Consider the following 144179-nt stretch of genomic DNA (forward strand, 5'->3'; position numbering starts at 1 on the left):
TTTCAGAGGTCAGTGGTGCGCGCAAAAATGGCCTCAGGATTGGTTACGATCAGATCTTTGTAAGAACTTAGCCTTTTTGGAACTCTTTCCAATTGTGGTAGCGGTTGAACTTTGGGGTCAGGAGTTATCCAATCGGCGAGTGTTGTTCAGGACTGACAACATGAGTGTTGTTCATGTCATTAATCGATCTACCTCTAGTTCTCGTTCGGTTTTATCGTTGTTGCGTCACTTGATTCTTCGTTGCTTACAATATAACATTTGGATTAAGGCTAGACATGTCCCGGGTGTTCAAAATATCATAGCTGATGCTTTGTCTCGTTTCCAGCTCGACCGCTTCCGGGATTCAACAGGTCTACCTTGCCCCTCGTTTTTGTGGAGCCTCGCTTTTCAGGACTCCTAGGATTACTTCGGGCGTCCTTATCACAGCAATCGGCGCGTTCATATTCCCGGATATGGAGGTATTGGCTGCAGGTGGCAGAAAGAGAATTAGGTGTGGATAGTGAGGAAGACAGGAGGTGGGCTCTTTGGGTTTATCTAGCTGAGCTTCAAAGGTCTGGTGTTTCAGGGTCCACAGTCGAACGTAATCTTGCTGCTATTTCTTTCCTTTTCAGGACACTAGGGTGGCAGGATGTTACATCAGATTTTGTGGTTCGTAGACTGGTTAAGGGCTGGAAAAGAAGTAAGACTGCTGACAAGCGTCGTCCGGTGTCTAGGGAATTGCTTACCAAGGTTCTGGTACAAGTGGGTGTAGTGTGTTCCTCCAGTTATGAAACTTTGCTGTTTAGAGTAGCCTTTTCATTGGCCTTTTTTGGTGCGCTTAGAATAGGAGAAGTGGTTGCGTCTAGCTCTTCTGGTTCAGGGGGTCTTATGGACTCTGACATTCAGATTAGGCGAGATGCGCTGTACATATGGATCAGACGTTCTAAGACTGACCAGATGTCCAGAGGTGCTCGGTTGAGTGTTAGGAGTATTGGTGGACCTTGGTGTCCAGTCAAGCTCTTCGCTGAGTATTTAGAGGTTAGACCAAAAACGGTTGGTTCGCTGTTGGTTCATTTGGATGGCCTTCCACTTACAAGATACCAGTTTTCCAGTGTCTTTCGCAAATGTTTGGTTCAGTGTGGGTTAGAGTCTAAGCAATTTTCAACACACTCATTCCGTATTGGTGCTGCAACGGAAGCGTTTAGGTGTGGTTTTTCTTCTGAGCGGATCAAGAGGATTGGTAGGTGGTCATCAGACCGCTTTAAGATTTATGTCCGTCCTCATCTATTGTAATTCTGTTCTGTTTTAGGTTCCCCTCCTCGACTTGTATGGATTTTGGGACATTCCTGTATTCATTGGGCAGCACTCCGGGCCGACGCCAGGGTATATGGAAGGAATCTGGGTTTTCCTCATGGAAAAGTGCATATTCGATGGAGGGGTCTGCGAGGTATGAGATGGGAGCAAGTTTATCCGGAGTGTTGTGCTCTGTCCAGGTTTGTCCCGTCTTCCATTGTACTGGTCATTCACGCCGGGAGCAATGACATTGGTAGACTTAGGACAGTGGATTTAATTCATCTTATTAAGTTAGATCTGGCTAGGTTATGTGCGGTTTTTAAACATGTCATCTTAGTTTGGTCATCTTGTCATCTTAGTATCCAGACCGGTTTGGAAGGAATGCAACAACCCTAAGGCTTTAGAACGTTGCAGAAGGAAACTTAATGTTGCTATTTCTAGGTTTGTCACGAGGATAGGCGGTGTTTCAATTCGGCACAGGGAGTTGGAGGGTGACAACTCTGATGTTATGCGCCAAGATGGAGTGCACCTCTCTGCGATTGGCTTGAATATTTTTAATATGGGGTTGCACGACGGCATTGAAAGGGCTCTGGCTTTGGGGGGGGGGCGCAGCCCGGTGGCCAGCTGAGTGGCCAGGGCTGCGGTGGCGGAAGATTCCCCCCCTTTTGGTCAGCATGGAAGTGGTGGCATCTGGAAGGTCCGTCCGAATGGGCTTGGGGAGGCGGGTCCAGCGGGTGGTTGATGGCACCCGCTGGGCCAGAACTCTGGGTATCTCGTGGTTTGTAACCGCCTGCTGGGCTTAGGCCTAGCAGCTGGTGGGTTGTTATTGGTTGGCAATGTTATGTGTTTATGGGGAACTGTTAATAAAGCTGTGGCCAATGCCCTTACCCACACCAGTGAGTTATGTTGTTATTTATCATGTCTTTATTTATGGCGGGTGGGTGAAGGTGTTGGAGTCAGTCCGTAGGAGCAGCTGGGCTTAAGCAGTCAAGGGCCCCCCTGGAATATAAGGAAAGGGGGAATATGACTGCTGGCCCAGGTCAGGTCACTGGGAGGTCAGGTTAGTTTTAGCCCTCATTGGTTAGTGGGGCGCAACATTGTTGCAGGCTAGGGTGTAAAAGTGCAGGACAAAGGCACTCCTACCTCTTTTCCTGCCTGGAGCCTAAGGTCAGGCATTGTCCCACCCTTCCTCCCTATTTTCTGTGTGGTACTTGTCATTGTGCATGTGTTTGTTTCTGTTTCTTTGTGGTTCTTTTGTAGTCACAGCGCGGAAGATTCCCCCCCTTTTGGTCAGCATGGAAGTGGTGGCATCTGGAAGCTGCACCCGAATGGGCTTGAGGAGGCGGGTCCAGCGGGTGGCTGATGGCACCCGCTGGGCCAGAACTCTTGGTATCTCGTGGTTTGTAACCGCCTGCTGGGTTTAGGCCTAGCAGCTGGCGGGTTGTTATTGGTTGGCAATGTTATGTGTTTATGGGGAACTGTTAATAAAGCTGTGGCCAATGCCCTTACCCACACCAGTGAGTCATGTCATTTATCATGTCTTTATTTATGGCGGGTGGATGAAGGTGTTGGAGTCGGTCCGTAGGAGCAGCTGGGCTTAAGTAGTCAAGTAAAAGTGAGGTTTTGGCTTTCTTAGGAGAATATCTGTGCATAATTATTGGACAACTATTAGTGTGCAGAATTATTCAAGTCTTAATGCGTGTTTGAGTTTGTTTTCTCAGAAGCAAAGTAACTGGAAAATCTAACCTTTAGATTTCTAGAGTTCTCTCATTTGTATGCTAAAGAAGTTGATTGCAGACATTTCATTTAACCTACACTGCCTCTCTGTTTTATTATTTTTCTGATTAAAGAGAATGCTTTAGAGAAACACTTTTTTTTCAGTCTCTCAAATTCTCATTTTAAATCCTTAGCTTGCTTCGTCTGAAATCAGTTTGTTTTTTTTTTCCTTTACCCTGCATGTACATGCAACCTGATTACTTTTCTCAATGTGAAATGAACCAAAAGTTATCTGCCGAAGAATGATCGATGGGAAATAGTAGTTGGATTTAGGATTGATTAAATATGATCATCTTTGGGATATTTTTCACAAGTGCTGTCAAACTTCATCATTGTGACAGTATAATAATCTACCTTGAGCTCCCATTGAACATGATTATATGTTCTCACTTGGATGTCATTTTTAAAATAAGACTATTTTAAAGGAAAATTTGTGGCTTGAATTTAAAATACACCCTGTGTGCATCCTTTTCTGCACTGTAAAAAAATCATATTACACATTTTACCTTATGTTAGGGCACTAATAGTATATAAAGTTTTCTTGTGTCATAAATTTAGCTTGCATATTATACACATTTTATGTGAGATTTTATGGCCCCCTTATTTGTGTGTGCTACCCTTTGACACTGGAAGGTCTAGAACAATGAATTGTTCATGTAACTAGTTGAGATCTTAAATGTATTTTCATTACCCCAATTGGTTTATTTAGCATTAACTCTAGAATAGTAACTGCTTCATATAAAACAGCTATGCAGAGGCCATACTACTAGATCTAAAGAATGTCTAAGTTACAGGCTTCTGTAATATAGGCTCAAAATCATATAGGCCAAAGTTCAGAATGTAGTGCTGTAGAATGTAGAGTGTGTTGGTTAACGTTACTAAAACAAGAACCCTGTTAAAGTGCTTTTTTTTTTTTTTGTCTTGTGTTGTGAGCATGTCTAAACATGCTCAGTTTTACATGAAGAGGAGTGACTTTATTCACTGACAACTTGACTGCCTTCCAAATTTAGTAGAGCTGTCGTCTAACAGGCACATACTTTGAACATATGAGCTGCCCAGTTGGAATGTAAAACCCTTTGTGTTTAGGAGTATTGAAAATATATACACACAGTATAGTATTCTAGAATAGGCCAGCCAGGGGGGTGACAACAGGGATACAATTGCCTTATTGGGTGATTAGGCCTCTGTGGTGCCACTACTCAATGGGCTGGGTAAAAGGAAAATCACCATAGCTGGGAACTCTGAGTCCGGCCCGGAGAACTCCAGGAGAAGGGCCAGTTCTCTGGGTCCAGGCCCGGACTGGGAATGAAAAGCAGCCCTGGAAACATTTGGAGACCAGCCCCATATATTGTATCTCGTGGTCGAGCTCTTGTACCCACACGCACCCCTTATACATACCCGAATCACACTATTTGCCATACGAATAACTATAAAACATCACATTATTTGTATTCAAATGCCAGAAAGCAAAAGTGTTAAAAGGCCCCAATAAATTAAATAGATTAGACATAACGAAATTAAAACATTTGCTACTGCAAACATTTTTAGATGAAAAAGTTCAATTTTATTCAGTGGAACAAAACAGTGATCACATTATTATTCACAATATTCTTGTAAAACTTTGGCTATTAATACAACTGTTCTAGCACTGCATCATCCAATGATTACCTCATCCCAGATACATTATTATTATTATTATTATTTAAATGCACACAGTTCATGGTGCAAAGTGGTCTGCCGCTATGTTTATGTAAAAGGTCCTCTCAAGGGGGGGGGAGAACTGTGAAACCAACGGTCCCACCCCTTTTACGACGTGGGACAAAGAGCTGAGCCACGGCCATTCGATAGCTGGGAAAACAATGGGACTGGGAAAAATGATAAGGAGCCAAGAGTGAGACTTCAGTGAGGAGAGATCAAGTGAAATAAGATCATGGGAAGGATAATGCCAGATGTGAGGGAAAGGTGCAGAGACTCAATGGAGATTAGTAAAGGGCAATATAAGGTATGCTTTAATGTCACTTTTAGGCTTGTAGTAAATTCAACTTATGTTGGAAAGGTAAACAGATTCCACACAGCACAAAAGGGAAAATTCACTATGGCTAGATGTATAGTGTAAACTGTATCAATATGTAATCAATTGCAACCTTTAAAGACTATCTAGGTTTCTTCTTCATGGTATGATATGCCTGAAGAAGAGACGTTGATAGACTCAGAAGCATGCAATCCATTATACGTCAGCCAACAACATTTTTACCAAATATGCTTTCTCTCTTTCTATGGCTAACACGGTTCAACTCTAAACCTTTTATACATACCATTGTGAGTTTTGGGGCTATTGCGACCTAAGAGGAGGAAAGAAGAACAGAGGGATTTTAAATACAGAAGGGGCACTTGGGATGTATATTTATTCACTAAACCTTGAGGTTAAATTTAAAATATCAAAAAGACTATACATAATTAGAAGATATTCAGAAACAAACTGTTCCAAGGTAGGGGAATTAGACAAGTGTTGAATTAACCAACAGGTAGCGCTCCAGATTGCCACAAACCAGTTTAGGTTAGAAGTCCTTGCTATTTTCCTGTGCTCCTGCGTACAGTTGCCAAAAGAGAACCTGGTGACGGCATCACCCACTAGTTTAGTTCTCTAGGCGTCTTTCTTCATCGCCCATATAGTAGGGCTGGCTCTATGCAGCAAGAAAACCTACCAAGCAATTGTTTATTTTATTCATCTGCATTTCAAACTACCTTACCCTCCTTCCTAAAATGTGATCCTCACAATGTTTTCAGTCACATGCATCTCACCCGGGCTGTAGCGGGGTAACACAGGCCACTGCAGACCCTGTGGTATAGACGTCCCCCAGGTCCTAGGTGTCCCAGTAGGTCATTTAATGCTTCTGCTTATTACATCTAATGCTAATTAAAATGTTTATAATGCCATCACTGGCTAATTCTATATTTGTCAACATATTCTGAGAAAATGGAATTCAAATCTGCAATTTGATACAATCACAGGGAGGGCCCAGCACAGCTTCCAGAGGCTACGTAAGATTGTAAGCAGGGCCCTCATTTTCCTTTTGTGCCAGTGTACTCTCTGAACATGTTTATAATCTGTATATTGTCAGTTTTGATACTTTTTATACCCTATTGCAGTAGCACTATGGAATTGGCTTGCACACTATAAATAAAATGTAACGTAGAGAAATGTGCGCACCATGGGAGGCTTGAGGGCTGATCCTTGTTGAAGATGCGGTATGTCTTCAAGTTTCTCTCAGATTAGAGGAGCTACATGTGTGCATATCCACCATCTTCATGATGAGCAGTACAAAGAAAATGAGGTATTTCCATATGTGGGAACTCTCTAGGTTTGAGTCTGTGTGAAGCCCTGTTTCCCTGCGTGTCCTGGTCAGTATCTTCTTTCTTTGGGCACGTGAGTGGGATTTGGCCATATCCAGACCATGCTCTGTACGCACTCAATAAGGACTGTCTGAGGCCAGTCCTCCCCTTTCATAAAGCATCGCCCTCTGAACATCCAATCTGGCCACTTCTTCATTTCTATGGCCCATCTGGCAGTATCACAAAAATATGTAATTTTCAGTTTCTTGTCACTTGGTGGGTGCTTAAGAAATAACATTTTAAAGTGAATTTAAATGGAATCCATATTTCTGCATACTGAAAACAATGTATATGATTATATAATAATTAGACTTGGGCACCAGGGGGCTCTTCGTGTTCGTCTTCGTGCTCGTCTTCGGGGGGGGAAAAACCTTCGTATTCCGCGAATATTCGCCCGTTCCTGTCTTCTCTTCGGGCGAATATTCGCGGACATTCTTCGTGCTCGTTTAATCTTCGTTTCCTTCCCGGTTGCCTTGCAGGGGTTAATACGGGGTTAACAACACATCGGAGCAGCAGCAGCTGCCGTGAAGGAACGTGTGTGCAACTCTATTGGTCGTTTCGGCAGGGGGCTGGTCTGGCATCAACTAGTGAATTGCAGAACGCACTTCATTCGTTGATGGCAGGCCAGCCCCCTGCCGAAACGACCAATAGAGTTGCACACACGTACTGAGGTGTACTGTACACAAAATGACCTAGAGACAAATGCTCCAAGGAACTTGGCCTCCGTTTATCATACACAATCACACATCCATAGATGTTTAATAAAAGAATAGGGATTATTTTACATTTTTAAATAGATTTTGGACCACTTGTAATACATGCCTAACATTTGCTACCTATTTACAATGGCATACTTTGCAACAACCCAACTTTTACTGGACAGGACTGGAAAAAAGCAGGACTGTCCACCAAAATCTTGGGTGTGTTGGCAGGTATGCGGATGGAAAAATGTTGGACAAGAACTAAAAAATAGCTTAGGGTTAATGTATGGTTATGTTTAAGATTAGTAGCAGTGCACTGCTTTGGTTAAAGATGTATTATGTCTAAATAATAATTTAATTTTAATGGGTTTTAAAAAAAAATTAGGGGTTTATTTAAATGTATTTTAAAGTTAGATTTATTATTTAGTACTTTATTATATTTAATGTTTATACTAGTGCTACCTACCGAGCTATAACTACCAACGTGTATTTGCATACCTAGTTTAGCTAAATTAGATGGGACAGGACTGGAAAAAAGCAGGACTGTCCCTGAAAAAGTTGGGTCTGTTGGCAGGTATGTGGATGGAAAAATGTTATAGTATGAAGTGTGAGTTATAGCGTTAATGCTAGTGAGTGTAGAAATGAAGGCCAGGACAAATAACAAGAGGAAAGGTCCTTGTGATTTTTGCATTGTACGTGTATGTGTTATGTGTGTTATGTGTGTTGTCACTTGTCACTGTGTTATATGTGTTATGTGTGTTATGTGTTATGTCACTGTGTTATTTGTGTTATTGTGTGTGTTATGTTTGGTTGGTTGTGTATCAGAAGGAAAATAATGAAATGGAAATGGAAAAGGAAATGGGAAAGGCGAATGAGTGGGCAATTGGCGACCCACTCACCTGTTTCACCCCAGAGCAAAGCATCCAAACACTGTCAGTCCTAGACGTTTGGCAGCGGACTTCCAGAGCTCAGACACAAGGCCCTAGCGTAAGCTGGCCACTCCAGCGGAGGTAGCAGGCGTTGCCACACCGCAAACAGACGCAGCCAGGGCAGGGCCGGACTGGCCCACCGGGATACCGGGAAATTTCCCGGTGGGCCGGAAGGTCCGTGGGCTGGGCGGCCGGCAGACTTACCATGAAGACAGCCGCTGAGCGGCTGCAAATGGCAATGAACGCCTCCCTCGGTGCCAGGGGCGGGCTGGGCAGGGGGGCAATTGCCCCCCAGGCTTCCCGAAATCTAACCAAAGCGGCCGCTGGGTGCTGATGCGGCCGGCCGGCATCAGCACCCAGCAGCCGTGTGCGATGGCCGTCTAGTGATGGGAGCAGTGTGAGGGGTGAAAGCTCCGCCCCCTCGCACTGACCTTTCACCCCTCACGCTGCTCCCATCACTATGCGGCCATCAGATTGCTGGGAATGTAATCTGAACGGCCGGTGCGTGCTGATGCCGCCGGCCGGCTCTGCTTTAATACTTTTTTTTTTTTACTTTATATGGCAAGCCGATCCAGCTTACCATATAAATAAAAAAAAAGTGTTAAAGTAGCTACGGCCGGCGGCATCAGCACGCACCGGCCGTTTAGATTACATTCCCAGCAGTCTGATGGCTGCATAGTGATGGGAGCAGCGTGAGGTGGAAGCTCCGCCCCCTCGCACTCAGACTGCTGCAGCACCGGATGCCAGGTCAGTGGCATCCTGTCAGCATAGAGGAGAACAGTGTGCAGCTACCAGGAAGTCAAGAGAAGTAGAAGGTGAGTAAAATAATGTATTTTTTGTACTGTATAATGTTTTTTGTATTTGTTAAAAACAAAAAAAATCGGCATGTGTGTGTATGTAAGTGTGTCCCCCTATATGCCACTCTGCCTCCAGAAATGCCTTATACCCCCCTATATGCCACTCTGTCCCATGATATGCCTTTTAACCCCCTATATGCCAGAGTTGCATATAGGGGTATAAGGCATTTCTGGATGCAGAGTGACATATAGGGGGTCAAAAGGTATATCTGGAGGCAGAGTGGGATAAAGGGGGTTAAAAGGTATATCATGGGGCAGAGGAGCATATAGGAGGGTATAAAGCATATCGGGGAGGCAGAGTGGCATATAGGGGGCATAAGGCTTTTCTGGAGGCAGAGTGCCCCATGATATGCCTTTTAACCCCCTTCATGCCACTCTGCCTCCAGAAAGGCCTTATACCCCCTATATGCCACTCTGTCCCATGATATGCCTTTTAACCCCCTATATGGCAGAGTGGCATATAGGGGGTTAGAAGGCATATCATGGGACAGAGTGGCATATAGGGGGTATAAGGCATTTCTGGAGGCAGAGTGGCATATAGGGGGTTAGAAGGCATATCAGGGGGGCAGAGTGGCAAGCCTGGGGGCAGAGGTGCATAACTCGGGGGTAGGTTGTCAAATGAAAGGAAATAAAAACCAAATATGTCTCAATCATAGCTTTTATTAAATATGGAAAAAAATAGTCTACATGAATTAATAAAGAAATAAAAGTTTCTTACCAGAATATCGTGAAGAATAATGTGATCAGTGTTTTGTTCCACTAAATAAAATGGAACTCTTTCATCTAACAATGTTCGCAGTAGTAAATGTTTTGATCCTATTATGTGTAATGTATTTAATTTATTAGGGCCTTTTAACACTTTTGCTTTCTGGCATTTTAATACAAATAATGAGATAAAAAGAATTGCACATAGTGTGACTCGGGTATGTATAAGGGGTGCGTGTGGGTATAAGAGCTTCACCGTGAGATAAACTATATGGGGCTGGTCTCCAAATTTTTCCAGGGCTGCTTTTCAGTCCCAGTCCGGCCCTGAGCCAGGGGGGAGAAACTGCCCTTACCATTAGGGACATTTGAGGCATGACACTAGCCAGGAAGCGAACTGGCATCGAAGAGACGCTGGCATCACCACCAGCAGCAGCAGCAGAATTGGGAAAGGCGAATGAGTGGGCAATTGGCGACCCACTCACCTGTTTCACCCCAGGGCAAAGCACCCAAACACTGTCAGTCCTAGACGTTTGGCAGCGGACTTCCAGAGCTCAGACACAAGGCCCTAGCGTAAGCTGGCCACTCCGGCGGAGGTAGCAGGCGTTGCCACACCGCAAACAGACGCAGCCAGAGGGGAGAAACTGCCCTTACCACTAGGGACATTTTGGGCATGACTCTAGCCAGGAAGCGAACTGGCAGAGAAGAGATGCTGGCACCACCACCACCAGCAGCAGCATTGAAAAATGGGAAAGGCGAATGAGTGGGCAATTGGCGACCCACTCACCTGTTTCACCCCAGGGCAAAGCACCCAAACACTGTCAGTCCTAGACGTTTGGCAGCGGACTTCCAGAGCTCAGACACAAGGCCCTAGCGTAAGCTGGCTACATTGGCGGAGGTAGCAGGCGTTGCCACACCGCAAACAGACGCAGCCAGGGGGGAGAAACTGCCCTTACCATTAGGGACATTTAAGGCATGACACTAGCCAGGAAGCGAACTGGCAGAGAAGAGACGCTGGCACCACCACCACCAGCAGCAGCAGCAGAATTGGGTAAGGCGAATGAGTGGGCAATTGGCGACCCGCTCACCTGTTCCACCCCAGAGCAAAGCATCCAAACACTGTCAGTCCTAGACGTTTGGCAGCAGACTTCCAGAGCTCAGACACTAGGCCCTAGCGTAAGCTGGCTACATTGGCGGAGGTAGCAGGCGTTGCCACACCGCAGCAAGTGCAACCGGGGGGGAGAAACTACCCTCTCCATTAGGGACATTTAAGGCATGACACTAGCCAGGAAGCGAACTGGCAGAGAAGAGACGCTGGCACCACCAGCAGCAGCAGCGGAAAAGGCGAATGAGTGGGCAATTGACGACCCGCTCACCTGTTTCACCCCAGGGCAAAGCATCCAAAGACTGTCAGTCCTTGGCGTTTGGGAGCAGACTTCCAGAACTCAGACACTAGGCCCTAGCGTAAATTGGCTACACCGGCGGAGGTAGCAGGCATTGCCACACCGCAGCAAGTGCAACCAGGGGGAGAAACTACCCTCTCCATTAGGGACATTTGAGGCATGATTTCAGCCAGGAAGCGAACTGGCAAAAGATGCTGGCACCACCACCAGCAGCACCGTTGGAAAAGGAAAAAGGTGAATGAGTGGGCAATTGACGACCCGCTCACCTGTTTCACCCCAGGGCAAAGCATGAAAGTCTGTCAGTCCATGGCGTTTGGGAGCGGACTTCCAGAACTCAGACACTAGGCCCTAGCGTAAATTGGCTACACCGGCGGAGGTAGCAGACGTTGCCACACCGCAAACACGTGCAACCAGGGGGAGAAACTACCTTAAACATTACAGATAAAAAAAATTAACTTTCCAAGCTAAGAGCTGGGTAACCCAATTTGGGCAGATTGAATTTAAGGAAGGCAATCTGCTCCATCAGATGAGGTGCCATGCGTGAGCGCTGTGGACTCAGTATGTTTCCAGTCATAGAAAACACGCGCTCACTTTGAACAGTGGTTGGCGGACATGATAGTAGCTGCTGCGCAACCCATGAGAGTGCAGGCCACACACTCTTCTTTTCATCCCAGTAGCTAAGAGGATCAACATTAGGCGCAGAAGGAACTTCACAGAGGTAAAGTTTGACCATTTCAGCAGCACTACTCTCCTTTCTGCTGCTAGCTCTGTCAGATGGTCCAACTATACTCCCAAGTGCCTCTTCCCAAAACGCAGCTGCTCCACTCAGCTGTGTTGTGCTGCTTGTGGCACTGCTGCTGATGCTGCTGCTAGGAGTAGCAGACCACATCATCTCTTCCTCCTCCTGCACCTCTCCCTCCTCGGACAGCATTCCCATTTTACGCTGCCAGTCACGCACCTTGTTGACCAATTGCTCCCGGTAGCTACTGAGAACATTAAATTTCAAAGCTAGCTTTCCCTTAATTCTTGGATCGCAAAGGCACGCTAGCATCATTTCGGGACTCTCTTCCATTCGTTTGCGAAGGTGTACTTTTAGCAGATCCTTCAGCTTCCTGACTATGGCTGCTATGTCAGGATGTAGAGTGCCACCTTGAACAGCCTCACGGTTTCCAAGGAACACATCCATCTTGCTGCCTAGATGGGAGAACACTGGGATTACCTGGGCCAGACTGGCAGTGTTTGAGCTTAAATTTTCTGTGGCATCCCTGAATGGTTTAAGGACTGCCACTAGCTGGGCGATCACTGTCCAATCCTCCCTATTCAATGGAGAGGTAATCCCAATATTGTGCTCTGAGGCAAGATTATGGATTGCCCTCTGCTGCTCCAAAATCCTCTCGAGCATGTCTAACGTGGAGTTCCACCGTGTACTGACATCCTGACGTAGGCAGTGTACGGGAAGACCTGACCTCTCTTGCTCTTCCCTCAAAAGTTGGCTAGCCTTAACACTATGGTGAAAGTGCCCAGCGATCTTTCTGCAGCGGGACAGAACTACTGCTGCCACATTAGTTCCTTCTGACATTGCTGCCTTCACTACAAGATGGATGATGTGGGCTGCACAGCGCACACCAACAATATGACCATCTCGCAGCGCTTTCACCATATTGGCACCTCCGTCAGTTACCACAAAACCAACTTCAACATTGGTGCCCGCCTCTGCTCCCACCCAAAGGCTAAACATTTTCCTCATCGCATGCAGAATGTTTTGGGAAGTGTGCTTTTCATCCATCACTTCTGCATGGAGAAGGAAAGATCGGTAGCCTGCTGCAGAAGCTTCCTTAGACACACCGGGCTGCCACCAGTGTGCTGTCAAAGAAAGAAAGGCATGCTGGCCGCTAGGTGCACTCCACAAATCTGTAGTGAAATGAACAGACTGACCAGCAGCCTTGGAAAGCTCCTCTTTCACTGCTGCAACACAGGACCGATACAACTGTATATTGTGGAGCCACAGCCGCCATCAATTGTTTGAAAGGCTCCCCTTCGATCATAGAGAAGGATGCCCCTCCAACAGCAATGAACTGACCAATCAGTCGCGTTACTTTATTGGCCTGCTGTTTGGGCATTGACCTTTTGGATTGGAATGCCACAAATTGTTCCAGGGTGGGCTGGACATGCAGTGCTCCAACCTGCCTTGGTCTCTGGCTGCCAGCACTAGTTGCTGCTGCTGCTGCTATTGGCTCAGAAGAAGAAGCTGTTGGGGTTTTTCCACGGCCACCAGCTATGCTGCCTGCACTAAGTTTTCCCTCTGCATCTTTCCCCAATAGCACAGCGTTGTGTTGAGTGCTGAGGTGATGCTTCATGCTAGCACTGGTAAAATGGCCAGACACTTTCCCTCTGCTTATTAGCTTCCCACAATGTTTGCACTTTCCATAGCGCCCTTCTTCAACATTTTCAAAGTGCTCCCAAATTGGGGCGCGCATAGCCTTGGAGTGTGCCTTGGGTGCTGCTCCTACTGCTCGGGGTGGATGAACAGAGGCAGAACTAGTGGTGGTGGGACTGGTGGTAACAGTACTGGCCATAGTGGGACTGCTAATTGCTTTAGATTTGCTAGGTTTTGCTGCTGCTGCTGGTGGTGGTGGTGATGATCGTAGCGGAGAAGGTGGAGGCTCAGGGGAAAATTGTGCACTAGTCATTTGGACACTGCTCCCTGAGGAATCTGATTCCTGACCACTCATCTCCTCTACTTCCTCTGGCTCATAGTCTAGCTCTTCATTAGCCAGATCGAATGGAATTCCTGCTAGGCTGGAGCTAAGACTGATATCGTCGTGAGACTCGTGACTAGTAGTAGTGCGAGCAGGAAGAATAGACTCTGCACTTGGCCTCTCAGTCTCAGGCTCCTCTGCTACCTCGCTAGGTGGAGTTCCACTATGTGTAGCCCTCTCTCTAACTGTCTTTACAAAAATTTTGTAAGGACTTGGTGGCTTGCTAGAGGTACTAGGAGGACATGGCGTGGCGGTACCAGTGGGAACAGTAGGCGCAGCACTAGTGGTGGTAGAGGCGGTAGAGGTGGGGGTGGTGGTGGTGGTGGTGGTTTTCCCTACAAAGGAATGAGATCGCTTTGGTTTGGGACCCCTCTGAGTCTTGCTGCTAATTTGGCTCTGCTTGGTACCTTGCATGCTGCTGGTGGATGGGGAAGATGCTGCTTGGGGCAAAAGGCACTTCTTTTTAGTCACTGGGCTGGTACTACTTGTGCTACCCTTTAACTTTGAACGTGCTTCTGGTGCTTTAGGCTTTCCGTAAAAAACCATAGAGCTTGTGGGCCTAGCCGCACTACTACTGCCTGCTTTTGGTGCCTTTCCTTTACTTGATGATCCTTCAAGCAATGCTTCCCCAAATGATAAGCGAGAGCTTGGCCTACTTGGCCGACTAGACTGACGCAAAGGCTGCATCTTAGAACTGGTGGTGGTGGCGGTGGTAGATGGAGCTTGTCCCTCCTTAGTCCCAAAAGGAGGATCCATTTCAAATTTTGTGTTGTGTGTGTGTAGTGTAGTGTAGTGTTTAAAAAACTATAAAAAAAAATAAAAAAAAATAAAAATAAACAAAAAGGAAAAACGAATTAAAGACAAAAAATTAGAGGAAGTTCTCTTCAGTGCTACTGCTTAAAAAGTAAAACTATGCACTACTGCACTGTGCTGTGTGCAATCTGCCAAAGTGCTAAAGTTATTTAAATTATTAACTCAAGATTAACTATTTAATAACTAGCAGTATTTTATTTTTAATTTGAATTTACACGGGCCTAAGAGCTTAGCCTACTACTATGCTAGCCTAAAGCTATATTTCCTTACTATAAGTCTACCTCTAGGCAGACGCTCTCAAACCCACTAAGCTAAAGTGAGGTTAAATCAGATTCAGTATATGATTTATTAATTAATATTAAGTTATATAATATTAATAGATTAGAAATAATTTACTTATATATTATGTATTATCGATAGAAGAATATAGATTATGAATTAGAATTTAGAATTAGAATTACTTATATTATAGATTATGAATTAGAATTTATATTGTTATATATTATTTATAATATATTATAGATTAAGATTAAAGAAGATTAGAATTATTTTAGTACTACAGCTAGTAGCTTGAAGCTTTGCTTAGTACAGCTCGTCACAGTCAATTTTTCTTGAAAAGAATTAGAAATAAAATAAAATGTCACAGCAAAACAGTTAGCTTCACTGCTGGCTGCACTCACTAGCCCAACAAGTTCACTTCACTGATGGACTGAGGTGAGCAAAACACTAAGGGTACTTTTAATAAAATTGAAATAAAATGTAAAATAAATGAGAAAATCTTTGCAAAACAGTTAACGTCACTGCTTGCTGATCAAAAAAAAACACAGCACTTATGCGGCTGCACTCACTAGCCCAACAAGTTCACTTCACTGATGGACTGAGGTGAGCAAAACAAATGAAATAAAATGAAAGATTAATTAAGAAAAATTGACTTGGTCTCTTGCTGTTGCTAAAACAAAGCACAAACTATAGAGCTGCAGCACCAGTACTAATAAGATTAGCTGAACTATACGCTAGTAGTAATTATTTAATATTATTACTTTTATTTATAGCTAATTTAATTAACTAAGACAAGAAAGAATTATAGAATTATTGATATTACTGATTTTAGATTAGACACTAGTAGATGTCTTGAATGTCTACAGTACACTCTACACTAGTATACTATTACTAACTATAACTGACAAATATATATATAATTTTATAATGAATTCAATTATTAATTATATTAATTAATATTACTGATTTTAAATTAGACACTAGTAGATGAATGTCTACAGTACACTCTACACTAGTATACTATAGAATATATATATATATATATATATATATATATATATATATATATATATATATATATATATGACTGACAAATATATATATAATAATGAACTATTAAATTATAGATTCTATTAAATTATTATTTATAAATTCTATTTAATTTATTTAAGCAGGACAGGCAATAGGCACTAGTGCCAGCCCAGGGCAAGGGCACCCCAGTGCCACTGAGGCACTGGGTGCACTGTCAACTCAACAGCACTTACACTACAGTTGATGACAAATTAAATAAAAAAAAATAAATTAATCAAATTATTATTATTAATTATATTAAGTAGCACTGAAGTGAGGATGAAGTACACTGTGAGAAATGGCAGGCTAAGGCTTACCAGTCTCACACAGAACAGAACAATCTCTCTCTGTAACGCTCGGATGCAGCACAGCAGTGTTGCCAAAGCAGTCACAGCGAAAAATGAATGGATCTCTCAGGCAAGCTCTGGTCTTATAAAGGCGCCTTCAGAATTCAAAAAACAGCAGCACAGGCATTGGACGAGACCCTTAGCGTGACGTCACAAGAGTGAGCTGATTGGACAGACGAGATCAGCTCACTCCTGTTTGAAATTTTGGCGGCTGCGCGGCAAAAACGAAGACGATCACGAAGAATCTTCGATTCTTCGTGGTTGTGAGTCTTCGTCTTCTCCTACGTTTTGCCGGCACTGTATTCTCTTCGGCGTGTCTTCGGAACGAACAAAAAAACGGCCTCTTCGTGCTCGTTTTCATGTTCGCCCGAAGACGAATGCGCAAGTCTAATAATAATCATCATCGTATGGGAACCATAATTTTTTTTTAAAAAGTCAATATTACAAATTGGTGAAAATGACAAGTAAAGTTTGAAGTGTGGTATCAAAATGATGTTTAGAACTGTCAAAATGAGTTAAAAACAGATGTTTACTCTTCATCTGCACAAGCTACTCTTAAGAACATTTTGTTTGTCTGGATATCCTAAATTCCCAAGTCTCCAGCAAACTGCAGAAAACATCTTAGCTGCTTTTAAAAGCAACCAATGGCTCATGTACAGCCATATCTCATTACGTAATCCACTAAGAGAATTGAGCAAGGTAGAAAGATGCAGGAAGATAATAATCAGTTGTTCAGAGATAATTAGTTTTCAGGCACGTCTTATGAGAGATCTGTGTGATTACTGAGAAACCCATCTGTGTACTGCTTAAAGTTTTCTTGTCTAAAGAATTATAATGCAGGGAGATTATAAACATGATTTGGCTTTCATAACTGACCAGGTCCAAGCAAGATTCTTCTATATACCGTATTTGCTTGATTATAAGACGACCCCCCCAACATTTGAATTTTAATTTAGGGGGAAAAAGCCTGAATATAAGAATATTAAGTATAATATAATTATAGGAAAAATGTTTTACTAGTAAATATTAATTCACATGTAAACTATTTTTCAGATTCAATAAAAACTTGAGAATTTTTTTTTTGTTTTTTTCCCTTTTGTTTTCCAACCTGCCACCCAGTTATGCACATCTGCCCCCAGGCCTGCCACCTACCTCACTGATATGCCATTCTGTCCTCAGATATGCCTTATACCCCTGTATGCCACTCTGCCTCCCTGATATGCCTTTTAACCCCCCATATGCAATGTTGCCCCCCCCCCCAATTTACCAATGCTTTCCCAGGCACGTCCCCCGTACGTCAGACTCCATGTGTATAGGGAGGGCAGCCGGTAGACATCTGCGCGATGCGCGTAGACAACCTCTGCTGCCCGTTGGTGGTTGTTGTTGTTGTTGTTGTTGTTGTTGTTGTTGTTTTGTTTTATATAGCGCCATCAAATTCCGTAGCGCTGTACAATGGGTAGACGGGACATAACAAGTAGTATGTTACATTACAAATTGACTAACAGAGACAACAGGTGAGGAGGGCCCTGCTCAAAAGAGCTTACAGTCTAGAGGGAGTTGGGTGTATTACACAATAGGCAAAAGTGCCGTTGTTAGGGATAGACCAGCCATACTAGTAAAAGTATTGCAGGAGAGGGACTAGGAAATGTGAGCTAAAGGATTATGGGAGTATGGGGGGCGTTAGTGTGCTATGTTGTAAGCATCCTTAAAGAAGTGGGTCTTGAGGGATTTTTTGAAGGAATAAAGACGGATAGACCGGGGAAGGGCATTCCAGAGGATATGCCGGGGTTTCTATGACTGAGCACTGGAAGGTCACGTAATGCTGGTGCTCAGTCATAAAAGCCCCGGCAGAGTAGCGGAGGCTGGCTGTACGCAACGTACAGACATTCACTGGTCGCCAGGGAGGAGGATCCACATAGCCTGCAGCGCTGCGAGGGATCCTCCTCTCTGGCCGCTGGTGAATGTCTGTGCTATGTGCCCGACAACCTCTGCTGCTGCCGGCATTTCCGTCTGGGCTTCTATGATGGAGCACCGGAAGGTCATGTGACGCCAGCACTCAGACGCCCCCAGAGGAAGTGCCGGCAGCAGCGGAGGTTACCAGAGAGGAGAATCCATGTTCCCTGCTGCGCTGTGGGGATCTGGATCTTAGTCTTATAATCAGACCTCTGTTTGAGGTCTGATTATAAGATGGCCTTTAATATAAGAGCATTTGCGGTATAAATAGATAAATGTAGATATATAGGTAGATAGATGTACAGGATAACTGCATCTAGGTGTTAAGAGTAATAACATTGGTTTAAATTATGAGAATTTGTTTGCACGTGTCCACCCCTTAGACATAAGATCTCAGGACAAGGGAGCAAATATGAGGATTTATTCACTAAAGGGAGAGTTGGTAGGAAAGTTGTGCTTTTAACTCTCATTTCGCTATACATTATGAAAGATAACCGTAGCATGCTTCTCCAGCATCAAACTGAGACATGCATAGAATTAGGTTATTGCAGTCCATGCAACATGGACTCCAGCTTGAAATAAAACTTTGGGGACTAGACTGTTTCTGTAATGTTTTTTGTGTGAATTTAATTCTCTGTATTTTTACATAATGACAGGCTGAACATATGCTATTCATATAATGCAAAACTGTTAATTAATCCACCTGTTTCTCAGCCAGTTAGCTTCACAGTATGAACTCCCATTTCCAGCTGTTTTCATAGCTTTTAAAAACATGTTTTATAACAGGAAATATTGCCCCTAAAGTAATAAGTTCATGCACAGCTTGGTGATTTCTTTTCTTAAAATCCATTAACCCCTTAAGGGGTTACTGGTCACCCATAATGTCCCTCTTACTCAATAAATGTACCTACAGAAATTATATAGATTTGGTTTTTGGGCTTTCTTTTGAAACCATGATCATAAATTTGACATTTTTATATGAAAAAAAAATGCAGTTTTTTTTATATATATATATATATATATATATATATATATATATATATATTGCATGCATGTATGTATTTACTGGACTTGGCATCCAGAACAGCCTGAATTTCAACGACTTTACAATGAAATATATTCTTTATTGATGTTTCGTTGCCTGTGAAACAGTTATGGCTTGTAAACTGTCTTTTGTGTTTTAATTATCACACAAAATACATATAATTATAGAGGAGTATTGAACTAGCTTCAAATGTTAGATACTAGCATTTAATACATTTGCTAAATGTACACTTTTTTCTGTTTGTTTTAATGATTATGTAAAGTATATAATGCTGAACGTTTTCCCCTAGTGATTTTTGTAATAAAAAGACTAAGCTTTTAGTAGGAATTGACAGTATCAAATATAGAAAATAAGGCAGAATTATAGAGAACAACACTTTCTAACACTCCCACTAAAGAAGAATGCATATCAAAGTACAAGGTGCATTTTAATGTAAATTCTTTAAAAATAAACAAACAAACACCTGATGTAGACATTGCACCCCTGCTACATCAGCTGCTCAGGGCCAGGGCTGGGAAATTTCCTGGTAGGTTGCCTGCCCTGAGGCCAGTCTTGAGGCTGTACATCCAGGGGAGGGCCAGCCCAGGGGAACAACTGGCCCTTGATCTGCTACCAAATTGTATTCAACTTGGACTGGCACCACTGGCGGGAGCGCACCAGGGTCATGTAGCACGATGTTACATGATCCAGGAGTGAAAGCATGCAGCTGAAAGAAACTGTGTGTGTGTTAATGTGTCTTGGCGTTTGTGTGCAAGTCTTAATGTTTTTAGTATGTGTTTTATGTATGAGTGTGAACATGAGGGAGTGTGTTTGTGTTTTTAGAGGCTGTGTGTGTGTGTGGATGTGTACCATGTGGGGTGATAATGTTAGGGGATGGAAGTGATGTTGGGGAGGAATAATGGTGGGGGTATGAAAATGGTGTTTGGGGGATAATGATTGTGGTGGGGGATGCGAGTGGATTATAATTGTGGGTATGATGGTCAGGGACAGCTCTACACACACATATATACACACACAAACTTTTATTAAAAATATTGTATATGCTGGGCTTACAAGGTTATTTTTCATGTAATGAAGAGAGTTGGATGAAATTTTCAGTATGAAAAATAAATATATCATCTGTATTGTGTCTTGTTTTGGTAGGTGCTCTTCTACCTCCTAGTATAGGAAAAAAAGAGAAAAAAAAAGACACATCTGTTCGAAACTTAGAAGCCAGCCTGCTAGTTTATCTTCATCTGTCTGCCCGTCCCCAAAGGCCTTGTTTTGTGAGGGTGTTTATGGATGAAACAGATCTAGGGACAGCTACCACGCTTATAAATGTCGCGGAAAGCCACAGTAATTAGTGGAGAATGGAATGCGTGGTGACACTATTGGCGGCTCTGGGGAATTTTTTTTTATTTTTTTTACGTTTTTAATATTTTTTCTTCTAACATTGTAGACTGTAAAGAATATAAAACTTTTATTATTAGAAGCTCTTTAATGTACTGGAAAATTTAAAATGCCTGTTGGGAAATGTGTCAAGGAAGATAACCCATGTGTATGTAAGAGAAACATAAATTAGACATTTTGGGGATCAAATATATAATTAGTATCTGCTTTCTTTATGATTTAGCTACTGCAATGAACAGATAATACCCAGAATTCGAGTTAAAAGCTATATTAAGGCAAAGCAAGATTTATTTCTATTGGTGTTCTCTCTCTTAATCAGATTTATGTTCATGAACTGCAGAATGTGCTATAAAGTGCTTTACTCTTGACAACTTTCTAGTTTACTGATTAACAGTATACTAAGTGATTTCTTTTTTAATAGTAAGTTCTCTATGTATATATAAGTGTGTATTCCTCCGTTAATTTGTCTGTTTTCCTTTGGAAAGACACTGACTTTGCTGTTCTGGGTTTATTGGTGCTATAACTACCCCAATTAACAGACAATTGCACTTTTTATTTCTGTTGTAAAAATATATATATATAAAATATATATGCAAGGATTGATAAAGTGGTATTTGAAACTGTATAGAAACTAGTAAGGGGGAGACCCTTATCAGGCTCAAGGCTACAACATGTGATTCAAGGCTTAGTTGGAATTGTTATCCCACAACTGTTGATAGGCTATAGGTGGACCCCACTAAGGTTTTTAGCTTGTTTGTTCTGATTATCTGTTAAGGATGTTTTTTTAAATTAAACCCCATTAGTTTTGATGCCTCAATGAAGTGGTCTACTTATACTAAATTAATTTCATATTAGCATGCCTGGTATATTACATTGTTATGACCTTTGCGCTCTGTATCGTGTATAACATGACCTATTAGGAGCTGGTGCCCCTGATATACTGAACCTCCACAATCTAACCGCTTCAAACAATGGGCACCCTTCTCACTTACAACATACTGTCAGTAGCAGGGAAAATAGACGGGCAGGATAGAATTTGCTATAAAAGAGGTCGGTAGGCCTGCTACTCGGTATTCCCTTCTCTCCTTCCAGCCCCTTTCTGCACAGGGACTCATAGCTCCCCCTAAATCTGCATCTCCATCCTGGAGGTGGATCTGCTTCCAATATCGTGCAAGCAGCTCCAGCGGTTTACTGTATAAAAAGTAAACCAATTGTCATCCATTTTTGGCAACTTCCACAAAGTTTCACAGTGTCTGGGAGGCCCCATCTGCCACTGAACGTTCGCCCAGTTTGCCTGATGGGCAGTCTATGGCTGGATTTGAACATGGATCTCTAGGCTTGTATTCCAGTCTTGGCGGGGTGGGGGAAAATAGCTGACTAATTTGGGTGATGCTTTTTTAATGTTTAGTTTTTCATCACTACCTATAACATCTGAATACGGTCTCTAAGGGATTTATAAAGTTAACAGGTATGCGTATGACCCTTCGACCACAAGTGTAAACTGCAAATGTTAGAAAGGGAGGGTTGGACAGCTGGAGGTGTAGCTAGTGTACCTACAGTCATATATATGAGAGGGCTGGCACATTCTGGCCTGGGAACAATTAAATCCCCCTCGACTGAGGGCCTGGTTTGAAGAATTTTGACCATCCCTGATCATATAGTTCCCCCAGATACTGATGCAGGATATAATGGAGCAATGTAGTATAAGTAACATTTTGTAAAGATATTTCTAATACCAATTAATACTGCCATGCCTGTATAGAGACAAAGTCCATTGAAATGAATCATATAGAGGTAATCATTTCCTGTCCTCTCTCTCTTTTGTAAGCTCCGTGATGACTAATTCTTTGAGTATCCTTATTACCAGTTCCACCAGCATTCCAACACGGTTTGGTACCTCGGATCCCATAAAATTCACGTGGAAAGCCTCATGCAGCTGGTTACTATTCTATGTTGTTCCTTATTTCAACAAGGAAGTAGAATGCTCCAGTATTACAAAGTGTGGTATACAATATGCACACAATACACAATTATATGTCACTGGTAGCCAGACAAAAACCCAAGGTCAGTTACATCCAGATTACAGTGAAACTATATTTTCACAGAAGGTATGAGTAATATATGTAATGTTCCTAGATGGATAATGTCTTGGAGACCAGACAATTTATTGAACTGCAGTTTTCCATTCATATATACTTATGAACATCATATTTTACAGAGGGTAAGAACTGTAAGAAATTCATCTTTTTTTGTACCCTATTCCCGTTGGGTATGGCTGAAACATGAGTGTTGGAAACACAGAGGTTCCAAGTCTCCCGAAATTGCAGTTTCTCCCACCTCCCTGACGCAAGCAAGAATATCCCTCTCTTTCTCTCTGTCACTCTGTCTGTCTGCCTTCTCCGCTGGCCGTGTCCTGGTCTCATTTTCCACAGCCTTTTCTCTTGCCTCTTTTTGTTCTCTCTTTTCGTCTGCTTCTCCCGGGTATTGGTTCTGTTAACCAGACCTCCAGGAGCTCTTCCTCATAAGGGCAGAGCCTCTGCGCAAACTCTCACCCCGACTGGAGGAATACGGGACAGGCTGTCCTCATGTGGCACACGATTCATAGTATTTGGATTTGCTCCCTTTGACACTTTAATGTTTATCTCCATGACAAAAGTATTTTATTGTTCATGCTTTAATGCATGTATCTGTGTATACTTAACAACTCTAACTGGTCTGTGCATATTGTTTGTTGGCCAAATATACTTACAAATAGATGATATATGTTGGTGGGAGCTTGTTGAACATCTCATTCCAAAACCATGGGCATTAATACAAAGTTGGCCTCTCCTTTGTGGCTATAATGCCATCCACCCTGCTGGGGAGGCTTTCCACAGCATTTTGGAGTGCAAATTTTGTCCCATTTAGCCTAAAAGAGCATTGGCGAAGTGGGCCTGTTCTGTGAGCAGGGCCGGCCTTAGGGGTGTGCGACCGCACAGGGCGCCATGGTAGCAGGGGCGCCTGCCCGGGACTTAACTTGAAACATCGTTTTTTTTTGTTTTGTTTTTTTAAACTTTATTTAACATCATTCATGTTAAATAAAGTTTTTAAAAAAACCCGATGCTTTAATCTAAGTCCTGGGCGCCGGAAGTTCTCAGCGGCCGCTCGGCGCCCCTTACTCTCCGTGACTCCGGCGCAATTTCCAGGAGTTCTGATTTAAAATCAATTACTGTAGTGCTACGATAAAAAGTTAAGCACAATAAATCACCATCGGGCATGATTATATTTTTCTATATGATTCTGTTTAAAATATATTTTCTTACCGGCTTCAGATTCACTACGCCACCAGTAAATAAAAATATTAACTGGCACAATGAGTCACATGATTTTGTGTCCTGTATTGCCTCTAAAAACACTGAAGCCCTTCAGAAAAAAAAGTTGAATGAGCCAACATATTTAACCTGAGTGCCAGAGAAGAGAACAGTGCATTAATTAACCACTTCTTATACTTATAGCTACTTGATTTTAAATGTATAGCTTTAAATTTCTCTTATACATGCAATTAACATTTTGTATAGTATGTAGCAAATGTATTATAATATTTAATGTATGTTTGCCATTGTGGTCCCCTCTTAAACAGACCTACCTACCTGTTTCTAGTAATATTGTTCCAAACTTTCTAAATCACTTTATATATCTTTGTGTTGGATATAAGATATATCTTAAATTATATTAAGAGCTCATGGCGAGAAGTAAAATCATAGAAAAGGAGTTGTGTTTGGAATATAAATTCTCTCTTATTTTTGTACCAGAAACAGCCCACTGGTGAAATCCTTTGGCAGCTGAACTGTTCTGATAAGGAGATTCTCAGAGCAGAACGATAATAGGTTCTAATGATTGTTTTAAAAAAGAACACAATGTTTCTGCACCTGGTGGAAAATCAAGTTTTTAAACCTTTGTGTGCTATTTTTAATATATATATATTTTTTTTCAAAGTGATGTCATGGTGTTCATAAGTGTCTGCTAATGACCTCTGTACCCTAAAAGAGTTATACCCTTCTTAGAAAACCTTATTGGCTCAGTGAATTAACAATTATAATGTATTTTACAAAACTATTTATGATATTTTGAATATTTACTGATCATTTTATACCTGAAACTGGACATGACCTTCCGGTGCTCTGTCATAGAAGCCCTGGCGGAAGCGCCGGGCGGTAGCAGAGGTTGTTTATGAACATCGCGCATACATTCATCGGCAAGTCTCGGGATGCAGCGTAGCATATAGGGGGTATAAGGCATTTCTGGGGGGCAGAGTGGCATATAAGGGGTATAAGGCATATATGGAAGCAGGGCCGGCCCAAGGCATAATGCCACCTGGGGCGAAGTTTAAAATGCCGCCCCCCCCCCCATTATCTACCCTATCCCCTATTGTACTTACCTTTCAGCAGTCCTGCGGTGAGTCTTCCTGCTCGGTCTCGGTGCCGGCTTGTAATGCTGAGCGCCGGAAATGACGTCATCTTCCGGCACTCAGCATTACAAGCTGGCACCGAGACCGAGCTAGAGGGCTCTCAGAGGAGAGAGAGGGGTGCCGAGCGGGTTCTGACAACTTGGTAAGCAAAAACCACTCGGAGCCCCTCTCTCTCTCCTCCGCTGTTTTTTTTTTAAAAAAAAAAAGGCTTTGGACGGAAAAGTGCCGCCTGGAGCAATTGCCCCACTCCATGGTAGGGCCGGCCCTGTATGGGGACAGAGTGGCAAGCCTGGGGGCAGATGTGCATAACTGGGGGCAGGTTAAAAGGGAATAAAAGGAAATAAAAACAAGAAATGCATTTTTATCAATCATAGTTTTTATTAAATATGAAAAAATACATGTTTACATGTGTATTAATGTTTACTAGTAAAACTTTTTTTCCTGTAGGCTTCAAGCTTTTTCCCCTCTAAATATTCAAACTTTCGGGGGTTGAGCTTTCTATCAGTACATCATTTTAAAAACTATCCAATATTCCCATGTTCACACCACAATGATACCAAACACTGCTTCATTGGATGCTCCATCTCTTATAACAGGCACTGAAAAGGATGAAGGCTACTGACAAGTTGGACACATTTCTGACATAGTCTTTGCTTAGCATGGATGGAGTTGATTAGAGCAAGATGGTAGGGGTCCAGGAGCTAGCATATCATTAGATGTCCATAATGGCATTGCAATGTCATTATAGCTGTCCCTCATGAAGTAGCTTCAACAAGGGTATGAGGACCACCTTCTCCACCCTATACCTTTTGCTCTAGTTAGAGAACCAGCCGCTCTCTTCTGCTGCTTTCTCCCCTCTCTATACAATTCTTCCAAATGGGGCGCACATCCACATAGGGGAAAAAAGATTTTTGAAAAAAATAGTGTGACTCTGTATGCAAATGAGGCTTAGCAGTATTGCAAGTGAGTAGTGCACTCACATTTCCAAGGACATACATGCGCTCATCATAAAATATTCTTTAATTCTTTGTAGCTAAAAAATATAAAAACACAGCAGCAATGGCACAGTATCACTCGGTCATGTGGATAAGGTAAAATATTGCACTTACACCAGACGAAATGTACAAAAGCGTGTACAAGGCAATCAGCTTTTAAACCAGGCACAGGAAAGTCCACCGTCCAGCAGCATGAACTTCCCAATATATCCCTCTCTCTCTCAACGCGTTTCACCAGACAACCGGCTTCCTCAGGAGATGAATCAGGATTTTCTTTTGCAGCTTGCCCGAAGATCTAACATAGACCACCTTCTTTATGACTCAACAAATCCAGAGTGGTTCCTTCTCAACAAATCCAAATCTTTTTTCCCCTATGTGGATGTGCGCCCCATTTGGAAGAATAGTATAGATTATTAAGTGTTGGAGGAACGCTTATTTGGGTGCTGCTGCCTAATTAGGGAAAGTATTATTTATTCATTTACACTAGTGGTGTGTGTTTTCTTTTCTTGTGTTTTTGGTTTATATTCCCCTCTCTATAACCTGAATCATTTTGCTACTGTTTAATCGTAAATCACATGGAAATACATTTTCTCCATGTCAATGTCATCTTAACCAATATGTTTAATTATACACATCAATCATATCGCATACAGAAAATGACAGGTTTAGCTTGTAACATGGAACCAAATGTTTACATTGTAGCTATTGATCTGCTCCTCACACAACTAACTCCCCCACTAACTAATCTATAAATGTTATGTTTCAAAATTAATTACTTGGCAACTCTATAATTTATTATTAATTGTTAATGGTAGACTGTTAAATATTATCCAAGGCTCATAAAACTATAAAGCAAACAAATATAATTCTAACAGCAACAATGTTAGAAAATAAGTTTAAAAAAAAACAAGTGATGGATAATTGCAGATATTCACCTGCTTATTACACAGAGGTAAAAGTTCTTAATTGATTTGTATAGGGCTATGAAGCTTTAATTGCTTCTGAAAGACTGCATAATCGAACACTTGCAAAAAGAAATGTGTATAGCCATATGTATGTAATAAGGTCGTTGTGATATCAGGTGGTTTAATAAACAATGAATCACAGAACAAAAGACAGCTCTCCAAAACAACATAATGCTACAATTAGCCTGGTAATGTGCTAGACAGAAATTACATGAAATTATTAGAACACAAAGCTATGTTCATGGGTGACTGGAGGGAAATTCAGGATAAACAGAGGCCCACTGGTGCAGCAATAGGAGAGGGAGAAACGGTGTGCTATTTAGAGTAGGTTAACTAGACATAGAGAGCAGAAAAGAGTCAGAGGAGTGTAAATTTTTTATTTTGTACACCCCCCTGCTACCAATGGTTGGGTCTGCTCTCTTCTTCTCCCTCTAGCTGGTCTCCTCCCCTTGACTCTGGCAGCTGCTCCTTCACAGGCACAGACTTCCTGCCTGGGCAGAGACACAGTTTGCAGGCTGCAGACTCAAGGTAGTTTATTTCAAACATGTATTGCCACTAGTGTTAATACTTCAGCTCCCATACTCTCAGCCAGTCTGGTATGTTAAGGTTTACAGGAAAGTGAGTACACCTGAAGCGTCAATACTTTTTACATTATTATGAATTGTCACTGCATCTGCTGTGGAACGCACGTCGCATGATTCTCAGCCATCCATTTGGTTGGCTGAAAATCATGAGAAATGTAATAACAGCACTTTGAGTGTTGAATGTTATCACAACCTCTTGGAAAACTACCAAGTGTCCTATTTTGGTTTCAAGTCATACCCTAGTTAATTATGGGAAAGTGTAGATGGTAACTGTAAATTGGCTTTGAGGGGATAGTACACTAAGTCTACAGTACAAACACTTACTTTTGTTGACTGCATCTACAATAATTAGCAGCCATATTACTAGCTGAACTTCATGGGCATGTAATTATAGTATGGGTTGTGGTGGCCTACACTACACGCTATCTGCAGCTCCCATGATATGTACTCATCTATTACTGGCTAAACACCATAGGGATTGTAGACTGGGGTAGTTGTGGCTTATCTTTACCACCGCAGCTGTTGTAAACTAAAGTTTTCATGTTGCGCAGGTACATGCTAGTCTGTTAGCTACTACTACCATGGTCATATCATTTTCTTATTAATGGGTTAGTAACATTTACCTCTCACCTGGAAACCTCTCTTCTGAGCCACCAAAGGTAGGCAATGGGGAGGCGGTAAGGAGGTATTAGGGTGGGAGCGGGAAAAGGGGCAACACATACATAATTCTAATTGATGGATGTGTACTTGCGTCTCCCCTTAAATAACCTCATTGTTCTTATAGCCCTTGCTCATGCAAGTGCTATCTATAGTCTCTGTGATATTGCCTTGTAGTGCCGCACTGGTTTCCAGTTTTTTTGCCTAGCCTTGACCATGAGTTTGCCTTATCCTATTGTACCGTTGCCTTTGGATCTTGAACTATGTACCAGACCACTGCTTGACACTGACCTTTGTCCTTGCCTTATCTCTGTATACTGACACCTCTGCCTGCCTTGACTACGATCCTGTTATTTCTGTGCTGTGTAGCAGGTTATACCAACTCTGCATTGTGGATCATTATCCTGACACCTATACTTGGTGTGACAATTGCTGTGCATACACATAACACACACACGGTAGTGAAGTATTTGTTTGAGATCAATAATATTCTGGCAGCAAAAGCAGACAACTACTAGGACTCGGATGAAGCCAATGCCATGTGTAATGGCAGACATCCAAAGAAAAGTTGTGTGTTCTTCTAATGTGTTACTCATGCATAGGAACGTGTACTGCTTGTTCAGTAGTGTCGTTTATATTTGTATTCTCTTTATTAGGTTAATTTTTGTTATGTAGATAGATTATGTACACCACGGCTGACATTTATATTGCATCATATCCAAATGGATGAATAGCTGTAGCTGCTACTTGTATAATGAAAAGAAAATACCTTATAGTGTTAGTCAATCCCACCAATGAAGGATGTATTATATGCAAACTGTGTGCTTTCATTTTCATTCTTTAATATGTTAAAAAAAAATCACATTGCTTTAAGAGAAGCTACAGTTCCAGAGCTGCAGTGCAATACCCCATCCATGGTCCTGTTTTCGCACCTCTGATTGGTTGCTTCTTACCATCAAGCTATTAGGCAGCCAAACACATCTCCTTGCAAACCTACCAACTTAGAAGCACAAAAAGAGGCTAATGTGTATGGGGGATTCTATAGTATCCCTCCATGAATTTGCAAAGGGGAGCACACAAAAATGTAAAGGGGCATCTTTATGATGGTTTACTAAATGTTCCAGTCTATTTTATGAGCAGTAGATGGTTCTCTCAAAATCCTCCTACTTTAAACTCCACTCAGAATTAATTATTATTTTCTAGATGTCTCCAAAAGCGATAGCAGCATCCAATCACCTTTCTCCCATTTGCGGGCAGTTATACAGGGATGGGCAGAATAACATAAAGAATGGTTCTGGTTTGAATGATGCCTGGCTAGTTATATATATATATATATATATATATATATATATATATATATATATATATATATATATATATATAATTATTAAATTAACATGAACACATGGTCAGAGCTGCATATTCTTCTGCAATAAAACTGATTGTTCGTTGTAAAATTGTTTCAATTGCTTCACATTATGTTTACCACTCAGGTCACAGCAATCAATGGATTCGAGTTTCTACCGCTGGAAAAGGGCTTTACAAAGAGATTCCTCAAAATGCCCCTCTGAAACAACGCCTCTTCTGCCATCCAAAAGAAAAAGTCAAACGTACAACTTGAACAAACAACGAGTCGTCTTTGCAAATAACAAGAAATGGGAGGCAGACTTCAAGAAGGTTTCAAAATTTTATATAGGAAACAAGATCCGAACAACAAAATATACCGTTTTAAGCTTCCTTCCAAAAAACCTCTTTGGCCAGTTTTACAGGTAGGACCATGATTGCGTAACACCCCTGGGACTTTACAGTTATTTCCTGCTTGTGTATTTCCTGCTTGTATGCAAATTTTTCACTATGTGCTATATTGCTATGGAAATCATGCCAAATATTCCTTTTACTTGCTGTTGGCTGTTTTTTTATTATTATCATGTATTATGTACTTTTCTTTTGAGCTACACTCTTTGGTGTATTTACCTTGGGCACTATCCTAGACCTGACCTGGGGCAGCATCCCCACTCAACCCCTCTGTGGTCTCTATCGCCAAAGCTCAGCTCCTTGATGAGATTTAATATCCTGGCCCTCTGCCTCTTACTGGCACATGGTGTCATGTACAGACTGCTATGGAGGCTGTGCCGGTTAGGCATAGTCCTCCATAATGTAACCAGCCCACTGAGCAGCAACATCACCCTGCTGGGGCCACGTTTTTTCCCCAGATCGACTAAAACTCCGCCAGGATCTCCTGCCCGAGTCCTAACATGAATAAGTCAGAATACAGAGCTGGATACGCTGGGTCGATTACTTGTATGCATTACTGTTTACATACTGTTTACAAACAGGATACAATTATGATATTATACATACCTTTTGTTGGTAACCATATGGAAAATATCCATATTTTCCTGACTATTGCAGTTTTTAAACATCTACTATATGTTTTACTTGAACCACAAACGTTAGTAGTCCATTTAGTAGTCCGTGCACTCATACAAACCCTAGGTTGAGAGGGATATTGACTAGATTATACTTGTACTCAATTTTCTGGTTTTTACTTTGCTATATGACTTTGTGGTGTGGTCCATGATATTTTCAGTGTTAATTCTACAGAAAGCTCGACAACACTGAATGGAACTGTTGTCGCTGTTTAACTTAAAAACGTCACTGGAGAACCCAGGTCCACATTTCTGTAACTTAAGCATCTTAAAATATCTCCCAGGTGGATCTAGATATTCTAGAAAATGGCCGACATCTCCCCTATGTGACACAAATGCCACAGTAAATACCCTGACATTTGTTTCAAACACATTACATTGAACATCATATGCAAAGGTATACACGCGGATGAAAGGTCTTCTCTACAGAGCCTATCGTGCACAGGGTGGAAGTTTGTAGCAACACTTTTTTTTCTTTTTTTTTCCTAATGAACCATAAGTTTCCTAGGTTTTTGGCTAGCTAATATATATATAATTTAGCTCAAATCTATGTAAGGTGGTGCCATTCTTTTAATACATGCACAAATCTGTGCCTGGCTGAAACCAGAAGTCCCTGGAGAGCTCATGGAGCCAATAATCTGAACCAGGTTATTCTGTAGGTAAAATGAATGCCCCATGATTACAGAGTACGTCAATAAAAGAAAAATGTAGACTTTTATAAGAGTCATAATTTACAGTAAAATATTGCTAAAGCACTATAGGATTTGAACACCAGATGCTGCCAATAAAACATTGATTGTTTTTTGTGCTATATTGATCGCTTGTTCTGTCTGCCAGTCCTTAGGGGCTTTGGTGCTGTTGCAAATTTGCAGACCTCATAATGGACAGTGTTATCTGAAACTTTCTTTTTAAGATACGATATGTGTTTATAAACCACTGTTTCATAGAAATGTTACTTTAAAACCTGGTAAGTCTAGTATGGATTGCAGAACGGTAAATGGGACACAGTTTTCCTTGTAAGAGGCCAGGTTAAATATTGTAGCTTTGTTAAAAATAAAATATAGGTGACAATCATATCAGTTGTCACACATATAGTTACATAGTTATATAGGCTAAAAAAAAAAGACATGCGTCCATCAAGTTCAGCTTTTCCCATATCTGTTAATTGCTGTTGATCCAAAAGAAGGATAAAAACCCAGTTTGTTGCTTTTTCCAATTTTGCAACAAACTAGGGAAAACAATTCCTCCTTGACCCCAGAATAGCAGTCAGATCTCTCCTTGGATCAAGAAGATGTTTCCCCATAATTTAACAATGATATCCTTGAATATTCTGTTTTTGCGAGTATTTATCCAGTTGCTGTTTAAACGTCTGTACAGACTCTGATAAAACTACCTCTGCAGGCAGAGAATTCCACATCCTTATTGTCCTTACTGTAAAAATCCCTTTCCTCTGCCTTAGACTAAATCTCCTTTCTTCCAATCTGAACGCATGACCACGTGTCCTATGCATAGTCCTGTTTTTTAATATATTTCTACACAATGGTTTGTATTGGCCCCGAATATATTTATATAATGCTATCATATCCTCTCTGAGGCACAGATTTTCTAAACTAAACAGATTTACATTTGTTAACCTTTCTTCATAACAAAAATGTTCCATTCCTTTTATTAATTTTGTAGCCCGCCTCTGCACCCTTTCTAGTGCTATGATATCCTTCTTTAGAATTGGTGCCCAAAATTGCACAGCATATTCAAGGTGTGGTCTTACCATTGATTTATAAAGGGGCAAAACTATATTTTTATCCCGCAAATTGATTCCCCTTTTTATACATGACAATACTTTACTGGCCTTAGCAACTGCTGACTGACATTGCACATTGTTTCCTAGTTTGTTGTCGATAACAATTCCCAAATCCTTCTCATTTGTTGCTACCATTTAGGGTGTAAGTTGCTTTTGCATTCCTTACCCCAAAGTGCATAACTTTGCATTTGTCTACATTAAATTTAACCTGCCGTTTGTGTGCCCAGTCCCCCAGTCTATCTAAATCCCTCTGCAGCAAAGTATTATCCTGCTCACATTGTATTACTTTACAGAGTTTGGTGTCATCTGCAAACATGACTTTCGACGACTATTGCAAGATCATTTATAAATATGTTGAATAAAATTGGTCCCAGAACAGAACCCTGAGGGACACCACTTTTGAACCACCTTGAAAAATTGCCGTTTATGGCAACTCTCTGTACTCTATCACTAATGATTCAACCCAAGAACAAGAATTTGCATCTAGACCAATTTCTTTCAGTTTGACTACTAACCTATTGTGTGGAACTGTGTCGAACGCCTTGGCTACTAACTTCTTCGTAGAATGTTAAGTTAGTATATAATAGCTCTATATATATATATATATCTATATATATATATATATATGTGTGTGTATATATGTATGTATATATTCGTGTATTTTTTCATGCATTGTTACTTTACATCATTCTTTTCACCTAAGACTTCTGCACAGTACTAATGTGTGTGAGAGAAAGATCACACCAAATATTGATTTGATTTAGACCACCCTTTTCTTTCAAAATAGCATAAATTATTCTAGGTACACTTGCACACAGTTTTTTATTTATTTTATTTATTTATTTATTTTACAACTCTGCAGGTAGGTTGTTCCAAACCACAATTATAAAACTATAAAAAATTTAGGTAGCCTCTGTTGCTTCTCTCTCTCCTCTTCATGTAATCTCAAACAGATTCGATGAGATCCGGGCTCTGTGGGAACGTACCATCACTTCCAGGACTCCTTGTCTACTCTGAAGATAGTTCTTAATGACTTTGGCTGTATGTATGGGTCCAATCAGATGCCTCCCTGATAGTACTGCATGAGGCATAAGTATCTGCCAGTACTTCTCATCATTGAGGAGACCATTAATTCTGACCAAATCCTCAACTCCATTTGCAGAAATGCAACACCAAACTTGCAAGGGAACTCCACTATGCTTCACTGGTTGATGGCAGACTAGCCCCCTGCTGGTGACTAATAGTCGTTCATACAGACTTTTAAAATCCTGGTGCCGCAACTTGGCCGGGAGAGACCACTGGTCTCCCCGCTCCAAGAGTTAAAGGTCCGTACCAACGACCAACGGACCTTTAACTCTTGGAGCAGGGAGACCATGGTCCGTGTTAATGGAGGTATGGTAGGCACAGTTTTTCCCACCCCATTGATTTTTCCAAGTGGTAAAAAACTGACAAATACTTCAATCAACCCTAACTTCCTTGCAGAGAATTATGCTTTGTGTACTTTCCCACACGTAAGCATTTCAGAGGTTTGCTTTCTCCAGAATAATTAAAAAGTTACAATAATTATCAAAATTTGACTTATATCAGCTCTCTGCAATTTGTTTCCCATCATAGTACCTACATGACAGGGGGGTTTTCCAACTCTTGCGATCAACACTTTAGCGTAATTTTTACCATATGCTTAATCACTTTTTTTTTTTTTTTTTTTTTTTTTTACTTTTACTGTATCCATGCAATTTTATATGTTCAAGAAAACATAGGACATACTTTCGTATGTATAACCCATCGTTTAGTGTGGATGCAGTATCAAAATATAGAATAATTTTTTTTTTTAATTTTACATATGCCAGGTATACTATTTTTACATAATTATGTTACAGTTTAAGTGCTTTGTGATTTTGGGATGAATGTTCTATTCTACATTCTTTTAAATATAACCTTAAAATTGCTTTCATCTTATATATCTTGTAGGTCGGCAAACCTTTATTTTCTTTTCCTTGCTATACTGAATTGGATGCCACAAATTGAGGTGTTTCATAAGGAAATAACCATGGTGCCACTGGTGATTGTACTGCTTGTTATAGCAGTTAAAGATGGCGTGGAGGACTATAGAAGATATTGCTTTGATAAGAAAATCAACTTAACCAAGACACAAGTATATGAAAAGTAAGTTTTATGTATTTAAACAATTGTTTTTTGTTCAGCTGTAATGCCCAGACAAATCTTTCAAAAACAGTTATATTTATTTTACCAGCGACTAAAAAGGGATGTAATTTTTTTTTTTCTTTAGCCCTTAGAAAACTTTACTTTTTAGTTGATGCAAAATTAACTCAATGGCAAATGTTTAAAGTAATTAGACACTTACTTTCTAAGTAAATCCCATACCTCTAATTCCAGTATGCTGAGACACACAATCTGTGCCAAAGGCCAAATCAGATTGCAGCCTGGGAAATACAGCTCAGTATGTTTATTAGTTGTAAAATACTTAGAGATCATTTTGAATGCAATGCTGGACTTTACTGCAGAAATCAAAATCAGGGGTGCACTAAGGCAGGTGCATGTTATTGCATAGTGTTGGTATTTGGTATTAGCATGTGCAACTGGGTGTTTCTGTGCATGTCAATTTATGGTGGCATGAGTTTTATTGGTGTAAGGTGTTAGAGTGACAGGGGTGAACTTATGGTTAATGGGCAGGGAGGAGAAGGGAGAATAGTGTGTATAAATGCAACGTCTCCTTAAGAAAAATGTAAGACTTGTAGTGAACTCCAGAGAGACAGGACAAGAAGTGACATAATTAATAACTGCATAGCGTGGAGTAAACCCCATTAAGCATATTTTCTTCATTGTTGTATACTTGGAAATAATATGTAAGTTTACTTGGGTAATATGGACAGATAGAGATATATAATATACAGTAAAGTTGATTCACCATGCTAGATTTTTTCCCCTGGGTGAAAGTTATAGTACATTTAATTTCCCGTTAAGTGATTTCCATGATAGAAAATGTTAAAGTGAATATGTCAAAAGCAATAATAATTCTACATTGCAAGGGCCAAGTAGAAGCTAGAAGCCCAATAGTATAATGTTTCAAAATATCTGGCTAATGGTGACAAGAGCAGCAGTGCTAAATTCTGCCCTCTTAAATGCAGATTTACCAAAATCCGCTGCATAAGAGCACAAAAATGACAATCTGTGTGTAAGTGCTGCCTAAACTCATGTTACTTTAGACCAGGGGTGGGGAACATCTGGGCCATATAAGGCCCACAAAATCATTTGATCTGGCCCATGGGGTAAAAGTGGCAGATGTAGGATAACTTTATGCCTATCTCATGCATGTTTAAATTCCCTCACTGTATTAGTGTCTGCCACTTCTGATGGGAGGCTGTTTCGCTAATCCATCGCCCCTTCAGTGCATTACTTTTCAGCCCATTACTTTTCAGCCCCCAAATCTCTAGTTTTAGGTTATGACCAAAAACATCTGGTGGAAAGATGCTGGTAAGCATAGGACTATCCCAGACATTGAATAAGGCTAAAGACCAAAAAAGCTAGACTAGATTGTCAGATTCCATGTTTTTATGTCTGTATTTTAAATGTTTTATGTTGTCCTTAAGGCATTCCAATAATCACAAGTTCAGTATGTGTGGTATGGGAACAATTTTAAATATGATCATGGGCTAGCATGGCTAAACACTAAACATTCTAGGGACCACTCAAGACTTTGGATTTTGGCATGTTCCTTGAAGTTCCTTCAGTGAATATTTATGAAGGATCCTTATCACCAACTTGAGTCTCCTGAGTCAAGTGCCTACTAACTTAACAGCAAATGTTTCCAGAATGAAGAAAACTCTCAAGGATTTGCCAATGCATTATACAGGGCCACCTAAGCTCTTCTGCAGTAGAAACTCACTAGGATTGGCCCTTCATAATGTGGATACCTGGGAGCTATCTGGTTTTGTCCCAGAGTCTTCTGTTGCAGCACTGCTTTCCCAGGCCTCTGGGTCAGTTTTCTTCTTCTCTGGGTAATGTAGTCACCACCCCAATTCCCCCTAGTCTCCTCTTACTCCCTGCTCACATGGCAAGTAATTTCCCTTTGCAAAGCCACTAATCTAGAAGGGAGTCATCTTGGTAAACTATCCTGGCAAGTGTGGTTATGTATATTGAAGTGGGGGAGCTGTAACATAACTAACAAACTATCCTGTCAGTACTCCCTATAGTCAGTACCCAGAAACCACAATGTCTGGTGGGTATGAGTATAGTAGGCGATATTTTGCCTATAATACAGTATATGTAAACTATATATATATGTATGCGCCACTCCTGTAAATGGTTTTCTGAGTTACTTACAGACAAATGTACACACAAACTGCAGAGCAGGGTGAAGTCGTAGGGTTAATGAAAATATAGAAATATAGAAAATGAATGCTGGCACAGTATAGAGAATTAGAAGAAAACAATGATTCTTAATACATAAAATACATTAATCATTTACTATATAAAGCTTTTTTTATTCTCCATAGTGAAGGGACCTTTCCACCAACCTCCTTGTTAACAGGTGCAGTTTAAGATTAAAGTAAACATCTACTTTAGTCTTACCATTTGCACGTAACTTGATATGGTTAGACAGGATATCGACTTCAGCTTTAAACACAAGCAAACCCAACTGTTCTTTGCCCCCCTCCGAAGACATTGTTCTAAATGAGGTAACAGTACATTATAGTTTATTTAATCGATTTCACAATACTCATTATAGAGATCTCTTCTGTGGGGGGGGGGAGTTTGGTTACTAAATAAAACAATGATACAGTGTATGTGTATATATGTAATATGGGACCCTGTTCTGCCTCTCTCCTGAAAAAGAGGAGCTCTGCTCTGCACCTCTCTCTTTGCACGAATGCATCTGCAGTATTCTGGCCTCTTGAAGTACTTTTGCAAATGGGCGGAGCCTCCCCTGTTCCTCCAATCAGGGGAGGGGGTGTTTGCGGAAACCCATCCCTTTTACAGACGTATGTGGATAACAGAGCTGATAACAGGGAAAAGTGCATGAAGACAAAAAAGTCTAGTGAATAGTCTACTCAAATAGTTATCCATAAATAAATAGGTATATTAACAAAGGCCTAAGTTTAGCCTGGGCTTCACCCGCAGCAACCCTCTGCAAATTCCGTCCCCCAGTGGAAAAATTGCAGCTTCCATGTTCCTGCATGTTACACAACTTGATGGTAAGTTTCCCTGTGAGAAGTACCAAACAAGCCCTTGAAACATTTCAATGATTATCCAGATATGAAAATTCCCATCTGGCTTAATTCTCAGGACAACTCTGCCCTTCGTGAGTTTTCCACTAAGTGGTTGGATAAAGGAAGGTCTATGAAGTAAACAGGAAGTGTGAGTTTGCTAATGGAAACTTACATGCAAGTAGGGGCAGTAGCGTACCTAGCGGGGGGGGGGCGGTCCGCACCGGGTGCCGCTCATCAGTGGGGTCTTTAACAGACCTCCGATGCCACGCGGATCGCGAGGGAACGGTAACTGCTGCTGTGCGCCGGGGTTTGTTGTCAGATCCCGGCGCACAACAGTGAAGCCGCGCCCACCGCCGTCCGTGCCCTCTGACTCAGAAGAAGACAGAAGAAGAGGAGCGAAGAGGAAGAAAAGGAGCTGACTGCTGTAAGAAGAAAAGAGGAAAGGTAGGAAATCATTCAGAGAGAGTAACAGTGAGAGTGGATTGATATGTGTGGAATGTGTGGATTGGTATGTGTGTGGATTGGTAAGTGTGTGAGAGTGATGGGTGTTATGCTGTACCATTTCCAATGTCTTTTTCATTATATAATGATGGCACAGGCAGGGTGTTTATGGGACAAAGATGGCACAGGTAGCGTGTTTATGGGACAAAGATGGCGTACACTCGGCTACACACGTCCTATGTGTGTGTAATTTGGGTGCTGGTCAGGTTCTATGTGGGCAATGTGGACGCTGTTTTTTTTTTTGGAGGGTTATTAAAGAAAGCACTATTATATGTTCAGTAAATGTTATTTAAACGTGTTTATTTTACTTATAAGTTATTAATTTATTTTTTCAGATTTCTTGTTGTTTACAGTTGACATACAGTTTACAAATTGGTGCAATTTATTTACAATAAATATTCTTGCCAACATAATTTTGTAGATGTCTTTACATTTGGGGGGGGGTCCCACTTACAGGATTTGCCCCGGGTGCCAAATACTCTAGGTACGCCCCTGAGTAGGGGACTAAAGTCCAAAGTGCAAATTCACTATTGCCAATGTCCTGCAGGAGATTAATGCACTTTGCGAATTCATTAGCCTAGCAACTGAGCTGTTTTCAAGTTGCCAACACAGCCACCACTCTCTTACCCTACCCTGTGTGCTGTGAGACATGGAGTGATAAAATAGTTGGGATGTGGTGTTACTCTGAATGATGAGCTGCACCAGGTACAGTGTGAGTACAGGCCCAATGTACATCTTCAATAAGAATACAAAAAAAAAGTTCTTATTGCTACCTTTAAACAGTAATCAGTCAGTAGACCATGATAGTAGATGCAGTTAGAGAAGAATTAAAGTTCCAGCTGGCTGGTCAATTGTGAGATCAGTTGGTTGGCATGCAGGTAAAGGAAAAAGCCTGATCCCTGCTGCATAGGGATCACCACCCCTTCAACTCTGAAACACTCTGCCCCACCCTTCAATTTAATTAAAAATTATAAATACATTTTTTAAATATATATATATATATATATATATATATATATATATATATATATATATATATATATATATATATATATATATATATATAAAAAAATGGACAGATGAGTACATCTAATAACCATACCTGGGAACTCTCGGGGTTTGACCTGGGAACTCCTGGTGAAGCTTCAGTTCTCCGGGTTGGGGATTTAGGTGTGGATTTGGGAAACACCCCCCATTTAAGGGGGAAATGGGCTGAGAGCAGGGCCTGTCAAGATGCCCCTTTAAATGGGGGTGTTTCCCGCTGACGTCAGTGGGCAGTTATGGCCATGTCCCGCAAGGAAACGCTCCAGGTAGCTGGAGCTCAGAAGTTTCCAGGTATGCTAATAAATTCCAGGCTATCGCTACACGGAGCCCTCCCTTTCTGGTAGGCTGATGATGGTGGGTGGGGCCAATGATGTTGTGGGTGGAGCTAGCCCAACAGCTTTACATTTGGTTGGGGGGGATTTTGCACTATGGCCCAGAGACCTGGGGAAGTTACTCTTCCCGCGCAGTCTACCGGTTGAAATCTGGAATGTTCCCAGGTATGCAGTAAGCAATTTTTACTACAGCTCCCATTACACTTTACCAGAATGTTGATGAGGGGGGTGGGAGTTGTAGCCCTCAAATTCAGATGCACCAGAAGAGAGTTGTGGACATGTATGTTTTTCTACTTGTTTTTGAATGTAGTTGCTTCTAGTATGTGCCTAAGCTGCATTATATTGGACATCGTGACCTACATGGACTCTGTGTGCAATCTATATTTTTGTACAACCACGTGTATTGGATAACTTTATGAAGGAGGGTGCTTAAGACAATTATTTTGCTTCTGTTACTTTTACCTTTTGAATTCGAATTTATTTAGAAGCAGGAGAAAACTACAAAGCAACCGCTGTAAGTGAAGCACATATTAAGTCCAGGCTGAACTTGGGTATTTGTGAATATACCTCTTTATTCAATTGAGAATAAGTTAGAGTAGTCTATTCACTAGACTTGCACAAATGGACCAAAACTAACCTCTAACCAATTGTAAGATTGTGAGTGGGCCCTCTTGAGGTTTTTCTTAGTCTGTCAATCTTAGTTTTGCCATTCCCCTTGAACCTATGTATTGGTTGAAGCTCTGCATAAATTGTTGGCGCTATATAAATAAAATATAATAATAATAAATCACGTATTTGACAAGACTTGAGTTAACAAGTTGCATTTACAGTTAAATCAATTTAAACAAATTTTTCCTGCATTTTTTTAGGACAACAAACTTTTTTTCCTGACCTTTTTGTTTTGGACAAAATTAATTTTTCTATACACAAGCATACTAAACAAACCCCTACCTTTTTCACATACTTTCTATCCTATACGCAGTCACATATATAAACTACATAATGCAGTCACGCTACCCTGGATACAAGCATACTAAACAAACCCTACCTTTTTCACATACTTTCTATCCTATACGCAGCCACACATATAAACTACATAATACTGTCACGCTACCCTAGACCCAAGTATACACATTGCACATACGCTATACACATGCATTCTAGACTTGTACATTTGGATTCATACAAACTTTAATTTTAATGAATCTTGACAATTTTGTTAATTTGTAACAAAGAAGCATAGAGCTCGGAATTTGTTGTCTCTCTCACACTCTCTCTCAATGTCTCCTTACCGTCTTCACATTTCCATGTCCCTGTCTCTTTTCTGCAGGAGAAGGTAGGGAGACACAGAGAGTGAATGAGAGTGTGAGAGAGCATGAGTGTGAGGGAGGTTTGGTGAGGTTTCCGGAACGAAAAAATAATTGTGTGAAACTGAACAGGCCAAGAATGAAAAGGAAAATTTGTCTGAACTTTTTTTGGTCCATTTGCACAAGACTTATCCATATTAAACAATGCACAGCTACACCTGCCAGGTCGAAATGTATTTAAATGTCTTTTTCAAGCTCTGCATATTATTTCTTACATTACCTTTTCTTGGTTCGGATGATTATTATTATTATGCTTTATTTATAAAGCGCCGACAGATTCTGCTGTACAAAGAAGAAAATGATACAAATAACGACAAGTACAATACAGCAATTGACATACAGATACAAGAGGAATGGAGGGCCCTGTTCCCGCAGGAACTTACAATCTAGGTGGATAAGGGGTGAGAAACAGGAGGTGAGGACTGCGTGGTAGTGAATGATGTTAATGTAGGGCGAGATAAGGGCTGTAAGTGGGTGAGAGAGAAGTTTTGATGTTTATTTCAGCGGTAGGCTTCTCTGAAGAGGTTTTTAGGGAGCGTTTGAAGGAGGGTAGAGTTGGCGACAGTCGGACACCACGGGGAAGAGAGTTCCAGAGGGTTGGTGCTGCGCGAGAGAAGTCCTGTAGGCGGGCATTGGAGGAGGTGATGAGTGAAGATGCAAGGAGCAGGTCATTGTTGGATCTTAGAGGGCAGCTGGAGTATATTTTCTGATGAGGGAGGATAGGTAGAGGGGAGTGGCATTAGTGAGAGCTTTGTAGGATAGAGTGAAAATCTGACTGCCATTTTGGGGTCAAGAAGGAATTTTTTTCCCTGGTTAGTGCAAAATTGGAATGAGCGAAACCGGGATTTTTTTTTTTGCCTTCTTTTGGAGGAACAACAACAAATTAACAGATATAGGAAAGGCTGAACTTGATGGACGCATGTCTTTTTTCAGCCTATGTAACTATGAGTGAGTATTTTGAATTTAATTCCGCTATGGATGGGGAGCCAGTGGAGGGACTCGCAGAGAGGTATGGCAGATGCAGAGCGTTGGGTGAGATAGATTGCGATAGATAGATTGGCATTGAGGACAGAGTGGAGGGGGGATAGTTGGGAGAGAGAGGGAGGCCGGTAAGTAGGTTGTTGCAGTAGTCAAGACGGGAGATTACAAGATTGTTGCTGAATGTTTGTTGATTGGATCATGTTGCTTTTGTAAGAGATGGATGAGGTGAACTAAATATCTTCAAAACAATAACATTGATAGCTGAACAAAAAAAACATTAGCTTTAGGTAGTTTTCATTAATGAACATACTTTAAAAGGCTAAAGGAATCAAAATGCATTTACCCTTTTCCCCGCTCCCCATGCTATTTTCCGTTCTGGGGATGTGTTGACCGAGGATATCCCCTGAAGCGTGGTTTATCTCTAGTCCGCTTCAGTGGTGGCTTAGTAAATCTCTCGGAGTTTAACAAGTCCCTGTGCGCATGCACAGAATGCTTTCTCATTGATTTTAAAGGAAGTGCTCTCCTTCTAGATTGTCAGACCACGGAGAAGGTGTTCTGCTGCAAAAGGTGTACTAGAAATGGTATGGATGCCTTTTAGACACTATGAGTGGGAAGGCATACTTAACAATCAGTAGCTATTGATACCATTTTTCCTTAAAGTGGGCTTCTTTATGCCATATCTTTTCCTGGTGTACATTTATAGTTGATCTGTATAAACATTGAAAGATGTCATGTAAGTGCTATTAATGACTGCTTTGTGTTAATATTTAACAAAGTATCCATACTTAGCAAATATCAGTAATTACAGTGGCGGCAGATAAGAACCATTTGGCCCATCCAGTTTGCCCAACCCCTGAATACTTTCCTTAGTCCCTGACCTTATCTTATATCTAACTTTATTCTTATGCCTATCCCATGCTTGCTTAAATGCCTTCAGTGTATTAACATCTACCACTTCTGCTAGCAGACTATTCCATGCATCCACTACCCTTTCAGTAAAGTAATATTTCCAGATATTACTTTTAAACCTTGGCCTCTCTAGCTTGACTTTAAACTAACCAGGCTATATGTCTTCCAGGCTATATATGTTAAGATCCTTTAACCTTTCTTGGTAATTTTTTTTTTTTTTTGTTTTGTTATACCCTGTAATCCATGATCCACTTTAGTTGCCTTTCTCTGAACTTTCTCCAAAGTATCTATATACTTCTGGAGATACGGTCTCCAGTAATGTACACAATACAAGTATGATCTCACCGGTGCTCTCTACAAAGCATGAGCACTTCCCTCTTTCTACTGCTGGCATTGCCAGAAAATAGAGACTGCCTTGAGAAAACAAGGTCTGTAGGGAGGTATGGTTTATACTTAGTTGCCTGGTAAGTAGATTGGACATCACAACAGGACGCATCTACTGCACTACAAATACTTAACTATGTTAACGATGGACCATCAGCCCCTCCTTCTAACCATTTTACTAGAGGGATTCCTCCCCAAGAGGTTTTTCCTCTCATGAGTGCTGAAGAATGACTTGGTAAATTCAGAGGTAGCTCCATGTTAGATGTATTTTGCGGTCAATGGCTCTTTGTTTCCATCTCTACAGTTTATAGAATTATAAAATAAAGCTTCAATACATTGCTAATCATAGTTGTCTGCATTTATTTATTTCCTGTAGAGCAACCAAATAAAAGTAAATTATAATAATAATGTAGGGACCTTTGATTTAGTAACACCCCCAGGAATTGGTGTATGGCCGGTGTTTTGCCTAAATCCTGCCCACTATCCCTGCTCTCCAGTTCCCTCCTACTAAAGGCTGCCCTGTCCTCTTGCGTGACTAGCCCCACTTTTCATGAAGCCAGTTGCCCAAAAGTAGGAGAGCTCCAGGTAGCCTATCCTGGGAGTGTACCAGGTATGCTCAATGGCTTCATAAGTTGTTAAAATATAGTAAGGAGGAGGTGTTCACCCGATATAAAGCCAGAGCAACTGCAGACCTCGAAGGCTGGAAAAAAGAATATTTAATTGATACTTATGATCCAGTTGGTATATCCAGTAGCTGCTGTTTGCTGCCATCAAGGCCTAAGCCTTATAGTAACATAGATGGTTTGTTTTATTCTTTTTATGATGTTTGTGTGTGTATGTAAGTACGATACTTGACCAACGGGGACTTATGACATCACATTCTAAATACATAGACATTATGAAGTTGGTCCTCCCACGTTGATGTAGGTACACTCTTCTGGAAAGACTTTCCACTAGATTTTGGAATGTTTCTGTGGGAATTTTTGCCCATTCATCCAGTACAGCATTATGAGGTCAGGCACTGATGCTGGACAAGAAGACCTGGCTCCTATTCTCCATTCCAGTTTATCCCAAAGGTGTTTGATGTAGTTAAAGTCGCGACTTGACTGCGGGCCAGTCAAGTTCTTCCACGACATACTCATCCAACCATGTCTTTATGGACCTTGCTTTGTGCACTGGGCACAGTGATGCTGGAATAGAAAAGGGCCTTCCCCAAATTGTTCCCACAATGCTGGAAGCATAGCATTATCCAAAGTGTCTTGGTATACTGAAGCATTAAGATTTCCCTTTGCTGGGCGTAAAGTGCTAAACCCAACCACTGACAAACACCCACATACCATTATCCTTCCAAACTTTACAGTTGACACAATGCAGTCAGGCAGGTAACATTCTCCTGGTATCCGCCAACACCAGACTCGCTTATCAGAGTCTTGATCAGCTTGATTTGCCACAACACAGAACATGTTTCCACTGCTCCGGCGTGCTTTACACTACTCAATCCCATGTTTGGCATTCATAGGTGTCGCTACAGGGGGGCAAGGGAGGCTATTGCCCCCTAGATTATTCCTTGCCCCACCCCACCCCACCAAATTTGGAACCCTCATCTAAACATATTGGCACACTGGGCAGTTGCCCAAGTGCCCTGCGTTCTGGGGGCCCCGTGGTGAATCACATTGCTGCCAGCTTGTACTTGTTGATGTAAGGCATGCATACAGCTGCTCGGGCATGGAAACCCATCTCATGAAGCTCTGGGCTGCACCGTTTTTGTGCTGATATTAATGCCAGCGGAAGTTTGGAATGCTTTAGCTATGGAATCAGCAGAGTGTTGGCAACTTTTACGCATCATGCTCCTCAGCATGGTCTTCTACTTTGTGGTTGAGTTGCTGCTGCTCCTAAATGCTTCCACTTTCCAGTAATACCACTTGTGGAATATCTAGCAAGGATTTCGCAAACTGACTTATTGCAAAGGTGGCATCCTATCACAGTATCCCGCTTGAATTCACTAAGCTCCTCAGGCCATTTTTTTCACAAATGTTTGTAAATACAGACTGCATGGCCAGGTGCTTGATTTTATACACCTGTAATGGGTCTGATCGAAACACCTGAATTCAATAATGAAGAGGACAATACTTTTGTCCATATAGTGTGTGTGTGTGTGTGTATATATGTGTGTGTGTAAAATGTATTATGTTATTACATGTGAGAAAAAGGACCAGAGGTGTACAAAAACTATAAGCTCTAGTTACAACAATAAAAGTCATGGCCAGTTATTCCCTTGGGCCTACTAGGCGTTCAGTGTTCTTAAGGATGCAACGTGGTAATTGTAGGCCTTCACACTTCCACCCAAACTCTATGAATGTTAACATCTCCACAGGTTTCCTGCCCATTTTACCTTAGAATGCCTTTTTTTTTTTTAAATCTCACTGAGCTGAGGTAGTCTCTTCATCCATGTGCACCATGAGTGTAAAACCAGCTCTGTAGATATGATCAAGAGTTGCTCCCCTGTGCACCTATGGATCAGTAAAACATGTGTGATGTGTCTGCTCATTATACACTGCTGCATATTGTAAATTGACCCCCATGTAGACCCACTGTATCTACCACCTATAATCCAGTGCTGCATAATAACTAAAGTATTTATTTAAACAAATCTTAATATTTATTTAAATGCTAATTTCTCGAAATGGTATATTGTGCCGTAGAATGCCTGCACCTTTGCTTTGAGATATATATATATATATATATATATATATATATATATATCAAAGTCTCTATATACTTATCTATAATGGTTACAGTAATTTCAGTAGTGCAAACCTTTTGCACAGTAGTTTGAACGCTGTAAAAGGCATTTTAGTAGTGTTATCCCACTATGACTCTGGAGGTGTTTTCCACACACACACCCCCCACACACACATTCTAAGGCAAAACTGGTTATTCATTCTACACCTTTCCTTTTAAATCCTTTAAATCTCTGCCCAAGGCATACATGACAAAAGGTGCTCTTGGCTCCCACCAGGAATTGGGCCCACCTTAAACTAACCCTTCAAAAAGCAAGTTTATTTTATAAAAGGTTACTTTTGTTGTTTTCATTATTCAAAAACTAAGTTTTGTATTTACTATTCCCTCAAATCTTCATTAATAAAGTAGCCACTTATATACTCATTTGTTACTCTTTAAAAATGTTAACGCACCAGCAATACCCTTGCACAATGTTGAGTAGTAAATCTATGTACAACATAAACCACCAATAACGTATAACAGGAATATATTAAATGTAAATATCTAAAATACAAATTGTGAGTTGTCACACTTCGTGGTTTTTTTTTCTAAACAATTTACATATATAATAATACTGTTGAGAAAACAAGTAAAGGAGGAATAACCCACCGACAATACAAAAAGTAGTTGGGTTAAATATAAGTTATACTTATGCACAGCCATCCAAAGCGTCATCTATACAATAGTGTATTGTATGCTGCGGCCCAACATATTTATAGCATGAGTTCTTACTGTCTTAGTAAAACATTTGGCAGACTGCCATCCCAGTAAAGTACATGTGAGTTAGCAGCGGCTATACATAAACGTGCCGTTCAGGTGACTAGTTGATCCCAGAGCTGAGTTGATTATTAAACAGGGAGCTTTAGGACCCAGAGGCAGCAGTGCAATCTCAGGACTAACTGGTTTATACAGTGACACAGGTAACAGGCATGACGTCTGCACTCAACAGGTGTACTTTGAAAGAAGTGTAAAAGGAAATAGTCTGCCGGCAAACAAATCACATGAAGGAGCTATCTTAACGTTTGGGATTTCGTTTCAATTTGATTTCACGGACTTAGCAGGGCCCAGGAATTGAGAACCTGTGTTGAAGGTAACATAATGCCAAGCCAAAGATCTGTCTGTCGTGGTGTTCTGCGAAGTCTTTGAGTAAGTTTCACTTTGCAGCCTGGCTGCATGCGAAACAATGTCTTTAATAACTCCGGAGAAATGGGAAAGGGCTATCAGAGGCAGACGAAAAAAGGAGGATTCCCCTCGAACAATCAAATCCAATCTCTGGTATGAAGGCTCCAAATGGAAGGAAAACCCCAACAGCCGCTACCAAACCAACAAAATCAAGACCACCAAGTACACCGTACTTTCTTTCATCCCCAAGAACCTCTTTGAGCAGTTCCATCGATTCGCAAACATGTACTTTGTGGCTTTAGCCGCATTGAATTTTGTCCCTGTGGTCAATGCCTTTCAGCCTGCAGTATCCATCATACCTATATGCATTATTCTTGCAATAACCGCAATCAAGGATGTATGGGAGGACTTCAGGAGGTTTAAGTCGGACAAGGAGATTAATAACATGATATGTCTGGTGTACAGCGGGTAAATACTTTCTTTCTTTCTTTTAAAGTGATTATTTCAGTCCTTTGATTTTTAATTTCTGTATTAAGTGCTGTACCGCAGTCTTCTGAATATAGGATTTTACTTCCAGTGCCATAGTTAATAGGGAGGCAAGAGCTTGTCAGATATTTTATGATAGAAAACATGTATTCCATATATTCTGTACTTTACATGAACACAAAATGGAGTCAGAGCCATTTTATTTTATTTAATCATGTAGTGATTATTTCTTTTTGTCCTTGTTCCCTCTATAATTGAGAACAAAGAAGTATTCATGTATAGAGATGTTTCAGTATGTATGATACTCCCTAACAAGCTATACCCCTCTTACTCCTACTAGTTTGAAGGCAACGTTAAGCTACAAGGAATTTAATGTAAGGGATTGGTTAATCCAGGATACATTAAAAAGGATGGAAGTTTAAGAAATTCCGAAATGAAACAAGTAAACAATGAGATTTAAATTATAGGCAACATGGGGGAAATTAACGTTAGGGAAAGAGTGTCTGAAAGCTATTATTCGATAACTTTATCCTCTCATCTGAAGGATAAAAAACATTTGAACGTTGACAGCAGATTAAAAAATACTATATAGGTGAATCACTGATTAACCCATTTACTTCCAGAGAGATAAACAATCGTACTGGATTTTTCTAACCTCTCTTCTGGCAGTATGTTCCATAATGACATGTAATATATATATACATGGACTTGTTGTCAGTAAAGCATACTAACAAGTACAAGTGCGTACTAAACCTTTAATTGTGTTTCAAAGTTCAGCGAAAGAAACAAAGCTTAAAATCTGTAATTTTTTTAAGAATATTATCATATCTTAAGACATTAAGTAATATTACCTGCTTACCCAGTCATAAAGGCCAGAATTATATAGTCTCTAGATTTTCTTTTGTCACAAGAATGCTCGGTAAACAATTGGCTTTGTTCACTTTGACATCTAGTTCTACGTAGAGTTGTAGAATTTCAGATTATAACATTACCTCAGCATTGTGAGAATAATATCATAGCCATTCTATCCAGAGAAGCTCACTGCTGTTGGTGCTTAACACATTTAAGTAACGCCTATGATGTGGATGTACAGACATATGTAGGCTTAGTACAGGCTTAATGCCTGGGCCCCCACGGCCATCCGATCTTACCATAAGCAGGCCTTATGAAAGCAGGGCTGACCCTAGCGTTAGTAGTGCCTGGATGCAGTACTTCTTCAGGGCCCCCATAACCAACATGCAAACTCACTATATACCTACATAAACACATTCTTTCTCCTGCACCTTCTCACCCTCTGCCAGGCTTCAATAACCCTAGGCCATGCACTCGCCCCCACACTTGATAACACCATACACTTATACCCATAAGTACATGCTAATACTATACACAAACACATTCTAACATCATACGGTAACAGACACACACATGTGCTCACAAACCACCTTACAGCAACACACATACACTAAAGCCATACACTCTTGCACAGGGATGCTAAAACTATATACCAAAACATACACACTGTAACACAACATGGTATACACACTCTGGTTAATGCCATATGGTAAACCACACAACACCACATGATCTCACATGCTAACACCACACTCTTATATACATATATATTATCCAACAACATACACTGACTGTTATATATATATCTATATATATATATATATATCTATATATATATATATATATATATATATATCAATTTACACAGTGTTAGTCTGGTACCACCACTTCTGCTCCCCCAAGGTCCTCACACTCGGCGTGTAAGGCCTGATATAGCGTGACATGGAGCTCTGGCCTAGCAAAATACCAGGGAAGGGGGTATATGAGTACTGGTTGTACCCCCCTGATAATAGCCCTGGAAACCAATGTCTATAATTCACCCTTGATAAACAAGCAATTATTGTTTATCCGTTATTTCAAACTATCCAGAGTTCCTGCAAACTATGCAAGTCTTAGTGTCAAAGTACCCCATAGACATTATCTGAGAAGCTTCTTCCTGAATATGTAATAATGTTTACATATTGAAATATTGGTGGTGGTGATGGTAGCGCTTGGTACAATGCGCATTGTTCTGAATTGTTGAACTTTGACCATTTATGCAGTGATAAATTTCTATTTTTAATTATTGACAAATCCAGTTTTTTGTTTTGTTTTTTTTTTACAAATTACTCAGATATCTTGTAAACGTTCATGCCATTACTAGCAATTATTTTTTTCACATTGAGTAATGTTAAAACAATGTTGCAGTAATTGGAGCAGTGTAGAGATGTGTTGATGTATAGTTTATAATTCGGATATTACTAATGTAATATATATTTTCTGAAATTACAATAGGAAGTGACACAAGTCAGTCCAGTAGTGGTTTCACCAGTTTGTAATTTCCTGTCCATTTGCTTCCCTATAGTTCTTAAAATAAAATTCTTCCACATGCATAGATTAACCTTCAGATAAACTGGTTTGACCTAAAAGGCTTTCCTTGGTGCTGTTACTGATGGGCACCACCACCATAATATTTGGAAACAAAGGGATTCCACTGGTAAATTACAAGAAACCTGAGAGTGCGGTGTGTTGGTGTGCTTGGCATGTTGTGTTCATTGAGTATCTCTAAGCCTTCTCTGTCTTGTTCCCTGTTGAGTTTCGATTGCTTTTAAACATGCTACTCTTATGTTGTATTGATCCACTGATAATTTAAATAACTCGAAGCTCTGAACTTATTTGTGATAGAAGTCACTGGTGTCCTAAGTAGTGGGGGATTTCAGAGAGGTGGGCCAAATTTAACCTTTTTATATACCTTATTTAGAGCAGTGTTTATCAATTTGTGTCTAGCCTTCTACTACTAATACTAATAACTAAATTATCAATAAGAAATATAAAAATGGTAGCAGTGCTCAAATGAAGTACCTTACAGAGCGCAAAAAGAAAACATTACATACACAGTACCAACCCAAAGCACTGTTAACTCTTAATTGGCTAACTTAAAAATTCAAATATCCCCAAAAAAATGAAATAAAATACCAAATATGCCAAATTTGTGAATCGTATAGAAAAATAGAACTTGATGGCAGATGAGAACCATTCGACCCATCCAGTCTGCTCTTTTCTTGATGTCAAGACTCAGACCTTAATCACACCTGCATCTAGTCCTACGTTGAGGATAGCTATATGCCTATCCAACGCGTATTTAAATTCCCTCTACAACTTCGGATGTGAGGCTGTTCCACTTATCTTGCACCCTCTCAGTAAAGTAAAACGTCCATAAATTATATCAAAACCTTCTAAGTAGGGTATTATTGCCCTACCCAATTTTGTTACAAAATTAGCACATCACCATTTTCATTTATGACACAGTCTGCATTAGTGGTAGTGTTTTTCCCCCTCTGACAAGTTTAGGTTTCTTTTGAACTTTTGTCCAAGCTCAAAACAAAAACAGTTGTGTTCCAATAAAAAGAAGTGCAAATTCTAATTTATCAGGGTGTGACATTTCCTGTCCGCATCATGAAAAAAATGAACCTGGAACCAGCTCTGCTACTTCAACCTTGGTCTTTCCATGACTTGTAATCCGCATCACACATTAAGATGCTCTGCCATAGGAAGAATTAACAATTAACAATGCCGTTGTCAGGCACTTCCGCTTGTAGACGAATTGCTTGTTCTGAGTTTTCCATCAAAGCCCACAAATCACTCCAAAATTCCAACAATTAGCCCTGTCAAATATTTGTCTTATTAGTAACATTAAAGAAATTATGATGCTAGGTTTTACTACTTTATCATAAGCGACATTTATATACTGTTTTAGCGACAAATATATTAGTAAGGAAAATTTACGTACCTCCTATTTTATTTCAAGTTCAAATGGAAGGTTGTGCATTACTTGTCTGTTTTCTTTTTTGTATATTTACTCACAATGTCTTATAAGAGCAAATTAATTTGATTAAATTTTTAACAAGGTACGTTCAATCAATAAAAATAAATCTATAAATAAAGCCAACTACATTATTTATTATCTCTGCAAACTAGGACAAGGTACACATTTTATAACCTAATAATAAGGAAATACAATATTATCTGAGCTGTAAATTTTACATAATGATACTTAAAAGTACAATGCTCGGCGTTGTAATTGACCCTTTCTATTTAACATATTAAAATAAATTGCACAGTTTTTAAAATATGACCATAGGAACATTTTCAGATAGATTTGTGTTCTCGGGGTTTCAGGTTACTATAGTTTCTGATTACTAAGGGGAAATTGTTCTCCAACTATCTGAAACGGTACAAAGCTACAAAAGGGACTTCAGAAGAATTTTCAGACATTCTTCAACAACTAGCACAATCTATTTGCTATGTCTGATTTAATGCCCAATAGACTTAGAGGAAAATGAAATTGTACATTTTAATTGATTTGGAAGCTGGCTGTCCTTTTTAAAATGTTCTCTAAAAGTCTCAGAATTTTAGTACATGAACTATGAAAACATGGTATTTTATTATATTTACATTAAAGAAACCGAGTAAAATAAACAGTTTCAAAATGCTGTCTATTGTTGGACATGTGGCATGAAGTGTTTTAAATCAATTTAGGCAGCAGCTATTAAATATGCAAAATACAGTTTTCTCTAAAATATTTGTTTCCAAAATGTTTTTTTAATTACTCTGTATGTCGTTTGTCTAATTTGTAGCCCCAAAAAATTATATTCAGGATAAAAACACATTTGATATAAAGCAAAAATACCATACATATGACATTGTTTGTCTTTAGACACGGGGTTCCTATTTCCTTGAAACGGAACACTGTCTCTGTGCGGTATAAAGTCTTGAACAAACCTGTTAAGTGGTTAGAACATGTTAATCCGTCTATGTGATGACATGAATATCCATGTTAAAGTCTCTTAATAAAAAGCCAGGATTAGCCTACAAATGGTTCCTTAGATTCCCAGCAGTGTACAAGGCAATACATGATTACAAAGATATAATGCACAGTAGCGAACCTATAGCACACAATCAAAGCTTTGTAGTTCAGGGGCTGCCCAGCTTGGACTGGATTTTGAGAGATAATTCAAACTTGTGAATTATTTACACAAAGCTCTTGATTGTAAATAGTGAGCTTAAAGTGGATCTATCTCCAAATCCTGATATGTATAGTTTAGTAAATGATAATGGTATTTACGGATAAGCATTAGCTGTATGTGCCAAAACAGAAAAACTGGTTGGGATCTTAAATTCTAGTTCATCAGTTTGTATAGTTAGACCTTTTTGATTTTTGATTTGATTTGATTAGAAGAAATGAAGTCTTGAGTTTGATGGCATCAAGAACCGTTTGCCCCATCTAGTCTGCCAAGACTCTTTGGTCTTTGGTCTTGTCTTAGATTCACAACAGCTTTATGCCTATCCCATGTAAGTTTAAATTACCTTACTCTTTTAGCCTCTACCACATGTGCTGGTAGACTGTTCCATTTATCTACCACCCTCTACCTAGTTTTTAAATTATGACCTCTTGTTCTAACATGTGACCTCCATTGAAATGAACTTCCCTTCTGTATTTCGTTCCTTCCTTTATGTATTTTAATGTTTTTTTCCCTTTAATCTGTACATGTTGAGATCCTTTAATGAGTTATGAAAGCCCTGTCTGCAGATACCACTAAACTTTAAAATAGTCATCTATTTGTGGAGCAAAAATCTCCAAGACAGTTGCGCCGATTGAAAAACAAAAACTAAAACTAACAGCTTTGTTAAAAATAAGGATGATTAAAGCTACATCGGGGATAGATCCACTGTTAAAACTAATTATTTCAACCACAATAGTAATAACTTCTGCAGCTTTTTGCACAGGCACCTGCATCTTTGATCAATAAGAAGCATTGATTTCTAAAGGTATTATTACAGACTGGAATTACTCTGAACCTCTGGGCATTCTATTCGTGAAAATATATGGGAAGATTGAAGACCAATGCGCTTTTTATCATAATCAGTATGAAAACGTTTGAATTTGTAGTAGCTTCGTAAGTTTACGAAGCTTGCAGGACGCACACATCGGCTTACTACTGATAATCTCATGGAAGCTTTGTGTTCCTGGCATTTGGAAATATGCCTTTACATGCAGATCTTATTTGTGGTTTATCTCTAAATGTTATGTACAACACATCTATTTAACCTTACATGAGATTGCAATTGTTGCCTGTATTTAGCAAAAGCTGTAAGGAAACATTTAGTATATAATTTATATATAATATATATATATATATATATATATATATATATATATATATATACACACATATAAATCTTATCAGCTATAGCTTAGATAACCCAAGAGGACAGAGGTAGGACTTTGGGAATTGCTCATATAACGTCACACACGTATAGGTTGTCTTATTAGCCAGGAACAATATGTCTGCTCTTACACATGAAGTAATGCATCATAACCACGCATGGTGGCTCTTCTTCCCAGAGCATATAAATCAAACTTGATAGCTGTTCCAGATCTGAAAAAGTCTTGAGTGGAATATATGTTAAGTATATATGTGAATAATGTGAATAATTATAACTGTGCGTCTGGAAATATAGGCCATGCCAGATTGCCAGCGTTTGGCCTCTTAAATTCATGATATGGTGAGGTTAAACAGGGCTGAGCTGGGGATGAAAAGTGACCCTGGCAACTAAAGGTCAGTGGCTGCTAAATGATGTACATGTGGCTGTTGGCGGCATACGCGTGGCAGCATCTTATGCTTTTACACTTTTGCAGCTCATGGCCTTGCTTATCCAACCTGTAGCAACACACTCCCTGGCCCAATCAGCTGCTGGAGCACAGGAAGGTTAATTTAGTGGAGCTTTTAGCCATTGGCCCACCAGACTGTGTCAGATGGCCAATCCAGGCCTGCTTCATAGAGCTGTTTCTGTCACTTAACCCTTAGAGTACGCACCTAGAGTACGCATATTATACACTTGGCTGAAGTAGCAACTGCCTACTGTATATCATACATGGTGGTCACTTCCAGTTTCTTGCATCCTCATGACAATCAAAACAGCTGTCCATGAGTGGTGATCTGGCTACTGCACCTCTTACCCGAGTTTTGTCTAAAGGCTGTCTTGTACAGCAGGAAATTACTTTCAAGCGATCCATGTATAAAGTGCATATAGAGGCAAACGGTGATTATTGTTGACCTTATTTGCAGGCGCCTACCGAGAATCCCTTGTGGTTGTGGCAGCGCCATGAGATTGTCTGGTGTCTGTAGATGAGTGTTTAATAATGCTTCTACTACTATATAATCACATATATACATACACATACCACTCTAACAAAACTTACACATACTAATGTGATTTTCAAAGTTTTTAAGATGCATGGTGTTCTCCCTATTTAAAAAATAGGGCCTCGCATGTGCAGTGTGCCCAAACATTACACCATGAAAATGTGACCCTGCTTAAAAGATACCAATTCAGGTTTTCCCCAAACATTTTTATTAATATTTTTAAAAAGACTAATGCAATCTTTTTTTTTAATATGCATAAAACAAACCACACCAGAACCTGTCCAATCAAGCACATAGTTTAGCTGTAGGCATACCCTACTACCTTGAGGCCCTCACAGATGCATGGGTACAACAGTGACAATCTGGCACACATATCTATACACATGCTGTCACACACAACCTTTCAAGCTCATGCAAACATACACCCATATTAACAGACACTCCATACTAACACACACTCTCCCTCTAACATTTAAACATACGCACTGTTGCTAACACACACCCCCTCTTATACTTTAACATAGAAAGTCAAACATACATACTTACGCATACGCTCCCTATGTCCTCAATTCACGCTTACTCATTCTCTCCCTCACTTTCTTATCTTGTCTGGCATTGAGTTTTTGCCTTTACCACTGGGGTCACATAACATTGACTCCCTCCACATTTTCATCCCTGCGTGTGCACGAGTCCAAGTTAAACCAGATTTTTGGAAGAATTTTGGACCGGTCTAAAAAGCAATTGTCCCCCTGTCCCACAGGCCAACCTGCCTATGTGCTTAAGCACTACAGAAGAGATCTAGTCTGCCCATTTTATCTGCTATAAGAATGTATTTGGTACATGGTCTTGTCTTATATCCAGGCTAGTATGCTCAAATTCCCTCACTGAATTAACCTCTACAACTTCTGCTGGAAGACTTACTCTACTTTATCTACCACCCTCTCTGTAAAGTAAAACTTTCTTGCATTACGTTTGAGTGACACTGCCTTTAATTTGTTAGAAGGCTTCAGTATCCCTTTAATGAACTCTATATGTTTATCTACCTATTAGAAATCTATAATTAGAAATCTATAATTAGAAACATCTTGCCGGGTGCGGAAGGTAATATGAATAGAAGGATAGTTCCTTGGCAGCTATTGAAACGCTTAAGGTAAAATTCTGAAGTTGGTCATGTGAGTGTCTTTGCCAAATGTGTCGCTGAGGAATTTTTAACTGTGATATGTCTGATGTCACAAATGTTGCAAAGCATCTCATTAAATCTGTCATGGCATTCGCAGGTGATTTTTAACAGTTGGACTAGTGTCATTAAATGTTGACAAATCAACAGCAATGTGAGCTGAAAAGTAGATGCACATTTCTCATTGCTACAGAAACCATTTGCTACTAACAGGAGTTATGGGTTTACATCACTACAGGCTATATTGGCTTGCAGAATTCCATAGATCGCCAACATTAATGCCAGTTGGGATAATTGGGTGACCAGCTGTGTTTCTTTATGCTGGAATTAATTTTTTTTTTTGATAAAAGCTGAAACACTGTATGATATCCCAACCCTGCATTTGCTGTGCTACTCATCAGGAAGAGGTTCTGCTGGCTTGGAGTGAAAGAAACATTTATAAATTAAAAACCTGGGTAGTTTGCAGCCATGTACAATAATTATTATATTAATTTTTAGAAGATAGTTTTACTTCATATATACCGTATTTGCTCGATTATAAGACGAGGTTTTTTTCAGAGCAAATGCTCTGAAAAATACCCCTCGTCTTCTAATCGGGGTCGTCTTCTAATCAGACCTCAAATAGAGTCTGATTAGGAGACTAAGATCCAGATCCCCCGCACCGCTGCAGGGGACCTGGATCCTCCTGTCTCACCCCCCCCCCCATCATACCCACTTACCGGTGCTTCCTGCTGTATTGCCGGGGCAGCGGGTTGACGTCTACGCGATCCGCGTAGACAACGTCCGCTGCAGCCGGAAGGAGGTGTGGCTAGCAGCGGGGGTTGTCTGCGTCCGTCGCGTAGACCTTCCCCGACTGTCAGAGATCTCTGATCTCTGACAGCCGGGGAAAGTATACGCGACGGACGCATACAAACCCCCGCTGCCAACTCCACCTCCTTCCGGCTGCAGCAGAAGGCGACGTCAACCCGCTGCCCCGGCTGGAAGCACCGGTAAGAGAGGGCTGAGAGGGGAGAGAGGGGGGAGGGGAGGGGAGGGGGGGGAGAGAGTGTGTGTGTGTTAGTTAAATGGGGGCATAGGGCATTTCTGGAGTGGCGTTAAGGGGGCATTTAATAGAGCACTCTGCCTCCTGAAATGCCTTATACCTCCCTATATGCCACTCTGCCCCATAATATGCCTTTTAACCCCCTAAATGCCAGAGTGGCATATAGGGGTATAAGGCATTTCTGGAGGCAGAGTGCTCTATACAATGCCTTTTAACTCCCTTAATGCCACTCTGCCTCCTGAAATGCCTTATACCTCCCTATATGCCACTCTGCCCCATAATATGCATTTTAACCCCCTAAATGCCAGAATGGGATATAGGGGTATAAGGCATTTCTGGAGGCAGAGTGGCATATAGGGGGTCAAAAGGCATACCATGGGGCACAGTGGCATATAGAGGGTTAAAAGGCATATCATGGGCCACAGTGCCATATTGGTGTGGCAAGCCTGGGGGCAGATGTGCGTAACTGGGGGACAGGCTGGAAAATACAAGAAATAAAAACAAAAAAAATATTTTTCTCAATCATAGCTTTTATTAAAAAAAATAGTTTACATGAATTAACATTTACTGGTAAAACTTTTTTCCTTTAGGGTCGTCTTATATTCAGGCTTTTTCTTTTTTCCTAAGTTAATATTCAGATTTTGGGGGGTCGTCTTATAATCAGGGTCGTCTTATAATCGAGCAAATACGGTATATTACATAACCCCTTCTACCAAAATTGGACCAGAGCTGCCTGAATTAATATTCTAATAAATACTATTTCTAATAAAAAATAAGTTTTTTTACATATGACTGAGAGAGAGAATTTTGATTGTCCCAAGAGCAGGGGAAAGTGTTTTTTACAGAGTTTTTTACAAAGTTTCTGAAAGTTTCTGAAAGTTTTTTTTAATATTTCTGATTAAACCCTCATTATTCGCATCAGAAAAACTGTATCTGTACCTGATTTGTGTGGAGCTCATATAGATTTGTTGAGGGTTTCTATATTGTCAGGATCCAGAGCTAACGTCATCCTAGCTATCACATATTTATAATCTGGATCAGAACTAGAACTACAAAATTTGAGAATGGATTAAGAATGGACCATGATGTGGTAGATCCACCATGGTATTGCGTCTACTGGATGGTAGAAACTTTTTACCTTCCTTGCACCTATCAATGTGTGTCAGCCTATGAACGTGATGCCTATATTGTTACTGCTGCATTTCAATACAAATTGCAGTTGTACTATCCAATCTAAGGTTCCTTAGCAGTAGACCAGACTTGCTAGTAATTAATAATCTTATGGATCTTTATCCTGATGCTTCCATCCGCATTCTACAATTGTGCTAGAAATCTTAACAGACAAATACTTTAGGCAGATTATTAGCTGTGCATAACGGTAAAAAAAAAGAAAACAATGTATATTTTTTTTTTTTTAGTAATTCTTTTTCACACTGTTTTTCATTTGTCTCTGTAGCAATAACTTTTGAGCTATAGTTCCACTCCACCGTTGGATATAACTGTTACGATAGTAATGGAACCATGCAGCTATGACATGAAGTGTATATGATGACTGGATTGTCCCTTTAATACCATTTTAATTAACATCAAAGAAAAGTATACTCAATGCATGTATTAATTTTTACTTTGAAAAATGTAAGCTTGTCTCATTTGCTGAAACAGATATTTAGCAATTAAGCAAAACTTTCCCCTTTGCCAGGGGCTGTCATGTGGAACCGGCTTCTGTGCCAGTGGTGTGTACAGGGTATCTCTGTTGTTAACCAAAGCTTAAAACGTGTCCCTACCTTACCAGGTTTATTCACTGAACCAGTGATTTCGGATGCAGCCACTGGAAAAAATGGGCACGGTTGTCTTTTTAGTACACGTAGACATTTTCATTTTTTACGGATCTATAAATTTTTTATTATCATTTGTCTGTTTGTATTGTTCGTTTTTCAGCCTACCTGCATTTTAGTGTCTGGCTTGCTTTAATCTGAAATTTTATACGGTTCAAAGTTTGCTTCTTTGAGGATAATCACTGACGTGTATATAGCGTCACCTCCTTAATTATTCTGTTATCTTTTATGATTGCAAGTAGCACTCTGACCCACAAGTTTTGTTTCCTGAAACTTGATTTTTCCATTCAAAATATTGCTCTGAATTAACCACTTAATGTTCCATTATGCAACACTAATAAATGGTTTGTTGTGTATGATCGACTGAGGAATCGTCTATTTTGTGGGCCCGGATTTCCAATACCATAACCCCCACAACCAAATAAACGCACGTACACAAACTGTTTGGATAAAAATTGGCCACAGATTTTATTATGTATGGGAAACAAAACCACAATGAATCATTAACACAATAAAGCCATTGCCAGAATTGCCACCAAAAGTAATACAGAGCATGTATTCCCCTGTTGTTTTCTAATCACCCCCCCTGAAAATGACACCCCCCTTCTCATACATATAACACCATTAACACCAACAACAAAACCAAACAAAATGCACCTTTCCCACACCAGGTTCTGAGCCACAGACCAGCTTGAAACTACCAACACCAACCAAACCAGCAACACACTACTCCTATTAACCAACCATTTTTCCACCCCCACCTTACACTGACCAGCCCCACCACTGTGACACTGACGTGAAGAACCTTGGTCACACTACTAACAGGGAGGGAGGGTGTTTAAATTCAGGTAAGAAAAATGGAATCGAAGAGACAGTTACAAAATGGAGAGACTTCTTTATACAATGTCCATACACGCCATTATTCTAAGCCCACCTCCTCACCCAGTCAAGGCCCTTTCACTTAACTGCACTGTTACATGGGCTACGTTCTATAACTGCATGTTATGATTAGCATACCTAATGGTACCTGATTTGCAGATAATATATTGATTTTTATTTTAACCTTCTTTCCCATAAAAAGAAAGCTCTGTGGTGTTCAATTGCAGGGTGTACACACAATCCTCTTTATAACGTGTTAAAGTGGAATTCCCCTCTTGCCAACCATAATTGTGCTTTTTTTAGTAAGTGATGGCAGACTTTGGACTAATGAGCTAATGATGAGCAGCATCCGGTATGAAAAAACCGGAGTGACTATATTTGCGATATAGGCCAGATATAGGAACTGCGATTGCAAGCCTTCTTGCAACATCTGTCATAATGTCATAGATACGTAAAATGAAATTGTGATGTTTAAATGATTTGTGTGTGTGTACATTGGTGTGTCTATATATAGATATATATATAGATATTTATAATAGCTGAACGGTTGGGTTCTCTTTAACACTCCCTGTACCTATTTGCACGAGCATATTTTGCATTACAGAATGTAAGCGAGGTCTTGGGAGCATTCATTGGATATATTTCATTATACAGATCGTTATTTTTGATTTTTATATTTAAATGTGCACACTGTTGATCACCATTGGAAGAATACAGATGATTATCTTCATATTAATATAAGTCAAATGTTTTTGTATGTGCACTTTTGCTCATCCTATATTGTATTGTTTTGTCTAATCCTATTTTTAAATTGGATGGGAGTAATAATCACTGTATTTAGGGTTTGAAACACATATATTGTCCAGCGCTTATTCCTTCTTTTTGGTTAAATTTTAATATTACTTCTCACCTGCACATTTGCTAGGTGATTTTTTTTTTTATTTTTTTTTATGTGCAATCTACACTGTTTTGTTAATAGAATTATTCCAAAATAATAATAATTATATCTTTACAACAAGGCGTTGTAGAGAGCATTATCTTTGCTATCTATCTGTGTATTTTGTACTGTAAGTTTCTCGGATTCCTTATTTTATAACTTTATATATTTTTTTTAAATAGTTAAACTAGACACTGTGCTTGACCGTTTGTTCCTTAATTAATATTTATCCAGTGGCTAATGCACATTATTATTATGATTATGATTGTGATTATTTTGGATAGCTGAATGCATTGAGTTCTTCTAAAACTGGTTACAAACTGTAATAGATTTGGTAATCACTGCAAAACGCTACACTTACCTTTGAATTCACAATTCCGTCTATGGTGATGAAGCTGTTAGATGGACCCGTAAAATTTATTTTTTACTGTAATTTGAAAAAGCCTCCAATCTGCAATTTTTTAAACAGCTAATTTGTTTTCTAGCAAAAGGGACACTTCACTCCAGTATTAAATTTAGTCTGAAATACAGGGTTGAGGTAATGAGCACTCTCAAATAGTACATATTTGCTACCGAGTACCTTCATGTGGTTATGATGTCCTGACCCAATAAGCAGCTGTGAAAAACATTAACTTTAAAAATAACTTTTTTACACTAAGCCAGTTATTTTTTTTCAGTGCCCCCAAGCTTTTGATAAGACAGTTGGATAGTTACAGAAAATGAGATGTATCTCTGAGAAGCCAAAGTTATATACTATAGTAAATACTATGTGTGCATTCTAATCAGAATGTTTTATACACTGGTTAAAACAACGTCATTTTATAGTTACTTGAACATATAGTAAAAACAATTCTTCATTACTTGACGGTATATTTGTGTGGTTCTACTTAAGCCTGGGGAAACGTTCGCCAACCTCCTCCTATGGTGGTCTGATGGGGAGATGAAATCTGGGCTGTGGGGCAGATCTCTACTGTTACTTGTGGCTTAACAGTATAGTGTGCCCAATATGATGCCACACATTACCCTGCACTGCGACTAGAGTTTTGGTCAATTACCCCTCTTAGTACATATCTTCTTCTGTTTGAAATTTCTTTTGGGTAGGGTGTTGGGTGAGAAGGAGGGCTGGGGACTATCGGCCTTCCTTCCATTCGCAGCCACCTTGTGATCTATTAAAGCAGAACTGATGCCTTATCCCAGCAATCCACTGAAAGGGTTGTAAGTAATGAAGATCCATACTGCAAAAAAGCTTTGGCTTTGGTCATTTCTTCAGCTGCTTATGGGAGATCCTCCGATCACATTTGTGTACTTGCGACAATTTGCATTTTAAGTGTGGAAGCAATTAAATTGTTCACAGACAAAATAGTTTGCCAAGTTTCTTCTCTTCACAAGGAAGCGATGTTGTCACAATAAAGGACATTTGTATTTCTTAAATATCTTCTGTTATGGTGATTGCTGATTTAAGTGAGGGATATGTATCCTGTCACCAACTGAGGACTGGAAAACTCGAATAGTCAGTTTGGCCAGTTTAAGAGTACAATAACATGCAACAGTACATTCTTGGCGTCGGTGAGACAATGGTGGATCTGACTCAGCACAGATAAATGATTTTGTGACTTTGATGTTAACCTGGTCCTCAGAGGTAATTTTATTTTCTTAAATGCCGTCTTAAAAAAAAAAAAACCAACAAAAAAAACACCCCCATGTAATAGTATAATTTAAAAACCATGCACATCCCAGAAACATTTTATGTATCTACAGTAGGAGCAACAGAATGAACTTTCTTTTAAGTTATCTTATTACCGTAATATATTCCAGTTGTGACGCTAGGCTGCTCTGATTTAATATTTTTTGGGGCAACTGCCCGGAACGTTGCGTGTTTTTCTTTCAAATTCATATATGGTGGCCAAAGTGAACACACCTAACTCAAATGGATCATCGCAGGACCCCTAAAAATACTTGCTGCCAACATCAATTATATATACAAGGCCAAAGTATATCCAGGAAGGCCCTTGGCAATACTTTTATAATAAAAAAAATAAAAAAAAAACTATTTAGCAACGCTGTGTAATCTGGTCCTGCTGTAATTACAACCACAGAGGAAAGTGAGCAGCAAGCCCATAGATTCTGTGGGCACACGGTGGGCTTTCCACTGTGATATTCCATCAACATATTCATGTTGCATCTTCGACTATGACTGTGCAGTGTGACCGCAGTGCTTAGTTTTTGTTCCGTTCCATAACCGCAGGACTGATACTCTTTGAAGTTATACTGGTGAATGCAGAGCCGGCCTTAGGCGTTGTGGCGCCCTGTGCGGACTACTCCTCTGGCGCCCCCCCTTCAAACTACCCGCCCTCTCTGCCCCTTCAAACTACCCCCCCATGCCCCTTCAAACTACCGCCCCTCAAACTACCCCCCCTGCCCATTCAAACTACACCCCCCCTCTGCCCCTTCAAACTACACCCCCCTCTGCCCCTTCAAACTACACCCCCCTCCCTCTGCCCCTTCAAACTACACCCCCCTCCCTCTGCCCCTTCAAACTACACCCCCCTCCCTCTGCCCCTTCAAACTACACCCCCCTCCCTCTGCCCCTTCAAACTACACCCCCCCTCTGCCCCTTCAAACTACACCCCCCCTCTGCCCCTTCAAACTACACCCCCCCTCTGCCCCTTCAAACTACACCCCCCCCACTTACCTTGTTGCCGGAGTCCTGCAGTGAGAGCGGGAGGCATCCGTCTTCTCGCTCTGCTGCGGTGCCGGCATTTCATGTTGAGAGCCGGAATAGTCCGGCGCTCAACATGAGATGCCGGCACAGCGACGGAGTCACGGAGAGTAAGGGGCGCCGAGCGGTTGCCGAGAACTTCACGAGCAACCGCTCGGCGCCCCTGACCGGGACTTAGATTTAAGCATCGTTTTTTTTTTAAACTTTATTTAACATGAATGATGTTAAATAAAGTTTAAAAAAAAAAACACAAAAAAAAAACTGATGCTTTAATCTAAGTCCCGGTCAGGCGCCCCTGCAACCATGGCGCCCTGTGCGGTCGCACAGGTCGCACACCCCTAAGGCCGGCCCTGGGTGAATGCTGCTCTTGGGCAATGGGTTTCACAGTAGTGTATGGTTAGGTTTCCAGTGACCTTTATGGTATCTCTCCTTAGTATGATATTTCATATACCTAGGTGGACATGAAACATGAACTCTTCCTGTACAAATACATTTGCATGCGAGGTGTATAAAAGTACTGAATTGACTCCATAAGTCATATTACTTGGTCCTTCATTTATGTGTAAATAGAAACAGACAGTGTGTTTAAAACCCATAGACATCATTCTATTCCATGATTACATGGATATACTTTTAAGATTGCTTTTAAAGTAGAATTGTAAAATGTCTCAGACGTCTTCTTTTTGAAAGTAAAAATGCTGGTACTGAATCGTGACACCCTGTAACATTTAACCCCTTAAGGACAATGGGCGGTCCGGAAACCCATTGAAAACAATGCATTTTGAGCCCGTACATGTACGCGCTTTGTCATTAAGGGGTTAAACCGAAGAAACGTTATGGTATTTTTTCTCTATGTATCTATGTGCTAACACTACTATATGTGTTCATATTGCAATGGATTTTTTTTTTATTCTTTCAGGAATGATCACAGCTATGTTGAGAAATGTTGGAAAGATGTACGTGTTGGAGATTTTGTCAAAATTTTCTGTAACGAAATCATTCCTGCGGACATCTTGCTTCTCTACTCTTCAGACCAAAATGGGATTTGTCACATAGAGACTGCCAACTTAGATGGAGAGACCAATTTGAAGCAGAGACAAGTTGTCCGAGGCTTTTCCAATCAAGTAAGAACTACGAGAGTTTAATTATAAGAGGTTCCACTTCTGAAAACCTGTTCTTTTCTAATATATTTGGTAGTATGGTTGTCATAAAATAGGTTGCTTGTAAGTTTTAATTTTTCCCATAACATGATCTGCAAATACAAACCTCACATACAAATCCTAGAAATGTCAGGGTCTGAAGGGGAACACATTTAGTAGGTTGGGGTGTATGTGGTGGGAGGTGGGCATGAGATGTAGCCAGAGGTGGGTTTTTAAGAAGTTACCTGCAAATCGACAGATCTCAATCAATTCTATAGCTCAATGCTTTGGAGGGACAGATGATCAAAAACCAGGACTGTCCTTTGCGAAACAGGACACCTGGGATGTTTATTATCCGCATATAAAATTCTCGTGGATGAAACTTACTGTACATGCATGAGGTCATATCATGCACACCTGCATGTATATATGTATAATGTGTAATATGTTAGCTTTTTTATTATTTACATATATTCATGCCTTCCTTAGCTGCAAACACTTGTTATATAATATAAAGATAAGAAAACGGTATTTCTCTTTTGTTATTCATTGACATGAATTCATTCTTTTGAAGTGTTTGCATCCAAAGAGGGAGCCGTGTCATTGCTTTAATGTCTCAAAGTATTTTGAAATAAATTAGTTGCACGATAAAATTCTGCATACAAACGTTGACCTCTATCTATAAGTATCCAGGAAAACCACTAACTGATTTCAGGAACTAGATTAACTAGATGTTGTGAAAACATAGAAAAAAACCCAGTGCCTGAATACCCTTCCCCTGAACCTTAAGTGCAGTATGACCCTACCTTTAGAACACTACCTAACGTCTTGGTACACTATATGACCGAATGTATGTGGACACCCCTCCTAATTAAGCTAAGATGCTTCAGCCATATTGTATTGCTAACAGGTGTAGGAAACCAAGCACATCTCCATAGATTGGCCATATTTAATGTCACCGTCGCTGGCGGACGGAGGTCCGTCCGCAGCTCACGGAGACCCGATGTCTCTGCCGCGGGACCCGGCGCTAGCGGACGGGGGTCCATCCCCAGCTCGCGGAGACCCAATACTGTAACCCCGGGTTCCGTGGGCTGCGGGCGTTCCCCTGCTCAGCGCACGGATACACGAGGCGCCGGTTGTTCTCGCTGGCGGTCGATATCTTGACCGCCGGTACGGGAGAAGGAGTGGCTGTTTGGGGAGTTCCCAGGGAGTTACAGTTACCTCCCCTCCGGTCGTCCATCACTCCTCTGGGGAAACTGCTGTGCGGCGAGGCAGGTTCCGGGGAATTGATGGACGGCTGGAGGTGCGGCCATGACGTCAGCTGGAAGTGGCGCCAGATTTAAAAGCCAGTCTGTGCTACTCTCAGGCACCCTGTTGTGGTCTATTCTCGTGTTCCTGTGTTTTGCTGCGAATTGATCAGTGTTTTTGACCCTTGCATTTCCTGACTACTCTTTGCCTTATGATTCTGTACCTCTGCCCGTGATTCCTGTGTACCGACCCGGCTTGGCTGACTACCGCCTCGTGTTTTGAACCTCGGCTTGTCTGACTACCTGCTTTATCGACCTGGCTGCCCTGACCATTCTTCTGGAATTTACCCCTTCTGTTCTGATCCGCTGGTATACCGAATATTGCTGTTCACCTTGCATAGTACTCAGTGCATACCTACATTCTGCCTACACAGAGACCTCCTCACTGTTGGGATCATCTAAGTCCTGGATTATCGCTGTTGAGGGCCCCTCTCTCTTCAGGGGTTCTCTGGGCAGAATAACTTCCTCGGTGAGTGCCTCAGGTGTAGCAGACGCGACACTTAGAAGTGACTTTTAACGTGGCACTGTCCGACGCCAGGGGTCATTATCTACCATTCCTCTCTCTCCCTCCCTATTATCTACCCTACCCCCCCCCCTTTGTACTTCACTTACCTTTCAGCAGTCCGCTGCTTTATTGCCCAGCGCCAGAAATGACGTCATTTTCCGGCGCTCGGCATTACAAGACGGCACCGAGACCCAAGGCGCTTCTTCAAAAAGTGGCTCCTCTTCAAAAGTGCCGCCTGGAGCAATTGCCCCACTCTGCTCCATGGTAGGGCCGGCCCTGGCACTGTCATAGGATACCACCTTGCGCAATGCCAAGTGTCGGCTGGAGTAGTGTAAATCACACCACGTTCCTAGAAGAGTGTTGGCTTTTATAGCTGCAATGGGGGATTCTATATTATTGTCCAGGGTTTTAAAATGGCATGTCGGACAAGCTCGTATAGGTGTGATGGTCAGGTGTCCGCATTATTTAGGTGATATAGGATATAGTGTATATGTATGTATATATGTATGTATATATATTATAGTGTATACCTATGTATATATTATACTATACATTATCTTGTGATCAATGGTCGTACGCAGATCATAATACATTGATAACTATTTAAAAAGTTCAGCACAAATCTTAATGTAAATAGTAACCTTTATTGTACTTTACCGTATCTTGACTTGATCTGTATGATCATCATCATCCATCCATTTTAAAAGTAAACTACTGACTAATAAGCATCCTTAGCTGTGTGTTTATATAACTTGGAAATACTTTATTATATACCGTTTTACAATATGGTCTGATGACCCATAATTCCCTTCATTTCCCATTATAAGCATTCATAAGAAAATCTTTTGTGTCTTTTCCTTTTGCATATTGAAGGTTAAAGGAGTTTGAAGGTAACTTCATACATCTTTAAGGTGACTCAGATATTAACTTTTACTCTGACATTTTATAAAAATTTCTCCTGAGCTGTGAATTTAAAATAAGCTCTAATTGAATCTACACTTTCCATATAGTTTAACTTTGGAAGTGTTCTTATTATTTGTCAGATAAATGCCACCTTCAACATATTAGAGACAGATGTCGCCAGAGACAAAAAAAAAAGTTTAAAAATAAATGTTCGTAATAGTTGAACTTTGCGTTAAGGGAAGTCGTCATTGCCATTGTCCCATAATTGCATTCCAGAATAAAAGTCGTGAATGGAATTAAAACACCACCCTGCTTTAAGGAACATTCCTCAAAGTGAAAAGCTCACGTAGACGCCTTGTTTGCCAATTATTTATAACAAAAAAAAAAAAATTACAAATATTTAAAACTTAGCTCTTGGGGGCAGCTATGTATTCATGCTAAATTATTGAGGTGTCAGCCTACAGCTGTTCGCCTGTTATGCTGCAACTTAACTCCTGTACATGTTACGGCACAGTTTTCTCATTAAAAAACAAGTATTTAAAGCAAAGAAAAAAGATATTTAATATATATAATAGATTTGTCACTGTGGGAATTGTGCGGTAAGTACCTTGCTGCAACAGAACTAATAGACACCGGCAATATCGACAAGATCGAGGCTCAAACGAAGGGTGTGCAGAAAGTTTTTTTTATTTGGGTCCATAGACCCATAAAATCAAAGAATGCAGTTCAAATATATGGTATAAACGGCCAGCTAGATGAGCTAAGCATAAAAATAGGAGAGACTATATGGTTAACGCGTTTCGCGCAGAAAATAAATACCTAAAATAATGTAGGTAAGGAGGTTATAGGTGATTTGGGGAGGGATAGAGGACGATAGGGAGAGGAGGAGAAGGAGGGCGAATAGAGAGATAATAGAGGGAAAACAGAAAAGACAGGGGGAAAGAAAGGCAGAAGAGGGAGAAGGGAAAACCATTTGCCATTCAATGATGAGCACATGTGTTACTATATGGAATAAAATCAATGTATGCAAGATGCATTACCATCTATCACATTATCAAGTAAATGCTATTCTCGTCACAAAAATCCAATTGTCGGCTCTACCCATTGATTATTCATTTACAATTGGTGTGAAAAATTCATTAACGGGTACTAGTGCATTTCTTGTGTTCTCGCTGTGTTTCTAAGCCCTTCGATTTTGAAATCGGCAAAACAGAAACCATTCCGAAGACTTTGCTTCACCGTATTCCAGCATTCTCTATTTACTCATTTTAAACCGATCTTTTGAAAAGCTGTGACACTAATAGTTTACTTTTCCAGCCATATGTGTCTGCGCGCTCGCTGCCTACACAAATCTATTCCTGTCCTCCGGTGACAGAGGTTGCTAGGCAGGGCAAAATATTATGCATTGCACCGATCTGTCATCGTCTGTTCATTATTATTGGATTGTATAGCACCATCGTATTCCATAGCGATGTACAATGTACCCCAACAGAAACGTGAAGATGACCCCTTTTCTGCATTGCTTTATACCTATGCATATTGATGACCTTCTGTATAGGACAAGGGTGCTTTAATAGCACTATGTCCTGGTCCACATGTGGCGTTCTCTAATACAATTCAATACGCATTCAATCTATTTAAGTAGCCCCACCTATGTCACATATGGTTAAAAAGATTCCAGGTTGCTGCTTCTCTGTTCAGGCCGAACTGATGAAGAATACGCATATGAGATAAACCTCCAGGCAAGCAGCTTCCTTGAATAATAGAAATTGAACAAATGATTGCAAAGGACATTCTGCGGAAAAGACAGCATGGCAACATTCTTTACTGCCGTGTTACTTATATTTCACGCCTCTTAAAGATATTTTTGCTTTAAAAATAAAATTAGCTTTATTTGGCTTATTATTCTTTTGTATTGTTTGATTACTCTGTTATGAAGTTAAGAGTTATTATAATTAATCAAGTCGAGCGACGTACTAACGTTTAACCTTTTTCTACATTCCCATCATAAACCAAGAATACCCAGCAGCCAGTGGAAATTGGGCAGAACGTCGTGCTTTACGATCACATCTCCACCTTAAGTTTGCAACTACAAACATATTAGCCAAGTATGCTAAATGTTAAACCATGAGGTTTATGACCGTGTTTATTTAGACGTTGGGAATGGTTACAGTCAAACTACACATGCATCAAAGAGTAGCTTTTCAAATTCTGAGCATATATTGTAAATCAAGGCCCACATTGACAGCCCAAGGTCCAAAAAGTACAACCCTTGTGTGATTAATGAAAAAGTTATAAAAAAGGAAATAAAGCCTTATACGAAATTCATGTGCAGAAACAGGTGTTGAAATAGACCTTGAAAAGGGGGAAAAACATAAGTATGAGAGAGCAGAACTACACTACATAACCAATATGTATGTGGACACCGCTCCTAATTATAGAGTTCAGGTGTTTGAACCACACACAATGCTAACAGATATAAAATCAAGCACGTAAGCAGCCATCTCCATAGTAATGTTGTATGTATGTTATTTGCAAACAGGAGGAATACCATAAATGTATTTCTGCTCAGTGAAATACAATTATCCTTAAAATATAATTCTGCATTTGTTTCCTATAACTGAATGCGTATTCATGTTATACTTTTGTTCATTTAATGGTTTTTTTGTGTCCCCAGGAATCGCCATTTAATCCCGAATCCTTCAAGAACACAATTGTTTGCGAAGCTCCTAATAATAATCTCAATAAATTCAAAGGTTACGTGTAAGTATGTCCTAGAAAACTGTCCATCCTTGCTATTACTCTGGGAAAGTCCAATCGCTGTTGCTTTCTGTTTTCTATTTTATTCAAATATTTCATGACGTGGCCATAAAACTTATTATAAAGTTAAACTTATTGCACATGATTTGCTTTTTGTTTCTAATATTTTTTTCAATATACAGAAACATATATGCCAATATACATGGCACTATTCTTACTATGAAAAAGCTATACATTATTGAATGAATGCATAGGTGAAATATCCAGCTTTATACATAACTTGGGGCTCAACTGTTTTAGTTGAGCCCCAAGTTATGTATAAAGCTGGATATTTCACCTATGCATTCATTCAATAATGTATAGCTTTTTCATAGTAAGAATAGTGCCATGTATGCATTAAAGAGCAGTTTTGTTAAGATGGTATGCCTTCTTTTTAGGGATCAGCCCAGCGGGCAACGGACCGGCTTTGGAAACGAAAGTCTTCTTCTTCGTGGCTGTACTGTCCGAAACACGGAAGAGGCCATTGGTGTGGCGGTATATGCAGGTACGATTATTCATTTATGGAAATCTGTGAAAGTACTTAACAGTACATATATTACGTCAAATACTGCATCTGATTTACGTTTGGTAGAAATTTAGTATATGAAAATTGAAGGGTTTTTACAATGTGAGCTTGCATCGTATTGACAGCCAGGTGATTGATCTCTCGGACACAGAGCTGAATAAGCGGCACAAGGGGAAGTAGGGGATGATATGCTTAGGGAGGCTAGCTCTGGGCTACCTCAACCCAACATATTTCCCAGTTTGGGAATTGCTTTAATGTGTGTTTTTTGTTTTCTAGATCAACAGCCTTGTTGAACTTGTGTCCTTTTCACCCTATATTGATATGTTTCCTTTTTATGGTAGTGGTTCCATTTGTGTCAGCCTTTCATTTTATGACTTTTCATTATATTTCTCTGTTTGTCTTGAGTTGCCCAGTTACATGTAATGGGTTTAATGATACCTAAATTTTAATTGGTGTATTTTGCGTATTCCTGCATTAGACAACCACTACAATGTAGTCATTGTAACAAGAGAAAATGGCAGAAATGGTACCGAGATGACCCACAGGGCAGCAAATACAGAATAACGCTTACATTAGTGTACTTGATAAAAGACTATTGCATGGTCCAGTTGTTTGCTTCACAATTCAGCACTCAGGAGGTCAAAAATTATTTTTGGCTCCTTTACAAACTGTTCACTAACAGCAAGGAGCCATCTTCAGAGTCACATGAGTTATGTCTATGGCTAGTTGCTTTTTGTCCATTGCAGTCCGTATCAAACCCATGCCTTTAACTGATAAATAAAAAATGATGAAATCCAGAAACGAAGTGGCTTTAGTTCATCAATAACAATAACTATATCTTATTATTCTTAATTTTGTCAGGACACTGATCCCGCTTATTTTTATGGATGTGGTCTGTGCAGGGGGGGCATTGTCCCCTAAATTGATCAGATTTTACTATTTTCTGACACTATGAGAGGCTTTTCCCGCCTGTTTTCTTTGTAGAGGGCCTAGAGTAAAAAAGGCTTTGGGCAGCATTTACAGCCTGACTGTATCCTTTCTATGCTCCTTTTATGGACGTACTTTGCTGTCCGTGTTGTATTGAACAGGGCTGGATTGAGCATTATTGTCTGTGCCATTGTTGGATTTGGGTTGTATATTTGGTACTATATAAACATATAGAACAGGCACATGTCTATTTGTTTTATGCAGGAATATTGTCCTCAACGGCATATCTTTATTCATACAGAAAGTATGTATCACTACCAACGTTAGTTTTAAATATATTTTTTTTATTTTAATTTTTTTATTTCTGTTCTAAACCATTCTGCGTGATTTCCGTTCATTTCAGAAAGTGAAATTAAAAGAAAAAAGAAATCAACCAGACAGGCTTGTCAAAATAATATGCAAATCTTACCACCAAGTTGCTCAGAGGGGTCAAAGTGGTTAATTAATACTTTTGATTCTGCTTGATTGCTGGGAAAAGCAAGCAGTATCATGCTGAGATAGCTATGTAAAATGTGTCCATATATAAGTTTACGTATTAAAATTCTTGCTATTTGTGTCTTTTTTTTTTTTCCCCCCCAAGGGCATGAGACTAAGGCAATGTTAAACAACAGTGGGCCTCGTTACAAGCGCAGCAAGCTCGAAAGGCAGATGAACATCAGTGTTTTCTTCTGCGTTGGGATTCTTTTCATCATGTGTCTCATTGGAGCTTTAGGTTCTCATCTAATCTTATTTTTATTGGTTTTATATATATAGATATAGATATATATATCTATATCATTTCAGTTTACTCTAATGGGTCCGGAATTAGATCTGTCCCATTCTACATGAAAAGATCTTTTTTTGTACAGCTTAGAAATGTTTTTGCCTTATTAGAGCGCTTATCCTATTCTAAGTGTGTTAACCCCTGGCGCTATCTCCCATATTAAAAATATATATGTTCAGTGTAGAAACCTATACATAGCTGCAATCTTAAACATATATGGAGTGTGCTAAATGTTGCAGGTTCAAAACATGGATTATACAACAAGATTATAAAACCAAAGCAGCTGCTTTTTAATAGAAAGCATTGATTGTATTCCTGAAAACCAGTATAGTTGCCATAATCCAGAGGAATAGCACAAAATCCAGCATTGTTGATGGGCCGGCTTTTCCTAAATATATTCTAACAGTGTTAGATTTGGTATTACAAATAATTAAATTACAACAATTCCAAAAAGTTTCATTTTAGATCCAGATCTGACGCAGGAACTTGTGCAGCAAGTCATATTTATGTGGTCCCCAGATGTTCAAGGGAGCTAAATGTCAGGAAACATTCCCTGAAACTGTTATAAATAAAAAAAAAAAAAAACAAAAAAAACCTAAACTATAAAGACTGTTGGAAAGATAATACTTTAGATATAACTACGCCTTGATTGGATATAACTGATGTGGCAGATGTTATTCCTGTATGTGTTATATTAAAATATCACTCTTCTTTTGTCTCCAGGCCATGGCATTTGGTCTGCCAAATTTGTGATCCATCCATTATATGATGTCCCAGATAGTAACGGAAACTACATTTCACCAGCTCTTGCTGGCTTTTATATGTTTTTAACGATGATTATCCTACTACAGGTAAGAGATTAAAAGAATGTTACACTCATATTCTAACTATGTATCAACTATATCATAAACGAGTAATGTAATTTATTTGCTTGATTATAAGGCGACCCTGATTATAAGATGACCCCTCAAATAGGGGTTTTTTGGTGCTGTAGCTGCCAGTCTTTAAACATGGAGTAGTGAACATTAAGCTGTTTTATACATGCAATAAGAACAGGCAACTTTTTTCCAAATCCATATTTAAATGAAATTTCTTCTCTCCCTTAGATTTTAATTCCCATATCTCTGTATGTTTCCATTGAACTGGTGAAGTTGGGGCAGATTTTCTTTCTGCACCATGACATCGATTTGTACGACGAAGAGATTGATAGGTCAGTTCAATGTCGGGCTCTAAACATCACAGAGGATCTTGGCCAAATACAGTACATATTCTCAGACAAAACCGGAACACTGACTGAAAACAAAATGGTATTTCGGAGATGCACCATTATAGGCAATGAGTTTTCCCATCAGGAAAATGGTAAGCCTCCATGCTTTTTTGGGGTTGATGTTTGATGAACCCTGGTTGTTGTCTTTAGCTCCTTCAAACATCTTGGCTTTAAGCTGAGTCTTAACAGTTGTTACAGAGCAGAAACGTTTTGAAGCAACTGGTAGAGACCAGGCCTGGACTGGCCATCTGGCAAATCGCACAAATTCGTGAGCTGATGGCGCCCCCACTTACCTTTACTGCCGACCCAGCGGAAGATTGGGTGCTTCCGCTTGTAGCGGCTGGCTGTATACGTGTGACCGCTCACCGCTAGAAAGCATGAGTGTAGCATGCGGTTGCACATGTTCTGCTGGTGGCTGTACATCCATAAAGCCACCTCTCTTCCGCCGTCTAACCCTGATAGATACCTTTGCAAGTATCGTAGTCATGCTCTCGTAGACGGTGCATGAAAAGAACCTTAACAACTTCAATGGGGTCCAGAGTTATTTTATTATATATTATTTGGAACAGTCATTTTTGAATATCACACAAGGCTTTAGTGGATATTAAACAACTGTTCAGACTAACATTTCTGCAGCGCTAACAGTAAATTGATTGGTTGATAAATATTCCAATTAGCGGCGAATGCCAGTCTGACTTAATGTTGTGGAAATTCCAGCAATTATTGCCGTTTTCTCACATATTACTGTTAGCAGCACTTGTTTCACTAAAGCGTGAGACTGTGCAGGGAATAAAAGTACAGAAAATTGTCTGCGGTTCTTTGACGAGCCGTAATTATTATGAAGCAAAACCTACTTATTTGGGCTTAAGTTTCCTGTCATTAAAAAAACAAAACAAAAAAAAAAAAACTTCTTACGGCAATATTTTAAATGGACGCTGTCGTTATGAGATCTTAAAGCTTTTCACCATAATGTAAAATAAATTACTTTTGTGTCATTTTGTTTAACCCCTTAAGGACAATGGGCGGTCCCTAAACCTATTGAAAACAATGCATTTTGAGCCCGTACATGTATGGGCTTTGTCATTAAAGGGTTAAATTCTGTTTACTTTGAAGTCTTTTTGCGTACACTTGCACAGGAAACTTTTGTTTTTGAAATGTCATCTAGATAATGGCTTTTCTTTTTTCTGGATAAATTTACTATGTCTAACCAGTCAGAATTACGCCAGATGTTTTAAGTGTTTTGTAACGGATATGTCTCCTAGAGAGTGAAAAATAGTTTGAAGAATGTTTACCATAATCATACATTGGTTTTTTACCATCAAACACAAAAACATTTACCTCAAAACATTAACAAGCAACTCTGCTTTCAAATGCCTTTGTCAAAAAGCATAATTAAAAAGAAATGTTCTCATACAGAGAAATGAATTTAATTAGCGAAATTATTTTTTTTACATTTTTTTTATTTTTTTACATTTTTTTTTACATTTTTTTTATTCACAGCAAAACGTCTTGAAACCTACAAAGAAGAAGATTCTGATGATGAGGATGTGTCGAAGCTTAGAAACTTTTCACTACATGATCTTGCTGAGGGTAATCAATCCACTGTGAGACACAAAGGCACAAGAGCTTTACGACGATGCCATAGCGCTCGACCCAACATCCAAGGACACTTCCGGAAAAAGTCAGAAGGGCGGTTTGATCTCTCCCAAGTGGCATTCAGCAGTCCAATCGTAAGTGTCTAAAAAAAAAAAAAAAAAAAAATTTGTGTGATGTAATGAACCCAAAAGATCGTGTTATCCATCCATATTTTATAACAAAGATTGATGTAGACGTATATAGTAATGGGTTTTATGATAGTGTTGATTATATATATTAAAATATTTAATATACTTTAAAGTACTGTTGAGGGGAGCAGGTGGTTTATCTTTTTTTTTTTTTTTTTTTTTTAAATTTTATAATTTTGTAACTATATGTCTGATCTAACCCTATCTCTTTTAGCTATATATAATATCACATATGTAGGAGGAATTACTGGTTCATAATTTGGCTTGCAAATCCGTGATGACTGGGGAATCCTATGGGTAATTAATCGCAATCCACTTCAGCTGCAACCAGTCCATTAAACCATAAGAATCCAATGTAGCTTAAACACTCCAGACATCATAGGCACTCCAGTGCATATGACAGCTGTATGGCCCCTTTACATTTTCATGGTGTTCCTTTAGCCAATGCATGGGGGGGGGGGATATTCATTTGCCCCTGCAGATATACATTTGCCCCCAGCTACTTAGTGTGCAGGAGTTTTTCAGCCAAACATATATCTCTGCCAGCGATATAATTACTTACCGCCAGTCGGCTCCAGCTCTGGCTCTGCAAATGCTGCAGGCGGGGGTCAGATCGTTAAAACGCCCACTTTGCATAAGGCATAGTTACGTTGATGTAATTTCCATTTAATTTATATATTATTGCGCAGGGCCCCACGCACTCCAATTTTTAGCAGAAAGCTGTCAAGGTTGACACGTTTTTAAAGTGAAATCTGTAAATTAAAACGTGTTGAAAGTCATGGTATAGTGAAAAATGTGTGTTTAAAGGTGAAAACTTTGCATTCTATTAAAGCTTCGGTTTATATTTATATATATATATATATATATATATAACTAACCAATAATAACCAACACACCTACTTTTTATGTCTGTTTGTTTTTTTTGTAGCAGATGCGATTGTGTCGAAATTGTAGTAATCCTTACAGATTATTTACAAAATTCTAATTTCTTACAAACAACAAAAAAATTGCTGCAGATCTGGCAGGCTTATTTATATTCTCACCCCCCCCCCCCCCCCCCGAGTTGCAGCGCAGAATCAGTTTTATTTATCTATAGTAACAGAGATGAGTTTGTACCTTTCCAGTAATGCTTCACTTGCCAAATAAATCTTTCTGCTCATCCATCCAATTAGAATCAAATTTAAGGGGAAACATTATTCACATATTTGTCATGCATCGCATAAAACCTCTCTTGTTCCACTATGCAGAATCGAGAGGATGCTGTAGAATGCTGGATTTTAGAACAATTTCAAAAAATATCATAATTATATATTTACCCCTTTTGGAAATTATGTAGTAATCTGGATTGATGAAAGCTTCATCTTTTGCGACGCTTTGTCGGTATCTATGTATTAAACCTATCCTAAAATCGAACAAAAAAACAAACAAAAGCATGTAACATTTTATTTTAAATGAACATATTGGGGGAAAAAAAGAATTATGCATAAATGAAAATAAAATGATGTATCTTTCCAAGAAAGATCTCCAGGTAATTATGCGTGTGCATGTCTAAATAGGAACCATTAAAAATCAGTCAAACTGTATTATTAGTAATGAACCTTCCTGTGCGAGACTTCAAAAGGAGGCAGGATGAATGTGGCCCAGCGCATGCACTTTATAATGAAGCTTTAAAGAACCATAACATAATTAAGGGGGATTAAATGTGGTCGATCAAAGCAATTTGTAAATATAGTTACAGTATACTGACTTTACATGCCGTTAATTTAGTTCAAATGCTTTCGGTATATAGCACTTTTATATTGAGTCATGTAATGAATAGACGCTTGGTTAATGTGCTGTTCGCAGAATATCTCCCGCTTATGATATAATAAGTGGTTTCATGGAACGCCACATGCTGTGCTATGCGAGTGTAGGGTTCATAAGTCACCCTACTGCTTTCACATACCTAGAATTGTGTAGCCAGAATGAAGTACCTATTAGGATTTTCTTAAGTAATGATTGATTACCACTTGGAACTTAAATAAAATAAAAAAAATGCCCCCCCCCCAAAGAATCGCTTAGTGAATGAACAGTGAATAGTTAGGCGGGGTACCTCGTTCTGGCTGCATAATCGTAACGTGAACATTATCAAAGATGTGTTAACGCTAATGCACAGTAGGAAGACTTATGAGCCTAGAACCCTTCTGTAAGAGACAGATGGAGCCAAATCATGGTCATGTATGGAGCCAGATCATGGTCATGTATGGAGCCAGATCATGGTCATGTACGGAGCCAAATCATGGTCATGTATGGAGCCAGATCATGGTCATGTATGGAGCCAAATCATGGTCATGTATGGAGCCAAATCATGGTCACAAGGCACGTGAACCAATACAATCAAGGATCCATACATTGACTGTAAAGATGTTTTAGATGTCTCATTTACTTAATAATACCCCGTTAGAAACATTTCAATACATAAAAGAATTTAGCGAATGACATATAAAGCCGTATATAAGCCATTCTTTAATCTAGATTCAGGAGATAATGGATGTCGTTAGATGCGGAGAACACAGAGCCGCATGTAGCCCTAATTTGTTTCATTAACATCTTGCAATAACCAACACACTTGCTGGGCATGAAAATGTCTCTCTTCTGGGACAAATGCATGACTCTTTAAGAGTACATAAGTAATGTCTAAATATTTCATATTATCGGCTGACGTAACCTTCTCCCCATCAACCGTGAGAAAAAAAAGCCTGTATATAAAAGCTTATACATATTGTCTATTTTAAAGTGTAGCATTAATACACCCACACGCACCTTCAAGAGCATGATTTGGATTTAAAATCAAACATATTCAAGAAAATAGCAGTCTTTTTGCCAAAGCAAATTACAGTGAAAATTTTATTAAAATATCTGGGAAACTTTTGAAAACGGAATAAAAAAAATAAAAAAATTGCTGACATTGAAGTATTAAATGATAATACGATCAAACGTGTTGACTGCAGAATCAATTCTGCTAATTGGGACACAACCTAGCAAAGAAACTAACATTATGAAGCCTGTGAATGCAGAAACTGTGGAACTGTATACAGTTCTTCTATCCAATGGAGGAGAAACCTGATATTATTTAAAAAATAAGCTTTTTCCAAATTCAATGGTTTTTGAGTTGTTTTTTTTTTTTACATTAATATTCAAAATGTTCAGATGTAGAGCTGCATTTTCCCCAAAAGGAAACTAACGGATATGTATATTTTTTTCCCTCAGGAGAAAGATGTGACCCCCGACAACATGTTGTTGAAGAAGGTTAGAGAAGCATCCGTCCGGATTGAAGCTCTCTCTCCAGTTAAGGCTCAAAGTGGCACCAAGCCTTCGAATTCCCCTTATATCGATTTCTTTCTTGCTTTAGCCATTTGCAATACAGTGGTAGTCTCCACAGCAACTGAGCCAAGGCAAAGGGTAAGCCCAGTGGACATATTATTCATTAGACTTCATCTCTCTTATACCGTCTGCTTACTATAGCCAGAAGAATGATGCAGAATCATATTTTCCTTTTGTTCCAATAGTTCACAACAGTTCCCACAAGCAAAGTTTTTGTGCTTGTTCAGTAAAATAAGAATAAAACCATTAAAATGAATCTTTTATTTATATAGCGACAATAGTTTAGATACAATAGCTTGGCCAAGAGACTGTTTTTGCATTGGACAGAATTAAATTTGTTACTGAAAATGTTATATCAAACAGCACAACATAAAAGGGTCCGTATGTCCTGTTAACATTATATTTGATTTAGTATTTCTCAAAATATTGTACCAGTCTCAGACTGGATTAAAAAACACCCCCTTTTATGGCGTGGTCATCCTACTCACCAACCCAGCATTCAGAAAGAAAGTCCACATGGGTGGACATCCCATGTGTTGAGTGAATGAGTCCAATTTGGGTTGGTTGATTTGGCTTGGGTACTGCTGCAACCAATTGTCCTCTCCTCTACCTCTCTACGTTGCCTGCCTCACGTGCTTAGGACAAATAGAAAATATTTGTTTGTATGCTTTTTTGGTATTTGTAACATTTGAAAGCTAATGCATCAGAGGATGAGGGTTTATATATTAATGCCCTTTCATAATATGTAGAAGTTGCAGTATCTATTATGAAAAAATGTTTTTATGTCTTCTCCAGTTAATCATTAGCTCATCAAACATCTGTTAACATTTTATAGGGAACAGTTCCCCTGTTAACAAGTATTCTGAGCACTAGGTCAGAGTTCCACAATCCTTTTGATCCCAATTTCTCATCTGTTTTAAGACTGTTTTTCCTTGTTGTACTTTAAGGTTACTGGACCACCATTGTTCAAACCAGCAGGGACACCTTTAGACAAAGTTCAGCATTTGTTTCAAAAGCTGAAACTACTAAGATCGAGTCAGTCTTCTGCTTCCACCCCATCAAGTTCCGATCCTGGAACACCTTCAAAATCAAAGAATAATAAAATCAGTCCAGCCTCTGGATCAGATGAGGTTTCCAGGTCAAGCTCTGGTGAAGCTGAATTAGAAGCAGGAAAAGAGGACTCTTCAATTAGCAAGAACAGCAGCAACAACTGTATTGAGGAAATGTATGCTAATATTTCCCCATTTAACATAGAAGATGATTGTTGTTATGAAGCAGAAAGTCCAGATGAAGCTGCCTTGGTTCATGCTGCCAGAGCATATAGCTTTACTCTTATGTCCAGGACACCTGAACAAGTGTCTGTGAGGCTTCCGCAGGGTACTCTTCTCACATTTGAACTCCTCTATACGTTGGGCTTTGATTCTGTCAGAAAAAGAATGTCGGTGGTGGTCCGTCACCCAATCACAAGAGAGATAATTGTGTACACCAAAGGGGCTGATTCAGTCATCATGGATTTACTAGATGACCCAGCAAAAGGTAAATGTCTATATACCTTGATATGTGCCAAGGGACTAAACGATAAAGGTTTGGCTTATTTATATGGCTACCCCAATCAATGAATTAATATCCACTTTTCATAAGCAGTTGCTATACGTATGTATATTCCTGTGTAGAAAAGAAATTGTAGAGGAAGTTAAATGTTATTTTCATTGGTGCCAAGATTAGCTTTCTCCCAAGATATCTCGTGATTGTATGTGATTGACTCTGGTTCATAGGATATGTTTATGTGGCTAGCATATTTTGGTTTAATGGTTTAAAAATACCCCTAGATACAGTTATTCATTGGCAATGTGAATACTTTACAGCTAATATAACTGATGAAAAGAGACTTAGGAAACTTCAAGCAAAAACCCAGCGACATCTTGATTGGTATGCTAGAGATGGACTGAGGACACTCTGCATAGCTAAAAAGGTAAGCAGTGTTGTTTTGATGAGTAGTGCTGCCTACGGCAGGGCCCGGGCCCCTTCCACAAGATCACATTATGAACACTTGAATTTTCTTTGTGAAGGGGGCTCTTGGTAATTGCAGCATAGCACCAATGATTACTTCTGCAGGCTGCCACCCTTGGCCTAGTTGACTGAGGACGAAATAAGCCAGTCAAAGCTGCTGTTCCACCTGGATGATGTTTTCCCCAACTTTCCTAACTATTTATGTTATGTACTGCTTTTGTATACATGTTAAATGAATGTATTCTTGATTTAAAATAATGTACTGTCTGCCAATTTCTGACATCACAGATGGGGTCATCTGCTAAGATGTAGTACATAGAGGAAGACTTTGTAAGAATGACAGACCGGACTCAGTTCTAGTATCCCAATAAACATTTCAATGCAGTTTTATATGCATATGTATATTGAAACTCTTCACTTGTGTACTGAATCTGTAAATTGAGAACCATTAAGTTAAGGAGCCAGCTATGGGCGCCATGTTGTTTGCAACGTGACAAAATAGTCAGTTAAAAATAGAGGTAAACTAAAATAGGGGAGAGCTGTAACGTTGGCTCCTGGGGCAAAGACTGAGGTCATGCACCACTCTGACCTCACTTCCACTTTTATAAGGAAAATCAAGGGGGTATAGAGACATAGCAGCCATGTGGCTGAAGCGTGCCCCCTCGCCAATAGCCCCTCTTGCACCATGGAAGTTATGGCCCTGTAATGTATAATAAGCAACCATTGTCTGGAATTGTATTTTTTGACTATGAAATATTACTAATCATGTAAATCAGTTGTAGATACTGAGCTGTCATATCTTCCCTTTGCCGCATACAGTAAATAGTCTAATGGAAAGATATATTAAAATTTTTTATCATTGCATTGATTCTCCCACTTTAGGTTTTAAGCGAGGAGGATTTTACAAGGTGGTCAAATTTCCGCGAAGAAGCTGAAGCTGCCATTGAGAACCGAGAGGAGCTGCTTATGGAGACTGCCCAGCATCTGGAAACTAATCTCACCCTGATAGGTAGTTTACTAAATGTCTCTCTAGGGCTGTATTCATCAACATCAAATTAAAGGAGCTCTGTTCTGTAGTTGCACTAAATAAAAAAAAAATAATAATAAAAAAAATAATAATTAAAAAAAAAAATAAAAAAAAAAAATAATAAAAAAAAATAATATATATATATATATATATATATATATATATATATATATATATATATATAAGCTCCCATAGCTATCCCATAGTGGATATAAATAAAGGGAGATAATGTTCATATACCCGTGCTTTTCTGTTGACATATATATAGTGATGTAACATAATTATACTGTATCCAGTGTTCATATGTTTCTCAACCTTTTCCTGTGATATTAGACAGTGATCCTGTGACGCAATTTCAAGATGTCAGAGGCATTTGTAAGGAAGTATGTAAGGAAGCTATCTGGACTGGGAAGAAATAAATAAATTAAGATAATAAGGGAGAGAATTAGTAAAACTAAATAGGGATCTGAACATGGGGAGAGCACTAAGTTGCTACTTACATCCCATCTGTGGGAGAACTGGCCATATAACCCATAGAAATATAGTTTGATAGTCTTGATATTTGTATTGCCTTGTATTTGTATGTATGTATATGGCACTTATTCTTCAAAACATCAATGTAACACTTATTATATATATATATATTTTCATTGTGGAACTCCTAGGTTTTTCTCTCTTGCTAAATGCTTAATTTTACCGAGATTATTTCCTTTGGTTATATAGTTAATATAATGTTGTATTTTGCAATTGCTTGGTCAGCCTACACTTTATTTACGTTTCATGTAATGTAATAACATTTTTCCTAGGGTAGTTTAGGATCTTTTTTGTCCATCATATGAATGATCTATAAACGAATGTCTTTTCATTCATTTACCTAGGTGCAACAGGAATAGAAGATCGTCTACAGGAAGGCGTGCCGGACACCATCGCTGCGTTAAGAGAAGCGGGCATTAGCATCTGGGTATTAACTGGCGATAAACAAGAAACTGCCGTTAACATCGCATATTCATGCCAGCTTCTAGAACAGAGTGACACTGTGTTTACCATCAACACTGAGACCAAGGTGTGTTGTTTTATGCAAGCAAATTAACTTGGGCAATGTTTTGGGTTTTTTGCATCATATAATAAAGATGATATTAAGCTTATTTATCAGCATGCTGATCCCCAAATGAAGGACACAGTGTAATAAGGACTGTCAAATAGTATTCTAGAGATGCATTAAGATTCCCTGAGACCCTAGACAGGGCAGCAAATGTATTACCCCATCCTTGCACCCCCTATGCCAGATTTACAGTAAATATGTATGACCTTAGTAATAGCAGCCAACTGTAAGGCCGTAGCTTAGGTTGCCTTGTGGTTCCCATCTTATGAAGTCATCCATCTCCATGCACTCTCCCTCGATTTCCCTTGCTCCCCCCCTAAGCCTTTAAAATTCTCATATCTCTAGAACCTTTCAGAATACTTTGCATGCTGTAAATGTGCATACAGCAGGGGTGTCCAACCTGCCGCCCTCCAGCTGCTGCAGGACTACATCTCCCATACTCCTCAGCCAGCCCCTTAGCTGAAAGAGCATTATGGGAGATGGAGTCCTGCAGCAGCTGGAGGGCTGCAGGTTGGACAACCCTGGCATATACGGTAAAATATCTGGTGGTGGTAGTTGACCTTCAGATGCATAGAAAGAAAGGAAGCCTGTATGTGGATGATGGCAGCTTAAAGTGTTAATGCAACCACATAACTGTATAGCCTGCATACTTATGAGCCATGCTTTCAGAGGAACCAATGTTTTTTTTTTTATAAGAATTGTTCTCCTGTTTTTGATTTATGAAGTGCTTCCATACCATCGTTAACCTCTTTATGGTAAGGATGAATACAATAAAACAAAAATACTGATAGTACATACATGTCTTAAAAGTCGAAGGAGGAGAACAGATCTGCTTATTAGGTAGTTTAAAAGACACGTATATTGACAAAAATTCACAAGGAATTTTTTTTTTATAATGTCCACACCCAAGAGTGGTCATGACAGTAAATGACGATAGCCAAGCCAAATTTAGAACTGGTTTTGTTTCCTTTGGAACACGAAAGAACACGGTAACATTTCAATGAGAAATGTACACAAGACATTAGAACTATTTTCCTTAAAGGAGTATTTATGAAAATGTTGATTTCACCCAAAGTCACCACACCCTTCCCTATGTACCGTATCAAGGGTATGCGACTTAAAAAGTAACTAAATAGCAAAAAAAAAAAACCCAACCAATATATGTAAATATGCCAACAGATGCCTAACTGCAGCTCAATAGAAGACTATTTTTAGATACACAAGCCTGTTCTTCCACATTGTGTGCAATAACATAATGGTTTTTACCTTCTTTTCTGCATATGCATTTATATCCATTATGTTTTATATTATGTTACTAACACTGTAAAATGTCTTATTGATAAGTGTGCAAGAAGGAAACATAAACACTTACCCACTGTATAGCCTTGGTAAATATTATGGAGTTATATAATATATACCATATTGGCTCGATAAAAGTCTGGTGCTATTTTAAAGAAAAATGTAAAACAGTATTTTATCTAATAAACAGGAATACATGTATTTTAAAATTTTTGGTATCTATTATGCGGTTAGTCAGTATGTTATATATAAACAGAAATTTGGAAAACCAATAGCCATTTTAACGTCCCCCCTTAATTCATCATGCACTATATATATATATATATATATATATATATATATATATATATATGGCACTTTGCCCCCAGATATGCTTTATGCCCCCTCCAAATGCCACTCTGCCCCCCAGTTATGCTTTACGCCCCCCCAGTTATGCCCCCCCCCCGACTTCCTGGTGTCTAGCGGGCCGACCAGTAGACGCCTGTCTCTGACGGAGAAGCACCGGCGGAAGTGCCTGTAGCGGATGTTGTCTACGTGCATGGCGCAGACGTCCACCAGCTGCCGGAGAGAAGGATCCAGATACCCTGCAGCGCTGCGGGGGATCTGGATCCTAACCCTTCAGCTTTTCTCGCAGCAGGGCTAAATGAAAGAAAAATTAAAAAAACACCCGCCCGGCGCCCGGAGCTGCATGTCCCTGGCGTCGGACGATACGAATTGCGCATCCCTGCGCTAAACCCAGAATATATGCCACACCCCCCTATATTCAGGCAAAAACGGTATATCAATGAAAAATATAGTAATAATAATAATATAGGCGTTGGGCAGACATAAAGGCATCCCGGACAATTCCTTCCATTGACTTCCTGGCCAATCTCCGCACCTGGGCTATAACATCATATCTTGATGCTCTCCAACAAAATAGGAGCACGGAATGTGAGGGAGGAAGGGTCTGGAGAGGTCTGTGCTGGCAGCTGCCCAGACCTTCACTGGATTATAGCATTTTGGGGGCACAAGGGGAAAGCTTCCTTGGTAAGCATAAACGCAAGACAGCAGCCCTTTTTTTAGTGCAAACCATAAAGTCTGAATTGCACAAGTAGCAGAAATTGTTTTCAGTAATGTTGCTTGCGCCCTTGACCTTCAGGATTTGTTTCCATGGTACAGGCATCTAGTAAACATAAAGGGATCAATAAAACACAAAACCAATCTGGACCGGCTGTCATATGTGAATAAAGTTGAATTGCAGACCTAAAAGTACGGTACATTCCAACCATCATGTGCACTTTAATGCATATGACAACTGAGCGTAACCCTGTAACATTTTTTGCATGCAGTTGCATGGAGGGATCCATCAATATCCCCTTTATGTGCTTTACTACCTTTCTCTGCCACCCATCCATTTACTTGGCCAACCAAGTTCTTCCTGCAGCAGAAGTTCACTGGTGTTGAATAAAGAAGTCCAGTGAGTTGAAACCACAACTCTCCTGCAAACACCCCACAATTTCTTTAGTTTGTCGAAGTGAATTGCTGCATCAGTACACAAATAAATATTCACATGTTTAGCAATGTAATCGCTTCTAAGTCTAAAGCAGGATATGCCCTTGAGAACTATGTTTAATGTATATTTTGTGCATTTACATTTTAGGAAAATATCTGTTTTACAATAATATGCCCTCGTTCCTTATTAATACCAATTTCACTTTTAGTTATAGCCCCCACTCATAACTTCCATAGGCTTTGGCCCATTTGCGGGGTCACAAAGTTCCGACGGTTGACGCCGAATAATATAGCAGGGTCCTTTCAGCACCAGCAGGGCTAAATCAACAGCCTGGTCACTGCTGTGATTAGACAAGGGTTCAAAGCACAGGGAATTACATATGAAACACTTTGCTTTCCAGGAGGAGAGAAGTTCTAAATACTAAAACTGTTTGCCTCATTAACGTCTAAAAAGTTAGGATGTTACCGCCCTTTACCTCTCATTGAGAAGAAGGCATATAGTAGGTACATAGTATGTAGCATTTATCTGGCACCCAAATAGTTAAATAGTTTTATGTGCTCCATGGAAATCTATATAATAATAGGTCACATAACTAATTTAGAGTGTCATAAAAATGACTGCATTACCGTATTTAGAAGCAGTAATTTCATTATTTCCATAAGAAAAGCAGATTAACAGGAGAAGAACTTGTCAGACAACCCATTTAGATGCATTGTAATTGTAATTACAATTCTCTTGCATGCTGATGTCACACAAAGGCATTAACAACGCTGCGGCTGCTATAGAAAAAAAAATGAGAAGTGTTGAGAAAATGAAAATTAGACAGCGTTGTGTTATATCACAGAAACAGAAGAAACCCGGACAAATTTATTAGTATTCAAATATTCTTATTTTTACTAGAGCAAAATGTTAACATCTTCTGGCAATACTCTTCTCCCTATAAAGATTTACATGCTATATTTTTGGTAAAGGTGCTAACTGATGTATAATGGATTGCAAGCTTTCAAGACTATATTAGTCTGTTCTACAGCAGAAGCAGAAATGGCTTTTACATTTATATAGTATATATGAACCATTTTTGCTTCAAATGTATAATGTGCCTGAAGAAGAGACCGATATAGTCTTGAAAGCTCGCAATCCTTATACGTCAGCTAATAAAGGGATCATCTTTACCAAATTTACTTTCTCTTTTTCTATGGCTCAACCTTTAGCTCTAATGGTAAAGAATGTCAGGAACTCCCCATTTTTTACCTCTCATTCACTCACACCCCCCTTTTACCTCTCATTCACTCACACCCCCTGATGTCTTAAAGGTGAGACAGTTGGTCTTGTTTAGTAATAAATCTGTGGCCTCAAGTTGATTTCTTTGGTAATTGTTGACAATCCATGAGTTTAACTCAACAGTTGCAAGTCTGCACTTTACAAGTCCAACAGGTAGTCACCATCTCAAGTCAGTGCCATTCCCTGGGAGAAATTTCCTGTTGCTTGATCTCTGACCATTGTGCATCGATCCTGGATTGTAGACATACCTTATTAATCACCACCATATCAAATTGTGGTGAATTATCCTCGAAGCTCAACATCTAGGAGAAATGGCTGGCTAAAGTTGCTAAATGTTTGGGATTTTTTTAAATTTTGTGTTGTTTTGTTCAATTGCAGGAAACTTGTGAGTCCATCCTGGACTGCACTCTTGAGGAAATAAAAAAATTTGATACTGAAAAAAAGAAAAAAAGTTTATTTAAAAGATGCAGACAAGAAACGTCCCCAGAAGTTGCGATGTCTCCTCCAGAAGTTGGGCTGGTGATTGATGGAAGGACATTAAATGTTATCTTTAATGGAGGCTTAGAAGACAAATTTCTGGAGTTGACAAAGCGCTGTCGCTCGGTTTTGTGCTGTCGAGCTACCCCTTTGCAGAAGAGCATGGTTGTGAAGTTAGTACGGGACAAATTAAATGTCATGACACTTTCCATAGGTAAGTCTGTACTTCTAGCCTGTTTTGTATTAGTGATTCACTTAAAAATACTTTGACCAGGATACTTATATTTGTTTATATTTCAATTAAAATGTTGCATAATAATACAATTTATAACAAATGAAATCTGACGGTTTGTGTATTTTGTTGGGGTTATTTGTGCATATTGTAGAACATCAATGTGTCAAATAACTCATTTCCAAACCATTACATGGACTTTTACATGAAGTTTTGTGAAACTTTTACACCTGACCGTATGGTAGAGATGGGCAAGCTGGTTCAGTTAATGGAATCTAACTTGGCTTGTGGTCCTAGTATAACTTTTCTGTATTGTATCAAAGCTCATCGATCATTATAAAATGAAATATATATATTATACACACCCAACACCACAATAATTGGAAATTCTTTCAGGTGATGGTGCTAATGATGTTAGTATGATCCAGGCTGCAGATGTTGGAATAGGAATTTCCGGTCAAGAAGGCATGCAGGTATAATCCCTTAATACATAATTTGTTTATAATGGTTTTAAATAATAAGCATGTGTTACAATGTGACGACACTGAATCAGGACACTTTTTTCTCAGCTTAGTTTGAGTACCAGTAATGGCAACTTCTATTAGAAGAATAGACCGTACGGCAGAGTACTATATGTATTGTTTTCCTCTTTTTCCGTCCTTTTTTAAACATTGTGGGTATGAAATGATGGTGTATTTGATATGATGCGCATTAAGCTTAGTAATTGCTTGTTAAATACCCTCTTTGGCGCCTGTTCACTAAAGGACTTTCCAGGAGAGTTTAAAAACTCCTAAAATACCTATACAATATAAAGGGCAGACTCTGCAAGAAGAGATGAGCAAGTCCTCCAAAATGTGTAGTTAAATCAGAGAGGAGACCATCAAGAAGTCTACGCCATTACAAACCCATTATGCAGGATCAACTCGGACCTTCTGAGCTCATAGAGCTTTGTGCAAACTCGTCCAAACACTAGTGACCCTTTTGGCTAGGATTCCACCCAAATCAACTTAAGGACAATGGGCGGTCCCTAAACCCATTGAAAACAATGCATTTTGAGCCCGTACATGTACGGGATTTGTCATTAAGGGGTTAATACATGACTACTAGTTACCAAGTGTTTATGAAATTAAAATGACACTTAGAAATCTTCTGAATTCATATTTTAATACACATAGCTGGACTACAACCTCATACAGCTCGAGCGTTGAACTAGGCGGCTTCCTAGGGAGCAAGGCTTGTAAGAGATGTTTTATGGTCCTTCCTATGCCTGCAAGCCCTTTCATGTATGAAAAGACGAGCTAGAATCATAGTCTATACCTCAGAATGACCCTCCATATGACCAAGCTGTCTTTGCACAGTTGAAATATCCCAATCAGTTCCATTAAGGTATGTAGCTCAACAACCCTGTGAAAGAGCAGCAAGAAAGCTACAAGCTACAAGTATTCCCTTGATGTAGACATGTTGTTTTTTTTTTGTGTCATAGGTTGAGTTTATGTATTTTGCTACAAATGGCAAACAAACTGGTAAATGTCATCTTATATTTTTCTTCAGGCTGTGATGTCCAGTGATTTTGCAATATCCCGCTTCAAGCATCTTAAAAAACTCTTGCTGGTTCACGGACATTGGTGCTACAGTCGACTGGCAAAAATGGTCATTTACTTCTTCTACAAAAATGTGGTATGTTAGCCAATACATGCATGCCTGTATCTAAATACACATCATGTTGTATTTTGGGGTCACAAGACCCGAGTAATATTAGGGTAAGCCTTGTAACTTAGCAAAGGCAAATTAGGCACTTGTTCCAAGTAAAGTTGAATTACAAAATGGCACCCACTTATCTGTGTAAAGCCTGTATTCCATATTGTCATTATTTATATTAGAATTTGAAGCTCCGTTAGATTCAGCAGAGGATCTTAAAATGCCGTTTCATGGTTCATAGTTGGCTGATTCTTACTGCAGAATTACAAGCATTTGATGGATTTATAAAAATGGGAGCAAGTTGGGACATTTGTGAAAACGTTACTAATTGAAGAATTATCCACAATAACCACTTTTTAATTCTGCAAAAAGTTAGTAAACACATATTAGGCTTTATTCAAAGGAGAGTTGACAGGAGAGGCCTCTGTTGAACGAAGAGCTTGGCTCTGTTTATGTGAAATACTTCGTAGAGCCGCTTGGCCACCCTGCCATCCATGATCTGGCACGTTGGCGGGCAAGGTTCATTTGTGATTTACATACAGCACACGTTTACAGCTAGAAATTTGATGCACAGGTGCCCAAAAAACAAAAAGGAACTTTTATTATCCTTGAGAGCAACTTAATGAGTAATTTATGTATAGTTACTAATTGCCTACCCCATCCATCAGATTAGTGCCAACAATTTGCATACACAAAACATTATTTATGCTGTTCAGAGTTAATTCCTGCAAAAAGATTGTTAATGTAGTAAAATGTGTGAAGATGGAAGAATAAATTGTATTAGCAGCTCGTTGTCTAGGCAACCGCTTTTCTCTCCGCTCTCTTCATATTGCCTAATTTTACAACCGTTTTATTCCAAGCACTGACATCGTGCAAAATAAGCACTTTTTTTTCTTTTTCTTGCTCAAAGTTTAATAATGCAAGTGATGTGATTACAGAAAATGAATATAATCTGAATAACTGAGCAGTATAGAGATTTGAGTTAAATTTCTTACGTTTCAAAGAACTATATTAACTGCAAGTAGAGAAGTTTTTTTTTTTCTTTCCTTATTTCATATTTAATGAAGGGTAAAGACCTGCAACTAAGAAATAATCATGAGATGTTTCATAGTCCTATATTGTTGCTTTAGAAACAACTATCTCAATAAGATTCTATTAATCGCTAAATGCCTGGCACAAAAACAAGCATTTTATATCATTTAGTAAATGTGTACATTGAGGCTATGCCTGTGGAACAGAGATATAATATATTAAAACCGCTGCTAGGGTGAACCATACATATCTTGTAATTAGAGCAGGTTGGCCGCCTTCTAGTGTACATTACAATAAAGAGATAATATTGTTGTGTATCCGACGAGACATGTTTCATATTCAAGCAAGGTTGGTCTGCTCTGTATGTGCCTGGATTACTCACTAGGGAAGATCCTGACGCTCTCCAGTTTTTGGCCTGCTGGGTATGAGTTTGGAGGATTGAAGCACCTAGGTCTACATCTCGTTCTTAAGCCTCTTCTGTGACCAACTTTAAAGTGAAATATGTTGCAGTCTAGGTCATTGGAGTGCGCGTGCTTCTATAGCTTCACAAATACCCTGGAAAGCTTACAGATTCAGTCTAAGGGGGTGCTCCTGGGATGTTTTATATTCGTACGTAAGTTTAGCTATTTAAGAAACATATATCTGATGGCTGATAAGAACCATTGGGCCCATCTAGTCTGCCATTGGGCCCATCTAGTATTTCTACACTTATGATTGAAGCTAGACAAGATGTGCATTGAAAGAAAATTCTCTTGTATTCTTTGACAGTAACTCGTTCATGGATTCATCAAACATACAGCTTGCTTCACTTTGCATTGGACCTTTCATGCTTCATATGTATCTTCAATTGGGATCCAGATCTCTTGCAATAACATGGAATCACATGAATGGGTTCTTAATCTAACTAATAACACATCAATTGGGGGGGGGTATGATCGTTATTTTCTCAAAACCAGTACATAGAACAATTGTTTATTTTCTTTCTACCAGGCCTACGTAAATCTGCTTTTCTGGTACCAGTTCTTCTGTGGATTCTCTGGCACCACCATGCTTGATTACTGGCAAATGATCTTCTTCAACCTGTTTTTCACCTCCGTACCACCTTTGGTTTTTGGAATTATCGACAAGGATGTTTCAGCTGAGACACTTCTGAGTATACCGCAGCTTTACAAAAGGGGGCAACAATCCCAGGTGAATAGAACAGATGTCACTTATCAATCTATGGCAAATAGGAAAGACTAAAAGTGTCGCATTAATAGCTGTAAGGAAATATTACATTTTTTTTCTTTGATTAAGACTACACAAGGCAAACATTATCTCAGGCAAAGTGTATTAATTTTACATTGCAGAGAAAATTACTTTTGTCCTGTATTTGAACAGCCTTGTAAATATTTTATTGAATGCATTATAGGCTTGCAACATTTATTTGTGACTTAATGGGTGAAGGACAACGAATCATTGAGTAAAATGGCATTCAGTTAAGCTATTGATCTCTAATGCAAGAGTGATTTAATGCGTCAAATGTATCTATTGTTTTCTGGAACACTGTGTAACTGTTTAGTTTTAAGTTAAAGTTTAAGTATTAGGTTTGTTTGCCTTTGTTCTTAAATGTAAAATTCACTGTATGACACCGATGACGCCTGCCGACTTGCGAACGCCGCCATTGCTTTTCCTTCTTTGTGGCATTGATCAGCATTGAACCCTTCACCTCAATAGCCTGACAAGTCCAGTGCCTGAATATGGTGGCTAAAATCAAAACCATGTGTACACAAAAAGGGGGGTATTATGAAGCGGAGAAATGTTTTTTGTAGACGTGTCGATGTTTAGCAAAATAAGAGAAACACAAAACGCCTAAACCTACAATTGGATAATGAAATAAGTCTGAAGTTTTAGTGTTTTTTGGCCAAATCGCCAAGCTCACCTGCCATATCAAAACAGATCAGATGTGGCGAGGAAAATGTACTATACGTGCAAAATGTACAAATAACTTGGATAGATTCAACTTGAGTGAAAATATTAGACGAGAAAGTGACAGGCCTTCTATACCTGATCCAATTAACCCTTTCAACTGCATACTTTGTAGCATTGAAATTGAATACAGGTATAATTTACATCCAATTTGCATCAAAAGTAAATTTAAAAATCAGTAGGTTAGTATATAAAATATCTTGCAATCTGCTTTAATAGACACTAAATCATGTAGAATAAAGATATCCACAGCACAATCTTCCCTAGTGCCCCGGGAAGCAAAGTATACAAAATGGAAAAGTGAACATGTGCGCTAAAAATGATCAAAACTCTGTGTAAGATACGCAAAAGTAGACACTTATCTCGGCTTGTGTTAAATTATCAGTTCTCCTCCATAAAGCATCAGAACCTCACACAAAAAAAAATCCAAATAAAATGCATAGTGCGGTATTGTCAGCGGATGAAGGAGAACTGATGCTGCTACACAAGCTGAGATAAGTTTGGAGGGAATATTTTCTGTCTTACAGTTTTTTACTGTTGGACGTTATTTGTGCACATCTTCCCCTAAATTGGTCAAACTAATTCATCAAAGAAATTCATTTTTGCAATAGACTTTTAACAACTATTGTGTGTATACATTTTTGGAGATACATGAAAATTTTAAATGTGCAAAATACTACAGTTGTGATTGTAGACACAAATTACAGAAAATTTTATTTAGCAATAAGCTTTATTTTAACCTGACCTAAACATATTTTCATCCAACAGGATTACAAGTTGTCAACCTTCTGGATTGCTATAATAGATGCCTTCTACCAAAGTCTTGTGTGTTTCTTTATCCCATATTTTGTAAGTATACAACATGATTCTGTAACTGGACAATAAAATAGCATTGTGCAGTTGGCATGTGAAAAAAATAAGGGTTTTTTTTGCTGATAAATAATATAAGCTGTTCCTAACCTGTATCTTAAGTGATGGGCCTTTTGTGCCATTTTATTCCCATTTGTAATATTAAATATTTAATAACATGTCGAATCTTATGGTTGAAAACTCTTTCAGAGCTCTTTATCTGTAAATTTTAGAAAGAGTGGGTGTTAAGTGTATAAAGCAAATCTCCTGCAAAGTGACGATGCAGTCTCCATAACAACAATGGAAAATATCTACTAGAAATACGCTTAATGACAAAGTCTGTACATGTACGGGCTCAAAATGCATTATTTTCAATGGGTTTAGGGACCGCCCATTGTCCTTAAGGGGTTAAGAACACTACTAGATTAAGTTTGTTTATAAAAAATAAAAATGTTACTCTTTTTATTGTGTTTGACCTTGTTGGGTTACATCTCCCTTTGAGAACTTTGGTTTTCTAAGCCTTCTCTGAGGAGAAAGGGCTGAGGACTTTAAGACAGGAGTGCTAGTCCCGCTATTTGTCATAGGTCCATGTGCTAAAATGATCCCTGTTTAAAAATAGTTACTTTTATACCAAATATCTCCAAAAACAGTGAGCAGAACAGACCGACAAACAGAAAACACAAGCTACAGATGAATTTAGCACATGGATTTGATTATATATAAATACTGATATATCTTGTAATAGAAGGCCATCATTATCAAGGAAAACTGAAGGCATTTTGTACAAAATTCAAGCAAACAAATTGAGACCAACACAGTCTCTGTACTTCAAATATGGCCTGTACTGTTTTATAACTGCCTTTATTTTATTAAATAAACTATAGACAGAATAAATGTAATGTGAGCTACTGTCAGACTTGCATATTTCTTCATTGGAAAAATTTTATTTTTGCTTCTTTATAGACCTATCAAGACACTAGTATAGATGTTATTTCATTTGGTACACCAATGAACACTGCATCCTTGTTCACAATCACACTGCACCTTGCCATTGAAATAAAAACTTGGGTAAGTATTAACAACTTAAAAGTTTATTATTCAGAATCATTTTTAGAGCCATACATTGAATTTCCTTGCGATACAAGAAAAATATCCCATATAAGTACCGGTACTTGCCCACTGGTCACTCCACATGCAATGAATCCTGGAACCCGTTGTTACGTCTTAACCCGTGCATGTCGGCAGAAAACAGATTGCTTTCTAGGGCTGCAACAACTAATCGATAAAATCAATAATAATCGATAATGAAAATCGTTGCCAACGAATTTCATTATCGATTAGTTGAATCGATTATTATCGATTATTAAATGAGGGTTTTTTCAGAGCAAACGCTCTGAAAAATACCCCTCATTATATAAACCGTTTCAGTGACTCACAGCAGCAGCTCCTACTTACTTTTTTATAAAAGTATGGTCTGTGACTCTATGAGGGCACTATGAGATATCTGGGGAGGGCGGAGTGACATATCTGGGGGTATAAGGCATATAGGGTATATAAGGCATATGTGGGGAGGGCAGTGTGGCATGTCTGGCGAGGACAGAGTGGTGTATCAGGGTGTATAAGGCAGATCTGGGGGTAGAGTGGAGTGGCTTATGTGGGGAGGGCAGTGTGGCATGTCTGGGGAGGATGGAGTGGTGTATCGGGGTATAAGGTATATCAGGCACAGTGGCATATGTGGGGGTAGAGTGGAGTGACATATGTGAGAGGCAGCGTGGAGTGGCATATGTGGGAGGCAGAGTGGAATGGCATATGTGGGGGGCAGCGTGGAGTGGTATATGTGGGGGGCAGCGTGGAGTGGTATATGTGGGGGGCAGCGTGGAGTGGCATATATGGGAGGCAGCGTGGCATGTCTGGGAGGCAGCATGGCATGTCTGGGAGGCAGCGTGGCAAGCCTGTGCTCAAACGTGCATAAATTGGGGGGGGCTGGTTGCGAAATAAAGGCAAGAAATGCATTTTATCAAAGTTTTTTTTATTCTGCGTTTGTATTTAATATAATTTGTTTATTACATTATTTTAAATAAATGAAAAATTTACATTCATTTTTTTTATCCGATTAATCGAAAAAATAATCGGCCAACTAATCGATTATGAAAATAATCGTTAGTTGCAGCCCTATTGCTTTCCCTACTTTTGGTCCATTTTAGGAGATTTTATCAGTTTCCTTATCCTCCCCTAGCATCCTTCCCAATCATTTTAGCTGCATACTTTATTTTCCTTTGCAATAAAGGCTATGAAGTAAATAAAAATAAAAAAAGCAAAGTCTTTTGCATTTGATTAAAAGTAAACCACCATAACCTCTATGCAAACCCCAATAAATAACAGCAAATTATTCTTTGAAAAACATATTTTTATTCTGTCACATGTATGAATTAAGACGCACAATCTTTTCTTTTTGTCATGTAATTTACTTGTAATGCTTCACTAATGCGGTTTGTTTTCCATCTGTAGACCTATTTGCACTGGATCACTATAATCGGAAGCATTGTCAGTTATTTTGTAATCTCATTGGTCTACAACGCAGTCTGTGTTTTATGTAATGAGCCTACAAATCCTTACTGGATAATGGAAAGACAGATGTCCGATCCCAACTTTTATTTTGTCTGCATTATTACACCAGTCCTTGCTCTCCTACCAAGGTAAACATGCTTAAAACACTATATTTATATATATATATATATAATAATATTTTTTATTACAATATGATCAAATGTTGCGTGGTACAGTTTTACTATGTTACTAGCAGAGATGTATTTATGGAAGTTAAGCTCCTTTGAGCAGGGCCCTCCTCACCTGTTGTCTCTGTAAGTCAAATTGTTATGTTACATACTACTTGTTATGTCCCATTGTACAGCGCTACGGAATTTGATGGTGCTATATAAAACAAATAATAATAATAAGTTGCCCAGGGCAGCTACTACAAGAAGAAAGCAATAAGATAGTAGGTCTGGGGTGACAGATCTATCGTCTTCTTGCTTTCTTCTTCATGTCATATCCCTGTGCTCCGCATTAGACGGTGCTGAAATGCTACTATGGAGGTCTTCACTGACTTATGTAGTATACCTGTGATGGTTTCAGGACAGGTCTTTGAACTGCTTCATTAAGTGCGCAGCACACAACAGAGGCCAGGGAAAAGCTGCATAGGACAGAGGCCATTCACACTCCCTCCATGTTTTACAATAATTATCCTCTGAGTATGCTTGACCTGTGCCCTTATGTTGTTGGTTTTGTGTATCTACCAGACATATATTGAATATAACTTATAATTGTAAATGTGAAAAAAACCAACAAAAAAAACATGAGATATATACAATTTTGTTTAAGCATCTTGCATTGATCAAAAACTTAGCTAATTAAAAATGCTGACTGTATAAACAGTTTGGCAGCTAAACCCCATGGAATGTTTAAATATATTAAGAAAATGGACCAGTGGCTTTTACCAAAGTTAGCCAAATACCATTTTAAGTGCTCTGTGGGAGGTTGCATCTACCCTGTTCCGAGATATCTGTCATCTGCTGAAGGTCAATATCATTTTATGAGATAGAACTTCAACAGATGTTTCAATATGTATATTCATGCATTAGGACTGTCCAGGTCTACCAAGTTTCCACCATACATGTAACATATGCATAAGCTTGGGATAATGTTCCTGACGCTAGTATAGAATATTCTTCGTTGACTTGCTTCAATATTTAATGTTTCATAAACCTAATTCCTATATTTTGTGTGTTTGGTAGGTACTTTATTTATGCACTGAAGGGCACATGTAGAACGACACCTATTATTGAAGCACAACATCTGGATAAACTCGATAAAGAAGAGAGAGACATAAAAATACAACAATGGAAGGAAAGAATGCGAAAGTCTGCACAGTGTGTCAACAATGGTTCTTCGGAGCTTGGCAATGCTTCAACGAATAGTATAAATGGTTTAATTGGAACCCCGGAAAGAAAACCACACAATGTTTGTACCATGACCAATGAATATGAGAATTTGCCAAGAACACAACATTCCAAACCATCGCCTCATGGAGTAGGACCTGCAAAATGTGTTAAAGACCTGCTGAGGGACAATACAGAAGACTTTTCTAGAGCTAACCACCGGAGGTCTATTAGTACAGTCACAGTTTAAATATAGACTAGACTGTATTGGGAAAAAAAAAAATTAGAAACCAATCCCAATGTGTTTGTACATTTTAGTTGACTGCTGTGCAGCCCATGTTGGGAGGGGGGTGGTAACTGAGATATGCTCAATCACTCCAACTGTGAATTGGTTCTCTCTCTCTACAGGAAAAGCGAATGAATTTGTTTACAACATAGCGCAAAAGGATTTTTTTTTAATCCCTTAGAACAGGGGTAGGCAATCTTCAGCTCTCCTGATGTTGTGGACTACATCTCCCATAATGCTCTTAGTCATAATGCTGGCAAAGCATCAAGGGAAATGTAGTTCACAACATCTGGAGAGCCGAAGGTTGCCTACCCCTGCCTTAGAAAGTTGGAAAAGAAGACCAGTAAATTACCCAAACTGAATTATGCTCATTCATGTGTGATATCTGAGATGGTGCTATTGACTCTACTGCAGTTAATCAATGCCTATCTGGACTGTACTGTAAATAACATCTTTACTTAGAATTATAGATGTTTTTCTGGAACGCCCCATTCTCTTTATATCATAATTGGTGCTGAATTGATGGAAATGCCTTTATAATGTGCACAATAATGTTTATTACTTTAGCATATTGTTGTAATGGATTTACAGAACCATGAAATCCTAGCATTGAAGTAACTTCTCCTGGTCGATTTTAAACAAATTATAATTTATTTTTTAAAAGATGTTTAGGTGCCCACATTTGGAAATGGGACAGAGATTACTAAAGTACACTAAAGAACATTAAATTACGGGGGATAACTACATTACTACAGTTTTATAAAATGGAGTTTCCTGCTCCATTTGTGCAAATCAGTAGAACCCTGTATGTGTATCTATGACATGGCCATATAATATATAACAGCCATATGCACTATAATGCTACTGCACCCTATCTGAAAGTTGGGCATTAACAACATACCGAACAATGCGTGTCTGACGTTAAGTTTAAGTTTTTACCTGCCTTACAAAAATGCATTTCATTCTCGGTTACATAGTTTACATTAGTTTTTGTGCATTTGTGAATGATATACACTAGTCCTTAAAAGCAGGAAGTACAAGTCGAGAAGCCTAAATGTTAAGTGCCAACTAAAGGAATAGCTGCTATCAAAATGTACAGTGTAGGCAGGGTTTCCATATCGGCCATTTTTCCCTAGAACACGTATACATTTTGCTGACCAGCACATGTTAGACCCTGCCTTACAATATGTGTGGCGTATAAACTCACAGTCTGGAATCTGTTACTTGGTTATACATCCCACGTATTGCAGGGGGCAACACTACTTGTGTCCTGGGAAAAGTGCCCGATATGGCAATCCTACCTACACGCCATCTGCTATTTTGAAATGTATTATTTTAAACCTATTTTAAATGTGTTTCTAGCATTTTAATTTACTATGAAGAAATGACTCAAGAATTCCAAAACTGTATTTGAAGATTTTAAAATGTTTATTTATTCTGGGCTAGTATATGATTTTATGTGCTGGTTTACTATTCATTTTTTTGGAATTATACTATTATTGAAAAGAATAAAATATTTTTTTAAAATTAAATAAAGGGAGCTATTAATAAAGGAAGACACAGACATCCATTTGTAACAGTGAAATATGGACTCATGCAAGTCTGGGAATGTATAATGCATACAGAAAAGATCAATAATGGTGTGTGGATAACCTTGCTCCCCAGATACTTATTAATGGTTTGGAATCTGGTTTCAATGCAGCTGCACTGTGATCCTTCCTATTACTCACATTAATGGGGAATGGTAGATTGTAGTTGGGTCATACAAAAATGCATTATATGATGTAACATTCATTAAACAAGTAGGGGCAATTTCCATGTTTTATTATATTGTAAAACCATATACACTGTTAGTAACAGTACAATTATTATAGACCATTAACCAAAACAAGTTGCCTGCATGTCAGCTTGTTAGTCATACCTGCTTTGTGTACTATGTTTAAGTATAATTGTCTTTGTTGATAGCCTATGTGAGCTCTACAAATCAAAAGGACATCACAAAGGCAAACTTAATACAGGTTTCTTTCTGATAACATCACTTATTTTTCTTAAATAAGGTATCCTGACAATGCTGGTCTCATCCTCAACACCATCTTTCTCATTCACAACTATCTAATAATAAAGACACTTGTTTCATGAAGGTATTATTATCAGTGCCAGCTCATATCCAAGATCCAGAAGTTCTTTTTCTGTGACTGGAGTCTGGTTGACATCTCGTTTTGAGTATTTAACTTATGAGAAACTGGTTGGTCTTACTAGCCACTACTGAGCGAACGCACGTTGTAGCAGCACAATGTTCAGCCCACTGCCCTCCAGCAACAAAACCAGTTTTGATGTCTTCCTGATTTGTGCTTATAGGGTTAGGCACCTTGTAACTACAACCTATCGTTATTAAAACAGCTTCTCTTATCTACATCACCAATAAAGCAGGAGAAAGAGAGAGGGATTCCAAGTCTTTTGAAATTGCAGGAGTGTTGACCAGCTGCCTGTATCAGGAAACCTAACTTCTGTTTGAAAATCTTAGGTGTCATTTTAATATGCAAATGGAAATTATAGGTCCCTTTGTGTAGCTAGTTTTGTAGAGGGTGTGATTGTCCTTTTAATGGTTGCTCCGAGTTGAAGGATATAAAAGATGATTGTTTTTTCGGTCATGATAAACAACTATCCTTCAATCCAGAATAGGTCTCAGCACATATCTTGTGAAGGCACAATATGGCATGTTGAGTCTTATTACAAGATTTTTGATCAAGCACAATCTCAAAATAAGTTACACGATTAAAAAAAATAAATATATATATATATTTGTTGGAAAATCATATGATCTCGGTGACAGCTAAAATATTATGTCAATAGAAAGGTGCTGGAAAAGCAGGTTTACCGCTTATGCTTTAATTCAACTTCAATAGAAAATGTGATTATTTTTTTTCTTATTTTTTTTTTTAAATAAATGTACAGCAAAAACTTTGGTTGCTCACTAATAAGGCACTCATTCTTTGCGCTTCTTGGTCCTTGGCACTGAAGTGTTGAAACTGTGTTTAATAGCTTAGTTGTGCCATTGCACTTTTTCTGTATGCAGACTTTTTTATATATATATATATATATATATATATATATATATATATATATATATATATATATATATAATCTCTTGTGTGAATACATGAGCCATTACATTTCTGCAGCGGGGATGCTGCCAAGTCTATCCATTTATACTTTACCAGCAATTAATCAATGGCCCAATTAAGTTATTTTTTGTATTTATTTTTTTACCATTTTACGAGTGTTATGTGCACAAAATCTATTAACTGCTTTCCTCAATGCCGCAAAGAGTACTTGAAGTCATTTTCTCTGTGAACGTATAATTTTATCATGTGATAAATCTGTTTTTATATTAAAATATTGAATTGACGATTGCTACAATGTCCTAGAATATGAAATTGGTGAAAGGTAATTGCTTTTGTTTTAATGTGAAGAATACAATTGCATTTTAGAACGGGGGTGTTGTGATTAACATATACATTGACATCATGCAGCCCTCGAGCTGTTATTGAATCGCATCTCCCATGATGCTCTTCCAACCTTTTGACTCTCTGGGCATAATGGGAATTTTAGTTCCACAACAGCTGGAGGACCAGTCCTGGTTTAGAACATTTCAACAACAAACCTCATGAAAGTTATATTCGGGAAGAAAAATTGTAAATGTTCCTTGGAAGCAAATAAAATTTTCCACCATGTGGTTTAGTGGTAACGCAGAGAAAAGGAACCAAATTGAAAGCCATTTTTGCCATGTTCTATACATAAGGGTATGTCATTAGCATAATATGCACATTATTATTTATACTCGAGACATCTTTATTGAATTCTGGCTAAGTAACAAGTCCACTTTAAATAGAATGCCGTTTGTACACTTCCGTTAATCCTTTTTTAAGGTTCTTGCATTTGTGAATTCTGAGCAGGATTGTTTTTAGATCATATTGGCATACGTGTATTTTATTTTGCCTGTTCTATTCTACAAACTGTGTTGTGCCAACTCAGAAGGAGAAACCTGCCAGTATTTGCCCTTCCTAATGCATAATGCGGTGAGATCTCATTGCAACTGACAAACAATTCACTGTTTAGTAAATATGCCCCGAAACGGTAAACTATCAAAACATTAAACTGTGTTATTAATTAACATAATCTCCCATTACAAGCGTTAACTCAGGGAAATGTTTTAATTTTTTTTGTATTTATTTTTATAATTCATGGAATGTGTTGGATCATGTGTATATCTTTCTGATTATTTTTAATAGCCGTTCATGTTTCACGTTCTGCAGAATGGTCTTTATTGTATATGAAATGAGTATTTAATGTAGACTGATATTAAATAATTTTGATTTTTTTTTTTTCCCCAGAGGGTCACTTTCTTTGTGATAGCTGATAGAGTTTAAATTACTTCATTTTATTTCTATCCATTTACATTTAGAGCGTAATGGTTAATCCAGCAAAGCAATGTCATATTAATTCAACATTAGTTCTGAATCCATATCTGTTAATCACTTAGACACAACAGAGCGTAGTTATGATAAAGATTAGAAACCGATGGTTGGTATTGCCAGCAGCCAAATAGTTTTAACACACTGTGTATTGATGTCAGTAGTAACATTAGTTAATGAGGGTACTTCATTTCCATATTGTTAATGCCATTTTGATTGTAAAAGGCCAAAAAAAACTTAAGGCATAAATAAAGCATGTGTCATCTACGCAGTTAATGTGTAATGACCTAAGCGCTTAAGTCATACTCTGGCTTTGTGGTTCATTTCGGTGGAAGAATACCATCAGCATTAAACAGATAAACATTAATTTCTTCCATACCCTGTATGAACGCAAAGGTTATGAAGGTATTCCTGAACATTATGATGTTTGAGAGTACTGGAATATCTAGCCTGAGTTCCCCTATTTCTGCAAATAGAAGCTTAAAAAAAACAGAGAGAGGCAGAGATTAATGGCGACAAAGGCAGTGACTGGTTGGCATTCATGAGATTTACTATAAAAGTCAGCACATGCACAGAAATAACGCTGTTGCCCATCTGCTTACTTGCGCAGCACTGGCCCTCGTCACAACCGAGTGGTGTCTCTGATTTGTGTGTGTGTGTTTGTGTATATATATATATCTATATCAGATTTAAATAGAGGCCTTGGCGCCAAACAAGGGCACACTGTCAACGCATTTAAACATATGCATCATTATTGATGCATTCATGAGCATGTAACTTTTCTAAGATGCCGGTGTGTATCTAGTTAGGTACATTGCTTGGGTGTTTCCGTTACAGATATACAACAAAAGACAACAGTTGTGTCCCTACTGGCCTTCTTGAATGAGGAAGTTAGTGCAGCCTCCATTGGATATCAAAGCGTAATAATGCTCTCCGCTTTTGCTGTCCTCCATATAGCAGCATGTACACGAATTCACTAATATGCAGTGCAATTCAATGGAACAGATGAAGAAAGATCTCCTTTGCCACATGGATTTCATATTTTTGTCCACTTTATAACTCCTTCTGCCACATACCTACCTTATTCTTCTGCCCAACTGATTGGAGTCTTTTATGTCTCTTAGAAGGTGGATTTTACATTTACCTTCTCACTTAACTACTCGCCTACAGTATATGCTGCATAGCTTAATCAATACACTACCAAACAACCTACACAAAGCAATAGTATATGTGGCATGTTTCAATTACCAATGTCCTAAAGGGTTTTTAATATACTGTTTACAACATATGCCCTTCTCAATGCTTTCTTCATTATCAGTCTTTGCGACTGACCTACTCGTTTGTGCCTTAAAATTGGTAATGGCTATGCATGTGCCTTTCCCTGTTAAAAGGTTTCATAATCTACAGAGTTTGCATAAAGGTAACGCAGATTTACATGTGTATTATATGCCAAGGTGTTCTACTGCCATCTACAGTTCAGATAGACATGTGATCAGAAAGAAACATTAGTAAATATGTTGGGAATTAAATTATTGCATTTACCAATAACCGTTAAAATATAAAAATCACATCTGGGCAGATTAGCACCTTGAATATTACTTATTAATCCGTTGATTTTAGGAATATTTTCATGTGAAATATTTACTCAGATTCCTATATACCGGAATTTTTCGGTTTTGCTTTTACACACACACACACACACACACTAAAGCATCCTCACTCGTTCTAGCTGCTTGCACGCTGTTCAAATGCCTGCAATATTACCCCACTATCCCTCTGTCTTCGTGAGTAGGCCAGTCCACGTCTGGCCCCACAGACCAGCCGGCAATTGGCTGCTGGCCTGCAAATATCCTGGCTGGTTTTAATGTATAATAAAAAACCTTTTTTTCTGATTGTGTAGGCTAAGTGAAAAATTTGAAGTGAATCAGGACAATATTAATTATATGTAATGTGTATATTATGATGGAAGTAATAAGGTTGTTATATAACTACTCAGTTAATAATAGCACATATTGATAACGGTTGTCAATACAGATAAGTGAATTCTATATTTGTAGGAAAATGTAAGCACTGCTTATTTTCTAGATGGTGGATACCAGGCAATTTAACTCAGAAACAGGCTTAGAATACGATATTAAAGTGATTTTAAACACTTATGCTGAAACACATCAAGATATGTTAATACACGGGTTGTATAAAAGTAATCGATTCATGGATGAGTAAACAGTGACTGTGACCAAGACATCAATTGTTTTCAAGATCATCCCAGTGACCTTGGATAGAACCGAGCTCTAACTGATACACCTGTCAAGGATAATGCTCTGATAATTATCCGCACGTGATTTATATATTCAATCCTCTATTGCTGCCAGGAATATAAATGTATAGAAGTTAATGACACAGGTAATTTATTCAATGAGTAATGAAAAATGTATACCTTGTGTCATCTAACCATAGGAAGTTAAAGTACATTAGTGTGTGTGATTGTGGGAAAACATTGCCTTATTTTCTGCATTATTGTGTATTTTTGGCGCAGATTCTTACTACAGTATGTCATTTCTTTTTTGTAAATAAAGACTCAAAATCCGATAGATACTCCATCTTTAGCAGCAATAACTGCAATCAAACAAATGCTGTTATTTTATTAATTAGACTATGGTGAATGAATGTTGGCCAACATTCTTAAAGGTTCTGTATAAAAAAGTTGGCCAACATTCATCCACCATAGACTAATTAATAAATTAGTCTATGGTGGATGATTGCAGTTATTGTTGCTAAAGGTATTGGATTTTTTGTCTTTATTTTTATTTTTTTTAAATTTATCAAGATTATGTTTTAGTATAACTTTTTGGTGAATAACAATCTGCGCCAAAAATACACAATAACGCAGAAAATAAGGCAGTGTTTTCCCACAACCACACACACACTGCATATGTTCTAAAACATATGTTTATGATAAATGTGTACGGAGAGCCAAAGAGATTTACAGTATGTTGAAAAACACATTACTAAATGTTTTCATTTGATCATTTTATCACTGCTAAATACTAAATACATCTTTTTAAACCACTGATTGCACACATTGAAAATGTCAAAACGTAAGGTATACAAATGGACCTGTGTCATCAAAGCATACCTTCCCATTGTCCCATTTAAACTGGGATGGTCATGGTTTTTGGGGCACACTCCTGCTTGTCTGGGAAGTGGGGGTACTCTGCTCTGCCCACCAAGCAATACAATTGACCGAGGTGCACATAACTTTTCTTATAAATGGGTTAGATGTATGTCTACCGGTCATTTGCACATTTTTGTGTAAAACCAAACATTGTGGGATCTTAAAAAGGGGGACATATGGAGCAAGAAGACAGAATCTCCCCCTTAAAAAAAGAGACCTTTGGGACAGTTCCAACAAGCAGCCCTAGTCCCAGCTGTTGGCTGTTCTAGCAAATGTCCATTTATCAGGACTGCTTGCAGGCTGCCAGAATCGAACATCTAGAGATTGGACAACGTAACACTTCTTTTATTACCATAACCATTCCATGAACACATGTGATTGGTTTGGGAAAGAGGGGAAAGTTGTATTGAGGAGCTGCTCTTTAGAATCTCTGTGACAATTGTTCACATAAATAAACCAGTGATATAATAACAAGCATCCTACGTATGCCTAGCAATAAATAATTTCAAAATATATTAGCAACATCAAAGGCTCCACTTCTGCACCAAAAACCCTTTGGGAGTCCTCTCTGCATTGCAGGAGCTACACTACTCCCTGTAATGGCTACCATCTAATGTATCTGTTTATTGTTCCACAGCTTAATGTTTCTTGTTTCCATGTTTCTCTCTGACCCCCAACTACCTGACGCTTATGTTAGGAATATAAAGTACTTTTATCTAATTACCAAATCTGGGAACTCTTGAGGGTGAAGCCCTGCTTCCCTGGGTCTCCAGGTCAGATCTTCTGTTCTAGGATGGAACTCTGCATTGTTCTTCTTGCAGCACGCTTTGATACCTGCTTAATTGATCAAGAAATAACAAAGGAATAGCCCACATCTGTCCATGAAACCGCTTTTGAATCGACTGTCTCCATATTAAAGAGCTGTAATACTCAAACCCTTTCTCCATTTAATATTGCCCACTCTAAAACATTGTTTACTTGAACATTTTTCTCCAAAATGTTTGACAGCTGATTGGCTATACTGTTAATCAATCTATAATTAGCTACTGGTGTCAAGCATGTTACCGGAGAGTTTATTTAACCCCCTTCGTGACAAAGGCTGATTTTACTTTTTGTACCCTTCGTGACAATGGCCGTTTTAACATTTCTGCACTGCTCGTGTTTAGCTGTAATTTTCTTCTTTCCCGTTTACTGAACCCACACACATTATATATTGTTTTTTTCAGGACAAGAAGGGGTTTCTTTAGATGACATTGTTTTGATTGTATCATATTATTTACTATTACAAAAAAGTATAAAATATGGTGAAATATTTTGAAAAAAATGACTGTTTCTAACTTTTAGTTGAAAAATCTTTTACTCATCTATAAAAGGTAATGAAAAAACCTGCTAAATAGATTCTACTATTTGAAATACCCAATGTTTTTATGTTTTTTTGCTTTTTTCTACACATTATGGAATAATATGTACAGGTAGCGTTTTGCTATTTCAAAGCCATTTTTTCCAAATCTGGTAATTCTTCCCCCCATGTGCCATTTCGGGTATCGGTTTCGGGGATGCAATTTACCCCATCAAGTCATATATTTTTGAAAACTAGACAGCCCAGGGTATTCCAAATGCTAGTATTTTAACCCTTTTCAAGCACTAATTCTACCATCAGCCTTTGTCAAACTTTATGGTAGTAATTTTTTTTGCATTTGTTTTTTCACACACATTTTACTTCAGGTATGAATAAACAGGTTCTGGTATATGTCACTATCACAAAACACCCCAATATGTGTTCAGCAACATCTCCTGAGTACAGCGATTCCTCACATGAATGATTTTGCCTGGCTGTTTGGGGGCAAAAGGGCCACATTTGGGACATGCGCATTTTTCAATGTTGGACTTTGGCATTTGGGGATCCACTGCCCATGCCCTATTTGGTACATCTTTGAGCCGGGCCATTTCAGTGTGGCCAATAAAGCCATATATTTTTGAAAACTAGACACCCCAGGGTATTTTAAATGCTGGTATTTTAACTCTTTGCATACACACATTTTACCACCAGAATTTTTTCAAAGTTTGCAGTAGTATTTTTTTGTGTGTATTTTTCCCCCACACACCTATTTTATGTATGAATTTGCAGCTCCTGGTTTATGCCGCTGTCACATGACACCCCAATATGTGTTCAGCAACATCTCCTGAGCGCAGTGATACCCCACATGCATGGGTTTGTCATTTTTTGGGGGAACTAAAAGGCCACATTTGGTACGTGTGCATTTTTCTAATTGGAAATTAGATGTGTGGCCATCCTTCCCCCCGTGTTATTTGGGACATTGTTGAACCCGGCCAATTCAATTTACCCCATCAAATCATAAATTTTTTAAAAGTAGACACCCCATGGGCATTTAATATGCCAGTATTTAAACTCTTTCCATGCGAGAATTGTTTTAAGCTAATGTGCTAATTTTAGGACTTGCTCACAAAAATATATATTTTTATATATATATATATATATATATATATATATATATATATATATATATATATATATATATATTTTAATTTTTTTGCCTTTTTTAAAAACAAATTAAAAAATTTTTTCAACTTGAAGGTTCCCCTGATAGTGACATCAGTGGGAAATTATTTTTACATTTTACTGTTTTTTTTACTATTTTTTTCTAATTATTATTAATTTTATTTTATTTTTTAATTTATTTTTACTAATCACACTGTGATTAGAAAGCTGGGCTCCATTGACTTGCATGGTTGAATGCAGTACCTGTATTCAACCTGCAAGTGGAGCCAGAGTTCTCTAGAGGGTCAGGAGACCGTCTAGCGAACTTTTTCACCTTTATTGTTTTTTTTCCCGGGCCACCTTTTCTTGCAGATGGCGAAGATCACCGGCAGCTGCGTCTGTGACCGCTCTCCGGAGCGGTCACAGCCCATCCAAAGGTAAGTGTTTGGTGTCGCTGGATGCCTCCTGATCGAGGCATTCCAGCGACACCATTTAAGTTTAGGAGGTGATCGTTGATCGCCTCCTAAACGCTTTTAAAACGGGCCCCCCGGGGAGGGGGCCAGACATGGGCCCTGGTGCCGATCGTGGCGTTGCTGAATGCCTCGAGGTCGAGGCATTACAGCAACGCCGTTTGGGTGCAGAAAGCGAACGTAGATCGCTTTCTGCACCCGTTTAAAGGCGTGCCGGTTCTGGCACGTCATTTGTCATAATCGACTTGTTTTTCCGTGCCGTGCCAGAACCGGCAATTGTCATTAAGGGGTTAAAAGGAGAAATGCTACCACAACAAGAGGACATAGTCATAAGCTAGAGGGGCAAAGGTTTAATGGTAACATCAGGAAATATTACTTTACGGAAAGGGTAGTGGATGCATGGAATAGCCTTCCAGCAGAAGTGGTAGATGTTACTACAGTAAAGACATTTAAGCAAGCATGGGATAGGTATAAGGCAAAGCTAGACATAGGATAAGGCCGGGTACTAAGGAAAGAACTCACAGGTTGGGCAGACTGGATGGGCCTAATGGCAATCTGCCGTCACCATAGAAAGTTTCTATAAAGGAATTTAAATATTGCCAATGCCGCTACTGTATAAAATAACCATCAGATTATAGCAATAGTTTTGAATAACATGATATATCTCAACTAGGTTTGTTGAACTGTGTTCCCTTGTACAATGAAAATCTATAGTTGTACAGTTTTTTGGGGTTTTTTTCTAATTAATCCACCAGGGTACCGTTGAATTCCAATATTTGCAGACCTAACACAGCCAGGGAAAGTCTAAAAGCCTAACTGCAATACTGTATTATACACTCTCAAATCCATATTCTCTCAAGCTACACAAAAAAGGTCTTTTGCTCGCTACGCATGACCCTGGATGTTTTTATTGACCGTGCTGTTTATTCATTTAGTCAAACTTGTCCAAACGCAAAAGACCTCACATGGCATTGCCTAAACATCTCACTGAATATACCCAAAAAAAGCTGAAAAGAGCAGACTCTCCAACTCTCGCAGCATGTAATGAATATGAAACAAAGTTGCTGTTTGAAAAAGATGAGTTGAGGCAGTTTGATTTCCCAGTGTAATTTTGTCTAGAATTCAAAGTTTCTACGTTACTAGCCAACATCTTTTAATCTGGCTTTATATTTTTACTGTCTATTACATTGGTTTTACAATGCTCCCAATGACTTATTTTCTAGGTCGAATTGACTACGGATAAGATGAAACAATGTTTTAACGTTTTGTATGTACAGTATACCTCCATAGTCAACTTTTTCAATTTATATATTTATTCTTACATTTGTGTGAGGGGCAAACGAATAGGATTAGTGGAACGGAGAACCAGAGAGGGTCCATTCGGTCTGAGGTGTGCCATGACCGACGTACCAGGTAGGCCTATAGAGGGCCACCCCGTAAATAGAAATGAAAGAAAGGATAGAGGAGAAAAGAGGAAATAAAAGGAAGGAAATTAATAAGGGGGGGCAAGGGAGGGCAACGTTAGGAGCTGTAACGTAGCTGTGGAAGGGAGAGGCGTTGGTTAAATAACCATAGCCCCTCCCACAACTACAGGCTAATATACATCAGCCTTCACATTTGTGTGAGGGGCAAACGAATAGGATTAGTGGAACGGAGAACCAGAGGGTCCATTCGGTCTGAGGTGTGCCATGACCGACGTACCAGGTAGGCCTATAGAGGGCAAAAAGGAAAAGACAAAGTTAGTCGTACCATAACATGACAATATGAATGACCAAGCTTATTAAGTGAGTGACGTGAAGGCATTACGCGTACCGGAGATTGGTTGTGAGATATAAAGAAGGAAACACGAGGAGTTCCATCTGCCTAGGTTTTAATCACCTGGGTTGGAACTTATTCTTAGATGCTGCCCAGATTATGCGAGCGGGTTAAGGCCAATCCAGGTACGTAATAACCTAACACATCTGATAAACATGACTGACGACAACAGCTACCCGGGGAAGGGCAAAAGAAGACTGGCTTTCGGTTTCCCAGTCAAAAAACCAACAACAAATTCATTAGAATGAGATAAGGGGGGTTTAAAGTGTGTATGGGGGGGCATCCAGTATTAAAAAAAATTAAAAAAAAGGGGGAAGGAAAGGGGGAAAAAAAAAAAAAAAAAAAAAAAAAAAAAGGACATGGTGACTAAGTAACATGTTACAACTGCTTCCCAGTGTGTTATTTTCAGTTTACAAAAGAGCCATACACTACCACAACCAATGATTAATGCTATTAAAATGTGACAGTCTCTGTTAGATTGTATTTACAAAGAACAATTATGGTAAAGAAAGGTACAGTAAATGAGGAGCATTGAGAATGATTATCAATGTGCTGTGATAGTAGCACTTCATCCCAAAATGTTGCTTTAGAAATATAATACAAAGGTATGAACAACTGAATGCCGTGGGATCACACTTATCTGCAGTTCTATTCGTGTTCATTATGTGACCAATTGATATAATTTAGTTGGTATTGGGTGTTTATTATTTAATTTGCATGTATATTGACCTATATTGGTTGTAATACTTGTATAACTTTTAAAAAAAAAAAAAACAAAAAAAAAAAAAAAACCAACAAGGCTCCCAGGACTGCAACTGGGCACCAAACTGAGTCGGTAAGAAAAATCGTAATTCGTGTACTTGGCCGGACCGATTCGTTCTCGTAAGACCGAGGGACAGAACGAAATGATCAGCAACAGAACAAAAGTCCGAGACTTCAGAGATGACGAAGAATAAAGTGTAATGGCCAGTACCCTCGGTCGCATGAACCAACGAAGGCTGACTTACCGTCCCAGTAAAATAAGGACTGCAACTGGTTACCCGGGGACATTGGTAGGAAGCCACAGTGTACTCGGACCGGATTGATTCGTTTCGTATGACCGAGTGACAGCTCGTAATGATCAGAAGAACCGAAGCTGAATTAAATACAGTAGCCAGCTCACCAAACTGCCTGCATGCGAAAAAATTACATGGAAGCTTAAGCACTATACATGTACCAGGACTAAACAGGATGTCCATTAACATTAGCAAAGCTCTTACTAGCCATCCATTGGTAAATCACTGGGGGACTTCACTGGCTTGACCTTGCAGACCTCTAATACATTATATCCGGGTGAGAAGAAACCAGAGAGGTTCTTTAGAACTACAATATTGATCTTAGACTTCTGTTATGAAAAGCTTCATCGCTAAATGAAAAGGCTTAACTGTGCTCACCGTGAACTAATAGCGGATACGGTCAGATTGTCAGCTCTGAGGGACAGTTTGCGTATAATCGTCAATGTGTGAATATGAGTGGATGATGACAGTCGCTGAGCGAGACCAGAAGGCTCACACTGAATCCTCTCTAAACGTCCCATTCACTGGAGCTAGAGCCTGAGAAGCAGACATGTAACGGACACATGGATGCGGAGCCTGAAAAGCAGACACGTAACGGACGCGGAGAAGCAGACGCGTAACGGACTCACGGACGCGGAGAAGCAGACGCGTAACGGACTCACGGACGCGGAGAAGCAGACGCGTAACGGACTCACGGACGCGGAGAAGCAGACGCGTAACGGACTCACGGACGCGGAGCCTGAGAAGCAGCCATGTAACAGATTCACGGACATGGAGCGACAACCATGATCTTAAACCCCCCCCCCACACCCCCCACATTGACTCTGGCCTGAATACCCACAGAGGCGCATTTAAAGGAAAACTCATCAGCCGGAATGAGGGAAACTATGCTGAAGCTCGTATGGGAAATAAGGGGCAGGGAGCTTCTGGAGGTACAGCCACAATACCTGTAAAGGAACCACTTGCTAAACCCTAATCTGGCATTACGGGGAGGGATGAAAAACAGCAGCTTATCTTAAAACCGGATTCCACACTTAATAGGAGATAGACATTGCTTGAGAAATAATGCCCCGGGGCACATCGCTTTGGTAGGGCCTAATGGCATCCGTGCAAATATGACATAGCATGAATAGACTAACATGGCAACCAGTGGTGGCAGGGCCTGCAGGAGAGGAAGGGGGCAGGCCTGCCAGTGCAAGATGGGCTTCCAAAATTGGCTAAACTCTCGTGAATTAAGGAGACCAATGCCACCCACTACTGAGGTGAGCATGTCCCTCATTGCACCCTGTCCACAAAACTAGATTGTGGCTGGCTGGATCTATGAGGAGGAGACAGGGGACTAGCAAACGGTGGGTAGAAAAATTCCGCTATGCTGGCCGAGACAGAGAAAGGAATGCATCACCTTGTTAATACAGCCGTCGATTTAGCAACAGACTGAGCACGGAAGGAATGTGAGGCGGCAAAGTCTGACCCAGGAGCATGCGAACAGGGAATGGAGGTCCTCTCTTCTTGATCGGATAGGAATGACAAGTCTATGCAACGGAACCTGGACATATACCCCGGACCTAAACCTGAACTAACTGAATATCTAACCGAGCTCCGCGCTGGAGCGGGATGAAACATAGACGGAGGCCTAATTAACTAACAGTGAGGCACGAAAACTAGCTCGTGGGGCGTAACCTCCAAGCGAGGAGGGGAGATTGCCTCGGGGTGGGGCGGGGGGCCAACTGCCTAGTTCAAGGAGGCCGTCTATCTAAGCGGGGACGTAACGAGGTCTCGAGAATATTGCCTCCTATCTGACTCACTAAACCTGACACTCTAAGGTTAGGAACCCCATGGAACATCTGTTTCTTCCAATTATTGGAAGAGGGGCCCGGTTGTAATGACGGGAACCGACCTGCCGGTAATCTAATTATAGGAATGGGAAACCAGACCGTGAGATAAAACAGAGTACCTCAATAATAACGTGAGCTGGACACTTATCCTAAATAACACGCAGCACAGTGAAAACAAAAAACCTACACGACTTATCACACGGCCAAGATGTAATCGTGTAAAGCAACGAGAAGAAAAAATTTTGAGCGGGACAGTTGATACGTGGAACCGCCTCCCAGCAGAAGACAACCATGAATACCTGAATTAGCAACAAGAGGCAAATATCAGTACCTAAGGTGGCAGTCCGCTCGGGAACTGCTTAAGCGGCGACTAGGTAGAGAAGCCCTATAGCAGAAACTGGAAGACCAATAACAAACCACTTGACCTGGACACATCCTAAATAACACGCCGCACAGTGAAAACAAACAACCTACATGACTTATCACACAGCCAAGCTGTAATCGTGTACAGTAATGTGAAGTATAATCTGAGCGGGACGGTTGATACGTGGAACCGCCTCCCAGCAGAAGCGGCAGAGGCCAACAATGAGTATCTGAATTAGCAACAAAAGGAAATAACCGTACATGACTAGACGACTAGTTAAGAAGACGTGTAACAGAAAGTACTTGAAGACGAAACGCAACAAATATTGCGTTTCGGGGGGCCAGTGAGAGTTCGGGGGGCCAGCCCTACTACCAGAAATACACAACAAATGTAACCTGCACATACAAGAACCAGCACAGAGAATACATAAGAACAAACCAGACCTATGCCATGGCCAAGCTGGATAGTGTAGAGAAACATGAAGAAAATTCGAGGAGGACCGGTTGATACATGGAGCAGCCTGCCAGCAGAAGCGGCCGAGGGCAACAGACAGTTCCTCAATTAGCAATAACAGTGACAGAGGAAATAACAGAACATGAGGTGGCTCTCCCGTCTAACTGCTTTAGAGGCGACCAAAGCAACAAATTATATACACATACATACAAATCATGTGACCAGCCTAAATACCTTGCACTAATAGTGAACAAAGGGTTAATGAAAAAAGTGGTTAACTGGCAACCCTTATCTGACTCTAGCAACAGAAATTCCTCAGCCAGGGCCAGTTGATACATGGAACAGGTCTACCAGCAGGAGCAGTAGGAGACCAACAGAGTAAACTAGTGAATGTAGCTTCTATGCTGATTGTTATCCACAAATTGTGTGTACATGAATTAATTGGAGTTAAGTATAATTTAAAAGTACTCCAACAACCAATGTAATTGACCAGCTGTAGCATACAACGAGTAACTCTAAGAACAATATAGCGAGCGACTGAAAATATGCTTGGATAAGGAAATGAACCTCCATAAAAGTGCAGACATAGTAACATGAGCTGAACCGTATAAAAGCATGAAGGAAAGAGCGTGCATAATGACGTGTAGCGCAGGACTAGACGTATCCAACAGGTATCGGTAGTAAAAGGGTTAACAGGCTTAGTAACGATTGAGTATGAGAAGTGCACCTGTGTGGCCATGCATACATATAAACAATCCAAATCAAGAGAAGTACCCAGCATAGCTCCAGTGAACTGCTACCTTTAACACAGGTGTTGTAATTAGGTACTGTTAGTAAAAGAAACATATAGAGATTACGAAGAAAGTGAAAACAGGCTTGGGAAGGTTTAGGATTGATTAACAGCACCTGTGCAGCACCCTGCATACACAAAGCAGTCAGTAAACAACAACAAAACCCCACGTAGACCCCGTAAATGAGTTAATAAACGACCAAGCAAGCAACGAGAAAATAAGTATAACCGGAAGGGGGGTGCCCCCTCTCGAATAACCCCCCAAAAAACCTGATTTGCAGGAGTCATTTGGCTCCTGAAACGCAGACATGCCACACTGCCAATACTAGCTGAAAACTGCAATGTTCCTTCCTGAAGTTCCGTGACATCACTTCCTGTATAGCATCAGCCAACGTTAGGAGCTGTAACGTAGCTGTGGAAGGGAGAGGCGTTGGTTAAATAACCATAGCCCCTCCCACAACTACAGGCTAATATACATCAGCCTTCACATTTATTCAAAAGAAATAACAGAATTGAATATAGAGTTGTGGCAGTATTCTCATTATTATAAGATAGGAAATTTTATTTCTTTCTTAAGTGAACCGCAGCAGTAAAATGGAGTAAACCTTAAAGAGACTGTAATCTACCCTGTGTTTGCTCAGGCTGAAATGTGGTATAAACAAAAAACCGGGGCGCATAGATATGTGGGAAAAAAATAAGACAAATATAGTGTAATAAATTACAATAAAAATATGATATTGACTTTTGAATTTTCTCCTGAGGAAGCCGACATTGAAGTCGGCGAAACGCGTTGAGAGACTTTACAATCATCGATATTTTGGACTTTATAAGGACTGGCTGAGTACCATTTCCACTTTTGTGAAGGACATCCTCACACTGCTTTTATGCATAACTCATTTGTTATGCCCATCCGTTTGTAAGTTTTTTACCTTTATTTATTAAAGAAACACCAATTTTTACTGCACTATTTCGTTTCCTATCTTCATCACAGAAATTCCAAGACAGAAAAGAGTCTGGTTTTTTGATGAGCAATCACTTTCAAGTGCAATTAATATCAAAATTTTTATTTTCTGTTAAAATTTATTACACTATATTTGTTTTATTTTTTTCCCACATATCTATGCGCCTTGGTTTTTTGTCTATATACCGTTTGTAATAACACTTGTGAGGAGTATTAATCTACAGGAGCAGCAAGATCTGTAGGGTATTGTATACTATTTATATATTTTTGAAGATTCACCCATTTGTGGAGGTGTTCCTATTTCGTTCTATATTGAAATGTGGTATAATTTAGATCCAACTTTTGAGCAAAAATGTAAATATTATTTTGTGGATATTACCCAAGAGGCCTATCAAAATCAAGAAAAGGAGATAAAACTGGGAGGAGGATAAATATATATCTTTCAGCGATATTCTTTTGTATTCTGTTTTCCCCAGAAATTATTATTTTGTAGTCTGTAGACCCCAGAAGGCAGTAGGATAACCCTCACATCTAGGCAATGGAGGTCGGCTCTTTGTTTAGGAACAGACTGCCCCCCTGGGCCAGATTCAAATGCTTGAAACAGGGGCAGTCCAACATGGTGAGATCTTTCATCACGTGACCCTGTGGTCAGTGGCGGAACTAACGGGGTCGCAGGGGTCGCGACTGCGACCGGGCCCCGGCGGCAGGGGGGCCCAAGCCAAGGGGCCACCCGAAATCTTTTTTCCGTTTTTTTTTTTTTTAAGTAAGGCAGGGGCGTCCAACATGCGGCCCGCGGGCCAAGCCCTGCTACTTACTTGTGGGAGGGTCTTCTGGACTGCACAGAGGAAGCGGAGTTCACGTGACATCCTACTTCCTCTGTGCTTTAGCAGAGAAGGCAGAGGGAGGCTGTGAGCGGCATCGAGGAGCTGCAGTGCAGGTAAGGGGGTGGGGAGGGTGTTTGAATGAGTGTGTGTGATTGAGGGAATGAATCTGTGAATGAATGAGTATATGAATAAATGAGTGTGTGTGTGATAGCATGGATGTGTAAGTGCTGGAACCTAGGCATGATGGGACTGTGATTGCTGTTAGCAATCACACTCCTATCATGCCAAGTCAGCCAGTACATGCTGAAACCTGGCCAGCTGCCCCCCTTGTGTAGTGGTGCTGCCAGCAGTATGGGGTCTGCACTTACAGCCACCCTGTACCAGCATGTACTGGCTGACTTGGCATGATAGGAGTGTGATTGCTAACAGCAATCACAGTCCCATCATGCCTAGGTTCCAGCATTTACTGGATGGATGTGTAAGTGCTGGAACCTAGGCATGATGGGACTGTGACTACTGTTAGCAATCACACTCCTATCATGTCAAGTCAGCCAGTACATGCTAAAACCTAGCTAGCTGCCCCCCTTGTGTATTGATGCTGCCAGCAGTATGGGGTCTGCACATCACTTACAGCCACCCCGTACCAGCATGTACTGGCTGACTTGGCATGATAGGAGTGTGATTGCTAACAGCAATCACAGCGAGCACAGTCCCATCATGCCTAGGTACCAGCATTTACTGGTTGCCTGGGTGTGATAGGAGTGTGATTGCTGTTAGCAATCACACTCCTATCATGCCAAGTCATATTGCTAATTTTGTCCAATTGTGTGTTAGCTACTTTTATTAAACATGTGAGTTTTTATTATTATTTTTAAAGGTGGGGGTCATTTTCGGTTTTGGCTAAGTGAACCCTGAATGTTTTGGTCCAGAATTTTCATTTTAGTTCATCCCTAGGATAAATCTAGGGAATCCTGAATTTTTTGTCGCAAAACTTTCAAGGCCCAGAAATCAGTGAGAGGAAGAGTAAAGGTTTTGTGTCATTTTACTCTATTTTAATCTGCATATTTTATTAAAGGCCATATTTTTTGTCACAGTGAAAAATGAGTGCGGCCCGCGCACGTATACAATTCTGATGAAGTGGCCCACTGCAGAAAAAACTTGGACACCCCTGGATTATGCCCTTTGTACATGCGCTTTTTCTTTGATTTTTTTACAGATATGATTCAATATGTAAATTGAATTTGTTGAATTAGTTGAAAAAAAATTGTTGGGTAAAAATCATGGTTTTTTTGGGGGGGGTGAGGGGGTGGGGGGTGAGGGGGTGGGGGGGCCCTTAACCGATTCTCGCACCCGGGCCCTGAGGCGTCTAGTTACGCCCCTGCCTGTGGTAACCGTACAGTAGCACATATATGTGCGGGAGACATGTAGGCTCCATGTACATGTGGATGAGACTCTATGTATATATACATGGTGGGGGCTTTATTTGCCTCCCAGCTCTTGCCTGTCTTTCTTTTTATCAATATTCATAACTGTACAACTGTTTTGTTATAATCTTCTGAATACTTAGAGCAGATCGTCTGGTTTAAACAAAGCTTCAGTTCTATCAACGGGAAGTAGGGACTTCTAAGCTGAGACTGGGTAACTCTAAACAGCGTGCTCAGTGGATGAACCCCGTCTTGTGAAGGACTTAAATTTTTGTTTATTTCTGCCATTAAAAACAAAATCTCTATCATTATATGAGACTTACTACTTGCATTGCTCTTTTCATAGATGCATTCATGAGACCAAGGTTCTTGTTGAGAGGATTGTTTGGTAACCCACCACTGCAGCCAGCCGGCACAAGGTCTCTAGGTGGTGTGTACTTACCCGAATGGGCAGTGCAAACAAAACACTGGACTGAAACTGCTAAGTAGTGATACTCTAGTGTGGTCCTGCTTTATTGCATTTTCTATATTGATTCCTGAATTTCCGTTGTTGACCCTTGACTGGCTACCCTCCTGCCTATCGATTCTGGAACTTGCTCTCCTGACCTGTGCACCATTCTGGCTACCTGCTCTGTGTACCGACCTGGGCATTGTCTAACCCGCTTAGTGTACCGAACCCGGTTGTGGCTGATTATATTATCTAGTGCCATCCATGTGAGGGTGTTTCTATGAATTTTATTGTTGAATTGCCCCCTCTAGCAATCATGACTGTCAGTTATGCTCCAGCCCGTCTTAAGGTTCTGCAGATGGCTTGCTGGGGACCTCAAATCTTCAGACAGGTTCTCTGTTCTGCCTGCCACTTCTCTGACTTTCAACTGAGATTTACTGAAATATTTTATTACACAGACCTAACTAGGAAAAAATAAGGATTAAACCTACGGACTAATTTGGCTTTACCTAATTGGTGCATCATACAGGTCCAGCCCTATTTATCAATATAGCAGCGGAGGGGTTGAATACTTCATATTCCTAGCCCTAGCATATTCAACATGCAATAAAACGCAAGCCTATTTTATTTCTGAGAAATGTTTCTAATATTTTTTTCCAAATAAAAAGAGACTTCAGCATCAATAAAGATCTTATTTCTCTCTGTGTTATTACAGTGCAATTGCAAATACAATGTAAGAATATTCTGCAGCAATATTAAACTTTTAATGTCAGCAGGTATCGCTATTGTAAGCGGGTATATAAATGTTTAGACCTTTTGCAGTGCATGAGCGAATTTGTTATGAACACAATTTTGCTGCAGGCATAACTATGAAATGTATTCATGCTTTTCCTATTTCTTCTGTTAGTTGTCAAGTATTGTATAATTTATAAAGTTTTTTTATTCATTGTTTTGTTTTGATAGAACGATAACTGAATTAAATCACACTCGGTGTTGGTGGCAGAACTTTATGTATTAACGTATTATTATCATCTATGGTATGGTATATGGTATATACAAAGATTCTTGTTTTTAGCCCCTAAAAAATTTTATTTTTGAGACACCAAGTTCTTAACGTGCATCTATGCTTTTCCTAACTTGTACATTTTACAGTTCTATACAGTAAACATTAAACATATTTAATGGTGTTTATAGTGATATGTATGTATGAGAAACCCACCTTATGTGTATACCATGGGGATGGTTATTTAATCAACTGTAATTGTTCTCAGAATCTGCCTGATTATTTCTCCTCATTCCCCAAGTTATTCCCAGGTTATATGTATTTGTGTGTGTATATATATATATATAACACTTTTTGATATATTTATAGATATATTTCCTTTTTTTCATGAAAAGGGATTTCCAAGAATCCCTTGCAAGAAGATTTCCCTGCAGGACAAACTGCTACATCCTAGTGGTCATTCTTGCAACCTTTTCCAGTACATATGTTCTGAGATGATAATAGGGTTAAAAAAAAAAATAAAGGAAAAATAACATAAATTTATAAAAATAAGTAACCCAAAAATTATAAACGATACCAATATTATTTATTTGAGACGAATGCTAGTAAATGTTATGTGAAAAATATTAATAGATGTTAACTTAGTAAATCTAATTTGATGAAAATACAATATGTTTCTAGTCAGTAATAGTATATAACTGAAATAAGGAATCATTATTAACATAATGTACTAAGTTATGTTTTATATATTGTATGGATTATTTATATGTATTTATGTAATTTTGTATGTATTTATAAAATTTAATAAAAAAAATAATAAAAAAAAAAAATATATATATATATATATACTGATTAATTACAGTGAGATTTTCACAGTATTTCCTTCCTTTTTATTGTAGGTGCAGGTAACAATCTAAATTACCCAACATGTTGTATTGTACATAAGCTATAGAAGACATGGACTTCATTATTCCTTTCTAAGAGTTTGAATTGAGTTCCTCTAGGCACTTCTAAAGCACTGCTGGACTTGATGGTTCTTTGTAAATAATATAGATTACCAATATATTAGCAATAGATTACCAATACACAAAACATCTGGTTCTGGTTTATAAAACACATGATAAAATATAATGTAACGCACCCATAGCACAGCATACATCATGAGATGCATTTTCTGAATAGTTTTCCCTTGTGCTTTCTTGCTCTTTACCTCTTTCTACTCTTCCTGCTTTTTATTTGTCTTCGCTTTCCTGCTTATAATTTCTTTTGTTCCTCATTTCCACCGAGCGCTTTTTTAAAAAAAAACATATTTTGAGTGTATCTTATTTGTCTTTGTGGTTCACTGTGTCTTCAACAGATGGTTGGGAGCATTATGGAAGGTAATATCAAGGTTAAGTGCCAAAAGTTCAGCTGACTTTAGGCATGGACAGACCACCTGGACAAATGCCTGGTGGAACCACGTGTATCCAGCTGGTGGTTTCACACAAGTCATTTAGCAGCCATTTGCCTTAAAGTTCCAGGGCTGCCCCCCCCCCATCCACCACTGCTGGTTTGTAATGCCATTTATAAAGAAGCCTGTACATACCTTAAGTCTTTGCACTCAGAGGCCTAAGGCCTGGGGGCAAGTCTAGTCAAGTGGACCGTTGCGCCACCATCCATGCCTATCCTTTCCTGATTTTCTAACGTATGTTGATGTAATGTGATGGGATCGGGAGTTCATCAGTACACGGATCCATGCTAACACACACACATATATATACATACATACATTTACTCCCCCACCTTACCTGAACTGCAGATCTCCTGCTGCCGCTTGCCGACTTCCGTGGGGGCCGCTGTTTCCCCTCTGCCTTGCTCGACAGGAACAGGAACTGAGCGGAGTCATGTGATGCGATGTGCATTCACGTGACTCCACTGGGTTCCTGTGCAGCCGTGGCGGATGAAGGTAAGCAGCAGTTAGTTAAAAAAAAAAATGTAAAAATCTACCACCACTGTATAAGACGCACCCAATTTTTAGACCCCAATTTTTTCTAAAAAAAGGTTTGTCTTATACATGGGCAAATACTGTAGTTCAATTTGTTCCTGTTAGGGACCAGGAACCAGACGGACACAAAACGTAAAATGCAATCACCTTTATTGTAATGACAATAGTGAACAAAGCCAAATCGTGATCCAAAAGCATATACCAAAAGACAAGCCGGGGTCAGGAACCAAGACGGGTACTCAGACAAGCCGGGGTCAGGAATACAGAGATCAGCGAAGTCAGGAACAAGCCAGGAATCAGGAGCTGGGATGGACGTCAGAGAAAGCCAGGTCATACGCAGGAACACAGGAACACAGGAACACAGGAACACAGGAACACAGGAACACAGGAACACAGGAACACAGGAACACAGGAACACAGGAACACAGGAACACAGGAACACAGGAACACAGGAACACAGGAACACAGGAACACAGGAACACAGGAACACAGGAACAGCACTTGCAGCCGGAAACAACACAAGGGCCAGGAGGAAGTGAAGTTTAGCTGCTTAAATAGCCAAAAGGGGCTGGCTGTGGGCTGGACAATGGGCTGAGTCACAGGAGTGACAGGAGTGTAGCCATGGCAACCCAGCCAGGCTGTAAGCCTCCAGCAATGCAGCAGAAAAGCAGCTAGACCATAACAGTTCCTACAGAAAGTAAAGTGCCAGGAAACTGTAGCATTTGTAAATGGGCAGTCAGTGGCATGTTTAGAGCTAGTCCTTATGAAGCCATATGAGAGGATCAACAAATCTTAGATCTTTATGACTTGCTGCCACACTGAGCATAATGCAAGAATACATATCCTGCCGCTTTATACATATACAGCTGTTAAAAAGAGCAAATCATTGATCAGTACTGGAGAAGAACTTATCTATGCTTACACATCCACCGCTGTTCAGGATCAAGGATAGTACAGCGGGCATAATGTTTGCCAAGTTGGGATATGTTTAGAGGTGCTGCTGCACCTTGACAAGGCTAGACAGGCACCCTACTTAGTCAGGGGAAACATTTGTGTCACTGTATGAATACACGAGCACTGGGCTAACAAGAATGTTGGGTTTGGACTTTAAAGAAACTACTGACACAGAGTTAAAATATGGCTAATATGTGCCAGATCATTCATTGTTCAAAGTAATCTGCTGCTCCATCTGGTCAGGAATCAGTTGGCAGGGTTATTATGACAAAATAGTAGCTCTTTGACCAATATTACAGGTTTTATAGCTTTGTTGATCAATTATGACTCTGAACATTCTTTTACAGTATTTATAAGAGTTGAACGGTATTCTAACAGTTGCCCAATAATTAAGCAGCAGATGTTACACTGCATGGTTTTATTGTACTTGTTGGCATTGGTGAATAAAGATTAAATGATACGTGACCTTTACCGTAGAATAAATTAATTTTAGCTAAGTTTTAGAAGGATATTTTGTAACATGTTGCGTATAATAAATAATCAACACAAAAATGTTTTATGTGGGAAATCATCGTAGTATTTCAGCAGTAGAGGGACAGTGTTCCCAGGTATTCTGTAAGGGAATTATCTCATTGTATAGATAATCCTGGAAGTCTAGTAAATTAGATCAGGTACTGGGTACTCTCTGACCTACCCATGCTTGAGTATTTGTAAAATAATATATATATTATATTTTCAGTCCCAACAACTTTGGAGGTTATGCTTTTTCCTTTCCTCTAAAGTAAAGTTGTGGTGTGCTCTAGAGCAGGACAAGCACATACATTTTTTTCCAACATATAAATGGAAAATACAGAGATACGCTGGTTCCAAACTGAACCCAGGTGGGATTCATATAATTAAAATCAACAGGGGCATAACTAGAAACCACAGGGCTCTGGGGCGAAAATTGCCTCGGTGCCTCCCAACTTCAACAGCTGGTCTGTGCCATCATTGCCCCTAAACAACTTGTCTGTGCCTTCTTTGCCCATTTCCCCCTTCCAACATACAACATATGAAAACACACACAAATGACATTCTTACTCATACTCACTAACACACACTCATTTCACATTACTTACACATACATACATACTCTCACACATACAAGTACACATGCATGCTCACACATAAAAACAAGTACACATCCATACTCAGGTGCATACATATACAGTATACAAACACATATATTTATCCCACCTTCTGGCCCCCAACCCCCACTTACCTCTCACTACTTGTGCAGCTTTCTGTCCGGCTGCTCACATACTGTGCGAGCAGCCTCGGATTCACCGTGGGGTCACGTGACGTAAGATGCTCCTGTCTCCCCATGCTGGTTCAAAATAGTTTAGAAAGGGCCCTTCCGACGTGGGCCGCACAAATCCAGGTCGGAATGGCCCTTCCTAAACTATTTTGAATCGATAGGAGGAGACAGAAACGAGGGCTCGCACCGAGCCCCCTAGAGGCACAGGCCCCATCGCTGGGACCCCGGTAGTTACGCCAGTGGCTACAAAAAAAAACCTGCCATTGAACTGTTTTCATTATTATTAAAAAAGATAAATTAAAAGTTTCAGCCTGGGTAGATATCTTTCTTTTTCCCCAAGGCATTGAACTATTTTAGAATTATATAAGGAGAAGTTTATCTTTCCTGTGTCTGGCTGTACAACAAAAAATTTATATAACTGTATCCTCATGTAAACAATAACTGCTTAAAAGAATTGTTAAGAATGGAATGCTTTTATTCTAATTTTCTATGGTGCAGGGTGGTAGAAACTTACAGCAAATGCTAAAAATGAAAAGACTCTTAATCACAGTATATATTGTAATAGATGCAGTTTACCCTTTACGTGTCAGAACAATGGAATATTTAGCTTTCAGAAACAAAAATCACAAGATTCATTTGTCATTTTTGAGAGCCTAATTAATCAATAGAATAATTCTGTCCATCTCGTGTTGTGGCCTGGGGATCTGGAGGCCTCATAATCTTCTGGTTGCAGAACAAATGCTGATCATGTTCCAACATACTCCTTCTCTCTTTAAGAAGTCAGAAATGGTTTTTGAGGGGGTGGGCAGTGTCTTGCAGTGTTTTAAAGCCATATGAATAAAACAAAATGTGTGTAGATATGCAGAAAAATTAGATTTTAAATGACACTGTGTAAATAATATCTACCATTCTTTTTTTCAATTCCTTCTTCAAATAAGATATCCCCGTAGAACCTTGAACCCTAGTGCTACCTTTACCCATACTCTCATGATAAATGTGTCCCACTTTGGCTATTTAAAGTGTCGGAAGGTATATCAGTGAGATAACAGACTTTAAATGACCTGGGTGGCCATGGACAGTGCCTTCTTTGCCCATTTCCCCCTTCCAACATACAACATCTGAAAACACACACATGACACACTCATTTCACCCTACTTACACATACATACTCACACACACATTACACATACATGCTCACACATATAACACATGCATGTTCACACACACACACATACAAGTACACAGTATGTTATCTCACTGATATACCTTCCGACAGTTTAAATAGCCAAAGTGGGACACATTTATAATGAGAGTATGGGTAAAGGTAGCACTAGGGTTCCAAGTTTTACAGGGATATCTTATTTGAAGAAGGAATTGAAAAGAAGATTTGCCACGTGTACTTGCCACACTGTATCTACAGATTAGAAGGAGACTGTCAGATACAGTCTTCCCTCCTTTTGAAAAGAAACTGCAAGAAGTATGCAGATAGAAAAAGAGTGGCCGGATTTGAAAAACACAAAAAAAAGTTGGAGCGAAGTCATGCAAAAGAAATGCAAAAAAGGCTGCTGTGGAAACGCATAGGTGCCAGGGCAGCCTGACTGGGCTAGGCAGACTGAGCAAAGAGTTAAGGTTTCTGGTACAGTGGATGCTACAGGAAAGGAGCAGGTTCAAGGAAAGGTTAACATATCTGAATGTAGCATATATATGTATGTACCTATACATATATGATGCATCTGATCACTGAAACTCCCGCCTGCACACCCCTTTTTCGGTGGGCACTGCTGGTCACTGGTCGTCACTGGTAGTTAGCCAGTAGGTGCAGAGGAATAGTTAAAGGGGTGGGCCTGGTGACCAGCGGCTGGAAGGTTAATTTTGGTCTGGCTGGCTTGTGGTAGTTTTGGGGGGGATAGATCTTCGTAAAGCTTTAAAGGTTAGTCATAGCCCAATTGTATGATCGGCTACGGTTAAGGTTAAATTGTTAATTGTATCTTGCTATCCACCCATGTGTTTTGTTCACTAATCCTTTATTTCCCGGTTAATAAAGCTGTGGCCTTCTCTATCCAATTTTGGTGTCTCGTGTTTTATTGGGGCATGCAAGGGAAGGTAGCTTGGCTATGTCCTACTCATGATATCGCAAAAGCAACTGTACAAGAATCAATGGGAAAAGGTAGATCTTGCAGTTTCTTACTTTTGATCTCTCTTTTGGTGTCTCTAATTCGTGTATGAGAATAAGGCAAAAAAAAAAAAGAGGATGGCAAGAGCTAAAAAAAAAAAAATAAGATGGCAAAATGGGAGAGGGACAAGAAAAACACAGAAAAAAAGAGGAAGAGAAGTCATTAAAAGAGGTGCAAGTTACAATTGTTGACCCATTGGATTGTTGTCATGTGCAATAAGACATCTTTCCTAGTAATTATAGTCTTGGATGAAATAAGTGAACGTCAAATCACTTCTCGTCAATATGAATAGCTAGAATACCCAATACAAATTTGTTAAAAAGTAATGAAGATACATGGTAAGTATCTCTGTGCAAAATTGTCCACTGATTATCTTATAACCTGAAACTTTTTATTGATTGCCATGTCACCAGCTTAGATAACACTGACTGGTTTTGGCATCGTAGTGTGCTTGCTTAGTGATACGTATAATTACAGAAATTTGTCTATTCATCTTCTGCTGCTAACTACCATATGGAACAATGAAATGAAGAAGTAAAAAACTATTAGTTCTATGCTTGGAATAAATATATGCTCAGCCGTTACAAAATTGTAAGTTATTTCATCGCATTTAAGGTAAAGGCCTTTTTACAACAGCTTTATGCTAACAGTTTAAATAAATACATTTAACAATTTAATATGTTTAAAGGTCAATTTACCACTAATCATGTAATATATAGTATGTAGCTCTAAAATTATCCTGTTCATTCACATTGACACCATACACTTTGACTAAGAGAATGTGGACACAACAATCCCATAGGCATTAATATAGAGTTGACCCCTCTCTGTTGCTATGACAGCCTCCACTCTTCTAGAAAGAATTTCTACACGATATTGGAGTGTCTGTGGGAATTTGTGCCCATTCATTCAAAAGAGAATTTGTGAGATTAGGCACATTCATGTTGCATGAGAAGGTCTGGCTAACAATTAGACTTGGGCACCAGGGGGCTCTTCGAGTTCGTCTTCGTGCTCGTCTTCGGGGGGAAAAAAATGCTGCAACTTACCCGGCACATCCCACTGGTCTTCCTCCCTGTTCAATTAGTTAAATGTCCGTACGAGCGACCAATAAAGTCGCTCGTACAGACATTTAACTAATTGAACAGGGAGGGAGACCAGTGGCATCTGCAGGGTAAGTTGCAGCATTGGGGTTTTAAAACCCCAATGCTGCAACTTACCCGGCACATCCCACTGGTCTCCCTCCCTGTTCAACAATTAGTTAAATGTCCGTACGAGCTACGTTATTGGTCGCTCGTACGGACATTTAACCCGGCACAGACTAACTAATTGAACAGGGAGGAAGACCAGTGGGATGTGCCGGGTACGTTGCAGCATTGAGGTTTTAAAACCCCAATGCTGCAACTTACCCTGCTGATGCCACTGGTCTCCCTCCCTGTTCAATTAGTTAAAGACCAGTGGCATCTGCAGGGTAAGTTGCAGCATTGGGGTTTTAAAACCCCAATGCTGCAACTTACCCGGCACATCCCACTGGTCTTCCTCCCTGTTCAATTAGTTAAATGTCCGTACGAGTGACCAATAAAGTCGCTCGTACGGACATTTAACTAATTGAACAGAGAGGGAGACCAGTGGGATGAGCCTATTGGTCACCTGCAGGGTTGATGCCAGAGGAGGTCCCTGTAGGCGACCAATAGGCTCATTCGCACTGCCCTATAACCCTTCACGGCAAACCTGCGGATTTCCACTTCGCGATGCCGCGAAGACAAGGTAAGTAAGAAGGGGGGGGGGAATGGTAGACGAAGACGATCACGAAGATCTTCGTGGTGTGTGTCTTCATCTTCGCCTACGTTTTACCACCGCTGTCTTCTCTTCGGTGTGTCTTCGGAACGAACACGAAAACGCAGTCTTCGTGTTCGTTTTCATGTTCGCCCGAAGACGAATGCACAAGTCTACTAACAATTATCATTCAAATGAATTCAAAAGGTGTTCAATGGGGTTGATGTCAGGGCTCTGTGCAGTTTCTGACACCAGACTTGTCAAGCCATGTTTTTGGACCTTGCTTTGTGCACCAGTCATGCTGGACCTTCCTCAAATTGTTACCACAAAGTTGGAAGTACCACACTTGTCTAAATTGTGTTTGTATGCTGTAGCATTAACATTACTCTTTACCGGAATTAAGGGACTAGTCCTGAGCCTGCAAATAGCCCCAGACCATTATCCCTCCTCCACCACACTTCACAGTAGGCACTATGCGTTCTGGTAGACAGCGCTCTACTGGCATCCACCAAACCCAAAATTCATCCACTTGAAATTCATCCATAGAAGATGTTTCCACTGTTCCAGAGTTCAGTTGTAGTGTGGTTTACACCACTCCAGATGGCTCTTGGCATTGTACATTGTGATCTTTGGCTTGTGTGCAGCTGATCGGTCATGGAACCCCACATTTCATAAACATCCTGATGCACTGTGCTTGTGCTGATGTTGCTTCCAGTTAGTTTGGAACTAACTTACTTGCTATGTGCTTCAGCACTCTATGTGCTTCACCACTTCACCACTATGTGTGGTCTACAGCTTAATGACTGAGTTGTTGATACTCGTAGATGCTTCCGCATGAAAATAATAGTGCTTACTTTGTATCGGGGCAAGTCTAGCAGGGCTGAAATTTCATGAACTGGCTTGTGGCAATTGTGGCATCCTATGAGAGTGCCACAATTATAGTCATGTATTTCTTCAGTGCAACCCATTCTTCTACCAATATTTATCTATAGAGATGGCTGCCTTTGTACAAGATTTTACACACTTCTTAGCATTGTGTGTTGCTGAGACACGTAATCTCTATAATTAGGAGGGTTATCCACATACTTTTGGTCATTTAGTGTACACATGCACATGCCTCTGTAATATATGACAAGACCAAGGACTAAATTAAGGTTTGAGTCTTTACGTCAGGAGCAGAATAGGGCCAAATGCTTCTTATCTGCAGTCAAGTTCTCCGTTTCTATTTTTTAAGATGTAATCCACCTTATATACATCGTCCATCCAATGATATAGGTGTAGGAACCATTGACCATTTCATATATAGATATTAACCCTTTCGTGGTTACTATGGATGACGAGTATGTGTACATATATAAAAATATTATATTATATATATAATCACTTAGATACAATAAAAAACGTTATTATAACAATTTTCTATATAAAAAATTGAATGGTCAATGGTTCCTACACATATCATTGGATGGACGATGTATATAAGGTGGACACTTACTTGGATCGAGATGCACCTGATGAAGCCATTACGACAGGCGAAATGCGTTGTGCTTTATTCTTTCTGGACCTCTGCAAATTCCGTCAATGTGAAATGTCACAGACGAGAATTCGGAAACTATCCAGCGTCTTTTGGTCTCGAGGGTAGAAAATGCCGATCGACTACTTTTGAATAGCTCTTCCTATTGCCATTTTCTTGGAAACTCATTCTACATGCATATGATGTGCTCGTTCTCGTAAGCATATTCATTTTGCCTTCAGATTCCGATGTTGAAGTTTACGGACAGTGACACGCAATATATGTTGCATTGAAATTCTATTGCTAATCGATTTTTTTCTACTATAGATTAAACTCCTATTGTGTTTTTTCAAGTTCAGGTTGTAATGAGTTGGATCACTCTTTCATTAATATTTTCGTTATTCGTCACGCTATGTACGTTTTATTTTGTTTATTTTTCATGTAAATAACCAATATCAACTTGAAAGAAGAATCATGGAGTGATATATATAGATATAGAGTATATTTTTTCACGGTGGTGTTTTTTAACATATTTCTTAGAATCACCTATAGCTTACCTACTCTCACTTTATTTTAGACCAAGAAGTTGCTGTCTGCTGCTGGCACCTCATAGTGTATGCTGGCTACAAGTGGATAGCCGCTCTAGTTCTCAGAGTAAAGTATGCTCCTCCAAAAAATATCTTCCAAAATACAGACAACCAGTAACTACAACCAAATAAAGATACAAAGTAACACATTCATGGGGGAAAAACAACACTTGAGCTAATAGAGTACTTCTAAGGTGCTATGTTAAAAAGGGCCAGATCACAGGAATCTAAATGCGTAGTTCAAAAGGTGATATACCGTATTGGCTCGATTATAGGCCGCACCCGAATATAGGCTGCACCCTAAAAGTTAGGTGCTCTTCAAAAGAAAAATTTTTCTTAGTAAAAAAAACCATAGACTAGATATGCTGCCACCCTGCCCCCAGAGATATGCTGCCACTCTGTCCTCCCCGAGACATGCTGCCACTCTGCCCTCCCCTGAGACATGCTGCCACTCTGTGCCTCCCCGAGATATGCTGCCACCCTGCCCCCAAGATGTGCCCCCCCCACCCCTAGACTTACCAGAGCAGACTCTCGGGGCCGGCAAGGGACATCTACGCAATACGCGTAGACAACTTCCGGTGCCGGCACTTCCACCGTGGGCACAATGTGCTTTAACAATCTCCCTTGCCGGGGCTTCCCATATTGTTAAAGCACAATATGGGAAGCGTGCCAGCAGCGGAGGTTGTTTACGCGCATCGCCGCAGCCGGTGGACGTCTGCGCGATGCACTTAGACAATTTCCCATTGCGGCACTCCCCCTGTGGAAAGTGCTGGCAGGGGAGGCCTCTGCAGGGCTGCGGGGGATCTGTATCCTAACCCCGCTGCCTGCCCGGCGCCCGGAACTGCATGTCCCGGGCGTCGGGCGATACGAATTGCGCATTCCTGCGCTAGACCCCGAATATAGGCCGCACCCCAACTTAAAAGACGTAAAGTGGGGGGGAAAGTGCGGCCTATATTCGGGCAAATACGGTATATATATATATATATATATATATACACAGCAGTTTCTTATTTTGGGGTATAATATTACTAGTAAGAAGTTTATGTACTTTGGGACATAATGGTTAAGTCAACATATTCCATGTATAAGAATATATAAATAGGGAGATGTATGTAGAGGGGCATGTAGAGAACAGTTGGGAAGATACATCCAATGACAAAAAACATTTACTGTAATACGAATCATATATACAGGGCCGGCCTTTGGGGTGTGCGACCTGTGCGACCACACAGGGCGCCACACTCCAGGGGGCGCCGCGGGGTCCGACGCCACCGTAGCGTACCGCTGCCACCAGCAGTGTACCTACCGGGGGGGCGGTCCGCACCGGGTGCCGCTCATCAGGGGGGCACACGGCACCCCTCCAGAGACGGACAGTAATGTCCGCCGCTGGAGGAGCAGGCTCGCAAGGGAGCGGTATCGGAGGTCTTTAACAGACCTCCGGCTCCCTTGACTGATTTTAAGCCGGTTCAAGGATCTCCCTTGAACCCGGCTTAAAATCACTCAAGGGAGCCGGAGGTCTGTTAAAGACCTCCGATACCGCTCCCTTGTGATCCGCAACAGCTGCTGTGCGCCGGGGTTTGTTGTCAACACTGAAGCCGCGCCCACCGCTGTCTGTGCCCTCTGACCCGGAAGAAGACACAAGAACTGAAGAAGAGGAGCGAAGAGAAGGAAAAGGAGCTGTAAGGAGAAAAGAGGAAAGGTAGGAAAGCATTCAGTGAGAGTGAGAGTGGATTGGTGTATGTGTGGATTGGTATATGTGTGGATTGGTATGTGTGGATTGGTATGTGTGTGGATTGGTATATGTGTGGATTAGTATGTGTGGATTGGTATGTGTGTGGATTGGTAAATGTGGATTGGTATATATGTGTGGATTAGTGTATATGTGTGGATTGGTAAATGTGGATTAGTGTATATGTGTGGATTGGTATGCGTGTGGATTGGTATGCGTGTGGATTGGTATACGTGTGGATTGGTATACGTGTGGATTGGTATACGTGTGGATTGGTATGTGTGTGGATTGGTAAGTGTGTGAGAGTGATGGGTGTTATGGTGTACCATTTCCAATGTCTTTTTCATGATCTAATTATGCTCTAAAAGTACATCATAACTCCCATCATTCTATACTGTTCCATACAGAGGCAGAGCTGGGAGGCAGATGCCTTGCACCCCCACTGCAGGACTCCTGAAAGGTAAGTGAACTTCAAAGAGGGAAAGGGTAGATAGTTAGGAGGGGGTAGATAGGGAGAAGGGAGTGAGAAGGGGTAGATAGGGCAGAAGAGAGTGAGAAGGGGTAGATAGGGCAATCATACTCCTATCATGCCAAGTCTGCGAGTACATCCTGGAATCTGGGTATGCCTGGGCATGATAGGAATGTGATTGCTGTTAATCATATATATATATATATAATATTGTTATTTAATTGTTTTGTCCTATTTTGGTGTGTTACTTACTTTAAATAAAAGTGTTAGATTTTTTTATGGTGTGGGGGGGTCATCTTCGGTTTTGGCCAGGTAAATGCTGCACTTTCGGTTTCAGTCCAGAATTCGTTTCGGTGCATCCCTATTACTAAGCCAGACAATGAAGTGGTAGGCCTACACCACCTCAATGTTTGGCGTAGTATATAGTAATTGGGGTTTTGTTACAAGTTTTGTTACAAGTTTTTATTCCTTTCTTTTTTTGGGATGGGGGGGCGCCAGAGGAGTAGTCCGCACAGGGCGCCAGAACACCTAAGGCCGGCTCTGCATATATATATATATATATTTTATTTTTTTTCTTTCTTTTATTCTATTGTATTTATTTCTATTGTTTATATGTTAACATTGAGAAAGTGATTTTATTCTTAATGTTTTTTATCTATTTTGCACCTATTTATTTTGGGATCTATTTTTGTCAAGTCAAATTCTCCCTCTTCAGAAGACCACAAAATGTTAGGATTGTTTTCACGAGAAAGCATACCATTTGTAACTCATTGCAAATCCTCTATATCAAATTAGGTACAGTGTTATAAAATTTACTTGGTACCTATGTTGAATTAAATGTAAAATTTTATGGGCAGTTACTAATGTTAATATTTAAGCAAATGCCAATTTTATAGCTGCTCAGAGAGCTCTGGGAGTGATTTAAACCTGTAACGTTTACTCGCCCTTCTGTTTGACTAAAGATTGCCCTCAGGTAGCCACTTAACTAATTATGTTAAGTCTGGCAATCAAATAAACGTAAATTTTAGACCATGTGGTAGGGATTTGCCAAAGCTGAAAAGATAAAGGGAAAATAACCTTTGAGAATGATTGACATTGTAAATTCTTCTTAATTCTCTCAGCAATATCTTAAGACTTTAGTTGTGTAATTGTTTTGTTTGCTGCATGTTTAATTTTTGTACCTTGCCAGAAGTTTGAAAGGTATAGTATTTTGGGCATTTTCTCCAGTACCATTGCGTGCATGTGACAATAATTAAGTTCTGTATTCAATGAAAATTACAGCAATTTGGTCTTTTCTTTGCAGACTCAGTACGGGTTCTCCTCCAAATTGTTTTTTTTAACACGTCTTTTTATTTCAGGTTTTTTCATTCGTTTTTTCCACATTGAGGATACAGAAAGAAAAAGAGGAACGAGGGGGGTGGGTGACATACAATGGATTTACAGATCCATGTGTACAGAAGAATAACAGAAAAGAACAAACAGGATAACACAGTGGCATCCCGGGGGGGGGGGGTAGTCAGCCCTGGGTGGCACTCATCAGGGCTCTCCTGATTGGCTGAGAGTTCAGAAGCCTCTCCTGATTGACTGAGCCCCCCCACACTGAGTTCACTGTAAGCTCAGAGTATTTGCTTCACACTGTGTCCCTGAATGGCAGAAATTTAATGTGGTCCCCAAGTCCTCACTGGTAGTGGAGTCAGTAGTCTCCAGTGAAGCTTTGATGATGTCTCTGTCCCCATATTGTCTGTGCCATCTTTTGTGAAAATCCTGGTGATGTGGAGGAGGGGTCATCTAGGGAGGGGACCTAGACCATTTGTTCTGTAAGGGGCTCCAAAACTTCTGAAAAATGTCTGTGTCTGGCTCGGTGAATAGTGATGGGAATTATACTGTATCACCATCAGTGTCTGGCTTAATATATAGTGATAGGAGTTATGGTTTGCCACCATCAATGTCTGGCTCAGTAAACAGTGAACATGAATATAGCTTTGATGACATTATTGATCAATTTGCAGAAATAGAGGATCGAAGGTAGATGAAGTAAATCCATTTACCTTTGCAGAATAGCCTGAGCACTTTGTTTTTACAGAAAGCAGTATTATCTGTTCAGTAAATGTTTATTTATTTATTATAGAAACACCCAACCTCATTGTGCCCAAGTATGCTTCAGCCTGAATCCAGCCCAATACTGTGAGTTTTATTACTATGCAGCTCTGCGATACACACACGCACACACACTGCACATTACTCCCTTTTATGAGGCTCTGTGATACACTCATACTGCACATTATTGTGAGTTTTATTACTATGCAGCTCTGTGATACACACACGCTACAGATTACTCAGGTTTATGGAGCTCTGTGATACACTCATGCTGCATATTATTGTGAATTTTACTACTGGGAGGCTCTGTGATACACATATACACTACACATTATTGTTAGTTGATCTAAAAACAGTTTGTCGAATGCGTTTTGATTATTGCCAAATTAACCCTGTAGTAACATCAATTACACAGCTAAAAGGCCATATTTTATCTCAATGAAAAATGAGTGTCCCACGCACACATTTATTTCTGATGAAGTGACCCGCTACAGAAAAAACTTGGACAACCCTGATGTACAATATAGTATAAATTAATAAAGATGTCTATCATACGTACTGTGTCAATGACTAGGCAGACGCATTGATAAAAAGCATTATTATCTTTTGTTGCCCTGAAATGTTTGAACACAAATTGGATCTCTAAAAGCACATGGTGACACCAGTCTATCTTGAATTTAATTTGAATATGTGGTATAGATTTCTTTGTTAATATATAGAGATTAGCACATGCACATTGTAGAACAGTCTGATAAATTGTTTCAGAAATTTACATATCTACTTTCAAGAAAGAGTTAGACACAAGACATCATTTCTTAGCTCTTCATGTGAGTAGGGCTACTTCGCCTAAGCAGGTGGCTAAGTGAGCTATTTGAGTGCCATATTTAGTTATTATTAAAAAAGGTAAACACTTTGCAAACAAACTGTTGTTTATACATTGTGCTGCTCAGATTACCAACAAGTGCATAAGACTAATGATATCCATAAGAGTATTTTTCCATCAAGAAAATCTGTATTAAAAAATTCTGGCACAGACCATGCCTTCTGGGAACATAAGCAGTTTGTTTTCTTTCTACTCATGGACACTTGCTTCCATAATAGTAGTTAAGGCAGATATGCTCAGAAACAAAACTATTCAAGAAAGGTTAATGGAGATGTATTCATTTTCACTGTTTATCCTTCTTTAATTGCTGCATAAATTACATCTTCAAGGACCTGAAAGTGATAAACAGAACACACGGCAGTTTTCAAATTATCCCTGTTTTGGATATACATTGGTGTACAATGTTATATCAGTATAGTGTACTTACATTAGCCGAATGTTGACTTCTAAACATCCTTTCTCTGGATCCTTTAAGAAAAGATATCACGTTGTTGGCTAATTCTGATTTTGTCATAATTAAATATTAGGTTCCTCACATAGTTGTGTCCAATGATGAGCATTTAAATTACACCCCTTAGACTAAAAAAACCCTACTTTCACCTTTTCTGATGAATAACACCTGGCGTAACTACAGACTTCCTGTACCTCATCGTACCCATCCAAATGTGTGTGTGTGAGCATGCATGTGTACTCGTGTGAGCATGGATGTGGACTTGTGTGTGTATGTGTTTGAGCATGGATGTGTACTTGTGTGTGTGTGGGCATGGATGTGTACTAATGTGTGTGTGTGAGCATGGATGTGTACTTATGTATGTGTGTGAGCATGGATGTGTAATTGTGTACGTGGGGGGAGATGGAGTGTGTGCGAGTCAGTATGAGTAACTGTGTGTAACTTGTGTTTACATATGTTGTATGTTGGAAGGGGGAAAGGGGGGCAAGGGTCAAAGAAGGCACAGGCCAGTTGTGTGGGAGCAATGATGACATAGACCAGCTGCTGAAGTTGGGGGGCTCGGGTCAATTTTTCGAACCAGGGCCCGGTGGTTTATAGTTATGCCCCTGTGAATAACAGTGATATAACTAAATGCAGAATTAGAAACAACGTTGCTAGTATTGCTGAAAGCCTAAACATTTGCCAGAAATAATTATTTAATCATAAGCCTATCAATATACATTTTCTTAAATCATAAATTAAGCTGGGGAAACTTCATTGTGTGCTCAAAAGGAAGGGTGTTGCCATAACAGAATCCCGAATACGCATTTGCCCATAACTATTTTGTATGCAAGGATGTGTTAGGACAAATACAGTTAGGTCCGGAAACATTTGGACACTGATGCAATTTCCATAATTTTGCCTCTGTACGCGTGATGGCGTCATGGAGGAGTGGAAGAGAACTCCAGTGGGAACCTGTGAAACTCTGGTGAACTCCATGCCCAAGAGGCAGTGCTGGAAAATAATGGTGGCCCCACAAAAGATTGACAATTTGGGCCCAATTTGGACATTTCCGCTTAGGGGTGCACTCACTTTTGTTGCCAAGGTTTTAGACATTAATGGTTGTGTTGAGTTATTTTGAGGGGACAGCAAATTTACACTGTTATACAGGCTGTACACTCAATACTTTACATTGTAGCAGAGTGTCATTTCTGCAGTGTTGTCACATGAAATGATATAATAAAATATTTACAGAAATGTGAGGTGTGTACTCACAAACAGATACTGTACAAACAGAAATTTGGAAAACAAATTTTAGGACTCCCCCTTAATTTTTATAGATATGCAACTCTGCTTCCCAGATATGCTTTATACCACCCTGCTATGCCGCTCTGCTCCCTAGATGTGCTTTATACCACCCTGATATGCTGCTCTGCCCCCCTTCCCCAGACTTACCAATGCATCCCTAGACTCCCTGGTGTCTAGCAGGGGCAGCCGGTGGATGTCTGCGCGATGCACGTAGACAACCTCTGCTCCTGCTCGCCACTTCAACTGGGGCTTCTATTGTGGAGCACCGGAAGGTCGTACGTTGGCGGCTCTCAGTTATAGATGCCCCGGCGGAAGTGCCAGCAGCAGCGGGGGTTGTCTGCAACGCGCAGACTTCCCACCTGCCTGGCGCCCAAAACTGCATGTCCCAGTGCATCCCTGCACTAAACCCCAATTATAGGCCGCACCATGGTTGTAGGAACCCCTAAAAATCTGGGGGGGACAGCATTTTCCCCCATCATATCCCCACTTTCTCCCCATCTCTCACACTATCTACCCCCTCTCCACCTTCTCACACTATCTACCCCCTCTCCCCCCTCTCACACTTTCTTTCTATCTACCCTCTCCCTACCCTCCCTTCTCACACTATTTACACTCTCCCTACCCCCCTTCTCACTAGCTACCCTCTCCCTACCCTCCCTTCTCACTAGCTACCCTCTCCCTACCCCCTTCTCACTAGCTACCCTCTCCCTACCCCCTTCTCACTAACTACCCTCTCCCTACCCCCCCATTCTCACTGTCTACCCCAGGGGTGTCCAAGTTTTTTCTGCAGTGGGCCACTTAATCAGAATTGTATACGTGCGCGGGCCGCACTCATTTTTCACTGTGAGAAAATATGGCCTTTAATAAAATATGCAGATTAAAATAAAGTAAATGACACAAAACCTTTACTTTTCCTCTCACTGATTTCGGGGCCTAGAAAGTTTTGTGACTACAAATTCAGGACTCAAGGATAATTAAAAATGAAATAGTTCTATTTATTCTAGGGATGCACCAAAATGAAAATTCTGGACCAAAACATTCACGGTTCACTTAGCCAAAACCGAAAATAACCCCCCACCTTTAAAAATAATAATAAAAACTCACATTTTTAATAAAAGCAACACACCACAATTGGACAAAAAAATAGCAATATGACTTGGTATGATAGGAGTATGATTGCTAACAGCAATCACACTCCTATCATACCCAGGCAGCCAGTACATGCTGGTACAGGGTGGCTGTAAGTGATGTGCAGACCCCATATTGCTGGCAGCATCAATACACAAGGGGGGCAGCTAGCTAGGTTTCAGCATGTACTGGCTGACTTGGCATGATAGGAGTGTGATTGCTAACAGCAATCACAGTCCCATCATGCCTAGGTTCCAGCACTTACACATCCATCCAGTAAATGCTGGAACCTAGGCATGATGGGACTGTGATTGCTGTTAGCAATCACACTCCTATCATGCCAAGTCAGCTATTACATGCTGGAACAGGGGGGCTGTAAGTGATGTGCAGACCCCATACTGCTGGCAACATCAATACACAAGGGGGGCAGCTAGCTAGGTTTCAGCATATACTGGCTGACTTGGCATGATAGGTGTGTGATTGCTAACAGCAATCACAGTCCCATCATGCCTAGGTTCCAGCACTTACACATCCAACCAGTAAATGCTGGAACCTAGGCATGATGGGACTGTGATTTCTGTTAGCAATCACAGTCCTATCATGCCAAGTCAGCCAGTACATGCTGGTACAGGGTGGCTGTAAGTGATGTGCAGACCCCATACTGTTGGCAGCATCAATACACAAGGGGGGCAGCTAGCTAGGTTTCAGCATGTACTGGCTGACTTGGCATGATAAGAGTGTGATTGCTAAGAGGAAGCAGGATGTGATGTGATGTCACATGAACTCTGCTGGGTTCCGCTTCCTCTGTGCAGTACAGAAGACCCTCCCACAGGTAGGTAGCAGGGCTCTTGTTGTAGCAGGGCTCGAGGTACGGACCGCGTAAGATCGGATGCCCTGGCTGCTGATCTTACGCGGGCCGCACCTCGAGGTCTTTTCTATTGGGGGGGTTCCTACGGCCCTGGGGGGGATTTCTTGATTATCGGTCCCCCCCGCATGAGTTACTGGGGGGGATCTGTCCCCCCCCGTCCCCCCCGGTTCCTACGCCCACACACTTAAAGTGTGTGTGGGGGGATGCGGCCTATAATCAAGCCAATACGGTACATATGAGTACAGTTTAGACAATTATATTCTATTCAAATGTAATAATTTCTAAAAAAAAACATTATAAAATTAAAAATGTCTAACTTAAACATGTGTATTTGTAACTTACCTTGATTATTAAATTTCACAGACATGTAGTTTACATCATCTTGGATTTCCCCCAATATTTTGATGGATGTGTTTAAAGAACCTATGAAAATGGTTTGAATGTATAATTAATATAAAGTTTATATAACAGAGGACTAGGCTTTCTAGAGGCATATCGGTGTAAAACCTAGCAATCCACATAGCTTAAGGCTTTCCTGGAGTAACCCCTACCATACATTGTACACTAAACAACTTTATGGGTGAAGGCCAAGGAGAACCCCCACTGCTAAAAGCAAAACATATAAAAGCACCACCAGCCTTCTGTGGAATGTGGGCGGTCCTTTGAAGCTCCACCTTCCTTTGGCCTATATAAACCCGCAGGATGCATTTGACCTTGTGTTTTGCTTCCTGTATGCTGTTGTTTCTGTGTATGACCTGGCTTTGTCTGACTACCCTCCCGGCTCCTGATTCCTGGTATTCGCACCCTGACTTTGCTGATATCTGTATTCCTGATTCCTGGTCGTCTGACTACCTGCTTTAGAGATACCTCTAATGTTCCAAATGACATGACTGCAACAAAATACCTACCTTGCACTGCATCTGACATGTATGTACGTATATACCGTATTTGCTCGACCCTGATTATAAGACGACCCCCCAAATCTGAATATTAATTTAGGAAAAAAAAGAAAAAGCCTGAATATAAGACGACCCTATAGGAAAAAAGTTTTACCAGTGAATGTTAATTCATGTAAACTATTTTTTTAATAAAAGCTATGATTGAGAAAAATATTTTGGTTTTATTTCCTTCTATTTTCCAACCTGCCCCCCCAGTTATGCACATCTGCCCCAGAAATGCCTTATACCCCCTACATGCCACTGTGCCCCATGATATGCCTTTTAACCCTCTAAATGCCACTGTGCCACATGATATGCCCTTTAACCCTATATGCCACTGTGCTCCATGATATGCCTTTTGACCCCCTATGTGCCAGAGTGGTGTATAGAGCAGCCGGAAGGAGGTGTGGCTAGCAGCGGGGGTTTGTCTGCGTCCATCGCGCAGACCTTCCCCTTTCCTCGGCTGTCAGAGATCAGAGTTCCCCGCACCGGTGCCGCACCGGCTACATACCGGGGACTCAGAAGCACCGGTAAGTGGGGCGGGGGGGATCTGGATCTTAGTCGTCTCATAGTCAGACCTATTTGAGGTCTGATTATAAGACGACCCCGATTATAAAACGAGGGGTATTTTTCAGAGCATTTGCTCTGAAAAAAACCTCGTCTTATAATCGAGCAAATACGGTATGTTCTTTCACTGTGTAAACGTGTGTTGTGAGTATTTTTTATTCCTACGATTCTTTGGGGCATCCCAAATGTATTTTTTCCTTGGTATTGTAAATGATGAGCACAACACAGATTGGCAGATGGAAAGACGAATAGATAATTGAAAACATTATGTGAAGCTTACCTGGTTTCCTCAAAGTTTTTTCCATGTATATTATTCCAGCTACAACAAAAATTATAAATAGGACTACGCAGGTAAGTCTTAAAACCCAGTGACTGATTTGATGGTCTTCCTCCTCTTCACTTAATTCTAAAAGAAAATTATATATTCATGATAATGTTCATTATAATGCTCAGATCTTTATTTAGACATATTTTTGCGTGTAATGTACAATGTAAACACTTACAAAATTAATTAAACCTACCCATTCTGTGGGAGGAAGCATGAACAATACAATTGCCTACAGTGGACTGCACACACCTTTTGTCGTTAAAATGTTATCAGATGCATATGTAATGCAAGAGATTGGTTATATGCTATTTTTCAACTGAATTAAAGAGCAATTATAAGACGACCCACAAAATCTGAATATTAATTTAGGAAAAAAAGAAAAAACCTGAATATAAGACAACACTATAAGAAAAAAGTTTTACTAGTAAATATTAATTCATGTAAACACATTTTTCATATTTAATAAAAGCTATGATTGAGAAAAATATATATTTTTTTTATTTCCTTTTATTTGCCAACCTGCCCCCAGAAATGCCTTATACCCCTATATGCACTCGAGCAACTAAGGCACTTCACTCACTGAGATGCCTCAGCAGTACCACAGGATTACGCAATGACGCTGTGTGATCCCGCTAGGCCCCGCCTCTTCCAGAAAATTAAAGAGGTAAGTCTATCGGATCCGCAGATGACTTTGGGACGGCACATTCCCGCCGGGGTCCCGTTCTTGCTTCTGGAGCGCCGCCTGTCACAGAGAGAACAATGATCTCTCCAACCGGCTCTGCTTCCCTGGCAGTGGGTGGGCTATCCCGGCGCGGAGGAGGCGCCCCCCATGCTGAGGGCACGCTAGGCCGGGAAAGGTAAGTGCGTATACAACCTCCGCTGCTGCCCGCACTTTTGCCAACGCTCGGTGATAGACGCCCGGTGGAAGTGCTGGCAGCAGGTGAGGTTATCAGACAGGAGGATCCAGGTCCCCTGCAGTCTTATAATCGACCAAATACGGTATATAAAAATGCTCAAATATGTGTAACAAGACTTGTTTGTGGCATATAAATAATTTAATTTATAGATCGTTATCAGAATTCCAAAGAAGTGTTTAAATAACATGGAAACATAGAATTTAGCAGCAGAAAATAACCATTCGGCACATCTAGTCGGCCCATTTGATTTGATGTAAAGAGTCAGATCTTAATCAGTTCTTGGTCTTGTCTTAGATTCTGGATACCTATCACATACATGTTTTAATTCCCTCCCTGTATTAGCCTCTTTGGCTTCCGATGGGAGATGGATCTCCTTCAGAAATTGCATGATGGATGGTGTCCCATTACCTACTGTAAAGCTCAACATCTCCAAGACCAAGCTTATAGTAATCCCACCATCTGCTCCGTCCACAATTCCTGACTGTGACAGAATGACCTGTCATACAGGGACGCAAGGTACTCAATGATGGCTCCAGCCTGGCTGCCAAACAGGCAGGAACTCCATTGTGTAAACTAATCCCATTAACAGGATGGCTGCCAGGGGGGAGATTCAGTAGCTAAAGGGGATTAAAGGTTGGGTTGTCTACATGTACCTGTTTATCAATGTTGATTTATGTTTGTGAAGTTCCGTGGTTATATGAGTCTATGTTTTACAAGAATGAACTGTTCATTTCTGCTGTACTCAATTCAAGGTAGTTGTGTCTACTTATTGGGTACACATAGCAGGGTTCCAAGGTGTGCATGCTGACTGGTGCTGGAAGTGATTTCGGGGACAACAGGAGGATACATGTGGGTGATCTCTGGGAGTTACTACAGCTCTCTTGGTGAACCCGTTACACTGACATCTCTATTACTGTTAACTCCAACCATCCAACAACTATCCAACCAACAGACCAAGTTCTCTGCCTTGGTATCACACTTGACTCTGTTCTCTCCTTCATCCCTCACATCCAGTCCCTCACCAAAGGGCCTTAATTAAAAGTATAGTTTTGAGAGTTTTCAATCTGTTTGATGTGAGTACGTCAATTCCCTTGGATTGTTATTTGGTCTTCAGCAGCACCTGTTATAATTAATGCTAGTGAGAATGCTTTAAAATAAAAAATAGAATAGATAGAATATATCTGTGTCAGGGCCCGGGTAATCAGGTTGGGTAGGAGCCTCATTGCAGGGGATACCTGGGGTTCTGTCAGGCACAAAGGAATACACCACAGGCAGTATTCCAGGTAATGTTATGTATTGTATATTACAACAGGACAAGCAAATACAGGTTAAACAGTCTCTTAGCAAGAAACCAGACATATGGCAGGAAGCCTACTTGGCAGGGCTGAAGGCAGGAAGCCCACTGGGAAGGGCACAAGGCAGGAAGCCTACTGGCAGGGATGAAGGAAGGAAGCCCACTTGGAAGGGCACAAGGTAGGAAGCCCACTGACAGGGCTGAAGGCAGGAAACAGAGAACCCTACAGGTACAGGAGCAGGGCCAAAGCAAAATGGTCCACAAACTTCAATGCAAAGGCCCTGACTGAATGGCAAAGCTGGATTAAATAGGCAGGTTTCAATCCAGGAAATAAGGCTCAGCTGGATGTAATAATTAGGGCTGGGTTCTCCAGAGAGAGAAGGGGTTACACCCAGGTAAGCAGAGGCAGCTGGTTGGCTCATTAGCCAACATGATATTGGCTGACAGGGTGGAATCCTGACAATCTGGTGACTGCAGAGGCCATTGGAGTACAGGGAACTCATTGTCATTTTCAAGAAACCAGTTTGAGATGAGATGAGCTTTGTGACATGGTGCATTATCCTGCTGGAAGTAGCCACCAGGAGATGGGTACACTGTGGTCATAAAAGGATGGACATGGTCAGTAATAAGTTTGGCTGTTGCCTTTAAACAATGCTCAATTGGTACTAAGGGGCCCAAAGTGTGCCAAGAAAATGTTTCCACCATTACACCAAAAGCAGCCTAAACCGTTGATACAAGGCAGGCTGAATACATGCTTTCATGTTCTTTACGCTAAAGTCTGACCCTGCCATCTGAATGTCGGAGCTGGAATCGAGACTCATTAGACCAGGCAACGTTCTTCCAGTCTTCCATTGTCCAATTTTGGTGACCCTGTACAAATTGTAGCCTCAGTTTCCTGTTCTTAGCTGACAATGAGTGGCACCAGGTTTGGTCTTCTGCTGCTGTATATATATATATATATATATATATATATATATATGTATATATATATATATATATATATATGTATATATATATATATACACACACACATACTTACATTTTTTTACTTGTTTGTATTTTTTAAATATTTTTTTTCTTTTTAATGTCTATTTTACTCTTTTTCACACTGTGCTCTGTCAGAGATGACTATGACTCCAGGGATATTGGTTGATTCAGATGAACCCCTGTGATGCCACTTCAGGCAATCAGGCTCTGCAGCAGAGGTTACATTTGGTTGGTATGTATTTACAGGATCTCTTACAATCTTTAATCATAAGGTTGGATGCTACAATACACACATTACACATATATTTAAGGCATAATATTTTACTCCACACGCATAAGTAGCACACCCTCTTTAAGTGCAAAGAAATGTATTTCAAAGCTGCTGATAATAAGATTGCTAGAGAAAATCTTGAAAAGGATGTGGTAGAGCCAAAGAACAAAACCATATATTATTGTCATTCATACTTATTTGTTTTTAATGGAGTCGCTTACACTCTGAAATTGCTTTCAAAACATTTTATGTATGATAGACTGCTTCATTAACAGCATAATTACAACTGCTAGTTTGTAAGCTCATAAACAAGTTTAATGTAAAAGAAACATATGGAAGTTCCCTACTGAATCTAAAGTGGCTTGTTTCATTCATCTGAAGAAATCAACAATTGCAACGTGGTTTTTCTTCCTACAACCAGGGCCGGATTGGGAATGAAAAGCAGCCCTGGAAACATTTGGAGACCAGCCCCATATATTGTATCTCGCGGTCGAGTCCTTA

At 39.8% G+C, this 144179-nt stretch overlaps 1 protein-coding gene across 1 annotated transcript; it reads left to right on the forward strand.

The window, feature by feature from the left end:
- The first annotated feature begins 867 nt into the window (after nt 1–867).
- LOC149282571 (phospholipid-transporting ATPase VB-like) lies at nt 868–97554 on the forward strand. The gene is made up of 24 exons (XM_089498064.1): nt 868–1219; nt 2533–2671; nt 29831–30106; nt 34539–34733; nt 64473–64677; nt 70085–70170; nt 70605–70711; nt 72300–72431; nt 73206–73333; nt 73589–73841; nt 75250–75479; nt 78783–78974; nt 79844–80432; nt 80762–80868; nt 81789–81915; nt 82812–82996; nt 87489–87801; nt 88216–88292; nt 89371–89496; nt 91540–91740; nt 93286–93366; nt 94330–94434; nt 95875–96062; nt 97161–97554. Exons 1-24 carry the CDS (start codon nt 868–870, stop codon nt 97552–97554), a joined length of 4788 nt encoding a protein of 1595 aa, XP_089354190.1.
- Nucleotides 97555–144179: the final 46625 nt, after the last annotated feature.

Source organism: Sceloporus occidentalis, unplaced genomic scaffold (assembly GCF_023333645.1).
Source record: "Sceloporus occidentalis isolate IW3139 unplaced genomic scaffold, rSceOcc1.0.p SCAF_112, whole genome shotgun sequence".
NCBI lineage: Eukaryota > Metazoa > Chordata > Lepidosauria > Squamata > Phrynosomatidae > Sceloporus > Sceloporus occidentalis.

Excerpts from the sequence above, each read along its gene's own strand:
- LOC149282571 (XM_089498064.1), top strand. The coding sequence starts at position 868 with ATGGACTCTGACATTCAGATTAGGCGAGATGCGCTGTACATATGGATC. Across the intron at positions 73,334-73,588 it reads CGATGATTATCCTACTACAG|ATTTTAATTCCCATATCTCT; the intron begins GTAAGAGATTAA and ends TCTCTCCCTTAG. Across the intron at positions 82,997-87,488 it reads CCATCAACACTGAGACCAAG|GAAACTTGTGAGTCCATCCT; the intron begins GTGTGTTGTTTT and ends GTTCAATTGCAG.